This window comes from Balaenoptera physalus, assembly GCF_965194825.1.
Source record: "Balaenoptera physalus genome assembly, chromosome: 6".
In the NCBI taxonomy this organism is placed as follows: domain Eukaryota; kingdom Metazoa; phylum Chordata; class Mammalia; order Artiodactyla; family Balaenopteridae; genus Balaenoptera; species Balaenoptera physalus.
This window is the reverse complement of record NC_138885.1, coordinates 75,742,564-75,860,274: the sequence shown is the minus strand read 5'-3', so window position 1 is coordinate 75,860,274 and position 117,711 is coordinate 75,742,564. Positions and strand designations below refer to the sequence as shown.

Below are 117,711 nucleotides of genomic sequence, written 5' to 3'. Positions count from 1 at the left end.
TCACAGTTTCTAGTTAGTCTCATAACCTCTCTAGAGGGTTATGAGTTGTATTTTTACAGAGTGTTGAGGAACACAATTTATTTACTTAGTGCCTGCCACAATGTAAGAATTTAATAAATATTTCACAGATGGATGAGTGAGTGAGTGAGTGAAGCCAGAATATCTGAGTTGAGTTGAGATCATTCATGTAGAGGTGATGGCTTAAAGAGAAGAAATGAATTTCTCAAAGGAGTCAGTTTAGAGAAAGCCCAGCCAAGGACAACATCCTGGGGGACAAATCTTGGGGACCTAAAAAGCAAGTGAAACATGAGAAAAAAAAACACATACGGAGAAGTTAAAGGAACCTATAGAAAACCTGGGCCCTATAATCAAAGGCTAAATAGAGTTAAAAAAAATGTTGTATAAAAAACTACAGAGAAGCCAGGATACAGAGAACCAAGAAGAGATAACTTGACACAATAAAATGAAATCAACTGATGATTTTACATAGAAGAGCCTCAATAAAGTGGTAGGGACAGCTGTCAAATTAAAGAGATTAAAGGGATTTAATAGATTGGAAGTGGGGGCAGACAGAGGTCATATTCAGAAAGTGCTAGATTGTCAATGACAGAAAATTCCATTCCAGGGTGTAACCTCAAGGAATGTTGACCTCCTCACTTTCTGTCAGGAAGTTATTCTTCTTTAAACATCTTTAATTACATTAATTATAAAAAAGGGGGGAAATAAAATATATGTGGTATTTTATTTAAAATGATAAAAAACTGAGAAATATGACCAAATTATTTTAAATCAGGAATAATATGGATCATGTCAACTAAGTTAATAAAATCCTAGAACATTTCAAATACTAAAGGGAATTCTCTGGTGGTCCAGTGGGTAAGACTCTGCGCTTCCAATGCAGGGGGCCCGGGTTCCATCTCTGGTCGGGGAGCTAGATCCCACCTGCATTCCACAACTAAGAGCCTGCGTGTCGCAACTAAGACCCAGAGCAGCCTAAAGAAATAAATAATAAAATAAATAAATATTTGCAAAAATAAAAATACTAAAGAGTGTATCTTGAAATTTGAAAGAAGTAACTTTGAGAACTCCCTGGTGGTCCAGTGGTTAGGACTTGGAGCTTTCACTGCCAGGGCCTGGGTTTGATCTCTGGTAGGGGAACTAAGATCCCACAAGCCACATAGCATGGCCAAAAAAGTAAATAAATAAAATAAAATGAAATAAGTAATTTTATGTCAACCAAAAAATCATGATCAGTGGTAAAGCTAACTGAATATGTTGTCTAAAGCACCGGAATAAGCAAACAACAGAAAAATGGTCAAGAAGTTTATAAAACATTTGGATCTTATGTTACATGATCCAGTTTATTAAGGAAACCATCTATTTTTCTGGATTTTTAGATGGATGAATTAGAAAGCCATAGTACTTCCCCTCAAAATGTATCTTAGTGTCAACGGTTAGCTGGACGACAAATTGGTCCAAAACAAAATGACATGTCATATTTTTATCTTCAATTCTCTCTCAATCGAGTCAGGAGTTCCACATAACTTTTTTTCCCCTAGAAATACTGCTAAAGAATAAATATTTCTCTGGTGACTTCCCTGGTGGTGCAGTGGTTAAGAATCCGCCTGCCAATGCAGGGGACACAGGTTCGAGCCCTGGTCCAGGATGATCCCACATGCTGCAGAGCAACTAAGCCCATGAGCCACAACTACTGAGCCCACGTGCCACAACTACTGAAGCCCATGCGCGTAGAGTCCGTGCTCTGCAAGAAGAGAAGCCGCCGCAATGAGAAGCTCCGCAACCAAGAGTAGCCCCTGCTCGCCGCTAATCAATTAGCCCGCGTGCAGCAACGAAGACCAAATGCAGCCAAAAATCAATCAATCAATCAATTTATATAAAAAAAGAATAAATATTTATCTGGGAATATCCCTATAGATATTCTATGATGATGGATAGTAGAAACTAGAATCACTACACCTATGCATATAGGAGAAAGTGCTCATTCTTTGTAAACAATGTGTATTCAAAATTATATTAATTACTTTAGGATGAGACTACATAGAGTTAAAGGATTTTTTTCTGATCTTGGAGAGGTATCTCATTCTATGATAGTTAAGTCCTGTTACTTTTTGGTTTAAAAGATCAAGATGTAAAGACTTTAGATTTTTAAAGACTTGGATTTAATATAAATACATTATTAAATAAGTATTTAACAAGAACAGTAAGGCATATTCAATTGATGAATTTGAGGGGAAAATACAAATTTCACAAATCTTTCAGTACTGAAATTCAAGAAAGCAGTGTGAGAAGAGCACTAAAGTGAAAGGGAATAAAGATTATATTACCAGCTTTTTTGCTGATATCAGTTTTTGATTTTGTTGCTTTTCAGCTGAAGAATTTATCCCAGCTCTAAAACTACATGATGCTTCAGTTGGAAAATGGCAGCATTTTTTTGAAAAAAATTAAGAAGCTTTACATGACTATTTTTATGAAAAGACTGTGAAGGATGATGTGCTGTTTTATAGTTGTATTTTTTTGGTACTTTTTAGCAACTATAGAGTATTTGTTTACAAATCAAATATGTTAAAATAGTTGTCTTGGGGGAAAAAAGCAAAAACATATACTGATTTTGTTTATTTGATGTACATTTCTTATGTTTCTATAAAACAAGTCAAGGTGCATGACTTCCTTTAAATATACTTCTAAATACATATGTACTAATTAGTCTTGAAAAAAATTAACTCTGTTATAAGAAAAGAAACACAAATGATGCTGTGTAGCTTCAAAGCTAAATGTGGCTAAATCATCAGTGTATTAAATTCCTTGAATGTTTGAGGAAACAAGATTATTATTGTTATTATTCTAGCTCTAGTCATTATTACATTACTGAATTTAGTGCTTCATGTTGCACCCTAGACACAATGAAACCTTTGAAATTTCCAAGAAAAGTAGAAAAAAATCCAAATTATGGAGGAAAAAAAGGTTTTTTATTGGCTACTGTAATTATTCAAAATAATCTCTTTCATGATGTTTTGGATTAGATTTAAAATGATGGGAGAAAGCAGATAACCAACACAACTGGCCTAATGGTTACAGTTATTGAAGCTGGGTAATGGATACATGGGGGGGGGGTGTTTGAAAATTTGAAAATGTCCACTATAAAAAATAAACAAAAAAGTAAAAAAAAACCAAACTTTTAATCAAAACATATGCCTTTGTAATCCCCTGAAATTGGTTAGTCTCTCAGGAATTTAAGCATCTTAAAAAATATATTTATTGGGTTTCCCTGGTGGCACAGTGGTTAAGAATCTGCCTTCCAATGCAGGGGACATGGGTTCAAACCCTGGTCCGGGAAGATCCCACATGCTGCGGAGCAGCTAAGTCCGTGTGCCACAAATGCTGAGCCTGCGCTCTAGAGCCCACGAGCCACAACTACTGAGCCTGTGTGCCACAACTACTGAAGCCCGTGTGCCTAGAGACTGTGCTCTGCAGCAAGAGAAGCCACCACAATGAGAAGCCCGCGCACCACAACAAAAAGTAGCCCCCGCTCGTCACAACTAGAGAAAGCCTGCGTGCAGCAACGAAGACCCAACACAGCCAAAAATAAATAAATTTATTTTTAAATATATATATATATATATATATTTATTGAAGGAAAAGAGAAGGCAAAAAAAGGAAAGGCAACAAAAGAAAAAAAAAAAGAAATGACATAGCCAACAAGATGGAGACAAAAACACTAGGCAAATAATTTTGCCTAGTATTATTGAAAGCTTTGGGAAAGTAACTCAAGAAAGTTTCTGTAATATACTCTGGGTTTTTTTTAATGTTCTTATTTTTATATTTCCACTTGAAAGAGCAGTGACATCTAAGAAGTATATTCACACTGTTTATTTTACAAGTTAAGTATGTTATTAGTCTTTAAGCTTGGTTTAGACTACTTTACAATGTTCTTAAAAAGTAATTTTTATATAATTGTACAATATTACTTTTTAAAATGTCTAGAATTTACAGGTTCTGCCATCACTGGAGATCAGCACTGCATGGAATTTTATTATTATTATATTACAAAAAGAGGGGAACAAGGTAACTTCAGTGTGCACGTGTGCCTGGGCTCCTGTGCATCTATGTGTATATATGGCTATTTATGTCTTAGTAGCATAGAAGACTCTAACTGGAAAGCTATAGAGTCATACAACATGTGCTCATCTCCATGGTAACCATTTCTAAGACAAATGCACTTCTGAACAATTGTCCCAAAATAGTCTATTACCCATTTTTGTAGATTTCCATCGTAGCAGCAAAAAATAATTTTGAAAAACTTTGTTCCATTTCTAACCAACAAAAAGAGAGACAACAAACATATACCCAAAACTGCAGAGAAAATATGTTTAAGTGTAATGACAATTTCTGCCGGGAAGTTATTCTTTCTGCCAGGAAGTTACTCAAGATTTCATTCGGTCTGATTTTCATTTTATGGATTATCTATACTTACTGCTTCTCTTGCAACTTTTTGGCTTCCTACATTTGAGCCATTTATCCTTTCTGAAATTTCTGTGCTATAAAATGAAAAGGAAAAACTGATCTCCCAGGTCTATTTAGCTCTCAAATTTTACGATTTTCTTATTTCTCTACTCAATTTGAACCATTATGAGAACATGAGCTCAGGAAATAAAAACAATTGAAACCTAAGTCAGGCGATCTTTTCCCCTTACTAGGTTAGATAAAGGAGAGTTTTTAAACTACCATAATGACTGGATTGCCATTCCTACAAATCCTAAATATTTCAGTCTTGCTTTTCCTATGAAAATTGGCTACATTTTCTTTGCATTAGAATATTCTGTAGCTTTAAAGATGCTCATTTTGCACTCACCCCTCCACATCTCCTCTGATGGAGTTTCAGAGTCAGAGCCCTCCAAGGAATTGGGAGAGTGTTGATGATCCTCAGATAGGCTGGGCCAGAGCCTGTGCCAATGGAGAGAATGGTAAAAAGCAGGAGTTGGTTCTACCCAACTCTTTTCAGTTCCAGGGAAATGGAAAGCTGACTCCCTGGGTTTTGGTATCTCTACTACTTCCCCTCCCATCACAACCTCCAGTGACATTAAATTCTCTATGCTCCAAAATTTAGAGGAAGAGGGAGGAGGCAGGTGTCCTAAACCGTTATTCAGGCAGCTTTAGGCAGAATTATGGCACCATACGTTTCCTTTGAGAGCAGTCCTTACTTTAAGCCCAACTCTACATGCAAATTCCTTTTAAATTGCTTCCTGCCTTTGGAGTTCCACATCTACTCCCACAGCATTCTTGAATGCTGACTCTCTTTAGAGAAGGGAAACTTCCTCTTTCTCTTATCAGGGAAGACAGACTCCTTACAGCACAATCTGGCCAGACCACCAAGAGTATCACTGTCATTTTTCCCCTTAGTAAATATACTACGTTCTCTTCTGTCTTACCCTAAGTCTGAAGCTGCCTCCTGACCTAATCCATGCTTCACAAAGGAAAAAGAGGGACTGGAGAATTTGCATTTACCTTTTGATATAAGTACATTTTAAAGGCAGCTCTTTGTGGTCAGTGCGGCTACATTTTTGGGCTAAACTAAAGGATGATAGGGATTTTAAAAGGGTAGAGCAACACCATGGAATGCCTATGAAAGGCAGAGTTTTGACAATGGCCTTTTCAGTCTATGAAAGGGATGGTTTTGGCATTGGGCTTTGTGGGTACCACAGAAGATACAAAGAATCCAGAGTGCAAACTTCATTTTGGTCCCCAGAGGTTAGTGGATTTTAGGCTTCAAAAGTCCACCTCTATCAGCCATTGTCCAAAGTCCAAGTGGCTCTTAAAGCTGCTGTGCCTGCCTTGTCCTGACCCCTTGTTAGACTACCAAGGTTTCAGATTCCCTTATTTGAAGGCCTATTTGTCTGAATAACTTAATCTTGGATTACGACCTTTAAAGGGGACTGAAAGATAGTTTAGTATTTCACTCACTTTCTCCCTTCTGCTGTAGAATCTGAGCTGAGGAAAAGTACCACTATAATACCTTGAGTACCAAGAGCTTATTGTGTTACTCATATCACATCAAGTTGGTGATGTACTTGGTTTCGGTATAGGGCCTACTCTACCTATAAAGACATAACTTTTAGTTCTCAGAAGCTAATAGAAGACCAGGAACTTTTATCAAAAGCCCCAGCTAGCAGGAGATCTACAACAGGTTTTGGTTAAGACATGGATATCCATGTTTTCTTTCATTGACATGGAATTGCTTAGAATTTTCTTGGTGTGGATGTTCTATAACTCCTGTAACTATTCCTTACCATGAGAATTTAGGTTGTGTCTCATCTATTTTATTATAAAAATATCCTTGTGCACAATTTTTTTTTATTTAGGATTTTTTTTCCTTAGGGAATATTTCAGGAGCTGAATATATTAGTATGTATTCATATTTAGAAGGCTGGATATTTTGAATGTTCTTTATACATATGCCCAGATTAATCTTCAATGGGGTTTGAAAGTGCTCTTTTCACTACAAAAGCAGTTTAGTTTTTTTGTTTTTTTTTTTAAGTAAGATTTCTAGTGTGTTTTTCTTTTATTTATTTATTTATTTATGGCTGTGTTGGGTCTTCGTTTCTGTGCGAGGGCTTTCTCTAGTTGCGGCAAGTGGGGGCCACTCTTCATCGCAGTGCGCGGGCCTCTCACTATCGCAGCCTCTCTTGTTGCGGAGCACAGGCTCCAGACGCGCAGGCTCAGCGATTGTGGCTCACGGGCCCAGGCGCTCCGTGGCATGTGGGATTCTCCCAGAACCAGGGCTCGAACCCGTGTCCCCTGCATTGGCAGGCAGATTCTCAACCACTGTGCCACCAGGGAAGCCCCCAGTTTAGTTTTAAACTTATTTTTTCTTGTTTTCCAAAGTATGGAGTCTTGCTGCTCTAAATTTTAAAGACTTCTTTTTTTCCCACATTGTAAATTCATGAAGAAAATACAGTTTGGATTTTTGTATGTTATAGAGAGAAAAAGGCACTTGATATCACAAACAATACAAAATTATAAAGACTAATATTTCTCTATTTTATTACAGCTTTTTTTCTTACAATGGATCTTAGGCTTAATTTAAAATTTAATAAACAAAAATTAAATGAAGAGTATATTAATCAAGCTTATCAATATAATAAGTTAAATATCCCAAAGCTATAGCCAATACTGCCAGCAAAAATGCTCTTCTATGATTCTTTGAAAATAAAAAAAGGATAAACTATTCTTCGACTGAATCAATCAAAATGATTTTGTAATTTTTCTTGTCAATTAGGCAAATATCTAGTAAATGTTTAATACTAGCTGAAAAAGGTTTTAATAAATAAAACACTATGATTCTGAAAATTATCTAATCTTTTAAAAATTGTTTCTGTTTACACCTACATACCAGTCAGAGAGCTTTTTACATAATCAACTTCCCATAATCAAAGTTGCCTGAGAGCAAAATATATGAAACAAGCACTGGGTGAGTATTATTGTAGACAGGACAGGTAGCACAATGCCTGGTGGCTTCATGCCTGCCAGTCTTCAAAGAATTGTGAATCACCTAGAAGAAAAAAATGTGATTGTTCAGTAGGTGGTTTATCTTCCTCTCTTTCAATCCAGTGACTCAGCACAATGAATACACTGAGTGCATTCTTCATTTGCTTCTCCAAGATATCAAGATTTAGGAAGCCCAACTCACACAGTGGTGTATCACATGCTATTAGCTTAGCTTCAGTTTGATAGAGAGATATGTATTTAACTGATCTTAATAAGTTTGACCACTTGGTTTGGCTATTGCTAAGCATGTCACTTTGATATTTACTCTTACAGTCTCCTCTTTTAAAAATGTTTCTAAAAATTACCATCAAGCACCATGAAAATAAAATTAACTTCTGTTAAGAATTCTGTTAATAAGTCCAGTTCCTTTCTGAAGAAACAATAGTTGTCTTTTTAAAATAATTCAGAATGATCTCTTCCAAGAGTTTCTAATTATTTATCATTTATATTATTTATATTCTAATTATATATTATTTATTGCATAAATAAAAGAATTCTAGTTTTGATTACAGACACATTAAAACCCTTTACAGTCAAGTTTGGGAAAATGTTAAGTGTCAAAGCTGAGTAATGAGTACATGGGAGGTCATTATACTCTTTATTTTTTTATGTTTGAAACAATTTGTAACAAAAAGCTAAAATAAAAAAAATCTTCCCACTAAAGGTAGGAACACCTCTTGAAATAAAAGAGACATAAAAGAAAAAGAAATCTTTCACATAAATTACTAATCTGTCTCCCATGGAGGGAAGAAAAACTACCCCTTAATCCTAGTTTTTGATTATCTTTTTCACATGATCTCATTCCACAAAGAATTTGAGCCACCTCACCTAACTCTGATAATTGTAGTCAAGTCCATTGTTTTGTGTCAAACAGTTATTTAATGTTAAATGATGGTGGTGGTATTTACTATATATTTACTTTTTGCCTAACTGAAAAAGCAATAGCAGAATGAAACTTAGGGCATATTGTACAGTGTAAAGGGGAAAGTTGCCACCAGGCATCGAGGTCAAGAGAGGGGACATTTCACTAACAAGAGTATATTGTCAACATTCAAAGACATATAAATGTCTAGGTATTTGAAAACCTAACCAGTACTGGATTTTCTTAGAATTTATTGCTTTTTGCATTTTTGTGATCCTTTCATATATTCTATGTCCCTTTCTTCTTCATGTTAAGTTTTACTTGTTATAAGTCCAGTATGAATACAGTGTACCAGCAACAGATTTCCAAATGTGCTGCTTTATACAAAGCAGCTTTGAAAGCTGAAAAGCTGGCTGGCTCTGCTTTAGCACCAGACTTCTGAGACTAAATTTACAATTTTTTCTGCAGTCATTCTGAGGCAGACTAACTATGGCTTATGTAATGTGCAGAAGCCATAGAATCTCTTTAAAGTACTGTACGTTTCATTAAGGAGGCAGCCAACCCTGAATTACACATAGCAGTAAGAGAAAGGGCTACGTAGGCAAATGATAACTTGCATGCAATTCAAAAATTTAGTGCTAAATAGCAGTTTCCTTTGCACTAAACTGTTTAGTCAAGGTATTCAATTGAAAATAAAACAACTTGGGTTGCATGCTTTCGGCTCTCCTTCCTACCTTCTGTTGGAGGTGACAAAGGTCTGGCAGCCAGACCGAGGCAGATAAAGAGGGAACTTGAGTAATCTAACTGTGGTGGGATATTTTGTCCTGATAGAATGTAGATTACAAAGTCTACTCTATCACTTCTGTGGAAAGATTTCCATAGAGTTGGTTGTAATGCATTGAACTGATCAGGAAAGAGATACTTTTTGCATCTCTGGATGATGGGCTAAAAATTTGTTTTTCAGCATTTATGTCAGGTTAAACCTGGACATTTAACACATGATTACTTTGGGTATACAATTGCTCCTACTGTACCTTTTTGGATGGATGCGTTACAATCCAGAATGGCTCTGAATCTTATGTCCATGAGTCTTTATATTGGCTTTAGTGAGACCATGAACTCTTTAAAATTGCACTAAAATTTTGTATATTTTTATGGATAGGATGCCTAGTTTTACTAGACTTATATAAGGTCCATGAGCCAAAGCTAATTAGGAACCTTAGTTAGAACCAAGAATTAATTTGGCCTATAAAGACCAACATGTAAGGAAAAAATGATTGCAGCTTTGTTTTTGTTTCTGCTTCAACTCCTTGGGGGAAATGAGTAAAGATGAGTTGTTCGCTTCATTCCTTTCTTCTGATTCAATTCATGAGCTTTAAGTCTATCACACCCTCTCCTAAAACAAGAGAGTGAGCTAGGCTAACTTTGTTATTTCCAGAATTGATTGACTACCAACCTTCCCTTCTGGTGTTTGGAAGTACTGTAGTTTGTAAATTAGTGGTTGCATTTTTAGCTAATCTATTAGATAACAGAATGACTACCATTTTTAAAGCTAATATATTAGATAACATAAATATTTTCTATTTAAATCGACTTACAAATATCAAACCATTCTATAATTAAAAGCTGACACAAGAAATTATTTATACGTATATATGTATATGCTAAAGTTTGTTTTAACATGCTCCTAATATTGTAAATGTGGAGCCTATGATATGAAATAAGTAAAAAATTTGATACTAGCTGGGAAACATGACTTTCCTCTCTTCACAAACTGAAAGTTAACTCTTCAAATACAGCACAAATAAAGACCATTGGGAATGGGAGAAATAGACAAAGTAATTGTGGAAAATTTGAATAAATTCTGATTCTAAAGTTTTGTCGGGAAAAGAGTAATCAGTTGAACTAATTAGAAATAATGGAAGAAATGGTAAAAATGTAACATGCAAATAATCTGGGTGGGACAGTGAATGTTCATAGTTTTAAAGCAGAGAAACAGTAGCAGTTTTGTATGATGGTGGTTAAGTAACACTGGATTTGAATTTAAGTGGGACTAGAAAGTTGAATTTAAGTATCAGTGAACACTTGACTTATTGTAAACATTTAGACTTCAGTGGTGTTTTAATGGAGGGAAATTATCTTATAATGAGTTTATAATATTTTAGCATAATGTATATTTTATAATAAGAAATTATTTAATGTCCCTAACATTTGCACATAATCAACACTTAGAAGCTTAATGATTATGCTGTGTGTCTAACATGAAATAGAGAAAATGTCGTTTTCAGAAATTATTACTTTGAAATAGAATTTGTCAAGCAAAGCAATGTTAATATAATTAGGTAGGTTTTTAAATTTTTTTGGTTAAGTGCTAAAATACAGAGTTAGCTATATTTTTCCCTAACCACTACTCTCAACTCCTTTGCCACTCTCTCTCTCCATGGCACTCAACTAAAAAAAGAAAAATCTACAACCCTCCATCTCTTTTGTGCCATGTACCAATGTAGAAAATCACACAACTGGGCAGACTGAGGCAGTAATAATAATCACCATAATAGTAGTAACAACAAACATTTATACTCACCGAATTACACAAGGTACAGTCCTAAAAATTATCCCATACATTCCTCAAACAATGTAGTGAGGTAAGTACAATCATTTCCATTTAAGGTGAAAAACTGAGGTTTAGAGTGCTTTGGTCACATATCCAAGGTCCACTGTAAGTGGCAAAACCAGGATTCCAACCCTGTTAGTCTGACCCCAGAGCCTAGGCTTACCTCTGTTAACCATTTAAATATATAACATCAAACTCAAATGAACATTCAACAATTTCTGACACATGACCTCCTGTTTAGGCTGATGAACTATTTCTAATTTATTGAGAAAATACAAGATATGAGAAAACTTTCTGATCTTCCACAAACCAGTTCTATTGACCTACATCAGTGTACACATCAAGTGGTTAATAGCCTGAGCTCCTCCCCTTACCAGTTGTGACCTTAGGTACAACTTCTTCATCTGTTTAATAGGATGATTTAGTGTTCCTATTTCAGAGTTTGTTATGAAGATAAAAACACATTAATACATGCAAGACAGTTGGAACAGAGCATGACACATTGCAAGTACTCAATAAATGTTAGCTAGTATCATTATCCTGTCTTTTCCTGAAACACCCAGTCAACATTAGTTTGGCTGTTTATCATCTGCTTCCCCTTCATCTCTTTCCTTCCTGTTCTGTCAAGGCTTCTGTACCTTTGATGATGCTTTCTCTCTGTACTGGGTTATACATCTCTCCCTCTCTACAGGATAATCTGACAACTACCACTGAAAATAGACAAAGAACCCTCCCTTGACCCCTCCAGCTATTGCCCTAGTCTCTGGTTCCCTTCACACTCCTGTTCAGTCTTATTTGCTGACTACTTTTCTTGTATCTGATTCCTAAAAGTCAGAGTTCTTCAGGACTTTGGACTAGGCCCTAGTTTCCTTTTTAAAATACTCTCTCCAAAAGTGATCTCATCTATTGCCATGATTCCAAATACCACCCACATTCTGATGATCCTAAATTTACATTTCTAGTCTAGAGCTCTTCTTGGAGGTCCAGTTCAGTATGTTCAATATCCTTCCCAATTTTTGAAAAACTGTTCATCTTTAAGGTAGACTAAATGTAAAAATATAAATGGATTTTATGTTCAGCTGGAAGTTGGTTATCATCAGAGGCTTAGCCTGTATTCTAACTCAAATTTTTTTCTACCATTGTTTTTGCCAATTTTACATGTAGCATTCTAATATTTTAAAAATACTTAAGATCAAACTCCAAAGATCAACCAATAAGCGTATGTATACACTGATACGTCATCTACTATTTAGGTATAAGTCTAAGCACAATAAATTTCTTTAATAAAAACCCCAAAACTCACAAGTCCTTTGTACTGAGAAAAGAACCAAGAAAGTTTAAAACCAATCATAAACTGAAATTGTTCATTACATTAGAGTTTTTCCACAGAAAAAACTGAAGCTCTTTGAGTGACTTTAAAAGGAAAGATAAATCTATCTTCAGTTTGCAGAGCAGAAGCAAATAAACATGTGTGAAGTACATTATCAAGATCTGGCAGGCTGTAAGATGAATTTCATTGGATGTGAATGGTCAAGATCAAGGCTGTAATGAATTTTTCATTGTTTTCTTTTTGAACTTTTTGGATCAGTTCTATTTCTGGCATGTCTTCTGTTGACTACTGGAGACATCTTATGTTTCATTTAGACCTGTCTTGGTTACTCCTTTGCAATACCAAGTTGCAATCTCTGGCTAAGCCTTAACTCCTTATTCATTTACTACAGATACTGGGATACCGTTGCTCCATCTTTTCCCTATTCATTTTCTTAATCGTTTTTAGTTGAGTAAATTTTCATACCCTGTGGTCTTTGGATATGTAGGAGAACAGAAGTTTAAGTATGGATTTAGCATATATCTTACTGTCTATCCTTTTTATGACCACAGTTAAACTACAGTGATATCTCCTATTGTCCTTTTCCACAGTTCTTCACCCAAAGTCGGTTCCTCTGTCTTCGGTATGGTCCAACTATATGCAGTCTTTATTTTTTATTTTATTTATTTATTCATTCATTCATTCATTCATTCATTTATTTTTGGCTGCGTTGGGTCTTCATTTCTGTGCGTGGGCTTTTTCTAGTTGCAGCGAGCAGGGGCTACTCTTCATTGCGGTGCGCGTGCTTCTCATTGCGGTGGCTTCTCTTGTTGCCGAGCACAGGCTCTAGGTGCGCAGGCTTCAGTAGTTGTGGCACATGGACTCAGTAGCCGTGGCTACGGGCTCCAGAGCGCAGGCTCAGTAGTTGTGGCGCATGGGCTTAGTGGCTCCGCGGCATGTGGGATCTTCCCAGACCAGGGATCAAACCCGTGTCCCCAGCATTGGCAGGTGGATTCTTAACCACTGCACCACCAGGGAAGTCCATGCGGTCTTCAAAACAATTTAAAAAGTAAAAATTCCTTGCAACACTCCATTGATTTCTTGTTTACATATGCCTGATCGTTTTGCCCACAGCCTGACCCATTTTTTGCTTTCTGCACTCAATTTTGTCAGAAGGTAGCAGTTTCACAAAAGGAAGGGATGGAGGACAGACAAAACCAATATATGTCTACAGCACTATTTCTAGGCTATTTTTTAGAGAAATTTCGTCATACTTTTCTAGTCATACATAGCTACCTGGTTTGAAGTCTGATGTGAGGAAAAATGTTGCATTTGTCTTTAAGAATTAGTGGAGAGGGCTTCCCTGGTGGCGCAGTGGTTGAGAATCTGCCTGCCAATGCAGGGGACACGGGTTCGAGCCCTGGTCTGGGAAGGTCCCACATGCCGCGGAGCGATTAGGCCCGTGAGCCACAACTACTGAGCCTGCGCGTCTGGAGCCTGTGCTCCGCAACAAGAGAGGCCGCGATAGTGAGAGGCCCGCGCACCGCGATGAAGAGTGGCCCCCGCTTTCCGCAACTGGAGAAAGCCCTTGCACAGAAACGAAGACCCAACACAGCCATAAATAAATAAATAAATAAACTACATTCCTTTAAAAAAAAAAAAAAAGAATTAGTAGAGAGAAAGAGAAAAAAAAAAATTAGTGGAACATTAACTTTGACAGGAGATATCCTAATCAAAGGGCTTTACCCTAAGAACCCAGGAAGAAGCTCTTCCTCAATTTTTCTTTCTTTTTGTCTTAAATAGGGAAGCAACAGAAGGCTGGGTGATTTAAAAAGGCAAACTGAAATATACTTCATGATTAGCAAAAAGTGTTACAGAAATAATTCCCATTCTAGTTTCTGGAGGAGGCAAAGCTAAAGAAAACCACATAAAAGACTGGTATACCAGTCTGGGAAGAATATGGCAGAGTCTAGCTGTTAACTGAAAAAAATTTAATGAAGGGACTGTTTATGAAGGTCTGGGCAGAGTTAAGGAACTCTAGCAGAAACTACAGAATCATGTTCACTTATGCATGCCAAATTTATGCCATCCAACTTGTTGTCAGTTACATCACAGTGGTTAAGAATATGCATGAACTTTGGAGTCAGACTGATAAAGAATCTAGTACCAGATTTATCACTTCCTATAAGTGTGACCTTCAGTAATTAAAAACGAAAAAACTATCTGTATTTCAGTTTCCTCACCTATAAAATGAGGATGATAATAGCTCAAAGGATTGTTGAGAGAGGTGATGAGAAAACTCAAATAGTAGCACCTGACACAGTGCAAAAGCACTTAGTCAATATTAAATCTGATTATTAGTCCTTGTTTTATTCCTAGTAGTGATACTATAATGTTGACCTCAAAAACTGTTATCATTTAGGATCAGGTTTGGCTGTGAGTAATTAAAAAAAAAAGTCCCAGATAAAAGAAGCTTAAATAAAACTTTCTCTTTCAAACAAAATCCAGATGTAGAAACGGCAGGTTTAGTATGGTAGTTCTGCTCTAAGAAGCCCGCTTATACCTTCTGTTTCTATGTTCTGCCATCCTTAGTGAGTGGCCATTGTCTTCATGGCCTAAGATAGTGGTCATTGCATCCTTGTTTCATGTGGAAGAACGAAGAAGGGAAGACTGGCAAAAAGAGAGCACAGCAGTCTCTTAAGGAAGGTTCCTGAAAGCTTACATCCTAATGGCCAGAACATTAGTCATATGGCCATACTAGGCTGCAAGGGAGACTGGGAGATGTAGTCTTTATTCTAAGGAAGAAAGAGAAATATACTGAACGATAATTAGGAATCCTTGTCACAGTCAGCAACTATTTCAAATTTTCTTTATTAACCTCAAGTTCCCAAAAGTTACCTTTAGTTCTCCCATTTTTTTTGGATATTTCTTCTTCTCCATTGAATTTTTTTCTCCTGCTTTAGCAGTCATAGGCCTACATATTTTCTGTTCTACCTCCAGCTTTATTTCCCATTGCTTCTTTTATGTACATAATGAGCATTCCTATTACTTTCCTGCACTTTAAAAAAAATTATTTTGCATTTATTAAAGTTGAACCTTCTGCTTAGAATGCCCTTTTCTATAAGTTTTTAAGTCCAAGACTTACTTCTCATTCAAAGTCCAAATGTAAGTTTTAGAATAACTCTTAGGAACTTCAGGTTGGAACTCTTCTCCCTAGGTTTCCCTTGTAGCCCTGTATCTCAGGCTGACTTATATTAGACTTCCTTACGTATATTTCTATTCTCACCGAGAATGTGAGCTCAAGGAGATTAAAATCTATATGATATAGATTTTAAAATCTATATCTTATAGATATCTTATAGATATCTTATCTTTATATCTCCTCCTAGAACAACAGCACTTTGCACAATTTAAGTATTTATTGTTCAATCAAACACATAAGTTTGATTATTATATAGAATAGAAAAATATTCTTTAAATCCATCCAGGATTGTTACTATGAATGATTGAACATTTTCCAATTAGGATTTTCAAATGTTTACTTTCCTTAGAGTGGGTACCATTATACTTCTCTCAATAAAAAAATAAATTTTCAAATATATATATATAACTTTTAGTCAGATTTATTAAGATATACTTTATGTACAGTAAAATTCACATTTTTTAAGGTATACTGGTCTATACTAGCTAACTTTCTATGATTACTACAAATATGAAGCTATCATCTACTTTCTAAATCTCTCTGAAGGCTTATGTTCTGAGACAAACAGCAGAAATCTCTTAACTGAAGAGAAACTATTTGAAAATCTTTAGTACCAAAGGAACTGTGAAGAGCGTGCTTGATACGATGAGGGAAATAAAATCTTCAATCATGCTTTTTAAAACTTACTTTCCTAATGTCTTTTTTTAACTTTCCTAATCACTCTTAAAATGTTATGCTTTTCCAGAAAACTATAGCAGGAAAAAAATCTACAAGAGGGGCAATTCTTTTAATAACTTTATAGACTGATTCACATGGTATGAAAACTGAGAGGAAATATAAAATGACACATACTAATTACACTTGCCATAAAATCATACATGCATGGGAAAATATATGATTATTACCTTAGCACTGACAGTATAATTTATACTACACATACAGTCAAACTTCCAAAGGGTTGGCTTTTAACAACAAAATGCTTTTTGATGGAAAATGTAGAGAAATGCAAGAATTGTGAATACTTCATCTAGACCTAATATCTTTTACTCGAATAGACAGGTTCCATTTAATCTAGGGCCAATATGTCTAAAAGTTGGTTATAATAAAAATTCAATAATGAGACTAGAATCCACAGAGTTCTCCCTCTATTGGGTACTCTGAGTTATAAGCAGCTACAAATGTTCAAGTTCATATGGAAACATGACAGTGGCTTTTCTTGAGTGATAATTGTGTTCAAATTTTAATATGGCACTATTTTCTTGTTCTCTCTATACAGCAGTTTTGAAAAACTAGAAAATGATATAAACTTTCTTTGGTGTGATTCTGTAATTCTGCCTCTGGTTAAATTTGTCTGTGGTCCCTGAAAAGAGCACATCTTTACTCTCCAACCCCCTCCCTGGACCCTCTCCTTCCCAGGTCTGCTCTCACTATCTCAGGCTCCAGACTCTTACCTCCTCTAAATTAATATTTAAACTATCAGGTTGGAATGTAACCAGATAAATTAAATCCCCCCAACGTGCTAATGACTAATCATAGCTCAATAGGTGATCTCTCTGAGGTGTTTGCATTAAAAACCTTCAAGTTAAGTTCTGTGTACAGGATTCCAAGCACAAAGGCAGGTAGGACTTTTTGGTGGACTTAGGACTCTAAAGCTTCTTAAATCAAATTCAGTCCGTCTACTGCCTTTCTCTCCTTGGCATATTAAAACGAAGATTTCTGTAGGAACTGTACGTATACTAGCTTAAAAAATGTTTCAAAAGATATTCGTCAAAATTTCCTTTCCCTAAAGTGTTTTGATCAATACAATGATATTTACTCTTACAATGTCGTTTATTGAAGGTGGCAGAATATTTTGTCATTCACTTAAAATTAATGAATATAATATAAAAGATTAATACATCAAAGGAAATTAGGGCGAAAAAAACCATCAGAACAGCTTGACTCCTATTTGCTGGAATTCCTCACCCCAGTCAATGACATAAATCCTTAATTTTGCTCACTTTTGGAACCATATCTAATATACTTGACCAGAGGGAGTAGCCTTCGGGTGTGACTGGGAGGAAATTGATCAGGAAAAAGAAAAGAAAGAGAGATGGAAAAGTAGAATGTTGCCAAGAAGGGGTGGGATTTGGGGTGGAGGCCAGAAAAAAAAATGGGACCATTCCTTCATTCATTGAACAAACATTTATTTCTGCCTCCCACATGCCAGGGCCTCTTCTATTGGCGTCTTCTCCGGAAGGGTGATCCTCGTCGACAAATTCCAGATTCTGATTATCTCAGGAACTTGAGTTGCCCTCACTTCCGACCTCCTCTCTCACGAACTGCCTTGAGGCGGGGGAGTCAGGATGGGATGGGGAGGGAAAGAGAGGCGAGGCCCGCCTCGCAGAGCACATCTGCTGTGTTCAGCCGGGAACGTCTGTCAAGCAGTGGGAGGGAGAAGCGCATGGAGCCACCAGCCCACTCTCGGGAGAAACTCGCCAGAAAAACACCCGCCCTGCCCCCGCCCGACTCCTCCCCGCGGGCTTCTGCTGGTTTCTTTAGGGAGGTGGTGCGGAAAGGCAACTTTTGGGAACTTGAAGGAGAGGGGTGTGTGGCGAACAGAGAAACGTGACCTCATCGGGTTCCGGCTTAGACTCCGCTGCCGGGATCAGGGGCAGTGGGCGGGCCAGGCCGGGTCGGGACGGGTGTGGGGCCGGGGCAGCGTCCCGAGCGGAGGCAGCAGCGAGGCCGGGCGGGGCGGGCGAGGGCCCCCAGGCGCAGTTCCCTGTCCGGCCTCGCGGGGGCGCCGGCGCGGCCGATCAGGTGACCGAGCGCTCGTCCCGGGCTGCGGGAAGCGGCCTCGTTCTCAGCCGCCGGAGACGCCGCCGCCGCCGCCACACCTAGTGGAGGAGCCCGGGAAGGCGGCTCGGTGGGGGCTGGGGCGGGGAGCGCCGGGGGTGGGGACGGAAGGGCGGCGGGCGGAAGGCAGGAGGTTGCCGGGGCGCAGGCTGCTGAGGGGAAAGGGACCCCGAGGTGTCCGCCGCGGCTCGCTCTGTCACCGGCGCGGGTTAAGGGCGCGAGGGCCATGGGCGCGCTCCCCTGAGGCGGAGGTCGCGGGCGGGAGGGGAGGAGGCCCGACAGAGGTAGCTGCGGAGGCCGCGGGCCGGTGACTGGGCGCCAGGCGGCCGGCGGCGGCGGCGGCACCACCACCAGCACCACCAGCACCTCCACCATGTCGCGCTCCGTGCTGCAGCCCAGTCAGCAGAAGCTGGCGGAGAAGCTCACCATCCTCAACGACCGGGGCGTCGGCATGCTCACCCGCCTCTACAACATCAAGAAGGTGCGCACGGGCCGGCGAGGCCGCGGCGGGGGCGGCGGGCGGGCTGAGGAGGGATGGAGAGCGGGGGAGGCCCGGGCGGTGGGGGCGGCGGGCGGCGCCCGGGACAGAAATCACCGCCTCGCGGCTGCAGGCCCGGCCGGGGTCGCCGGGATGCGCCGCGGCCTAATGCGGAGTCCCGGCGCCTCTCCCGCTGGCTCGCGGGCCGGCCAGGGGCGGAGAGAAGCCATTTCCCCGCTCCCAGCGGCCAGATCCGGCCGGCCCGGCGCGGGGTGAGGGGCGCTGCCGCCGCTGGCGCCCCCTCCTCGGCGCCCCGGCTCCCGGAACGAGCTCTACGGGAAAGAGAAGAGGGTCGGTGGGCGAGAGTCTAGGAGGGAGATAGGAAAACTTGGGTGTTCCATAACTGAGGTCGGATGGCAGAAACCTGGCGGAGATGGAAGCAGTTGTTTTCTGTTTGGGGTTTGTAAGTGTGGGAATGTGGGAAGGGAATGGCTAATCAGGATGAACCCCGCATCCCCTCCACTTTTGCCATTTTATTTTATATTGCCAAATAAAAGTCATTTGAGAGCGTGTTGACGATTTGGAATTATTTCATTTTGAAGGTGGAGAGGAGGGGGAAGTGAGGGTGGAACCAGTTTTCTCCTGAAATACTTCTGGGTTGTGAGTCACTAGAACAGGAATAACAACCTTCTCTCCCTTCCCTCTTTACTCCTCCTCATCTTAGTTTTTCCAGCCATGTCTGATAATACCAAAACATCATTTCTTAAAGTTCGGTGTCTATACAAAATAAAAACTGTGAATATGTTGCTATTACTGCTGATTTTATCGCGTATTCTGATAATTTGAGTAGCTCTAGCTAATAGGCCTGTTGAAAGTCTTTAGGTGGCTTCAGCAGATTAAGGAATGAGGGGCTGAGTTGGAGTTAAGAAAAATAGATGTAAAGATAGAACAAATATTAATTTATCTTAGGAAAGAAAGACCAAAATCCTCTTTCTTTTAAGACAAAGTTAGTAAGTTTTTAATAATTTGATAAAGAGAAAGTTAAGATTTTTTTTGTTACAATCTAGATCCTGACAGTTTCCAATGTGTATTTGATGTTATATCTTCGTAATTATTTTTGTTGGCTTTTTATTGCATGCTGAATGTTTCCTTTTAGTTTAATCATAGCAGTAGAGTTGTAGCCCTTGTGAATTAGGACTCCTGAAGAAAGAATATTTTAAAAAAATTCATATCATGGGGTTCAGTGTAAAACTGACTTATTTGAACAATTTGACGTAAACACTGAATTCTAAAGGAGAAAACTATCCTGGCTTAATAGTGATAAATTTTGTGTAAAGATAGCTATGTTCCAGTCGCTTACCTGGATGTGAGGATTGGTTGACTTTATACGCAGTGCAATCTGGATAGTAACTGCAACATGCCTGTTCACTTTGTTACATTTTATGTGGCAGGAGCTCGGGGTCTTTATAAAGAAGCCCTCTGCATTTACCAAAGAGCCTTGGTTATAAATTTATGTAAATTAGGAATAATTTAATTTTAGATAGTATTACTTATAGGTTTCATTGACCTGAACTTTTTTGTGAAATTATGCTCCTTAACAAACTTGGAAATTGGTTCCTATATGCCCTTTGTGCAAAAAACGAGCAAATCAAACATTACTAAAAGTTTCTAGACATGTGGTATTGTGGTTAAAGGAAATGGTTATGATGGTTTCCAGAAGAGGAAGTGAGAGTAACATCAAAAGTGATTTGGGTATTTGGGCAAAATACCTCTTTTTAAAGAATTCATTGAACATTTTTATGGCATAAATACAATCAGACTTTACATGTTTCATCTTCATAAATGAAATAAGGTTGGACTAAATTCTAAGCATTTGAATGCTTATAATTCCAGTTCACTGCCTTTTCTCAAAAGCATATTTTTTTTCACTTCCTGTTTTGAGAAACTCCAGGCTCTTGTATTATTAAACTAGTAAAATTTAAAATGAGTTGAATGTGATCATTATATCCAAGTGGCTAATATTTTGAATTATTGAAATGTTATATTTCAGCACTTAACGCATTTATAATTTCTTGAGAAATATTTTTCTACCTTGCTTGATTGATTGTGAGTTCTCTCTGGGTGGAGACAGTGTTACTTATTTTTGAATTACTGGTACTTCGGGTCTTACCTGGTCCATGAGGCCTTCAGTTAGGACTTGTTGAAAAGGATGAATACATTATGTATAGTGTATTTTATATATATGCAACATATATATGAATATGTGTATAATCTTGCTCTATTTTTAATAATAATAGCTTTTGCTCTGCTCTCCTTGTGTGATTTTGCATACAAATACATCAGATGGATTTTGAATCTTTTGGCCTGTATAGAGTTGTCTGTAAAGGCTGGCATAGCTTCCTGGCTGGCTAGGATTGAAACATTTGTTCAAAAATCTTGCCAAAAAAGTGAGTGAGATCTGTTTACCATGTGTTTATAAGGTTCCTGCTGTTTACATTTTTATGACAGTATAAACCACATAATCTTTTCAATCTCTATCTCTTATACCTCAAAAAAAACTTCTACCGCATAATACGTGCCTGCCAGTCAATTATCACATTTTTATTAATGCATGTGTGCATTAGATTGTCTATCAGATCTGATTGCTCTGTTTCAATTGAAAGTCTGCAACGGCAATATTTTAGTGAGCATACACAGTGAAAAATACTTCAGTGACCGAAGTAAAATAACTTTTTAAGTTACTGTAATCAAGAGTAATAGGCTTTAATGCTTATTAGGGGAATGTAACATGGTTTCTGGAAAATGTTTTGCTTTTTTAAATAAAATTTCGTCAATTGAAAAAATTTTGAGATCCTTATATGTACAGGTTATGAAAATTTTAAGGAATTTGTAGTCTAATCAGGGATGGAAGAACACATAAAGGAGGACTTTAGGGAAAAGAGGTGAAGGTGGTAGGTAGTTTCACATTTAAATTTATTTATTGCATAATTCCTTAATTTTTTAAAAATTAAAAATATGTCTTCCCTTTTCTGGAAGCTAATAATGCTACTCACTTATATAGTGATTTTTAACATTTTCAGGCTACTTTTATATCTGCTACTGTGGCATGGCAGGCAGTGTGGTGGTGGAAATAAAGTGTACTGGGCCAGAAGTTAGGAGACCTGCCTTCCAATGTTTCAGTCTGTCTCTGAGAGATTTTGTAATATTGGGTAGGTGTCTTGACTTCCCTGAGCTTCCTTTTTCCTCATCTGTAAAATGGGGGAAAATTAACTGTGAAAGGAACACTAAGGTCTGTTCCAGCTCTGATTATGTTATCTTTACAAGTAGACGTTAAGGCCTATTTTAAACAGTAACTGAGCTCAGTTTAGTTTTCCTTAATACAGGGATGGTAATGTGTGCTCTGCCTACTTCACAGAATTGTTTTTGTGAAGATAAAAGATAATAATGTGAAAACAGTTTAAAACTTCTATGAATGTAAGATAGTATTTGTTTAGGAGTCTCAGTAACTTTTTGGGGCAACATTTGTTTTTCTGAAATTTTACTGCTGCTTAGCAAACACATATGCCGAAATTCCAACAGAAGACGTTTTAGCTGACCTTAAAAATATTTTTTTCTTGTTTACTCTTTCTTGTTTTTTCTATTTTTTCCTACACCATCACCAACATGAACTTGATAACAACTGATAACAAAAGGTATCAGTTAATACTTTCATATTTTTCATCTTGTTAAATTATTGCTTCAATTTTAAAGGATAGAAAAGGAGAAAAGACCTACCCTACTATTGCAAACTTCTTTTTAATGGAGTATTTTTGCAGGTTTCAGTGTACTTTTACTTCTTTATTTGAGGAGTACTTCTTTTCCCACAGTCTTTTCCCCGTGATTTTGGATGAATCTATTTCATGAGGAAAGAAATTAATAGAATAGCAGTGTAAAATTGCAAGTCTTTAGCTGGTATCTGCTTATCTAATGGAGGAAGAAAAAATGTATGTGAAGGATGCAGTCGAGGTAAAGCAAGGGGAATCAGATTTAGTCTTCCCTTTCAGTGTTAACGTTTCTCTTCATTTAGGGCCTTATTTTCTGTGTTGGTTGATCAGGAGCAGAAGCATGTTCCAAAGATTGGGATTCTGGCAAGTTGTAGACTAATAAACATTGTTAGTATGCATAAGATTTTTTTTCCCTAGGGAGATTTCATTATCAAGATCCTTAAACGTGTTAAGAAGAAAACAGTCTCTTCATAAATCTGTATTTAAATAATATATATATTTACATAAACAAATCCTACTATATCTGTTTGTAACTTTCAAGGAAGCTGCCTGTAAAAATGAAGATTTGATAATTCTGTTTCTTGTTATGCTGGATGGTAGGCTGAGGAGATTAAGGTCACTGAAAAATTGCATGGGAAAAAAAATTATTTTTATTTTTTTTAAGTGGCAGTGGTAGATTATCCATCTTGTGTTTCCTTTGTGGAATTGTTAGATAACTTAAATATTAATTTTTTTAATGATTATAAAAGGAATACATGTTTATTATCAAAAACTCAAACATGACTTCAGAAATTTTCTGCCTGCTCATCTCCCACTTTTAAAAATAAGCTGTATATAGTTAAACAATTTTCTGTACAAATGCTGACATATGTGCATGCATATTTTGTATTATGATTAAATTAAGTTCTTTCCAAAAATAAAATTGAAAAAGTAGCATGGTACAGTTTTATATATCAATGAAATTAGGGTTCTTAATCTATTGCTTGTATACTTATATTTTAAGAAAATTACAGGGCTGGACATATTTAGCTAGCTACATCCAATATGTTAAAAATGAGGGGAGCCAGATGAGAAAGTGTGTCAGTGTTGAAAATTCTTGTCCTTAACTGGCTAGGATGATTAAAAATTTAATTTGTATTCTTTGATAATTTACTAGCAGTGTTACTGTTAAGTAAAATTCTAACAATAATTTCAGATCACGTTCAGTAGACGTACATTTTATATGTTAGAACTAAATAGTTTTATCTCTTTATTGTTCAACAAAAATAATGTGTAATAAAAGTAATGCTAGCTGCTATTTATTGAGACTCTATTATATGCTAAATTAAAAAAAATTTTTTTATTTCTTCATAGATCTGTGATGTAGGTACCTATTCTATAGATAAAGCAATTGAATTTAGAGAATTAAATTTGCCCAACCTTTACTCTTAAAAAATAAGAATTTGGATTGGCACCTTTCTTTCTTAACCCCTAAGTCTGAGCTCTTAATTTATTTTTGCCATTAGATTTATAGTCATTAGTGAAATTTTCATGGTAGATATAATTAGATTTTTAACACACAATAACCTTAAAGAAATATGCAGTTATATTACAGAAATAATTTTCCTCTTAGACTACTTTTGTATGAACTTTGTACGGATTTGTTATGAAAAGATCATTGAGATCATAATTATCAGTACACCAGTGATTATTAAAGACTTCTGTTTAGCTTCGTAATGTATTAAAATGAGAAATAGTTTAGAATTAGGAAATTTAAAATTCAGTTTATTAGCATTTTTGAGGACATGTATTTTGTATTTACTTTTCATATTATATGCATTTTTCCTTTGTGATTATTTCTAATATTTAGTTCATGACATATTAAAAATACAAACTGAAAGAACTGACCATACAAGTAATACTAAGAAAACTAACAGGAAATTTTGCTTTAAACTGGGGGTAGAATATATATAAAGCAGGAAGGAAGGTGTAAACTCAAAGAAACAGTGAAATAGCATTTATCTTCCTTAATTTTAAGGACGCATACAATCATTTCCTCACTGAAGATATTCTATCTTTAATTTTGAGATTTTAAATATACTTTTTTCATTTTACATTTTGATTCCTGAAGTCAAATGGTAACACTTTTTTCATTGAAAAGCCCTGCATGAATTATAAGAAATGCAATTAAGAAAGTGTAACCAGTAAGTGTGTTTCTTTCTGTCTTGGAGTTTACAAAAATAGCAATATTCTTTTCTATTCCCAAGGCATGTTTTTCTGTTGACTGTTTTTAATATTGTCTTTATTAGTAAATGTAGTAAAATCTTCTTAATTTTGATCCTATTAGGAGTTTGCAGTACTGTAATTATTAGATTTTGATTTACTTAATCTGACAGTGATGAGAGAATCTCCTCCATAATCATTTTGTCACATACTATTGTACTGAAATGTTTTACTTAAATAAGTTAAACTTAATAAGCTCTTGAATTGTTAGTTTGTCTGTGTTGTTCAACTCCATTTGCAGCGACATAAACATCTTCTTGAGAATTGAATGGTAATTAGTAACTTTTATTTGAATCTTTAACATTTTTAATAATGAATTTTGAAATGTATAATGGGTTAAAGGTTTCGAAGGAATCTCTTGTTTTAAGTAAAAGAGCCTGTACTGGAAAATACTTTCTTATTGCATAGTTGATTATTTTAGGTACTTGACAGTAATAAACCTGTGTCTTTAAAACTATTTTATAAGTCACATGAACTATTCTTTTAGTTAGTACCAAAAACTGAGAGTTTCCTTTTCATTCATTCATTTACTCTTCATTTATTGAATGTCTTCCTGGACACTGGGGAAACAGATACATTAAGATACAGTTTCCAAGGCCAAGAAATTCATATTGTAGTGGGTGAGAGAGATGTATAGATAACTAACTAAAATGCAGTGTTTAAGTGTGGTTGTGGGTGTCTTGAGAAGGGAGTTAAAGATTCCTGTCTGGGAGAGATGGGAACAAGAGTTAGTGACTTTTGTGCTTGGTTTTGAAGTATGAATAGGAACTTTAGCTGGGCAGTGACAAGGAGTAGCCAGCCAGTCATTATTCAAGATTTCAGACATTTTTTCAGTGGAGTATATAAAGATACAAAATATAAAGTTATAAAATTCCCTGGTAATATCTAATATCCTTCTTGCTGGCGTATAGCCTCTAAACTTCTCTGTTATTTTCTCATACTTGTAGCATATTCTGTGGGTTGAGAGGGCTAGATTCTAGGTAAAGCTCTGATCCTTTTTTTTTTTTTTTTTTTTTTTTTTTTACTTTGGACAAGTTGCTTAGTCTTTCTGAATTAGGGTTTCTTTATTTAGAAATTGAGGGGACCAGTGGTTCTTAGTCAGGGATACACAATATAATCATTTTAGAAGGTTTTTAAAAATACATACATCTGGGTCATGACCCAAACCTACTGAATAAGAAAAAGCCCCTGAAGTGGTTCTGATGTTAAGAACCACTAAAATAAGTAAAGTGTAACTTCTTAATACTTCTGATTTCTTTTTCTGATAATTGTTCGCTATAATGATTTAATTTTGGTTTTTGGGGATAACTAAATTTCTGTAATGCTAAGCTGCACGTAGACCCTATACTAGCAAAACCATCTATAGGGTACTTATTTGCTCTCAGCTTCTCTTATGCTTCAAGTTACATTTTTGGGTTTTCTAAGCCGTATTAGTCTTATTGATTCTAATTCTTGCAATCTTAGATAGATATTCCAGTTTTCCCACATTTGTGGAATACTCTTTAATTAGCCTTATAAGGTTGACAATTAAATGAGTTAATTCACATAAAGTGCTAGTTGTAGTGCCTGGCACAAGAGTAAGAAGTGAATAAATGTTAGCTATTAGTTCTATTTCTGGGGCTTGAAACATAGTGGACATTTACTAAGTGTTCATTTTTTCCTGTTAATCCAGCTCAAGACCACCTTTAGGAAACATTTCTTAATTATTCCTTTTTACTGTCTGATATTATAGTTTGATATCTACTTACTGCTAATACAAAATAACTATTTGTACTTCAGAAGTATGTTTCTCAGCAGTCCTTTAAAGAGCAACTTCTTTAGAGTAGTAAAAATGTGACCACATATAACACTTTAAAAAAACTGTAACAGAATGCCTTTGTTTTATAAACTGAAATGTTTCTGTATATGAGAAGCTGAAAAATGAGAACAACAAGGACATAGACATCTTCTTGAGAATTGAATGGTAATTAGTAACTTTTATTTGAGTCATTAAAATTTTTAACAATGAATTTTGAAATATATAATGCATTGAAATATTTCTTAAGTTTATGGTTTTCCCAGAACCTGTGCTTAGGAAACAGTAATCCTAATTTATATACCTTTAAATCTGCTACTGTTGACTCTAATTAAGAGGTAATGTATAAAATTACATTAATTTTAAAGCATTTCTAATAATTTCAGTATACTTTCCTATCAAGCTTCTTAATCCAAACTGTAGAAGTGGGTTACTTTTTTTTCCTTCCTTTTTTTTTTCCACCTACCCCAGCTCAAGGGAGAAACTGAAAGCAAATTGGTTGGCCAAAGTATAGGTGATACGAATGAGGGGAAAAAATGGAAAATTAATCAGTAATAATAGAATTTGAAGCTTGTTTTGGTCTTGATAGATTTTCCAATACTTACTGGAAAATTTCACACTGTATTTCATTATTTTTAAAATTAGAAAATAAAAGAATTATACACAAGTTCCTTTTATGGTCCATGATCTTATTGGGTGATGTCCATTTTTCCTCTAGGCATTAATTTCAATTTGCTGAAGACTCGAGGGAGAATCTTTGTCCCTTTATGCCTTCAGTTTTGCAAAACCTGCTTTAAAACAGGTTTATTATTTCTTGTTTATTGAGTAAAAGTTAAATTCCTCTTTCTAGCATAAATTGGTCACATTTTGTATTTTTCTCCTCTTTCCTGATATTCAGATGAGGTTGATTTCTTTCCTGTGCTCTCAAAAATAGCATTCTCACTCTGATCCCTGGGATTTTGTTCATGGTCTTTTCAATTAAGTTATTGTATTAAAAGAAATCGTTTTGTTCTATAGTATTTTGGCAAAGGAATGTGTTTTATTGCTGAGTTAGACTAGAAATTAAAAAATAAAACTTATCGAAATAATCGGAATTTTCCTTTAATAGTGATTACTCCAATAAAAGTTTTGAGCAGCTGAGGTATTGAAAGAATGGAACTATTTTTATATACATTTTTGGGAGCATATATTTTTATTTTTTAAATTTACTTATGTATTTTTAATTAATTTTATTGGAGTATAGTTGATTTACAATATTGTGTTAGTTTCTGCTGTACAGCAAAGTGAATCAGTTTTACATACACATATATCCACTCTTTTTTAGATTCTTTTCCCATATAGGTTATTGCAGAGTATTGAGTAAAGTTCCCTGTGCTATACAGTAGGTTCTTCTTAGTTATTTATTTTATATATAGTAGTGTATATATGTCAATCCCAGTCTCCCAATTTATCCCTCCCTCCCTTCCCCCTTGGTAACCATAAGTTTGTTTTCTACATCTGTGACTTTATTTCTGTTTTGTAAATAGGTTCATTTGTACCATTTTTTTAGATTCCACATATAAGCGATATCATATGATATTTGATATCATATGATATGATATCATATCTTTGTCTTACTTCACTCAGTATGACAGTCTCTAGGTCCATCCATGTCACTGCAAATGGCATTATTTTGTTCTTTTTTATGACTGAGTAATATTCCATCATATATATGTACCACTTCTTCTTTATCCATTCCTCTGTTGATGGACATTTAGGTTGCTTCCATGCCTTGGCTGTTGTGAGTAGTGCTGCAGTGAACATTGAGGTACATGTATCTTTTTGAATTATGGTTTTCTCCGGATATATGTGCAGGAGTGGGATTGCTAGATCATATGGTAGCTCTGTTTTTAGTTTTTTAAGGAACCTGCATACTGTTCTCCATAGTGGCTGTACCAATTGACATTCCTACCAACAGTGTAGGAGGGTTGCCTTTTCTCCACACCCTCTCCAGCATTTATTGTTTGTAGATTTTTTGATGGTGGCCATTCTGACCGGTGTGAGGTGATACCTCATTGTAGTTTTGATTTGCGTTTCTCTAATAATTAGTGATGTTGAGCATCTTTTCCTGTGCTTTTTGGCCATCTGTATGTCTTCTTTGGAGAAATGTCTATTTCGATCTCCTGCCCATTTTTTGATTGGGGTTTGTTTTTTTGATATTGAGCTGGGAGCATATGTTTTTATTTTTATTTCTTGAAAAATTTATTTATTTATTTATTTATTTATATCTTTGGCCACGTTGGGTCTTCGTTGCTGTGCGTGGGCTTTCTCTAGTTGCGGCGAGCAGGGACTGCTCTTCGTTGCGGTGTGTGGGCTTCTCATTGTGGTGGCTTCTCTTGTTGCGGAGCACGGGCTCTAGGTGTGCGGCTTCAGTAGTTGTGGTGCACGGGCTCAGTAGTTGTGGCGCACGGGCTTAGTTGCTCTGCGGCATGTGGGATCTTCCCGGACCAGGGTTTGAACCCGTGTCCCCTGCATTGGCAGGCGGATTCTTAACCACTGCGCCACCAGGGAAGTTGGAGCATATGTTTTTAAATAAGTGTTTTTAGTGTTTTGGAATCTTTGGGTACTCAAAGTTAGTAACTGTAAAACCCTGAGCAAGTCACTGAATTTCGGATGCTCCTTTCCTCTCTGTTGAGTGATGGTTTAGATAATTTCTAAACAAAGGTGTTTTGCATGCAACAGCTGCCCAGTAAATGTTCCTTTTACTCTCTACTCTTGTGTTTTTATTGTTTTCCTTTTTCATGATTGTTGCTTAATCTCTTATGAATAGAGAGAGGACTATTTCTATCTATATATTTTTTTAACATTGTGGTAAGGCAGTTCTTGAAAAAATACGTAACATTAACCATATGAAGTTAAGCTGTGGTACGTAATCTATATTGTGACAACTGAGGAAAGGCCTTGGGAAGGAATTTTGGTGGTAGATTGGCAGAAAGATTTGTTTTAAAGTCATATTTAAAATTACATGAAATCTGATTTTGAGGTTTCTAATCAAAGATGTTTATTTTGTGCCCTGAATAAAATATTATGTGGTTTTCTGAAACATCTTTGTTCTTTATTTTGGGTAATAACGTTATATTTGTGTTTTGTGAAAAAACGAATTAGGAAATACTGAATTGACAATACTGACATTGAATTGGTTAAATGGAAAATCTTATTTTGATAATTGGGAACTCACTATAGATATCCAGGTGTTTTGAAAAGTTTTATTTAAAAAAATAGAAGGTAATTGTTTAAAACTTATAAGTACTTGTGTGCCAGGCACCTGAAATAAGCACTTTATGTGCATTTTGTCTTTTAAAAATCTGAACAATCTACCCTATTAAGTAGGTAATAATAGTATCCTCAGTTTATGGGTTAGAGTACTGAGGCTTAGGTTAAGCAACTTGCCTAAGGTCATATGGGCTGTGATCCACTTAGAGACAAGAATTGTTAATTATTATGTTTAACAGTATTTCCTTTAACACTTGTGTAATTTTATCTGCCACATTAGTCTTAACTTTGTTGAATTTAAAGATAATTAGAATATTCATGGGAAATAAAGTTCCAATTCTGAAAACTGGAAATTTAAGTATATAAATATTTAAATTTGCTTAGATCTTCTGGGATTTTAAATTATAGTATTTTATGCATTATGAAATCATGCTGAGTCAAGATAAAGTAAAACATAAGGTTTTAGTGTGGTGCTTTTTAAAAAAATTCTGTAGTTCAGATATAGTTTCCTTTTTGTCTGGTGAAATAGCCCTTTTAGCCAATTATGCAAAAAACCTTTTATTGTAGGGCTTTTAAGATTCAGGGGTTTAGACACAGTTTTGCCCTCTACTCACCTTTTCTTTTTTTCGGGGGTGGGGGGGCGGGGGTGGCGGTTTGCAGGTTAGAGGTACTGAAGAGTTTTATTTAATTGAATTGGTAATTTGTTAAACCTTTTGATTCAATCTTTTTGGTAGCGTTTCTGGAATGTATTAGTCTAAAATGTATTGATAACTAAATATAGTAGTCTATATCATTTTCTTAAATGCGGTATTTCAAAGGGCAATACTTTTAAGAATGAAAGATTAATTTTGTGTAATATTGTTACTGCAGTAGGATAGGGTTTTAGGTGTATCAACTGCAGGCTGTGTTCTTAAAATATAAGTTGTTATCTTATGATTCCTTTGTCCTCAACGTCATCAAAATGAAATTTTTGAGTTAGAGTGGGAAAGAAGATTAATCTTTATAAAATGAGACATCTGGTTAGTTGGAATTTTGCTGTACTCTTTCAGTATAGTAGGACATTCTTCTTAACTGAATTATTCAGTATGGCTCTTTGCCAAGATGTACTTACCTAGATGACCTTAGGCAAGTTGGGCAAGTTGCTTAACCTAAGCCTCAGTACTCTAACCCAAAAACTGAGGATACTATTATTACCTAGGTACTTTTAGTTAGGTTTTACTTTTTTCTTGCACTTTTTTTTTTTTCTTGGCCTGAGTATTTGCAAGTGTCTGTATTGGTGTTAAGTAAATAAATCAAGTAGGTTGATTTCAGAAAAAAATAAAACCTATAAAAAAGAAGTTTCATAACTTCTTCACACTTCTGTATAGTGTCTATTAACCTTATATTTTTTATTGGCATTTTTTGAATGCTTCTGGTATACCAGATACCTTTAAGAATTCTGCTCATGTACACACATACAGACATTCATGTAACGGGCTGAAAACCTTTTTGGGTACATTGTAATTATTATCACCTAATTAACAGATGAAGAACCTGAGGCACAGAAAATCACTTGGTTATGTTACAGTTAGGAGCCAGGATTTGAACATGGACAGCCTATATCCATGTTTTTAACTACTAGGCTAATCTTTTTCTATAAGTAAAACAAATTTGGTATGTCTAGACTTGGAGTAAATAAAGAAATAAGTGATTGGGGGAAGGAGTTGTAGTCATTATTACTAGTTCTGTATACTCTGATAAAGACTATTCTGTGGTTACTATTCATATGAGACTTTTAGGTAATTATAATTATAGCTATTGTTCACAACAGTTAACATTTTTAGAGCACTATGTGCCAGTCCTTTTGCTAAATACTGTACATGGCTTATCTATCTCTCTTCTAATCCTCATAATTACTCTATGAGGTAAGTACTGATTTCCCCATTTACACGTGAAGAAACTGAGATTAGGAGATGTTATGTAATATAGTCAAGGTTCGATGGATAGTAAGTGATGAAAATTGAAATTCAGCCAGTCTTATTCCAGAGTCTGTATTCTTAATCTTTATGGCATACTGCCTCCCAGTGTAGTTTGTTTAGATATGGCCCACTGAGTAGTGTGGAAAAAGATAAATTAATTCCAAGGAAAGACAATATAACCATTTATTTTTCCACTGAAATGAAATTCCATTCTTTATGTTTTCAGTATAATAAGAGCCATTCATATATAGATATATGTTTAATTACTTGATTAAATTCTTACATAATAAAATTTGTGATCATTGGAAATGGGTATGATAGTCTATCATATTTTCATTTGTTGATTGCACTAATATTGTTAGGATGGATAACTGAATTTTTAAGTAATTAGAGTATGAAAGATAATACGTATCATTTAAAAAGAATTTGGAATCACTTTGGGATTCTGCACTGCCTCAGGCATGTTTATGAAACTTGCTTTTCATTTTATCATTGATATAAGGAAATGCTAATATGTAACTATTTCTATTGGGACAAATTCTTAGTTATGTGGTTCTTAGTTATTCTTATTTTATGGTATAATATTTTTGGGGAAGTAGATTAATTGGAAGATTAATTTATGAGAAATAATATTTTAAGCAAATGATAGTCTACTCTGAGGAAAAGTCAGATATATTTTAATATTTATGATGTTGAAATGGAGTTTACAAAATAGCCTTTTATCGGTGTGGTGAAGGATTACAAACAAAGTTCTAAATTTCTTATCTAATTATGTTTGAGAATTAAGATAATTCTTATTGCATTCCTATTTCCATTTGGAAAATATAGGAATGTTTGCATTGATTTTTATACTTTGGCTTGGAAAGGAGTTAGTTGATATTTGAAAAATAGTTTTAATTTGAGCTGAAGTGCAAAAGTCATCCAATAACGATTTATTTTTATTCTTGGCTACCGTTTCTTTTTAAGGTATGTAAAATTTCACTGATGGTTTTGCTCCTGTTTTTATAGTTGCATGTAGTCTTTATTTTTCCTTCTAGTATTATTTTAAGTTGATTTAGAAAGAGCACCAAGAAACTGACATGGTTGTACACCTACACAGTAGTATTTAAATATATATAAATAATATAAACTTTATAAATCTATTGTATACTAAAACTTGCTACTTAAAATACCTTTAAAATTATAGCACCATATAGTTCTCATCTTGTTTTGTTATTCATAGTCTGCAGTGCATAAGTTCTCTACTGAAACGTATGTCATAGTTTGACAATCATTGTTTACAAGTAATTTTCTCTCTTTTTATTACAATGCTTCCCCAGCAAGGACAAGTTTGGAAGGTTTGCAAAGCTTTTCACCTTCCCTCTGCCCGCTTGCCCGCTTTCAGATCAGTTTCATGTTTCATAACTTCTCTTTCTGCAATCCACAACATAGCCATAGTAAATGATAAAAAACATTAAATTGCAAAACTGTATTTCTTCACACAATAGTTAACTTTTCAAAGGACACATCCTCTTTAAAATGCAATAAAAAGAAGTTAAGTAAGAATGTTATAATTTTAGTAATTCCCTAAGAAATAGCATCTCACTAGAAAGCAGTTAATTAAATGTCACAGAATGAAACTGAACAGTATTGAAGATTATTCTGTATTGCTAATAGTTCAGATAAAAAGTTCTTTCTAATAATAATACCTTACATTTGTACAATGCTTTACAGTTTACTAGAGAGAATGCTGTACTGCTGATGTGGTCAAAATGTAAACATTTCCATTTGTTCTGTGCTTAAGAGATATAGAATAGATGTAGATTTCATTGTTTGAAGTGCTGCTGGTATGATGGAAAACAATGTAACTCAGATGTTCGGAGGAACAGGCAACACAGCTTTAGTGCTGTAAAGACAATTTTAGCAGCTTCCACTTCTTTTGAACTAGGGCTCTTGTATTAAAATGTTTAAAGTGAATGAGGAAAACATTTTGGAAGAGACATTTAAACAAAAGCTTTTATTATATAACACGTAGAAAGAAACATTTCCAGTACTCTACTGAATATTTAATTTTGTAATATTTTAATAGCTTCAAATGAATACAATCCTACCTCAAACCAAGAATTTTTTTTTTCTTTTTCTTTTTTTTTAGGTTTGAGCTTTTTTCTTCACTGCTGTTCTGCGCTAACTGCTTTGAAACTTTCCATGCATTTTTTTCAGTAGAAGAACATCTCTGTACTGTCTCCCATTGCATATTTCAGCTGTGACAGTCCCTGCACTTTGCCTATTCATTTTGTCACCTGCTCACCAAAAACAAATATCTCCTTAATTTCTGATTACAGATTTGCTATTATTCCTTGGTTTTAGAAGAAGGATGCATTTCACTTTTATTACTGTTGTTTTATAGGCTTGTGGAGACCCCAAGGCAAAACCATCCTACCTTATTGACAAAAACCTGGAATCTGCTGTGAAATTCATAGTCAGAAAATTCCCTGCTGTAGAAACCCGCAACAACAATGTAAGTCATTTAAATTTTTATATTACTTGATTTTAGCCATCTGTAGTGGTCAGTATAATGCTTGAAGTAGCTGTTATTTATCTACTTCTTTATATTTAGACATACAAATTGCATACATTGATTAAGGGCTTTTAGAGATAATATTCTTATCTCTGAAACTGGAAAAAAAAATGACTGAGCTACATTGCCATTTTATTATAGAAAACATATGATCTTAATTTCTTATATACACTTATTACCTTTCATATTGCAACAGAGAGTAAGGTAATAGATACATGTGTATTTCAAATATTTGCATGACTAGTTGGGGAGTTTTTTCTTATAGTCATAGACTTAACTTTGTCTTGAAGTTAGAAAATGTCTTCATAGGGCTTGTATTGTTTTTAGTAATTAGCTGTATTTAGCTTTAAAATGTATTTGTTTCTCTAGTTTTTTCTATAATTGAGAAAAACATTTTTGAAAAATAATATAACAAGCTGATGGTGTTAAGGATCTTTATTATCCCATATTACTTTTCTCAGATGGGAAAATTTTTCATAGTACTCTATTGAAATATTTAGAGTCTTCCCAATATGTTCACATATCTTTTGGTAATTACTTATAATAACTGCTATGAATAACTAATTTTAGGAAATCGGGGTTATTTTTCACCTTGCTGTGGCCTTTTCATTTAAATTTTGTTGACTTGGAATCTTTCTGCATGTCTTCTCTTTTTCTTTATTTTTTTCTTTGATGGTCTTATGTTATAATTCTTGCTATCTCTTTTTCTTAATGTACAAACTTAGTCTAGAAATTTCCTCTTACATGTGATTTCCCTACTTTTAAGAAGCTCTGCTTAAGAAATATTTTGTCATCTTTTGGTTTCCTCAAATCATGTATGTTCATTGAAGATTTGTATTAGCCTGTTGATTCATCTTTCACTTAAAAATATTTTAATGTAGAGGAAAAATACCAGTCAGAATTAACAAAATACATCTGATAAAGTGCTTTTTAAAGAATTAATTTTAAAGTTTTTATGTTTTTTGTGAGTATGGGTTAATAGAAGTCTTTCTTTGTTTCACAGAAGATTGTGTTTTATCATTGGTATATTAAGGTATCACAATTAGTTCCTGATTACAAGTGAGTGATTCAAAGCACACATCCTTAAGAACACTGTTATTTGTGTGGAGAACTCTTTTTTTAGTTATTGACATTAATTAGCTAACTCATCTGAGAGATTATATACTCACTCTAAATTAAAGAGATTTTATAATAAAATCTGTCTTACATTTAATTTCATATACACTTCTCTTTCTCATGGTTCAAAATCTCTGTGATATGAGCTCTTCAGAGAATCTTTTCAGTTTAATTTGTATACATATATATGTAAATTTCTGTGTGAGAATGAGCATTTTCTTAGAAAATTAGCAAGATCTGATTAAATATATATTCACTGTTTCATAACAGTAAAATTTTTTGTTAAAGAATAAATGGAGAATCTTTGTTCTTGATTTGCTGGGCAAGCTGTTTACAATAATGCTGTTGGGTTTTTTTTGCTTGTTTGTTTTTTAATAGTTTTACTTGCCTTTTCAGCTTTTGCAGTACAAAATTGATTTTTTAAATAACAGCTTTATTGCAATATGATTTACATAGCACGCAGTTCACCCATTTAAAGTATACAATTCAGTGGTTTTTAGTACCTCCACAGAGTTGTGCATCCAATGCCACAATCAATTTTAGAACATTTTCATCATCCCCCAAAGAAAGCCCAGACCCAATAGCAGTCACTCCTGCCAACATCCACCCTCCCCCGCCTCCAACCCTAGGCAAACACGAATCTGCTTTCTGTATGCCTGCCTATCCTGGAGATTTTATATAGAGTCAAATAACATGTCTTTTTTGACTGTCCTCTTTCACTTAGTGTAATGTTTTCAGTTTATTCAAGTTGTAGCTTGTATCAGTACTTCATTTCTTTTTATTGCCAAAAAATATTCCATTGTGTGGGTATATCACATTTTATTTATCCATTCATCAGTTGATGGATGCTTGAGTTGTTTCTGCTTTTTTGACTATTATGAATAATGCTGCTGTGAATATTTGTGTAAAAGTTATGTGGACATATGTTTTTTATTTCTCTTGGATATATACCTAGGAGTGGAATTGCTGGGTCATGTGATAATTCTATGTTTAACCTATAAAATCAATTATACAACGTTGTTGAATGTTATGACTACTTGTAGAATGTACTCTGGTTGTTTTGTTTGCAAAGTCTGAGTTCTGTCATATGGTCTTTACAACTATTCTATGTAATGCTATTCTTTTTTTTTTTTTTTTAACCTGCTGAAGTACTGTGTAGTTTTTGAGTATTTGTGGAGTTTTGTGATCTTAGTTTTGATTTGGGACTGCTAAAATCCTTTGAGAAGTTCCTAGCCAGTTTGGGTTAGGAAATGAGAAGTGAGGAGTTTAGTTTTATTGTTACTTTTAATTCTAGAGAAATAGTTAATAGAAGCTTAAGGACAGGGAATGACAGTAGCATCTTGTATTGATAGGAGCTTGCAGATTTCTGGCTACTAAAGCACACTGAAGAAATGGCATGATATCAATGATATCACAGTTGGTTTTTTTCTTTCTTATTCCTTACTCTTTTCTTATTCTTTGGGCCATTGTATAAATACATGCTTCAGACCATGCTTACTTTATCTCAGGGATGAAGGAGATTACTGGTTAGCACTTTTTTGTTTTGATTTATGTTATACAAGCACCACTTGTCCCCAATTTCAGAAAAGGCAGTCACGAAAATTAAGATTGTTTCAGTGAAAAATTCAGCAAAATTTTTGCTTTCAAGTTTCTAAAATAGATTCTTACAAAAAAGCCAGTCTTATTTTGCAGCCAAAAAATTGTTGATTTTTGATTGTTTCTTTAGTAACTGCTCCTGCTTCCAGCTCCTATACTTTTAAATCCAGTAGAAGCTGGGAGCACATAGATATCTAGTATACAATGAAGGAAGGCAGTGCCAACTAATAGCAGAATTGGTTCCTAACATGGCTTCAATAAGTGATGATGTTGGACTCTGTTGAGTCACTTTTACTGTCTTGCTTAGGCCCCTTTGTGACCAGTTATAAACTTACAAACTTTTCCCCCCAATTCTGGACTTAGGGAGAGTCTGTACCAAGGAATGTGATTTTGCTTTTTTCCTGGGTCATGGTGTTGAACTAAATGCCCTATATGCTTCAAAGCAGGTTGATTAAGTAAAATTCATATGAATAAAAGCCATCCAGTTTTATAATTATAACAGACACTTAATTGAGGGTCTAATATGTGCCAGGCTATATATTTTAATAGACTTTATAGATTTTCTTATTTAGTTTAGATTAAGGAAAGCATTTCTGAGCTGAGAGATTATTTAATTTGTCTATAACATGATATCTTCCATTATTTTGAAAGTGTAACTGTCAAATGGATTTATGATTTGTTTCTCATAGGTTTCTTATGAGTATATAGAGGGAAATCTGTTATTTCCCTGGATGGAGAAAATAGTAGAAACTCCTTATTTTATCAACAGGTAAAAATTGTTTTGCCCAAGAAATCCTAAAAGCTAATGTTCAGGTGTATGTTAAAACTTTTCTTAAGAAATTTTTTTTTCTAAAATTTAAGAAACTTAATCCCCCTTCCCCTTTCTTCCTATGTTGTATTTACATTGAAAAGCTAGTTTGTGTTTTTAAAACAGTAAAAGCATCTGGCACAAAAGTGTCGTTATGGGATTTTCCTCTTTGTTGCCCATTTTAGTACAAAGTTTTGGACTTGATTCCCAACTTAAGGGGTAAATGATATACTGTCCTGTATATGTTAAATTAGATCTTAACACCCTAAGAATGAAGACATTGTGAGTAGAGTGGCACAATAATAATATAGGGATTCTAGACTTAGATACAGGCCATTATTGAAATAATTTGAAATTAAGCTTTCAGACCTAGAGGAATATTTTGTGTTATAGATATTGTTTATTTCCTCTCTCAAGGAGCACAGTATTACAAGATACTATGTAATAAATTATATTTTTTATTTAAGTAGCTTACAAATGTCACTCAATGCAAGACAAAATAAAGCAACTCTAAAGGTGTCGTCATTGCAGTAAGGTTTGTTCAGAGATAGATACAGCATTAGAGTCTGTTTTTTAGACACCATTTTATCCCTAGTGCTTGGCAGATAAGAGGCACTAAATAATGATGAGTGAATGAACCTAACTGATATGCTTTAATTTAGCTAGCTTTCATTTATTCAAACATTGTCTTAGAACTATGTCAGGATTCAAACTTACCAACACTTTTAAAAAAAACTTCATTATGTTATTAGCTATAAAAATAACTGTACTTTTTATTTTTAGTGGAGTCCCAGCTTCCTGAAAACATAAATGTGTTCTGGGGGTGGGGTGGTGGTATTGGGGATGGGGATGGGGAGGCTCTTGACACATGCACTGTGGTTTAGTCAGGAGTTAGAAGGAAAGGGTAAGAAAATTTGCTCGTTCCTAGTCTCTAAATGGGCATTACTTGTCTTATCATGGCTCCATTATGATGGTAGTATACTAGTTAAGAGGATGGACAACAAACCAGAATTTGAATTTTGGTCTTTCCACTTATTAGCTGAATAATTTTGGGCAGATCATTCAACATCTTAAGGTCTCTTTGTTCTTATCTCTAAAGTGGTGATAGGGACTTTCCTGGTGGACAGTGGTTAAGAATCTGCCTGCCAATGCAGGGGGCACGGGTTCGAGTCCTGGTATAAGAAGATCCCACATGCCGCGGAGCGACTAAGCCCGTGCGCCAGAATGACTGACCTTGCGCTCTAGAGCCTGTGAGCCACAACTACTGAGCCCACATGCCACAACTACTGAAGCCCGTGTGCCTAGAGCCCGTGCTCTGCAACAAGAGAAGCCACCGCAATGAGAAGCCTGCGCACCACAACGAAGAGTAGCCCCCGCGCTCAGCAACGAAGACCCAACGCAGCCAAAAATTAAATAAATTGATTAATTAATTTAATTTAATTAAAAAATAGATGAAAAATAATAAATAAATAAATAAATGGTGATAATTCCAATCTTAAGAAGCAGTTTAATATCTCCTAAAGCACTTAGCAGATTTGTGTAACAAATTGCTTTTGAAAAATGGAAGCTGTTATTTATATTACTTCTCTGACTTTTTGGTCTACTTTACTGGCCTTTCTTCTAGCAGTTCTTTCAATGTGGGTATTTCTAAATGACCTTTTTTTTCACACCCTGCAGTATATATGTATGAAAACATTTTACTTCCATGGCTTCAACTAAGTAATATACTATCAACTAAGTAATATACTAGATACTATACTATCTAGTAATGTACTATCTGTAGTTACCGTTTGGACAGCTCCTCAAGCTAAATATCAAACATTGTATCCAGTGTTGAATACATGATTATCCTCCATTTTGTTTCTCTTCCGTGTTCTCTGTTTTGAGCCATCACCATTCACTTGGTTACCTAAACTAGAACCTTCGGAAACCCCTTTAACTTTTTTTAATATAAATTTATTTTATTTTATTTATGTATTTTTGGCTGCGTTGGGTCTTTGTTGCTGCGCGTGGGCGTTCTCTAGTTGTGGCAAGTGGGGGCTACTCTTCATTGCAGTGCGTGGGCTTCTCATTGCAGTGGCTTCTCTCGTTGTGGAGCCCGGGCTGTAGGCACGTGGCCTCGCTAGTTGTGGCGTGTGGGCTTGGTTGCTCCGCAGCATGTGGGATCTTCCCGGACCAGGGCTTGAACCCGTGTCCCCTGCACTGGCAGGTGGATTCTTAACCACTGCACCACCAGCAAAGCCCTGTAACAGAGTTTTGATGATGTACTTTTGTGAAGAAGTATGTGTGTGTATCCTAATGGCAACTTAAAGAAATATTGGTTTTGACCAATTAAACTTTACCAAAATTCAAAGAATTCTAATACAGTGAGAACTAACTTGTGTCAATATTCTTTTAAAAATATATCTTCAACATTTAGTTAATATCTCTTCTACATGTAATAGTCTTTAATTCTGGCTTGAATAAAGAAAGTAAATATAAGAATGAACCCCTCATTAGAAGAAACAACTAAGCCTTGCTTTGATATATTTGAAAAGTATTTGAAATAGGTCAAGTGATGGCAGGGAATTGCATCAGCACTAATGACCTACCTAAACTGGTTTAAATCTTTTTATTTTTATTTTTAATTTTTACCATGCTAACATGAATACATGATAGTGAATCGAATAGTCTAGAAGAATTTAGGATGAAAAGCGAGTGTATGTAATCCTACCCCACTCTCTCCCACCCTGCTCATATTTCTCAGGGGGAACTTCTGCTTTTAGTATATCTGGAGGTTACCTCCAGAATTATAAGGAATATGCTAATTCTTTTATATATTCATTTGCCAACTCTAGACAGGATCTATTAATTCTTTGCTACAAAATATGAAGATTTAGCTCATTAAGTTTCCTCCCCTCATTTACCCTCTCCCCTCTTCCTGATGTTTGATAGTTTTTTTGTTAACATTTTTGGATCATTGGTTACTTCCTTTTTAAATTTTAAATAGTATAGTTCTTTATATTTGTACCCTTACCCTTGGTCATTTATACTTTTATGTTGTCAAAATTGTTAATGCTTTCCTTTGGTTCTGTAACCATAAAGTGTTCTGAGATTGAATTATATGCTGATTCTAAAAATTAAGATTAATAAAGACCTGAGTGTTCGGTTTGCATTGCTGCAGTCCATTATCACACTTTGCACTTTCTTATAAGTCCAAATAATATAATATGTTTACATTATATGTATTTTTATATACATAATGTCATATATTTATTATCAAAGTGAAATGGATTCTCTCTTCCAGAATATTTCACAGTTAAATTTGTTGCATAGATACATTGACTTTCTTGAATTAGTTAAGTGCCTTTATAGAATTTTAAAATTTATCCAGTCTAATAATCGTACCACCTTTCTGTAAGCTTTTTTTTTTTTCCTGGGGCCCACTTTCCTATAACCCTCTGTCTTCTAACTTCCCTCTGGACAATTTGCATAAGCCTGCTGCATAGCTCTCGTCCTGGGACATATTTCTCTTTATTGTCCTGAGTGTAATGGTTTTCACCTGAACTTTCACACTGAATTTCATAGAGTTTGGAAATCCCCTGAAATTGTGTATGGAGTTCTTGTGTGAATGTATTTTTCAGCTTTTGTCATGTTCCCAAGGGTGGTTCTTATGATCCCAAAACACATCTGTTTTAAAATCACCTTATGTTGTGAATCTTGCCCACTCTATATTCTAATCATACTAAACTGCAGTAATACCTTCTTCAGCTCAAGGATGCTGTCAGTTTTTCTGCAAATGAAATGGCCAATGAGCATTATACTGGGGTTTCATAGCATAGTCCCCAAGGAGATGCATTCCTGCCATTTGCAATCATTTATCCATTTTCTTCAAATTTCCTGAAGTTATATCTTGCCAGTTTTTCAGCTATCTTCCAAATGTTGTTAGCCAATCCCTTTGGCTGCAATGGTGATTATGATTTCCTTCATAATAGCAAAGGATGTTACCAGTACCTAATCACCTGTTGATCTTCAGGTTTTGTTTTCTTGGTCATTTCTTTGAAGGGGCCTTTAGCCACTTTTAACCTGGTATCCTTTGAGTACCTTTGACATGGTATCTTATTATTGTTTTTCATGGCCAGTCCGTTTTTACATGTTGTCAAATCAAAAGTTATTTGCCAAGATCCAAAATCGAAGACAGCAAAGGAAACTATAAGGGAATGAATAACAGATGTTGTAAAATACTTATTTTCTTTTGTTCTTCCTAGCACTCACTCATCTTGGCTAAAAATGTTTTAAATATGTACAGTAATGGTCTTTGGCCAAGAACATATAGGATAAGTATACTGTGTTAGTCCTCATTGTCTGGTGTAGGATAGAATGTAGAAAATGGGGAAATAGATTTAATTGCTTTATTTTTTAAAGAAATATTTTATTTTGGGAGAGTATACACTTTCATGGCACAAATGGCCATTCTTTCTCTTGCCTCTGGGTCTTTTGTTTATGCTGTTTCTACTATCTAGAACGATCTTTCTCTCCCATATTCTTTCACTAGGATAATTTCTACTTGTCTTTCAGGTCTATCCTTAGATGTCACCATTCCAGAGAAGCTTTTTCTAACTCTTTCAAATTAGGTTAAGTGCTGCTTGTGTATGTTCTCATAGTCCTCTCTATTATTCATTTATTTATTTAAAACATTTACTGGGTGCCTTCTATTAGCTAAGTCCTGTTCTGGGAGAGGGAATCCAGCAGTAAATAAACAAGTCACTGGGCTTTGTAGAGCTTACATTCTGCTGGACAGAGATAGACCAAAAAAAAACCCAAACAAACAAACGAAAAAACACATAATGCCACGTAGAGTTGAGTTCTAAAAAGAACAAAGAGTGATAGTGGGAAGATGCTAATTTACTTGACCTGGGGAAGGCCTTACTGAGGAGGAGGCAGTATAGCAAAAGATTTAAAGATAGGAGGGAGTGAGGTGAGCTGGGGGAGGAGGCTTCTGTGGTGAGGGGGCAGCAGTGGCAAAGGCTCAGGTGGGAGCATGCCTGTCTTGTTCATGGAACAGGAAGTAGGCCATTATGAATAGACCAGAGTGATTGGGGAAAGGGGCTGGGAGATAGTGGTAGGAGATAGGACAGTGATTCAAGGGGTAGACAGATGAGATAGGGCTTTCTAGGACATAGTAAGGACTTTGGCTAATTACTCTTGAGTTGAGATGTTATTGGATAAGAGTGGTAGAGGAATGAAATGATATACCTATGATCACTGTGGTTGCTGGGTTGAGAAATAGTCTGCAGGGGAACAGAAGTAAAAACAAACTGGTTAGGAAATTTGCAGTCATTGAGAGGAGAGCTGATAGTCGCTTGGTCTAGGGTGGTAGAGGTGAGAAATGTTCAGATTCTGGATGTTTTGAAGACAGAGCCTACGGTATTTGCCAATGTATTGGGTATGGGGTATATAAGACAATGAGAAATTTAAGACCCCAAGGTTTTTGGATTGAGGAAATATCAAGATTTACTGGAGTGAAGAAGCAAGAGGAACTGGTTTGGGGTGGGAGTATAGAAGGGATAGTGCTCAGTAGCTTGATATTAGATATGTTAAGTTTGAGAGGCCTACTAGAAGTCTGAGTGGAGATGTTGAGTAGCCAATTGTATATATAAGCCTAGGGCTCAGGCTAGCATTAAGCTGAGAATCAAGTTGAAGAGGAATTATTGAGAGAGGAGGAGTGGAATAATCACTGAGGAGAGTGGGAGAGTGAATTGATGGTGAAAATGGCATAATGTTGCTACTCAGTTACGTTTAATGATCGTGAATTCAGGTTGAGATGGAGTCAGCATAGACATAGGCTTTCTCCTGCTGTGGGTTTTATCAGGTAATTATAATAGAGGGAAAGAGGGACAAGGGAGTAATATAATGATGGGCCATTTAATCTTAAGATGGATAAAAGAGGAAACCGAACACGAGAGGGTGTGTTTCAATAAAAAGATAGTACGGTGAATGAATAGGAGCTCCCTCCGAGCTCAAAGAATTGATGAAGGTAGGGTATTAAGAGGGTATTAGAGATATCAAGTGGGAAGTATTCTTCCATTGATGCCACTTCACCTTATCTCCAAATCTCCCAAGAACAACAGATGTCCAAAAAGGCCAGAAAGAAGTCAAGACAGCTTAAGCATAAACTTTATTCCTCTTTACAGGCCTACTGATTGAGGCAATTTAATATGAGCCACCACTCTCTTGTCAGTATGTAATCAATTAACAGAAATAATCCCTGAGTGTTCTCTGAGTTTTAGGCCCTCTAATTTTCCCCGTCTTGTTTCTCATCTTCACCACCCTTAGAAGCTCTGACCTTTCTTGTTAGTGTCTTTCTCATACTATTTTGTGTGTGGGTTTTTTGTTTTTTTTATAAACCTCTTTCATGTTATTACAAATTGGTGAGGGTCTTTGTCTTGAAGGGAAGGTGGGAATTAATCATTGTAGTTTTTCACCATCTTTGAACCTTACACTTAGAAGTTAGTGTGGGGTAACCAGATTCTAAAACTGGATATTTATCTAAAAAAAGTGAGAGTTACCTGTATATCTAGATATACAGTCCTCACTAGATTGTATGCTCATTTAGGGGCAGTGTCATCATTTTATTCATAGTTTTATCCCCAGCTCTTCCAGCAGTGTCTGACAATATAATATCAGGTTGGGGTATTTGTTGACTAAATGAATAATATAATTGTTAACTAAATAATTGTTAACTAAATGAATGAATAATATTATTACAGTAACTTGTCTCTTATTAGAGGTTACTTTTCATATCACTAGCCTCTCTGAATCACATCTGGGAACTAGGAAGCAATACCACTCGTAGGAATCTGCTCAAGAAAAATGAAAGTACATTACATGTTCACATATAGATATGTTTATAGCAGCATTCATTGTTCATAATAGCTTAAAACTGGAAATAATTCAAATGCCCATCAACTGATGAATAAAGTAAATTGGTGGTATATGCATTTAATGGAGTACTATTTAGCAATTAAAAGAAACAAGCTACCAATACATGTTATAGCATGGATGAACTCCAGAAACATTAGGCTAAATGAAAGAAGCTAGATGTAGAAAGCTTATATATTATTTGATTTCATTTTATAGGGAATGTCTGGAAAAAGCAAATTTATCGAGGCAGAAAGCAAATCAGTAATTATTAGGGATGGGGGTAAGAATGGGATTAACTGCAAATAGGCACAAGGGAACTTTTTGGGATAATGGAAATGTTCTAAAACTGGGTAGGGTTGGTGGTTGCACAACTCTGTAAATTTACTAAAATTATTTAATTGTTCACTTACGATGGATGAATTTTATGATATATAAATTATACCTCAGTAAACCTGTAAAAAACAAATGATTTTGAGCAACCAGAAATGGTAGTTTATAAAAAATGAAGTTTATTCAGAAATAAGCTTTTTGGTTCTCACTCTGCCCAAGCTTGTTGAGTTTGCTTAGGTAAAATTGTAACACGTATATTTTCCAATGCATTGTACCTTAAAGGGTATTCTCATCAGGAGCAAATGATAATTGATAGGAAGAGAAATAAAAACTTTAAAAACTAAAAAGTATAGCCCGCAAGGACTGTTTAGTGTTGGCATGTTACCTTGCACATGTCAGTAGCACCTGAGGCCATCTTGACTTAATTAGCTCAGTATAATTATTGATTACAATTATGATATCTAATCAGTAAGAAAAGCCTGACTTATTTCTCTGTACCCAGGTTGTGAAAGCAAGCTAATCACATATTTGAAAGACTTTTAAAAAATATTATTAAAATTGAGTGTAAAGGGACTAGCTTCATTTACATTTTCATTCATAATGGAAAATGGTACCATTATATGAGGTAAATTGTATTTTCATTAACACAGTGTGGTATCTTTTATACAAAGATGTTAGATCTGACCGACCACACTATACTGGGGCATATATTTAGTGCTTTTCTAGTACTAATGATAAAATTAGTTTCATCAGTTTGCATTAATTTAACCATCTTGTGACCAGAAATCTTAAACTTCCAAGATTCTTCCTGGTGCAAGTTAATGTGCTCAGGTGGTGAAATAGAGATTATTTTAATTTCTTTTATTGAACTTTATATTAATCTTTGTTTCAGTTACCTAGTGCTGTATAACAGACCACCCCAAATCTTAATGGACTTAAAACAACAACAACTTATTTCATATTCTGGGGTTGATTGGGCAGTTCCTATGCTGGTCTCACCAGCCTTAGGTCACAGCTGTGTTCATCTGGTGGGTGGTTGGGGCATGGGGCCTGTTGGGATAGAGGATGTGGAACCTTTCTTTCCGTGGGATATGTTAGCTTTCCCACACATGACACTTTAGGACAGTGTTCCAAAAAAGAACAAAATGTGAAGCTATAAGGCCTTGTAAGTTAAGAGTATCACTTCCGCTGCTTTCTCTTGGTCAAAGCAAGTCACAAGGCCAGCTGAGATTGTAAGGGTGGGAAAATAAACTACATCTCTTGATGAGAGGAACAATAAAGTCCTATTGCAAAGAGACATGCATAAAACCTTTAATTTTTTTTGCCTTTCTATTCTTTAAAAAACAAAACTCTTTGCTTTTCAGAATTAATTTAAACAGATGACAGCAATATAAACTTGAAAAAGATCACTTTAGTATATAAAATGAAGAGGTTGAATTAGAGTTCTTAGAAGCTTCAATCTGTGAGATTGATGAAGCTACAAATTAAATAGGAGTATTTTCTGAGAAGAAAATAGCCTTAGCTTTGCTTATCCCTATACTACTTTTGTCATGGTATGGCAACTTGAATTTTAAAGTGTATTGAAGAGGTGTTTTGAACTTTGAAATCTGATTGACCTGGATTAACATCTTACCCTTTTCTAGTCTGTTTCTATATCTGGAAAATGAGGATAAAAATATACCATGACTGGGAAGATGAAAAAAATTCTGGAGATAGGTGGGGTGATGGTTGCACAGCAATGCAGATATATTTGTAAGTGTGAACTGCACACTTATAAAGTATGGCTATAGTGGTAGACTTTGTTATGTTTTACCACAATTTAAAAAATGAACCTTGCGAAGTTGTTATGAGGATTAAGTTTAGTAACAAATATTAAACACTCAGTAATGCTTATTTACTAGGCAAGTGTTAGGATAACTTTCCCTAAAATTTATTTACTACCTTTTGCTCAGAAAAGTGCATTTATGAAATATTGAATGCCAATGGAATCATTTGTATATAATAAAATGAAAGTTCGACAAGGTCCCATGAACCTTTTTTAAAATGACTAATCTTTGTGTTAATTTGGATTTTCATATAATCTTAGGAGATTTGCTTATATTTGATATGAATATGTCATTCTCTTTAAATGTTTCTCATTTCTTATCCTGTAAGGACATAATGAAGTATTTTACCCAACAGGGATTTATTCAGGGGATTAAATCACCACTCTGTGTTAGGATACATAAACTCATTTGAGGCATGAATTGATACCTGATATTGCATTCATTGATAATTAGTGCAATTTAAAAGTTGATTCTATGACTTACGTTGAGAAACTTGAAGATCATTTATTTATTCATTTAAAGTGCATCTACTGTGTGCTAGTATTCTAGACCTTGGATACAATAATAGCATGAAATAATACAAACCTCCTTGCCTCTGTGGAATTTCAATTCAAATTAGGATGTTAGACAACAAACAACTGAAGTGAATAAATACGTACTTTTATTTGGAGATAAGTGGTAGGAAGAAATAGAAAGCAGGATGAGGAGTAAGAGAGTAACGTGGGTGAGAAGACTATTTTAGGTAAGTGCACAACAGTGGCTTCTCTGAAGAGAAGTGAAGGATTGAGCTATGTGAAGAAGTAGAGAAGAGCATTCCAGACATGATAAAGAGCAAGTGCAAAGGCTCAGAGGTGGGACCAACCTTGGTGAATTTATTTGATGAACATAGCACGCAGACCAGTATGACAACTACTGAGAGAGGCTGGAGGAGCATGAGGGGAGATGAAGTTGTAGAGACAGGCAGGGGTCCTATTCAGATTTTATTCTGAGACATTGGTAAGGACTTTGTATTTTAAGTGTGATGGGAAACTATTAAAATTTTTTTAAAACCCTTTATTTTGAAATAATATTAGACTTAAACAAAAATAATACAGTGAGTTCACGTATACTCTTCACCCAGTGTTAATATCTTGTATAACCTTCATTGGAATCATCTCTTCAGGGTAGTGTGTTACCTTATAATGTCCACTCTCCTGCTCCTATATGGAGAAGACTGAAGAGGCAAGAGCAGAAGTACAGAGATCAGTTAGGAGGCTTCTATACTATAGTATTCCACATGAGTGTTGATGAGTAGTGACTGGACAGTTCCTTAAAAGAGGTTTACGCAAATAGCCTCTCAGCACTCTTATTTTAAAAAGCCTGGTTTAGGGACTTCCCTGGTGGCGCAGTGGTTGGGAATCCGCCTGCCAATGCAGGGGACACGGGTTCAAGCCCTGGTCCGGAAGGATCCCACATGCCGTGGAGCAACTAAGACCATGTGCCACGACTACTGAGCCTGCGCTCTAGAGCACGCAAGCCACAACTACTGAGCCCTTGCACTGCAATTGCTGAAGCCCGCAGGCCTAGAGCCCGTGCTCCGCAACAAGAGAAGCCACCACAATGAGAAGCCTGCGCACCACAACAAAGAGTAGCCCCTGCTCGCTGCAGCTAGGGAAAGCCTGCGTGCAGCAATGAAGACCCAACTTAGCCCCCCCAAAATAAATAAATAAATAATAATAAAATTAAAAAAAAAAAAGAAAGAAAAGCCTGATTTAGAATATCATACTAAGAAATTGAACAACGCCTTCCCTGAACCAAACTTCTGTACTTGGTTGTTTTTTAAGAGGAACAAAATACTAGCATAGTTTAGGTCAAGAAAAATAATTTATTATGCATAAGCAGTTTCGATGATGAAAGAATATTTGAAATGGGTGAATAAAGGACTTCAGTCACTTTCCTTTATGTTGAAAATCTGTGAGTTAGCTCTCTTAGTCATTGGTTCCTTATTGTAATTTGCTAGTATCTTTTCTTTGAAAGAATGAAAGCTAGTAAATACTAAATTTCAATCAGTTTTTTAGATACTTAACATTTTGTGTAGAAAATGCTTCTTAATTGTACAGAGATTAATTACCAAGATTTTTCATTGCAAAGATATGATCTTATTTTGTGATCTGCATGGCTATTTATCCTGTTTATTTTGTTTCTACACATTTTACTTAAATTTTAAGAATAATGATCCACAGTTAGAAGCTTCAATGAAAGCATTGTACAGATATTTTGCTCATATAGTTAACCCATGTATCCATTATATGCTTTTAAAGTGTTAGCGAATATTGATAGAATCATTTCTCAAAATTGTACTTTTCTAATGTTCTCTTCTATAGCATCAAACAATCTATTACTGATCTGTATTCTTAAACCATTTCCTACTTTTTATTTACTATAAAACAAAGAGATAATGGGGAAAAAAAACTTGTTCTGGATGTTGAACCTAGAAGTTAAATACTTTTTGGTAGTGTCTGCTCTACTTCACTTTAAAAACTAAAATGGAGCATTTTTTGCAGTTGAAGCCCAGGAGTTGTAGACACTTTTATTCTTTGTTGTTATAGTTGAACTTTCATGCAGAGCTTTATGGAATTTATTTTCATTAAATAGGAAACATAATTGTAACTATATGTAGAGACGTTGAGGGGATTTTGTGAAATACTTGTATGTTATTTGGAACACTGCCTGGCAAAGAGAGCATGCTCAGTTAATATCAGCTCTTATTAGAAGTACTATGAGTAGTATTGGGATTATTTAAAACAGCTTTATTTTTGCTTATTTTGGAGAAGTGGTCTGTGAGCATCTTCTGTTATTCACTTAATATTTAATGAGCAGCTTCTGGGTGCCAGGCACTGTAAAGTGTTCTCATGTATATTATCTTGGCTAAACTGCCCACATTAGCTCCCAGTTTGATAATGAGGGTATTAGACTCTGAGAGGTTGAGTCATTTAGCCGTGATTTCAAAGTAAGAGGTGGGTGTCACTTGCTAAAACATGTCATCTGACGCTGACATATAAAGGTCTTTTAAAATTGTCCTAATCACTCATCTGATAGATGTTTATATTGTGTACTTCTTTATGTGCAGAGCTGTATGATATGGGCTGTGGAGTTTGATACACTGTCTCATAGTGTTGGAGGTAACTGATATAAGGTAGAAAGTGATATTATTATAAATTATACACATTTAGAGGAGGGAGATGTTATTTGCATTGAGGGAAAAAGTTCAATCAGGGATGTTTTCTTGAAAGTCAACATTTAAATTGAGTAGTTTAGGAGTAGTAGGATTTGGACATACATGAGTGGTGGAATTTGGACATCTCAAGAGAAGAAACAGTAAAGAAAACATGAGATGTGTATAGAAAATAGTGAATAGTTTGTTTTGGGTACTGTGTGTAGTGTGTGAATGGATGTAGGGGAAATTTAGATTGGAATGGTAAATTAGGACCAAATTATGTAGGGTCTTAAAAACTTGAGTAGTTATTTTGAATTCAGATATCCATTAGTTCAGTAAATTTGTTTTATCCAGTGTAGAGGCTAGTTACATACAATTTGGGGGGAAATAAAATTGAATGAGAAATTGAGACCATAATGAGATTTTACTATTAAAAAGGAAGATGGGGGGCATGTGGAATGGTAGAAAGAACACTTTATTAGGAGCATGGATATGAAATTTCTAATCCTGGCCTTGTCATGTTAAGTAGTTATATAACCTTGGGAAGATTCTTTTAAGTTCTGTGAGCATTAGCTTCTTAATATGCAAAATGAGAATTTTTTTAAAAAATTTTATTTATTTATTTATTTGTTTTTGGCTGCGTTGGGTCTTTGTTGCTGAGTGTGGGCTTTCTCTAGTTGCGGTGAGCGGTGGCTACTCTTCGTTGCGGTGCGCAGGCTTCTCACTGCGGTGGCTTCTCTTGTTGCGGAGCATGGGCTCTAGGCACGCGGGCTCAGTAGTTGTGGCGCATGGGCTTAGTTGCTCCGTGGCATGTGGGATCTTCCCGGACCAGGGCTCGAACCCGTGTCCCCTGCATTGGCAGGCAGATTCTTAACCACTGCGCCACCAGGGAAGTCCCGCAAAATAAGAATTTGTATAAAAGATCCTTAAGGCCCATAATAAGATGGTGACTGTGTCATTTTTTTATCCAAACTAGGACACTGAAATTGAAAGGAGGCGCTATTAATAATTAACCCAGTAACAACCAAATTATACTTTTGCTTTTTATCCTATTATATTATGAGTTTACTTTCACCTGTTACCTTGCAAAGTTCAAATTTAAAGTACTGAAAAGTAGGGGAAAGGATTAAGACATCAATTGTAAATATCTAATGTTATTGAACAAGGTAAAGGTAGTATAATCTGAGGAAACAGAATCATTTAAAAATGTGTCTGCTTGATGTTGTGAGTGGTAATGATTAAAAGTGTGCATATAAACATAGAATTGTTTTGAAACATATATTGTTCAAAATAAAGTCACCTACTCCCACAGATAAAGCTAGAACAGTTACATACGTCACTATAAGTATATATTTCAGTTTGCCTGGCATATAGGGGAAGTAGAGATACTTCGTTTATGCTTTTTTTAATGTCCTCAGGGACTGCCGTGTCTAGGGCACTTTATAATAGTTGGGTCTACCAGAATGCTGTGCTTGCTGTTTTTTAAATAGTCTTTTAATAGTTTTTTTAATCTCCTGATGTTATGCTCACTATTATAAATTTTCTGACTTATCATAATAGTTCAATACAATTATGTGTAGAGGCACCTCTCCCCCAACACTCCTGTGTAGGTGTAAGTACGAACTGATTGAGGGCCTCAAAACTGTATGGGCTTTGATAGCAAGTTTGATATTTTGAAGCACTTCCTCATATTTTCTGGCTTTCTCATGTTCTAGGTGAATTATTTTATATTTAATGTGCATTCAGATCACCTGGGTATCTTGTTAAATGGCAGATTCTGATTTGGTAGGTTTGAGGTGGGCCTGAGATTCTGCTCTTCTAACAGAAGTGGAAGTTTCTATTCTGTAGACTACATTCAGAGTATCAGATAGGTTCTAGATGTTTTTCTGGAATTCTGGCAGATGATGTTAAATATGGCTGGATTCTTTCAGAAATTATATTAATAGCTGTTTTAAAAAGAAAACTTAGGACTTTTGTAAATTTAATAATACAGTTGATTGAAACAATATTTGTCTTTTTTATTCACATTTCCTTCTTCATACGTTTACCAGTGTCTTAACTCTAGTTTTGCTTCTTTCTCATTTCTTTTTTGTTGTTTTGGTTTTTGCTTTTATTTAATGTATTATTGTGTTTTGTGGATCTGGTCAGGGAACCGTTACTGTATTTTATGTTTGTATCTACATTTTATTTTGCATGCGTAACGTGGCTTTGCCTGGATGTTCTTTTTGGTAAGTTCCAAATTTATAAAGCATATTGTTTTTTGTAGTGTAAGTTACAATGTTTTTCACCTTCTTTTCTACCACTTCTAGTAGTGTGGTCATGCTCATGAGTTGTTTTTAGTTTTTTTAAAGAGTTCATTTGATAATTATTTTTTCCTAATACTTTCCAATTTTCCTTAATAGTAGTGCACTTTGGTACTAATCTGCTTTGATTCGTTTTATAGCCTCACAATGTCAGTTGCTGGTCCCTATTAGCAGTTGCTGTCTCAAGTATTTTGGTTTTTTAAAAGAGCCTTAATCATCTAGAAATATTGTCCTAAACGCTTGTGCTTCCATTTAGCAATCATAAAAGAAGATAGTTTGTAGTAAAACTAAATAATTTTGTTCTCAGTAAACAATGCATTCTAATTTTGTTTTCACAGCAACAGCTTGCACAACTACAGAAAGAAAAATCAGAGATTCTGAAAAATCTGGCATTATATTACTTCACATTTGTAGATGTTATGGAATTTAAGGTATGTATTTTAATGTATAGAATTTAACATTTCAGAGATAGATTGATATTTGTTAATCATATAAATTGTTCTGTCACTTATAGATAATAAAATTAGAATTCTTCTAGAACAAAAATTCAAAATACATTTTATTTGTGTGTGTTTTCTGAATTTAGTAGTATTCGTATAGGTAAAAGGTTTAAATAAACTTTTATTTTCAGGACCATGTTTGTGAATTGCTGAATACTATTGATGTTTGCCAAGTCTTCTTTGATATTGTAAGTATTATTTTCAGAAAAATTTCCAATTTTTCTGTCTGTTTCTAGTAGAACCAAGGGGATCAAATGCTTTTCTTTAGAGAAAATTTAAATGATTAGTATATAAAGTTTCAGCATTGTTAATTTGGCTTGTATTTTTTAAGGTAAGGAGTTATACTGTATTTTCACTTGTTTATTTGATTGTCATTGAATATAAATCTTGTACATATTCGGAAATAGTTGTTAATTTTAGTATTTATTTTAATAGGCCCAATTTTAAAAGGTTGCACAAGTAATCCTTTTCTCTCTAAAAAGCATACTTGATAAAATCTTTCTTAAGTCAATTTCTAGATATAGGAAGTCAAAGTGAAAAACGTCTCCACTGACTTAATGGTGAACCTATTTATCTATTTAATACTCCTTTTTTCTTGCTTGGTGAGATTTGCTATCATGTTTATTATTTTTCTGGTTTTGGTTATTCTTTTAAACTGTTAGCAGTTTGAATAGGGTGATCACAGACTCTTTTTCATCCATAAAATTGTGTCACAAACACAAAACTATTATCTATAACTCCCAAATTTTAGGCATGTTTTTGGTGAAAGGAATTAGATAGAATTTCAGAAATGGGGATAAAACAAATAACTATAGAAAATTATTAGCTTTCAGTAGCTGCCATGAAGATTTTTGTGTGTGTGCTTAAAAGTTTGTGAAATAGGAAGGAGTTGAACTTAATGTTTTTTTTTTTCCTAGACTGTAAACTTTGATTTAACAAAGAACTACTTAGATTTGATCATAACATATACAACACTAATGATACTGCTGTCTCGAATTGAAGAAAGGAAGGCAATCATTGGATTATACAACTACGCTCATGAAATGACCCATGGAGCAAGGTAAACCTGCATTATAAAAATCTATGTGAAATTCCCAACTAATTTTATGGCTTACAACTCAGTGATATTTGATATGTCTGTTTTAAGTGACCGAGAATACCCACGTCTTGGTCAGATGATTGTGGATTATGAAAACCCTTTAAAGAAGATGATGGAAGAATTTGTACCCCATAGCAAGGTAAGAGCTGGTTTTTAGGGGTGCTTCAAAAGGCATATGAGATAGCTTAAGGGTGGATAGTTGAGTGATAAACTACTTTTAAGAAAGAAAATTATAATGAGATGTGAATAATAGTTATGCATGGTTTTATCTAATTGTGAACCAGAGAACTCATTAATTAGGTTCAGAATAGTGAATAGAGACTCAGGAATATATTGATCCATTGTAGTTTTTAGGTTCAGTATAGTGTATAGAGATAGTGAAGTTTAGTATTTGAGAATGTCTATACTCGTATCAGATTGCTTGTGTTCTAATCCCAACTCTGCCAATTACAGTGTAATATTGGGCAAGTTACTTAACCAACTTCAGTGTACCTCAGTTTTCTTACCTGTAAAAGTGCAGTATTAAATGAGTTACTTTGTAAAGAGTATTTAGGTACATAGTATTTAATAAATTTTAGCTATATTATTATAATATAGCCTCTTAATGAGAGAAATATTACAGGAGTTTTGTGATAATTTGGCATGTCTGTCTTTTATGGTATATTAAAAAAATAGTTCTTAATGAAATAGTTTTGGTTTAGAGTCTTGCCTTTATGGCTTCTCTGAGGGAGGGCTAGTTCCTAAGCACATCAAGGAAATTTACAGGTATCCTCATTATTTATAGATAAGGAAATTGAGGGCTGGAGAAGTGATATGATGAAGTAAGCCATTTGGTAGCAATAGTGGCAAAACTAGAGCTAAAACCCAGGATATTAGAATCTTGGCCCATTGTTCTCTTTGAATGATGAGAGTTAGACTTTTTTTTTTTTTTAATTTATTTATTTGTTTTATTTTTGGCTGCACTGGGTCTTTGTTGCTGTGCGCGGGCTTTCTCTAGTTGCGGCGAGTGGGGGCTACTCTTCGTTGTGGTGTGCAGGCTTCTCATTGTGGTGGCTTCTCTTGTTGCGGAGCACGGGCTCTAGGCACACGGGCTTCAGTAGTTGTGGCACGCGGGCTCAGTAGTTGTGGCTCGCGGGCTCTAGAGCACAGGCTCAGTAGTTGTGGCGCACGGGCTTAGTTGTTCCATGGCATGTGGGATCTTCCCGGACCAGGGCTCGAACCCATGTCCCCTGTCTTGGCAGGAGGATTCTTAACCATTGTGCCACCAGGGAAGCCCGGAGTCAGACTTCTTAGTAATACAGTATTTTTTATGAATCTATGCTTTTTTTTTTGACATACAGCTGACAGCAAGAATTTTCCTTCAGTTTTCTTACTCCCATGAAAATTCTGAAGATGCATTTCCGGTTTAATTTCTTTGCATAGCTGTATTATACCTACAAATTTTTGTAGGTTTAATGTCTTGGAGTTAGTTGAATCATTAGTTTGAAAGAGGCTAGTAGATGACATCAGTTTTGAAGTAAAAATCAGCATTGTAGATGAAAGTGTCAGGATTCCTCAAAGTGCTGAGCAGATCATTGTTGTCTGTCTCTCTGATTTTGATAGTCCTTTTTCCTCACCTAGAAATGTCTTCCCTACTCCTTTCCTATCTTTTCTCTGGATCTGTTTCTAACTTCTTGCCAATCATGTATGGCCTTGTTTTTAGTTAGCCACTTCAAATTTGGTTCTTTTCCCAGTTAGATGATGAAAATTTCTTTTAAAGGCTGTTGGATCTCTATTTAAGTTCTCTATAGCCATTAGCATATATTAGACAATTAATAATTACTTGAGGAGAATTGTCCATTTGGATTAGACCAGTTTTCTCCTAATCTTGATTTTTCCAATGTTCTGTGATATCTCAGGGTTTTGATAGAAAGGCCATCATGTATTTGCTAGGATTTGTTAAAATTCAGTTAATTTAATTTAAAAAGCTATTCTGAATAACTTGGTGGAGTGTGATAAGAACAGATTCCTGGGCTTTACTCCCAGAGGTTCTGGTTCAGGCAGAGCCCTGGATTCTCTTTTTCTGAACAAACTTCCCTGGCAATTTATGTGCAGCCAGATTAAAGAACCACTCGTACAGAATTTTTAGGAAGGAGGGATGAATAGCAAAGAATAGTTAAAAGCAAGCAAGAATCAGATGAGATGAAAAATTAAATACCTTGATGATAAAGCTGTAATTAATAGACCAAATGACAAATAGAAGTTAAGTAATTTATTAAGATAAAGTACAGTGGGTTATTTTTAGAAGGCATTCTTTGAAGAAATATGAAACATGTTGAGCTGTATTAACACTTAGTCATGTAACCTTAATGTCTTTTTCTTTTAGTGAGAGCTATTGAGTAGAAAGTGATGCACAAAATGATGACCCTAGACTCTCTACCCTTTTTGAAATAAAGATCTCAAGATTGCCAAACATTTTCACCTTAAGAAAGTAACATGATTTCTTGAGCTAAGCTTTTGCTGAGGAATGCAGAATCTATGTAGCTTCATGAAGTTAAAAAAAAAAAAAATCTAGAGGAGGATAACTGGAACCCACCTCAAATATTATATGGAGCGTAGTTGTAATTAGGCTCTTGTTGTTTTACAATGATACAGTTAGAAACACACAGCAGTTGTAGCTGGAATTTAAATGGAAATTGAAAAAAAAACCATTTTATTCCTCAACTTTCTTTTTTTCTATTTAATTAGTCTCTTTCAGATGCACTGATTTCTCTTCAGATGGTGTATCCACGAAGGAATCTTTCAGCTGACCAGTGGAGAAATGCTCAATTATTGAGTCTCATCAGTGCACCCAGTACAATGCTTAACCCTGCACAGTCTGACACTGTATGGTTCTGTATTTTCTTTTTTGAATGAAAATAGTAAAGTTGATTTTTTAAAAAAAATATCAGTTAAGCAGTGCTATTGCAGTTTTTCTTCTAATTAGTATTAGCCTGTCAGTGAAGTTTATTTATTGTAAAATGCTCAGTATTTAAATCATACCATTTAGTTTTTGTATTTCTAGATTCTGATGCTAAGTTAGTAAAATTAGTAGTATGAGTATTTTCTTTTAAGATTTAAAAATTTGCTTTGCCTTATTATGGTAGAAAATTTGGAAGATTCAGAAAATTATAAAGAAGAAAACAAAAATCATCCCAAATCTCACCAACTAGAGAAAATCGCTATTGTATTCTGTTACATTTCTTTTCAAGCTTTTTTCTGTGTATATGAACATAGATGTTATGCATATGGAGAATACACACACATAATTACTGATTTGGGTGAGACAGTGAACATCGAGCTACATAAATCTTTTCTTTAACTTGACTAAAATTTTATCCTTTGGAATACTGCAAACTCTGCAATAGACTTGGGAAATTTGGAAGTAGTCATTTACCAGATTGAACACAATTTAGCAACAGTGTTTTTTAAAGAGAGGTTTCAGGGTGTGTAAATGTGAAAGAGGCACAGCTTTCATTGTCCTTTATGGACTGCAAGTATAAATATAGGTTATAAAACTTTCATCCAACTTTTCAAATATGTTGTGGTGGTATATGAACCAAGAGTTGAGTAGTCAGACTTCTCAGGAGGAAGAGAAGGAGGAGTGACTCAGTACAGAATATTTTTTTAAGAATTTCTTTAAGCCACAAATTTATATTTTCTCTTTTTAAGATGCCTTGCGAATATCTCTCTTTGGATGCCATGGAAAAATGGATTATCTGTAAGTAAAATTGGTTAGTTTTTGATTACCCCTCACGTTTACGTTTTAGAGAAAAATAACAAGTAACATGTATTACTTTTGTGCCAAGCACTGTGCTAAGCCTTCTATGTACATTACCTCATTCAATCCTTATACTCACCCTGTTAGGGTAGATGGTCTTTTTTACAGATGAGGAATCTAAAGTTTAGTCCACACAGCTAGTAAGTGACAAAGACAAAGAACCCACACTAAATCCAAGGCTGATGGTCTACGTTATATTCCCTCTCAACACGGCCATCCAAACTAAATTTTTATTTTATTTTTAATGATTTTCTTCATATTGCATTTATTCAGTTAAGGTTTTTGGTCTTAATTTACTTTAGTATATGTAATAGATGACTCATATGTTTGCATGGGAGATAAAATTACTTGTTTGCACTCCTAGGAAGTCCACAAACTATGGGAGAAATAGACACACAGATATAATATGAATGAGAATTGCTATAATATAATTTTTTCTACCACCCCAGGTCCACTGGCAGAGGGGAATAATTTTGAGCAGTTTGTGCTTTTTAGTTCTTATAAAATAAGATTTTAATAAAATAAAATATATTTGTCTCTTAATTTATTAATATTTAGGTACTATTTGATGACTTTTTATTATACTGTTTCTAAAACTGGTGAAGGACCAATTTTTCTTTTTTAGTGATTTTTAGATTGATACTTTTATAAAATACAGTGGAACTGAATTACTGGAATTATCAGAAATAAAGTAATAAGCAAAGACAAAATAAAAGCCCACATTTTAATTATTAGATTCAATTTAATCTAACAATTTGATTGTTATTAGGTTTCTACTTATAAATTGCTGTCAATGAAAAGTTTTCTAAATGAAAGTTTCTAAATACTCTCAGTTCTCTACTTAATCTCAATATGCACTGGCAGTTTGAGTAGCACTGTTATTAGTATGAAAGAGGAAGAATTTAGCACACACTCCCTGCCCGTAGCCATTTTTATTAATTATAATTTTTATGTTGATCAGGTTTGGATGTTTATATTTTCTTTTATAATGGTAGTTAAGGTTTTCGTGCTTTGTTGATTTAAAAACACAACTTTCAGAGTATTGATTTTGCTCAAAAGTGTGGTGATCCTTGACTGTTTTATGTTTATGGATGTGTGGATAAAGAACTAGTGTGATTAGTAGAGTTAGGTGGCATGAGTGACCTCTAGCGTTAAATAGGACTGTTTCCCCCCAGTCTTTACCTTAAAAGGGAATGCTGAATGCAGGCTTTGTGTAATGAGCAGGGATGTGAGTCAGAAGGCAGACTACCCTAAGGGGAGGATACCTGGGCATGGAAAAGGCAAACAGATTTGGGATAACCACAATTGCCAAAAGTAAGGAATGTTTACTCAGTTTTGCTGCTTTCATTTATTTGAGCCTTGAGTAGAATTAATAGAATTAGGTCAAACTGTGCACTTCTCTTTTTGACACCAATTCCCACACTAGGACTTTCTATAGAAGATGGTCTACTTTCTTTAGAGCTTTGCTCTACATTAGTTCAAAGGCTAGCAGCATCACCTAGGAACTTGTTAGATATGCAGAATATTGATCTCTACCCTAGACCTACTGAATGAGAAACTCTGAATGGATCCCAGCAACCTGTGATTTAATACGCCTTCCCAGTGATCCTGCTAGAAAGCTAAAGTTTCAGAGTCACTGGTCTAGATTATAGCCTAGAACCAAGCATTGTTGAGGGTCTGGAATGTTGAGGACCCCGCTCTTTTGAATGCAGTTACACCATAACTTATCCTGATATTCTTTTCAGGGTCTGTTCTTACTCTATTAATTACACTAAGAGGACTCCTTGGGAAAGACCTCTTTTAAAATTGATAGTGCAGTCTTTCTTTCTTCAAAGATTTTCTCCAACTTTCTTGTCTAGTATTGGTCTTCTATCTTGTTTTCTAATATTTTTATGGCTTAAAAAAATTTTTTTTTCTGTCCTTTTTTTGGGACCTTAGTGGGGAAAGGAGGTTAATGTGTGCTTCAATTAATAAATTGTCTTCCTAATCTTGGGCTATTTTAAATTAATTTACCTTTTATTGATCTTATCATAAACAAATGAATATATCATAATGTATAATGTGACCCATATCTTAAAAAAGTAAAATATACTGTAACCCATAATGAAACTGATAATATTCTCAGAGAAATTTTATTATCAACAACAATCTTGTGAATCTAAGTATACATTGACGTACAAGGCACTAAGTGAAATTTCATTGTACTAAGGGGATTAGAGTATAAAAAGTCAGTACATGGGACTTCCCTGGTGGTACAGTGGTTAAGAATCCTCCTGCTAATGCAGGGGACATGGGTTCGAGCCCTGGTTCAGGAAGATTCCTACATGCCACGGAGCAACTAAGCCCGTGCGCCACAACTACTGAGCCTGCGCTCTAGAGCCCTTGAGCCACAACTTCTGAGCCCGCGTGCCGCAACTACTGAAGCCTGTGTGCCTAGAGTCCATGCTCTGCAATAAGAGAAGCCACTGCAGTGAGAAGCCCACGCACCGCAACGAAGAGTAGCCCCCCGCTCGCTGCAACTAGAGAAAGCCCGTGCACAGCAATGAAGACCCAACGCAGCCAAAAATAAATACATAAATTTATTTTTTAAAAAAAAGTCAGTACACGAGGCAAAAATTTTTACAAAGCTTTTCTTGAGGATTTTTAAAATTTTCATACAGTATGTTCTATTTCTTTGGTTACGTACTAGATCAAATAATTAGGCTTGCATTTAGGGACCCTGTTGTATGAAAAACATCTTAATATATTTCAGGAAATTTAAGGAAGTTCAATGTACTTCTGTATGTATGACTCTCAATATATGCTTAAGAGTTAGCTTGCTTGTATAGTGACCCTTTAAAAGGAAGGTTGAGCTAAGAATAAAAGACAAGTGGCAAGTTCAATGTTAACGATTCAGGAGTTTAAAGATGGGAGTGACTATTGAGAATCAGAGGGAAATCTCACAGAAAATAGGATTGAATTTGTAACTGGCCAGTACGGTACCTACTTTATAATATGCACTCAGTAAATGTTGAAGGAATGAAAGATGAGGTTTTATGGCCTAGAATATAGAGCGCTAGGGAAGACATCAACAAACATACAGGATTACACATTTGTGTAGGATTTCTAAATTAGATGACAGAAGGTAAAAGATACTCAAATTCATATGATAGAGAGCAGCGTAATGTATTGAAAGAATATTGGACTTTAAGGGTAACTGCTTGAGGCAAAGTCTAGCTCTAATACTTTATTAGTATAACTTTAGGCCAAGTCATTGACCTTCATTTCTTCAATTATAAGAAAAGGATACCACTGGTTCTTTCTACACTATAGGATAATCATGTTAAAGAACTTATTTAGTAAAAACTATAATTTGCTATGAAAATGTGAGATGCTATTTAATTTCTTCTAGAGATTTAGAAGAGTAGATTAGCTTTCTTTATCAGTTTCTGTAACAACTGTAATGATTACTGTATTACGTGTAAATTGGTAGCTTCTGATCTCTGGCTTAAAGTATCTTTTACTCATTTTTTAAAACCACTTCCTTCTCAACCCAGAAGTGACATTTTTCCCCATTTCATCAGTATAGGTTCAAAGCACTGGTTTTGCAGAGTACAGAAAATTATTATTGAAAAAGAGAAATATTGCTGGCATCTTATGTGTATATGTATTATTAACTGTCACTTAAAAGCCTCGGTTTAGTGATTTGTTAATGTTTCTTTACTTTTAAAAAGCTACCCTGTAACTGAAATAATCTAACTTCGGAATACTTTTATATTTGCACTTCTTTTTCATTTGTTTAAAGTTGGCTTTATTTTGTGCCATGGGATCCTAAATACTGATGCAACAGCACTGAACCTTTGGAAGCTAGCTCTTCAAAGTAGCTCTTGCCTCTCTCTCTTTCGGGATGAAGTTTTCCACATTCACAAAGCTGCGGAAGACTTATTCGTAAACATACGAGGGTATGGCATTTTCAATTATTTTGTCTTTTTTGGAGAAGAGTAGTGAGTGGAATATCTATTAAAGTTTTGGGGATAGAGAAGGATCATATTACACAAGAAGATATAGCCTGTACCAACTTACCAGTCACACAAGTTGTTTTTAGCAATGATCCTGATATTTTTTACAGGTAATTTCACAGCTTAAAAAATCTAGTGTTCCTGCCCTTTCAAAATGTACATTCTAGGAGAAAGAAAATATGTACTGTTTTGCATATTGTAATATGGTTTTAGACATTACTAAAAGCACAATGTACATTTTAAGAGTTGAAATTTTTAGAAGTGCTATTTTAGAAGTGTATTTTAGAATACCTTGCATTTAGAAAAGTATATGAATCAATCAAAGACACGTCATTAAATTAATTATAACAAGTACAGAAGTCAGACACTGCAAAAAGGAAATCATGTTTCCTTATAATAAGGAAGTATTCTAAGTGATTCATTCCCTGTAACACAAATGATCCTCAAATTTGTTTTCTTGGAATTTTTAATGCCTGCATTTGTTGAACTCAGACTTGGTTATAAAATGCTTTGAAATTAGGAGCATCTAAAATATCCTGGGGTCCCCCGAACCTGAAAATATTGAATAATTGTGTTGGGTTTGTCAGCTTCATAGAAGTGAAATTTACCTACATTTATTTCATATCCAATTCAGTAATGTCCTAAAGAAATTGAGATTTTAAAAAATCTATTAGTTATTAAAATGTAAAGCTATGTCTAGTACTGACAGTTTAAGCCACTATACTGTCTCAAATTTTAGTGTGCATGTGAAGTACCCTGGGATGCGAATTAAAATCCAGGTTCCTGGGCATCACCTCTAACCTTCTATATCTCCTTTATCTGTATCTTAGAGAGATTAAAGAAATGCCCTTCCTCCCCTCCCCCAGTAGTTTATTGAGGTAAATTTACGAACAGAAGAATGCATAAATTTTAGGTGTACAGCTCAACAAGTTTGCATATGAATACTCTTGGTGACCACTTAGATGAAGATACAGAATATTTCCATTATCCCCAGAAAATTCTCTTGTGCCTCTTTCTGATCAGTACTGCCACCCCTGATCCCTCTCCCTCTAGCCTTCTCAAGTGATCACTGTTTTGATTTCTGTCACCATAAGTGATTCTGACATTCTCATGCAGGTAGTCTCTCAGTCATAGTACGAGAAACAGTACCCTCTGTATTTTTCAACTCTTAGTTCACCTTTTATTTTATATGGTGGAGTACCTGGAAATATCCTGTGTCGTTGTGGGCTTTGTCATTTTCTGATTGATTCAGTTCAAAAATCCTGAAACTTATGTGATGTCTTAGCATACTGACATCCTCTCTGTGGAATTATATTTAAATATATGTAAACATTTAGAACCAGACAGTCTCCATATATTGAGTGAGCAGATGGTATATATGGTACAGATAAGTTTAATGGCATCATGAAACTGATTGTCTTTTTGTTACGCCTTTTTTTTTGTCCATGCCACACGGCTTTCAGGATCTTAGTTTCCTGACCAGGGATTGAACCTGGGCCCACGGCAGTGAAAGCACTGCGTCCTAACCACTGGACTGCCCGGGAATTCCCTTGTTACGCAAATTTTTGTTAAATTTACCATTTAAGAATCTCTGTATTTAAAGTTGAAAAGTTTTAATTTTTTATTAAATCGTGAGTGATCGATCCAACTTAAAATGTGAATTATTATAGTAATTACAAGTCAGACCACAAGTATAAAAGCTCATTATTTATACAGGTCAGTGATTACAGAATTAGTGTATTTTGGACATTTCCCTAAAGAACACAGAAATCTTAGCGTACTTAATTTTGAAGTTGAAGTTCTTGGTCTAAGTGGTTTTAGCCAGGTTGTCAGGAAGATAATTTTTCTTTAACATTTTAGGAATTTTGAGTTTTTGCGTTTACTAGTAAGGAAATTAACATGTATTTATTAGCGTTTATTTTTCAGATGGCACCTTTAAACTGTTTGATGTTGGTGTTCGGTTCCTTTTATTTAAATGTTTTTAATTTGAAAAAAAAAAGTGTTTTTTTAAAAATGGTGAGTAAAAATCACCCATAATTCTGTTCCTTAAAATGATTTAAAGTAGTCAAATGCTTTCCTGCCCCAGTTTTCTCCACCACAAAAGCCGTATTCCCAAACAGTCACTAGTATTGATCACTAGTATATGTCCTTTGAGAAATTTTTTTATGCTTACGAGATGGCATAAAAAGTCAAAAGTGATAAAAAGTCAGAAGTAATAGCTTTGTCAGCACTTCCAATTTTTGGAAATCACTGCTAATTATATCAGAAGTATAATTTTAATGTCTCTATTGGGGGTTTAAGGAAGTGTATTTAATAAAATAAAAATCTGCATGGTAAATTTTAATTTTATTACTGGATTTTAATATAATATGAGATTTATTTTTCTAGGAAGAGTTGATTGGATACTTAAGGTGCTAGAAAAGGATGTGGATAGACTTCTTCCATGTATTTCCAGTTTGAAGGCCAGTTTTTCTTGTTGATAATAAGACATTTTTAATTGACTAGTATCTGACTAACTTATTTTTACTGTTATTGACCAAATTAAGATTAACATATTTCCTTTTTTTTTTTTTTTTTTTTTTGCTCATAGCTATAATAAGCGTATTAATGACATAAGAGAATGCAAAGAGGCAGCCGTGTCACATGCGTAAGTAGTTCTAACTTACCTGTGGAACTTTTAATCAGGAATTCCTTTATTAAAGCATTATTTTGTTGAAGTGAGTGCAGATTAATGGTGTGTAAGATTTGGTCATAGAAGTGAAGGACTTTCAACCAATGAGGAATAAGTTTATAACCTCTGTATCTGTACCAGAGTACAGTGTATTAACACCAACACCTCTGTATTGGTGTTAATGCAGACAGATTTTAAATATTTTTGAATTGTTTTTAAAAATGCTCTAAGGAATACCATACAGAGGACTTTATTTTGGTATCATTCAGTTCTCTTATTGCCACTATGCTTTGGTGCCAGTATTTTGCAAGTTATGATGATTTTTATGATACTTTATGAAAATTGACATATCTTTACACTCTCCCAAATAATATTTACTTTTCAAAGTATGTTAATCCCATACCTTTCCCAAATTTTAGTAAATATATTTTATTAGTAAATATATAGCTAACTTAAATTAGAAATTAATGTATTTAAGATGTTTGAACAACTTTTCAATTTTCTCATGAATAATTTGATATTTCATTTAATTGTTATATATGATATACTTATATAGAATAGTTTCTCCTGTAAGTCTAGGTAATGTAGAGATAACATCTGATCCATCAGTATTTCTATAAGGCAGAGAAAAGATAAGCACCATTGTCACAGGTAAAAATATAAAACCACAAGAAGTTTTAGAATTTAGGTTTAGGCTGTAAAATGGATATTGGGAATTTAAATCATCTTTATTCATTGCTAACTGTAGTATATTATTTCCCGTGCATTCTTTTCACTTGAATAAAGTGCTTATATTATTATAAAATCATTCTCTAGTACAAATAACATACTTTGGAGCGTGTTAGAATTTCTTTCCTGACCTACATAAAATATGATTATGATTTATTCATGTGTTAGACCCTAGGCAGATATATGGTGTCTCAGCTATCTTTTATAAAGATCTTTTAAAAGTAAGGCATTTTGGATAAAGAAGATGTGGCTCATATATATACGATGGAATATTACGCAGCCATAAAAAGAAATGAAATGGAGGTATTTGTAATGAGGTGGATGGAGTTAGAGTCTGTCATACAGAGTGAAGTAAGTCAGAAAGAGAAAAACAAATACAGTATGCTAACACATATATATGGAATCTAAGGGAAAAAAAATAAAGGTCATGAAGAACCTAGTGGCAAGACGGGAATAAAGACACAGACCTACTAGAGAATGGACTTGAGGATATGGGGAGGGGGAGGGGTGAAATGTGACAGGGTGAGAGAGTGTCATGGACATATATACACTACTAAATGTAAAATAGATAGCTAGTGGGAAGCAGCCACATAGCACAGGGAGATCAGCTCGGTGCTTTGTGACCACCTAGAGGGGTGGGAGGGAGGGAGATGCAAGAGGGAAGAGATATGGGAACATATGTATATGTATAACTGATTCACTTTGTTATAAAGCAGAAACTAACACACCATTGTAAAGCAATTATACTTCAATAAAGATGTTTTAAAAAAAAAAGGCATTTTTATTCCCTTTATTTATTATATAAAGCAGTTATAAATAGTAAGGAGTAGTAATTCTTATCCTTCATTAACATGTGCCATAGTACTCCATATTTTCTCTCGATGTTAATATTCCTTGCAGCGACCCTGTGTAGTAAAATAATCAAAACATTTGCCCACTTTCTTCTTAGATATTACACCAGATGAGTTTATTATTGTCAGTTAAAAGAGAGCTTGTCATTAGAATTATACTGACATTGTAAAGGTACTATATATTAGGCATCATGAAAGATGTATTTTTTGAGTCAGCTGTCATCATCCCTGCTTTATAGATGAGAAGCTGAAACTTAGAGAGGTGGAACCTAAGGTCACATAGGCAAAGATTGGGTTTTAATGTGTCTTCTAAAATTAATCTGTTGTGTCACAGCTTAATTTCTGGTGTTGCATATTTCTTCTATCAATACTTAGTTTGTTGGCATATGGTGTGTGTGTGGCCATTTATTTTTTGCAACTATCTAAATTTTAAAACTTTTTTGGAATGGTGTATATTTTGAATAGTATGAGGAGTTGGAATTTTTAGAATATTCTATGATTTTTTTTTCCTTGTTAATGTGTGAGAATAAATTTTTCTAATTTGTATTTTATTTTTAAGATACCTAGTACATGAATATTTATGATTATCCTTTCCTCATCTTTCTGTTTTTGAACAGTAGCACCAAATAGATTTCATCCCGATACCTTAATTGAATATAGCTTTTATTTAGTCAGTTTTATATATTTAATAGGAATATACTTAATAAAGGAGGATATAGATTGTCAGATATTTATTAAGTTATATTTATTGATTCTATGTGGGGGTGACAAATGTATACAGTAGAACAGTGCTTACTTTTGAGGATTTCACAGTCTAGTTTATAGAGTGCTAGTCTCTATGGTACTAAACTGGCAGAAATTATTCAGAAATAGACATCTGTATATTGGGAAATACTTCTTGAAGGACTGGTCTTGAAGTTTGGGTAGGATTTTGATAGAGAGAAGAAAATAAACATAGTTAAAAAAGCAGCACAAGTAAGGCAGGGATAAAGATGAGATTGGAAAGTCACTTAATGACAAACACATAGAAGATATTTGTAAGGGCTTCTGTTTCCTAAGAAAACTTTGGAAGTTGACCCTGAAATGATGTTATTTAATTGCCAATAATAAGTTTACTAGAAACAGATAAACTGTAATGGTGGGTGTCTTTCCCTGTAGTGGTTCAATGCACAGAGAAAGACGCAAGTTTTTAAGGTCTGCACTGAAAGAATTGGCTACTGTCCTCTCTGATCAACCTGGCTTGCTAGGTCCCAAGGTAATTGATTTAATTCTTATTTCAGCTACAACAAGTGTCTCATATTAAAATTTAAAAAAATTTTTTCTTCTCTCTCTGTGAAATTTTACTAAACTTTGAGTCAGGGGCTACATAAGAGGATTTTATATTTAGCTGAGAGTGGATTTGCTGACTTGGCACTCGTAAATCAGACCTTCCTGCATTTTCCTCACATCCTGCTTATGTGCATGCTTTCCCTGATACATACTTTGAAGTTTTCTTCTGTTTTCTCATTTCTGTCTTTTAAAGTTGGTATTATCAGTTTTGCTAATGACTTTTCACTTGGAGAAAGATTATGAATACGTTTTGTTTTTAATTGTTGCTTGAGAGTAAATAATGTTATTATTATTTTTTTAATATCTATCAGGCACTTTTTGTTTTTATGGCATTATCCTTTGCCCGTGATGAAATTATCTGGCTACTTCGTCATGCAGATAACATGCCAAAGAAGAGTGCAGATGACTTTATAGATAAGTAAGTTAGCAGCATTTAAAAAAAATATTTTTTGTATATTTTGATTTATGGGCTATAGAATTTGGGGACTAAAGTCACATTATTTTTAAAAACTTTTTTTAAGGCTTTTCATATTTGTCATAATGGAGGAATATTTATAATATATCGTTAGGTGGTATGAATTACAATGCAAAGTCAACTTTAGCTTAGAATTAGGGCTTTAAATGTTTTCTCTTTAGTACTCTAGGTGGTCATAGACATCTTGTTTGTTTTCTTGCTATAGTACAGTATTTCTTATGGAATTCATGTTTCAAAATTATGTACTACACAGAAATTTGAATAAGAATCCTAACAGAGTTGCAACTGTGTCGTTTGTAATATCTTTCTCTCATTTTAGTCCATGGTCCCTCAATACAAGTTAGATAAATGAATCAGAGAAATAAGAGCATACAGAAAAATCTTACTTCTCCCTAATACTGTAATCTTCTTTCATTTATGATTTTTTAATGATGTATTTATGAGATGTCCTCATTTTATTTTTATTTTGTATTTTCCTTTATCAGTTTTTTATTCTTAGCTGTTTTTTTGCTTTCCATGATTTCTTTATTTATATGAAATAATATAAAAAGAAATTAGTTGACATTAAATATTTAACAATGCTTTTTCTAAGGAAAAAAATGTAGCAATATCAAAGGCATTTCATATTTTCCTTGATGACAGTGAATTTAATTTTTGCAATATTTTTCTTGAATTTTTTTAAAAAGGCACATTGCTGAATTAATATTTTACATGGAAGAGCTTAGAGCACATGTAAGGAAATATGGACCTGTAATGCAGAGGTATTACGTGCAGTACCTTTCTGGCTTTGATGCTGTTGTCCTCAATGAACTTGTGCAGGTAAAAAATTATGTCATATTCTCCCTTTTGTTCCGTATTTCCCGCCTCTCTAATAACTGATTTGTTTGCTCAGTAAACATTTACGAAATTAATCTTTTACCAAGTGGTGAAGATACAAATGTAAATAAGTCATGGTCATATTTTGTCAAGGGGATCATCGTCTAGAGGGGCAAAAACATTTTGTTGTAGTCCAGTGTGATGGGCATTATGCTTACGTGTGTATAAAGCTCATAGTGAACACATGCAAGGAATAATTCTTTATCTTGGGGGTGGAGGTGTACAGTAACCAAATTATAGAGGGTCTTGCAAAAGAGGAGGTTAGTCATAAATCAGATTTAATACTTAGGAAGATCACCCTGACTCAGTGTTGGCGATAGATTGCTGGGGGCCAAGTGAGGATGCAGAGAGATCAGAAGAAAAATTACTATAGTAGGCTAAGTGAGAGCTATTGGGAGCCTGAACTTGGGCAGTGGCTATGGAGATAAAGAAGAGTTGATGGAGACATTATAATTGATAATTAAGTATTAGAGGAAAACAGAAGATAAATCTTTTTGCATAGTGTGTTAGAGAATGGCCAGTAAAAAAAAATTCATCTAGATGTCATAGTTTAATAAAATGTCCTAATTTTATTTTCAATTTGGATTTTCCTCTATTGATTTTTAGTCTTAGCTTTTTTTCATTATTTTGCTTTCCATAATTTCTTGATTCAGTCTTTTTAATCTTAATATAGATTTCTTTTTATTTTTATTCCAAATAAATTGACTGTAAGGAAAGTAATATTTCAGTGTTTTCATTTTAAAAAATCACAGATGTCTATAAACTACTATAAGCTAACATATGTAAGCTAAGAGAGGAAGAGCAGCACGAATTCTCTTTATATTAAGACTACTCTAAAACTACTCATTTTCCACATAAATAACCGTACTTTGAAATCCGAATTTTCTTTCAAACTTACCTAAAAATGCAAATAAAAAAAAAATTGTTCATGTAATTGTTTGCCCTGGATTTTATACAGCTTATAGTTTACTATCCTAAACTACTTTATTTCTTTTATCCACTAGATGGAGCTCATATGCTTCCTTTAATAATGGCTATTAAAAGGGGGAATAGAAAAGCTGATTTTATCCTTAGAGTGTTATTGCTTTGCTGCAGTTTTTTTTTGAATAGTTATTACTTACCAGATAAACCAAAGGCTACTGTGCTATCACAGTCTAAAAAGTAAACCAGACTCCTGGTTTCATGGCATTTTGAAACTTACTATGACTAGTTGGATATTTATTAATAAATTATACAGATTTATGTTAAAGTGTTAGAATTTTTAAGTCACTCCATGTCTTTTGGTGTCTTTTATATAAACTGGATTTTAACAATACTGAGAAAATTAATTTTTATTTTTTCTGGGATTATAGTAATAGTAGTAGTAGCAGCAGCACTAATAATACTAATATTAATAATTGGCAAATTTATTGATAGTATATTACTTCTGTACAACAACTCTGTGACGGTAGGTATAGTGAAGAAAAAAGACCTTATGTAACTTGATCAGTATTGCACAGTTCATGAGTAATAGAGCCACTATTTGAACTCAAGTCTTAACTCAAACGTCTGAGCTTTTTACCACCCACTTCTGTTGTAAAGTATATGCATAGTGTTTTTAACCATTTGTTACTATTTAAATTTAGAACTAAGATTAACCTGTTAAAATAGTTCATTGTAATAGGTATTAGTTTTTTTTTAATTGTGGTAAAATATACATAACATAAAAGTTACCATTTTAACCATTTTTAAGTGTACAGTATAGGACATTGTGTACGTTTACATTGTTGTATAAGTCTTAATGTTTTGAAAATTGTTTATGCTTTTTGTGAGTTAAGCATCCACTTTTTAAAAAGTTTATCATTTAGCATCTACTTTACATGCAGTTATCAAATATTCACTTTTTTTAGCCAGTTTGAGAGGGCTTTTTTTTGGCCCTAATTTTGTTGAGGTAAAATTTGTATATGATAAAAATCATCCATTTTTAGTGTACTGTTTGAATTTGGGCAACTGTATTCATTCATGTACCATCACCAGTCAAGATGTAGAGCATTTCCAACACTACAAGTTTTCTTCTGCACCTTTGTAGTTGATTCCCTCTCTAGACCCCCAGCAACCCCTTGTCTGCTTTTTGTCACCTTTTGCCTTTTAAAAAAGTTTTTCCTATAAATGAAATTGTCATGATATAATTTTTTGTTTTTCATTTCTTTAAATTAGCATAATGTTTTTGAGATTCATCCATGTTATTGTGTGTATCAACCTTCCATTCCAGAAAGGAATGTTTTTTGCAGAAAAATATTCCATACTATGGATATGCCAGTTTGTTTATCCATCTACCAGTTGATGGACCTATGAGTTTTTTTCCCAGCTGGATGTTTTTATCATTATTTTTTGTTTTTCAGAATCTTTCTGTTTGCCCTGAAGATGAATCAATCATCATGTCCTCTTTTGTGAACACTATGACTTCTCTAAGTGTAAAACAAGGTAATAAGTCTTTTAAATAAAAACATATTTTCTTGTAATCAGGTTTTAAATTCGATTATTAAAGAGAGGATTTAGCAGTTAGTTTTTACAGAATTACTTACCTTATTTTTGGGCATGTTTAACCTGTTCTCTTTTGTTTTAACTTTGTTCATTCTGAAGCAAAGGTTTCCAAAATGGATGTGTGATGATTATAAAAATCATGAGACATATAGCTTAACATTTCTTATTATTCAGCAGGGGGGAAAAAGCATTTTGTAATATAAAAAAAAAATAAAGAAAAATGAGCACCCCACATCGTAACAAAGTGCATATTTGGTCCAAGCATTACCTATGACAATAATGGATACCATTAATAAAATGGTTAATCTGGGCAGGCACTTTATATGTGTTATCCTATTTAATCCTCATCAGTGTTAAAAAGCTGTTATTACTTTTATTTGACAGATTTGGAAACTTAAGGTTTGAGGGTTAACCTCTCAATTATTTAACATGGTTTGCCCACACTCTAACAGATGTTAAATAGTACAGTAGGATCTTAAGTTCAGGTCTGTCCATCTCAAAACTTGATGTCCTATAATAGACGGCCTCTCCATTAGTTGAATACTCTATTCCAGTAGACTGATGTGATGTTTTAGTTTTATAATATTTAAGTAAAAGGTATCAGAAACCTTGAAAATTTCTGAGTAATAAATTTATTTTAGTTTTATTAATCTTTATAGTTATCACACTTAAGTAATGAATCTACTGTAACCTTGCCTGGTGGTGTTTGGTTTATATAAAGTTATTTTGTGGAACTGCAGCGTGCTATCCAAAGTTTCTATTCACAGGATTCCTCATGCTCTATTTTAGGTCCTTTAAATTGACATGTAAGCAAAATGAGAGTCACAGGGTTTAGGAGAGAAGTCTGTACTTTACACTTCTCTTAGCATAACTGCCTCCTTTATCATCATCTTTATAGGATATGAAAATTATTTCACTCTTACCTATTAAATTATTTTTATTTTTAAATTGTAGTAAAATAAACATAGTATGAAATTTACTACCTTATCATTTTTAAGTGTACAGTTCAGTAGTGTTAAGTATACTCACATAGTTGTGCAATAAATATTCAGAACCTTTCATCTTGCAAAACTAAAACTCTATAAAATAACAATTCCCCATTTTCCTTTCCCTCCAGCCCCTGGATCCACTATTCTACTTTATGTTTCTATGAGTTCGACTATTCTAGATACTTCACATAACTGAATTGTACAGTATTTGTCTTTTTTTGTCACTAACTTATTTTACTTAGCATAATGTCCTCAACATGTGATCCATGTTGTAGTATGTGACAGAATTTGTTCCCTTTTTAAGGCTAAATAATGTGCCATTTTGTGTTTATATCACATTTTGTGTATCCATTCATCTGTTGATGGACTTTTTGGTACTTCCACCTTTTGGCTGTTGTGAATAATGCTGCTGTAAACATTGGTGTACACATATCTTCCAGACCCTGCCTTTATTCTTTTGTATATATGTCCAGAAGTGGAATTGTCTTAGCTCTTAAATTTTAAAATGTGATTATAGGTATGTATAATTACATTATTACAAATTATATTAATTACAAATTAATTAGATTAATTTGCTTTGTAATCTTTTTCCTATTGTAGTTGAAGACGGGGAAGTATTTGATTTCAGAGGAATGAGATTAGACTGGTTTAGATTACAGGTAAGAATAATTTTCATTGTCATTCTGTTTTGTTATTGAATACCTTAGTTAACATGAAAACATAAATAGTATGTTAGTATGAAAAAAATATTCATTATTGTACACCTATTGAAAAGACTTCTTTCGTATAACTAACATAGTCTTTACTTCATGGAAGAAACTTTTATATTGAGATATAATTGACATGAAGCGTTCTGTTAGTTTCAGGTATACAACATAATGATTCAATATATAAGTGTATTTTGAAATGATCACAGTAAGTCTAGTTAATATCCATTACCACATGTAGTTACAAAGTTTATTTTTTCTTGTGATGAGAACTTTTAGGATTTACTCTCATAGCAACTTTCAAATATATAATACAGTGTTATTAACTATAGCCACCATCCTATACATTACATACCCAGGACTTATTTATTTTGTAACTGGAAGTTTATATCTTTTGACTACCTTCACCCATTTCACCTACTCCTGACTCCCTGCCTCTGGCAACCACCAATCTGTTGTCTGTATCTGTGAGTTTGGGGTTTTTTTGGTTCATTTTGTTTTGTTTTTTGTTATTTTAGATTCCACATATAAGTGAGATCATATGGTATTTGTCTTTCTCTGTCTGACTTCTTTCACTTAGCACAGTGCCTTCAAGGTCCATCCATGTTGTCACAAATAGCAGGATTTCCTTCCTTTTCTCATGGCTGAATAATATTCCATTGTGTGTGTGTGTGTGTGTGTGTGTGTCCCACAACTTTTTTATCCATTCATCCATCAGTGGACACTTAGGTTGTTTCCATGTTGTGGCTATTGTAAATGATGCTTCAGTGAACAAAGGGGTGTAGATATCTTTTTGCAGTAGTGTTTTCATTTTCTTCAGGTAAATACCCAGACATGGAATTGCTAGATCATATGTTAGTTCTATTTTCAATTTTTTCAGGAACCTCCATACTGTTTTCCATAATGGCTGCACCCATTTCCATTCCTACCAGTGATGCACACGGATTTCCTTTTCTCCACATCCTCACCAACACTTGTTATTTATTGTCTTTTTGATAATAGCCATTGTAACAGGTGTGAGTTGATGATTAGTAATGTTGAACATCTTTTTATGTACCTGTTGGCCATCTGTATGTCTTCTTTGGGAAAAGATCTATTCAGATCCTCTGCACATTTTTAATTGATTTGTTTGGTTTTTTGCTATTGAGTTGTATATATAGAAGACACATTTTGTACTAGTTGTTAAATTTGGATAAATATATTTCTCACTTATACCAATATAAAAGTTTTTGAATACAGTATCATAATTTTTACATAACTAGGTTTTTGGGCCACATAGTCTTTGTTAGAACTACTCTGCCATTGTAGTGTGAGAGCAGCTTTATTTAATATGTAAACAAATGGGCATAGTTGTGTTTCAATAAAACTATTTATAAAAGCAAGCAGCTGGCTCACAGACCATAGTTTACCATCCCCTGATCTAGTGCTAAAAGCTTCATTTTTCTGAAATGCAGAAATAAATGATATTAGACTTAAAAAGTTTTTATTCAATATATAACCATCACATAAATAGTTTTTAAGGACTTTTTAAAATTCAAGCCTGAAATTTTTGTATGTACTGTAAATTTAATGATAGAATTTAATTGCCCCTTAAATATTTCTAGTAATTATGGGGAAACTGTGGCATGGTATTTTCAATAACTGTATATTTAAAAATAATAATAATATGTTCTCATTATAAAAAGTCAAAGTATCCAGAGGTAACGTAGAAAAGGAAAATTCACGCTTTTCCCAGTTTCATTCCCCAGAAATATTAACTTCTAATAATTGGCCTATGCAGTATCCTTTTAGGTGTTCAAACCTATAGATGAGGTTATACTGTATACTGTTCTGCAACATAAAAAAATTTAAAAGTGTTTTAATTAAAAGTGAAAATATAACCACTATATGTTTGAGGAAGAGATTTTTAGATGAATACAGTCTCAGGAAGGACTCACAGAAAGAGCGTACTTTTCTGGCAGTCTGCTTAGTTCCCTGAGGTGCTTTTGCTTTTGTTAGGTTCTTTCCTTCCAATGTCAAAATATATAGGCACTTTTCTGTCTCTTGCTCTGTGTTCTACAGCAGCATATTTTTAGAAATTTAAGATTTTATAAATTAAGCCACAGTTTTAAGTAACTTGCCTGAGATTGTAGAGCTGGTTAGTGGGAGATCAGGGAAAGAATACTTGAGATACCACCATCCCAAAATGTTTAATGTGTATATATTATAGGTTATTTTCTTCCAGTTAAAAATAAAGTTTAGAAATTAACATTTTCTTGTTTTAAAAAGTGCTATGAAGCAATACTTAAGCAGTGCTTATAGAATGAATGAAAATAGAAGTGGAATTACTCTGCCAAAGGATATACACATCAAAAATTTAAAGAGTCATTGTCACAAAGTTTGAACTGCTTTCAGTCTCTTACTCTTAGTTTGTGGGAGTGCCTAAACCAACATTTAGGTTCAGAGAATTTTAGAGATTTAGGTGCATTTCAAATTTACCCTTATTAAATACTTCCAGGATTCTTAAACTTATTCATTTGAAAAATTTACTTGAGAATTGTACCTTTGTCCAGTGCAGTCATACAGCAGAATATAAAGCATTTGAGTGAGCATTAGAGATATAGAATTGATATATCCCTCTGTGAGATTTTTAAATTTTCCTTAGCTTATAAATGCAACACTGTAATGACATTGCTATCTCTCTTCACATAGTCTTCCTTCTTTGTTTATCTCTGTATCCAAATTTCTTCTTTTTATAAGGACACTGATCATATTGGATTAGGGTCCACTTTAATGACCTCATTTTAACTTGATTACCTCTATAAAGACTCTTTACATTCTGAGGTATTAGGAATTATAATTTTGGGGGACATAATTCAACTCGTAACATTGCTCTTAACCAGGATTGTGACATACAGTCACTCAACCCCTTTCTATTGCATAATAGATTCTTATTTTTTAGTGATAATAAGTCAGAACATACCAAGGAAGGAAATAATGGGACATAAAACTAAGCCAGAGAAGTCTTAACTAGGAAAAGGGGGCAGAAGTGTGAGGTGGGAGGCAGTGTCCAGAATCTAGGAGGTTTGCAGAGATTATTAAGAGCAGGTCAACAGTGAGGGTTCTAAGACTACAGACTAGACCATAGGATGCAGGAGATAAAATATTGACGGTAGTATTATATAATCTGTAGAAGAGTACAAATCCTCTTTTGGGTATTTTATAAATCTGGCTATGAAGACAAGGCACAAAACATGAAAAATTAAATAGCAGTTTAAAAATCTAAAAGCTTACGTTAAAATATGCCACCGACAGAGTATGATTAACAATTAATTATAGTTTTCTTAGGAAGGAGAAAGTTTTTTTCAAGTTGGAGTTGCTAGTAATGGCTTTATAGAGAAAGCAACGTTTTAACCCAGACATTGAAAGATAGGTAGAATTTGAATAGGAAAATAGCTTACACAGGAAAGGGCAAGTAAAGAAACTCTTTAGTGTAAAGTATTACTACAAGAAGGAAAATATCAATATCTTCACAAAAGATATGAATGATCTGAGTTTGATCAGTGATCTGGTAGAAGGACAAGAGTTATTAGGTATAAGCATATGGCCAGAGAGAGATGTAGAGCTCTGTAGATATCACTTCTTGAGTGGAGTAGGGCTAGAAGGATAAACATTTGGGAGAATGTTATAATATGCTTTGTGCCTTCACTGGAGTCTTTGTAGTCTTAAAAGAAGAGTTCTCCTTCTCTACATGTATTCTCTGCCATTTTTTTCTGCTTCCTAAGGCATCTCATTCCACTGTGTCTCATTAGTCCCCTAAGCATCTTCAGTCACTCTTTCATTTAGCTTCTTCTCTTCTGCCTTCTAATTTACTTGGGTTGTTCAAATCTTAGACTTTTATTTAAACCAATTCTTTTTTAGTAATGTATGTTTCTTCTTCCATTGTTGTCACGCATTTCAAATGAGTGTTTTAAATCAAATTATCTCATTTTGTCACCATCTATTTCATCTGAATTTATTTTCACAGTGATATTTTAATTCAGAATTTTTAAAATGAGGCTCAGTTAATGGAAGTCTTTATTGAACTCATGGCCACTACTGGTTTCTCTTTATACTTTAAATCTGATGAAAGGTAAATTAAACTTCCATTAGACTTAGTTTGTGATGAATGTCCAGAATATATCTTGCCATTAGAGTATTGCCATTATATTCCTCTTTCTCCCCCCCTTTACTGGCAGACACAAACAACAAAATATAAAACTCTGCTTTGTGATGTGCCTGCCTCAGTGAATGGTACTTTCCTCCATGTAGAAGCTGAGATTTCCCATTGTAGAAGCTGAGGTTTGATTTTTATCCTACTTAAAAGGCAATAATTATTTAGTCTCTTAATGTTTCATGGGTACTAGCAGAAGACATGGGGGTCTTGGATCAGAGACAAAGGACTTAATTCACTGCACAGGAAGTGGCATGAACATCAGTATATACACATCATTTTTCCCTTGCTTCCTTGTCTCGTGTGGGTAGTACAGAGAGACCCAGATGAATGCTATGCATTGGTCATATCTTGCAGCTAAGGAGGACTGAGTTTGAGGAACCCTCTGTTTTGTCATCAACAGTAAGCATACTTGCTCTTTGTTCCAGAGGGACACATTTCTTTATTTCTCAAGTTTGGTAGATGCAAATATAACCCCCAGAAATGGCCTGGATAGTGAGTGGTCTGGGCCTTGCGTTTTTGGCATATCCAGCAGGGTGTGTAGGCACACATATGAGATTTATGAAGGAATGTCTCCCAAAAGCCAGAACCCTGGCCACCATCCATAACTCTCTGTTGCCTATCACATCTAGTCATTCCCAGATTAAACACTTTTGAACTGTACGACCCTAGACCATAGCATAATCCTGTCTGGATTATTGCCACCACTTCCTCCTAAAAGATCTCTGCCTTCTGTTCCCTTTCTGCCCACCCCTCTCTGTTTCCCCCTCCACAAAGAATAATCTTTCTAAACAATAATTAGCCATCACACAGAACCTTCGGTGGTTCACCGAAAAGTTTAAATTCTTTAACATGATATTCAAGGATCTGCAGGATCTGGTTGAATCTCTTCTTTCACCATTTCCTTTCTCTTCTCTGCACTCTAACCGCGGCCATAGTGAGCAGTGTTTTGTTCTGTAGGCACCCCTCCTATTCTTGTTCTCCACCCTTCTGAAATGTCCACCGTCCGTGGGCAGGTTTTGCTTTCTGTGAGTTGGTACCTCTTTAGTGGAATTTCTTTTTCTCACAACCTATCCTGATGGTTTCGGTTAAGACCTATCGCCTTTTTGGTCAACCTACACTAATTTTTACCATCTTCACAGTGGTTTTCTAGAATCCATCAGTTAATACAGTGTGTTATGTTATCCAGTTTTTAATGATTCAGTGTAATCTAAAACCTCCCTGAATCAACATGTGCAATACCTACTTTCATCTTACTGTTTCCTATGTATGTTTTCTCTTGAAATAGATTGAAAACCTCTTTTGGTAGGAACACCATGACGATTCGTTGTTTTATACTTTTGATATTGTAACTTCACTTATTTTGGGCATTCAAGATGAATGACCCATGTATTAGATTCTGTTTTATGGACAGTATTTCAGTTTATTTAAAGAAATTCTTGATAGGAATTTCAAGTTTGGGTCACTGTAGACAATTTTTAAAAGGTGATGTTGCTCATAATAAACTTTAAGTATTTTTCAGTAGTGGGTGTTTTTTTTTTTTTCTTTCCCCCCTGTAGACTTGCTCTATACCTAAAGTCATTACCTAAACTACTTTTGTTTTTTGCTTTACTTTTACAGGCATATACTAGTGTCTCTAAGGCTTCACTTAGTCTTTCAGATCACAGAGAACTTGGAAAGATGATGAATACAATAATTTTTCACACAAAAATGGTAGATTCCTTGGTGGAAATGTTGGTGGAAACATCAGATCTCTCCATATTTTGGTATGTTGTAATTTTCTTTAAATCAGAATTTGAAATTTTTATTATCCAAAGGTATGTTTCTTGATTATTTTATGTCAGTGTGGTGCTTAGTACAGTTCAGTAGTAGACTCTTAAGAATAAACGGAATAGTGGACAACTTGCCAATAGAATGAAGTTTACCAAGTTGGGATTTTGTGTCTATTTTTAATTCTCTATAAGAGCAACTCTTACTGATGTGAATTTATTTTTTACACTTTCTTTGAGGAGGTGAAAAACAGTCACTTCAGATTGTGTCATTAGACTAAAGGAAAAAAGTTTTGGATCAGGGTCAAATAGAGCAAACATTGGAAATTAAATAGCACATAATTTCACTCTGCAGTATTAAGTTAAGACATTAGTATTATGATGATGTGGTGACTATTGCCTCCATTGTGCTCCACTCTCCTTTGCTTCTATCATATAGCTCTTTTGTTATACTTAGTACTTTACAACTCTTTTTCTCCCCCACATAATATGGTTCTTTTTAAAATTTATTTATTTATTTTTGGCTGCATTGGGTCTTTGTTGCTGTGCACGGGCTTTCTCTAGTTGGGGCGAGCAGGGGCTACTCTTCGTTGTGGTGCGTGGGCTTTCCATTGCAGTGGCTTCTCTTGTTGCGGAGCACGCACTCTGGGTGCGCGGGCTTCAGTAGTTGTGGCACATGGGCTTAGTTGCTCCGCAGCATGTGGGATCCTCCCAGACCAGGGCTCGAACCCGTGTCCCCAGCATTGGCAGGTGGATTCTTAACCACTGCGCCACCAGGGAAGCCCCATAATATGGTTCTTGAAGATGGTCATGTTTTTGTTTCCTTAATGTCTAATATAGTAGGTACTTAATAAATATTTAAATGAATAAGTGAGCTTGATTGTAATAAAATTAATAAACAGTGGTGTCAGGACTCAAACTTAAGTATTCTTACTTCAGAGCTGTACAGTAACAACTCTGTTTCTGCTTCCTAACCTTTTTTCCTTTAGGGAAGCTGATGGGAATAGTCTAGTAGATTCCTTTAATTCTAAAATGCTGAGATAGTCTCAGTGGATAGTGATAGTTTCTTTGTATTGAATAACAATCATTATGAAAAGCTTCTCGTTGCTTTTATTTTTGGGGAAAAAAATCAATCTACAATGATTTTTGCAGTTTGTAGTATGGCTTTAATTAGCAGTGTTACAGAAGAAATCCAAATCGCCAGGAGGGGAAGACATAGGGATCTCTTAATGCAACTCATGAAACACAATTATCACATAACAAGTTTGTAAGAATTTTAAGGATTATTTGGTACCCTATCCTATTGTCTGACCCAAAGGCTACCTTGGAAAGAAAACGGAACATTTTACGTTTAGGTATTTTTGAGCTACAGAAAGGTTCCTATTGCAAAAGAAGGATACAGCAATCAGAAATTCCTCTTCTCTTTCTGGGAAATAAAGGCACTTTGAATAATGTTTAAAATTTGCAAATTTTCAGTCATTTAATTAATTTTTATCCATATTTTCTCTTAACCACATTCTTACTTTGTCATATCCAAGATAAAGACATGTTTACTACTTCTGTTTGTCTTCATTATTCCAAGATGTACTATATTTTATCACCTCACATTCTTTTAGATTTAACATCTCTTAAATCCGGAAGTAATTTAAAATTGATGGTGTGTCATTGTTTAATTGACAATGTTTTTCTTTCTTAGTGGTACATAAAATAATGGTGTTTCTTACAATTGATAGTGACTTAGCTTTGATAAAATTTGATGATGTAAGATTTGAATATCATATATTCATATGCCATAGATATGGTTTATCTTCTCTTTTAATTTTTTTATTTAAAAATGTGTTAATGTTATATAAATAATATTTTTATTACTCTGAAATGATTATTGGTGTGTAAGAGATAACTCTTTGGAAAAATAACTTTTCTCTTCCTAAGAGAATAAATGCTACAGTTGGTAATTTTTGCTCACTTGAATCAAATTAAATTAATTATAAGGTACTGTTTCATAAAATTTTAATTTTAACTATAAAAATTGTGATTCTAATTTTTGTTTCCTTATAGTTTTTATAGTCGTGCTTTTGAGAAGATGTTTCAACAATGTTTGGAATTACCCTCTCAGTCAAGATACTCAATTGCATTCCCACTACTTTGCACTCATTTTATGAGTTGCACACATGAACTGTGTCCAGAAGAGGTAATTTCAGAGTAGTATTGCGATTTATATGGTATGCAGAATAAACTACTCTAAACATAAAGCTGACCAAATGTTCACAAAGACTCACAAAGTTCTAATTATCTAATCTAGCTGCCCACTTAATGCATCTCTATGCAGAATCAGAAGAATGCTTGAATAGATATATGATATAGACATAATATCTATTTGAATGATCAGATAAATATACATACATGTTTATAAGAACATATCATAAAGTCACTTGGAATTACCTTTATTAAAATAAATAGTGAGTCAGGTATTAATATTTATGGTAAAGTTATATAGTGATTGATTTTTGAATGCTTAGTTTTCCTCTGAAACGCTCATTGAAAAGACTTGAAAGTTGTAGAGATTACTGACTAAACATAAACATTTCAAAGAGGAATTTCACTGACTTGTCAATATAATTGATACAGTAAGCAAAATCCAGATTTGCTGGTATTTGTAATATATTCACATATAGGCACACACAGTTACTGAGTAATTGAACTACTCAGTTTTACAGATACCAAGTATCTATCAAAAATGTACTCAGTATTTCTTCTAATCTTTCAAGAAGAAATATCACTTTGTGAGTATGGTAAGAATATATATTAAAATTAAATAGTATTTTAAAAAATAATTTAACTTAGTCTTGAATCCCTTTACTTAGAGCTGCAGAACTTGTAGAAAAGAAACTTACAAATAGCAGCATTATTATTATCTTTAAGCATTAGGTAGTATCTATTGCAGATTGTTTTTCAGCATTCCATTGGAAGCAGACTCAGACAGAAATTCGCCTGCAGGAAGTTTATTAGGGAGTGCTTTTAAGATTAATACCTGTGAGGATATAATACCACCAATTTTAATAGATTTGTAGATTTTTTACAATTAAAAGATTTTTTTCCCCCCAATCATGACACCTAAGATATACTGTCAGTTTTTCCTCACCATCATCCTTCCCATTAATTACCCATCAAGTCCTCTTAATTTTATTTGTGTGGTATATTGTAGTTCAGCTTTTCAATGTTTTTCATCTGTACTGCTAAATAATTTTTCTTCCTTCAATATCTGCCTTAAAGACTAACACAATGCCACCAGAGTGCCTCTTTCCTTCTTAAAGAACCATCAGTGGTTCTCCATTGCATATGGAGAAAGTAAAAATTTAAAATCGTCAACAATTTGATCTCTACCCCCATTCTTTTTTTTTTCTTTTGTTTTTTTGTCTTTAAGAAAAATACATATATAAACATAAAAATGTCATTTTAAGTATTTTAAAATGTATAGTTCAGTGACATTAATTACCTTTACAGTGTTGTGCAACCTCACCACTGTTCATTTCTAAAACTTTCATCACCCCAACCAGAGACTCTGTATACCCTTAAGCAATAGCTCCCCATCCTTCAGCATTCCATTGGAATGGTATACTCCAGTCTGCTTTCTGTCTCTATGAATTTGCCTCTTCTAGAGAGTGCATATAAGTGGAATCATACAGTGTTTGTCCCTTTGTGTCTGGCCTATTTCATTTAATGTACTGTTTCAAGGCTCATCCGTGTTATAGATATATCAGAACTTTCTTTTTATGAATGATAATAATCCATTGTATGTATATATCACATTTTGTTTATCCACTATATACTCACAGTCTTCTACTTTCCACTCCCTACTGTAACTATCCCACCTTAGGTAAACTGTACTAATTTACTAGTCTACTTTTTGGCATCTTAGAGGCTTTTTCCTCATACATAAAATTCATTTCACTACACCTCTACCTGTTGTACTCTTACTTTTTCTTCAATGATCAGCTTAAATCCACCTCCTCCAAAAAGGTTTTCAGCATTGCTCCAGTTAAAATCTGTCCCTCCATTACCATATTTTCATGGCACTTTCATCATTATTTTATCTATCGTCATCTAACCCGTAGCATTTATTTTAATGTTTCTACCTCATTTTGTTGGTAAAGTTATGGTTCCCTAATGGGGTAAGACTCAGTTCTTACCAAATAATTACAACAGGTAATTAATAGTGTGTTTATATTTATATAGAACCATAGAATTTATACAGCATTTCTTATCTTTTGTTGCATTTGATTATTACAACAAAGTAACAGCATAGTCAGAACTACTGATAATTTCTGGTGGACTGATGTTTTTTTTCTCCCTATATTCATATAGCTAGTAAGTGGTACTATTCTGTTTTTCATTTAGCTAACTTGTTAAAGCCTGTTATATTCCAGCTGTGCCTTCTTAAGTCTGTGATTGAAAGGATGCAAAGACACAGTCTTTACCCTAGACAAATCCGTGATCTGATGATCTGTGTTGTGGTAGAAATATACATGGGGCACTCTGGGAACGTTGAGGGAATTCATCTAAGGGTGATGAGGGAATTCACCTAAGGGTGAGGATAGAGTAAGTTGGTGTGCACAGTTAATAGTTCTCAGTGCAATCTTGCTTTGTAATTTTAGTTTTAGCCATTCATCTCATTTAGATCAGAAAGGTTATAGAAAAGGCCTCTAGAACAACTTCTTAATGCTGAGGCTTTATTTTAAGCTGTAGTTCTTACAGTGAATTTGAAGAAAGATGGTACCTTTTGAACTAGATTTGAAATTCACACCCTCCTGGGTCAGCAGGATTCCCAGATAATGGTAGCCAGTACTAATGAGAAACTAATTATCGTGTTGCTATAACTGTACCATCCAGTAGAGTAGTTCACTCATCTTTTCCAGTTTCATTGTTTAAAAATCTTCCATATGCTAATGTCTCCTAAATCTATATCTGCAGCCCACACCTTTCCCTTCGAGTTAGATTTTCTCTGTATCCTGCTGCAACTTAGGTATTTTTAACCATCTGAAGTGTAACATGTCCAGAATAGAATTACTGATTTTCCACATCCACCCCAACTTGAAGCCTTTCTGTTTTTGGCTCTGCCTTTATGTATGTTTATATATTCAGACTCCTGCCTCTTCTCACCCTTGAACAAGCCACATCATCTTTTGTCTGGATGATTGTTATTGTCTCCTAAGTGGTCTCTTTGCTTCTGCCATTATCCTCTGTTCTCAGCACAGAGCCAGAGTTAAGAAATCTTAGTACTGTTTTCTTTCCAGTCTTAGCATTTTTGAGCCATTGAAGAGAAGTAGTGAAATCAGATCTGTATTTTAAATAAGTTAGTCTAGTAAGTTTGAAGCAATGCTAGTTCAGTGTTCTTTTTTTCTGGAAGAAGGGATAGCAAGGGATATATTTTATCTTTCAGGAGTCAGAGTCTGGTTAAATAAAACACAAATGTTTATAATTTGAAATTTTTCCTTAAATAAAGTGAACCATTATTTAATTGTATCTGGTCTGTAGATCCCTTTAGGTTTTGCTTCCTATTCAAGTTTTAAAGGGCATTTTAAATAAAATACATTATAAGGTAGCATGGTACATCTAGAAACAGTTATTTTACATGTTTAAGTATTTTTATATTCTTTTATATTATCTTACATTTATTTCAGCATAGAAATAATGTTTGTAATGTCTGCATATGTTTGTTATATAATTATGGAAGATCAGGGAAAGAACACTTATAAAAATCTGTCTCCAGAAACTAACACAACATTTTAAATCAACTATACTCCAATAGAAATTTTTTAAAAAGCTGTCTCTTTGTAAGCATTGCAAATGTATAGTGCAAAGTTGTACAGCATTATATACTCAACATTCCAGTTACCATTGACAAGAAAAACCCATTAAACTATTGCAACACCCACCAAAACTAAAATGATACAGAATTCTGTAGCTAGAGATAGATTGATTTGAGTGAGTGTATGTATCTACATATATGTATATAATCTCCCAAACGTTAGATATAATATTCTTTTTTTCCCCTGTTGTGTTCAGAAAATGCATTCGTGGTCAGCTTTTTTTTCTCTTCTGGGATAGGGAGTTTGATTCTAGAGAGTTGAATGCCTTGTGAATTTGTTTGTTTTACTGAGTTGATTTCTAATGATTTTATTTAAATATTTTAACATTTCTTTTCTGTTTATACACTATAAAATTCTATATTTTCAAGATTTTTATGTATATATATATACACACACACACACACACACACACACGTGTGTGTGTGTATAATCAGGTGAGATCAGAAAATATAACTCTAAATCTGATCTTTCATATTGTGTGTTTGATATTTTATTATTTAAGAACTGGATATAGGACATTGGAATTTGAAAATTAACAGTTTTTCATGTTAAGGAAGACACTGGTCCTTTCAGATTCCTTGCAATCATAATTGTATAATCACCAGGTACTTATTTTATGTCAGTTGTGTGCAAATACAATATGGTAGGTTAGTTGTTAAAAGAGATAAAAGAAATCTATAACATCTCCCATCCTCACTCCTTATTGTAGAATAGACTTGAACCTTATTTTCCATGTTTATTTAAAAAGTGTTTTAATTCAAACTACTTTCTTATAGTTTTTATTATTGTTGTTACTGTTTTGCTTTAACAGAGACATCATATTGGAGATCGCAGTCTTTCCTTATGTAATATGTTCCTCGATGAAATGGCCAAACAAGCTAGAAATCTCATCACTGATATTTGCACGGAACAGTGTACTCTTAGTGACCAGGTGATAATTTAAATGTTTCCTTACAGATAGGAAAATTGTGTAGGAAGGCAAGAAAATGATCTCTTAGCTAGTTTTTTTTTTTTTCCTTTTTTAAATTTTATTCTCACACTCTCAGTAAATCTCATTACGTTGTGAAGCTCCATTATTAGGTTTTTAAAAAATTCCCTCCGTCCTTAGGATTACAGTTTAAAATTAAGCTTCTAGCTTGGCATTCAAGTCCCTTCCTAAGGTAGCTCAAACCGCTCTAACCTGTACTTTATACTCCACTACCTAGTCATTCTACCTAGATTCTGAACACATCATGTCCTATCATAGTCTTGGTCTTCATAGGCCATTTTCCTTTCAGTAAAATGTTCTTTCTTATTCCTCATTTGCCTGGTATTTTTTAACTTGTCCTTTAACTGTAGCTTTGATTATAACTACCTCTATGAAGTGTTTCTTCACACAAGATTTACCTGTTTCTGTTTTTCACCAAGCTGAGTGGGCTCTCCAAGCTGGCTAGATAAACTCTACATCTCACTTATTACCTCTCTTCTTAGTGCTAGCATGATATTTGCCACATAGTCTGGATTTAGCTAAGGTTTGTTTCAGTAGTTAATGTTTTCAAAGTAATTGGTTTGTATGATTTCATTTCTTTTTAAATTCAGTTGCTGCCCAAGCATTGTGCCAAAACCATCAGTCAAGCAGTGAATAAGAAGTCAAAAAAACAGACTGGTAAGAAAGGGGAACCTGAAAGGGAAAAACCAGGAGTTGAGAGCATGAGGAAAAACAGGCTGGTAGTGACCAAGTAAGCCATCCACTATTATTGTATCTTTTTTTTATAGGTAGAGGAGTTTTTTTTCATTTTTTGTATGGCATTAATACTGAGGAAATGCTGGTAATTGTAAATTCTTCATTTCCCAGTTGTTAATTTTTTTGACCTTTGTGAACTTGATTAGCCAGTTAGTGCTTAATTTCATCTCAAAATACATATTTTGGATTTTTGAAGAAAATACATGTAATAGATGTCATTTGTCTTTATATGTTGAATATTGAAGGCCAAGAATCTGTCTAAAGATTTGGGGGGGTATACTATAAGCAGTCTATGATTTTCAGTTTATTTAAAATCAGATGTCTGACACTACTTTGGCATCTTGTCATATATTAGAAAATACTTGATGTCCTTCTTTTTTTTTTTTTTTTTTTTTTTTTAAATATTCTCATTTTCCTAATGGACTGAAGTGTGACTATAATGATTTTATGACATCTACCCTGGCTTGAATTTTATGAATATTCATGATATAGTAGTGTTTTTTTTTTTTAATTTATTTTTATTTATTTATGGCTGTGTTGGGTCTTCGTTTCTGTGCGAGGGCTCTCTCCAGTTGTGGCAACCGGGGGCCGCTCTTCATCGCGGTGCGCGGGCCTCTCACTATCGCGGCCTCTCCCGTTGCGGAGCACAGGCTCCAGACGCGCAGGCTCAGTAATTGCGGCTCACGGGCCCAGTTGCTCCGCGGCATGTGGGATCTTCCCAGACCAGGGCTCGAACCCGTGTCCCCTGCACTGGCAGGCAGACTCTCAACCGCTGCGCCACCAGGGAAGCCCAATGTCCTTCTTTTTTAATGGGTATATTAGACTAGATAGCATTCAGTGCTGTTTGTTTGTTTGTAGGGGAGGTATAGATGAGCAATAATAGGTGAATATTTTTTGTTTAAAGTAAATTGCCTACTTCCTTGCTTCCTATGTTGAGCAAGCTATTGGCCATTTTGTAGACAGCTTTCTTCCTCCAGAACAGAAAGTACAGCAGGAGTTGGAAATGATTCTTTATGAGTGCAGAATAAGCTCTTTCTTGTATATTAAGTCAATATAGTCATCATCTGAATGAAGAAACAAATGAATGATGCTATCTTTAGAAAATTGCTCTCAAAGGTTAGTGATACCCTTAGAGATTTTGAACTTGTCAGTTCAGATCTTAAGAGAGAAAAAATCAATTTTGCAGTTATTATTCCCAAATAAAGTCTGATATGTGTATAAAATAAATTTTGTATTGCTGTTATGAAATGCTAAAAAAAATTTTTAATTTACTGTTCAATAATATTTTTTCAGCCTTGATAAATTGCACACTGCACTTTCTGAGTTGTGTTTCTCTATAAATTATGTACCAAACATGGTGGTTTGGGAACATACCTTTACCCCACGAGAATATTTGACTTCTCATCTGGAAATCCGCTTTACTAAGTAAGAAAGAGTATAAACTGTTTTTGTTTGTTGGTTTAGTTAATGAGTTTGTTATATTTATTCTTCATATCTATGCAATGTTTACTTTTATGAGGGAAAGCATTAGTAGAAATCGTATATAAATGGTATATAAATTAGTAGAAACGGTAGTTCAAAAAATAATGAACTGGGAAGTATAAAGAATAGTGAACTGGGAATTACTTAAATTACCCAGATTCTTATCCCATATTTATTAACTAGTTGCAACACTGGACAAGCCAGTTAATCTCTGTGAGTCTTAACTTCCTTGTAAGAAAAAGGGAGAAGATTGGAGCAAATAGGTGTACTTCAGCGGGCAGGTGGCATCCCAGTAGGATCATGAAATCAGTTTAGAAGGTTGTAATCAATATTTGAAGGAAGAAAGAAGAGGGAGGGAAGTAAAGAAGGAAGAAGAAATAGGAAAAAAATCAGTGCATTGCATGTAGTAAGTAGAAATACTGCTTCATGAAACTGTTTATGTATGTGTGTAGTGTGTTGTGATGCTAGATACATATCTTATAGTGGATCACAGTCAAATGTGTGAAAACCTCAGGACTAGATGAACACTTAAGTCTTGTGAATTCCAACGTATGCTGTTATGCCAGTAGAATTATAGACTCTTGAGGCGCTCAATTCTAATTACTTTTATAAGTTATATATATGTTTCTTGAAATGATATTTTATGTAACAAGTCAGAAATCTTTTAATCTTGTAAATATTGCTTCAGCCTTTTTCTAAAATTACACACTTATTTATTAAAGAAAATATTGATTCAACATGTTTTTCTTGAAGGCCTTAAGGCAATTTATGAAACAAAATTTTGCCAAAGGTTTTTCAAAAAGTTTGGCAAAAGGTTGTAGTCACTAACAAGTGTTTGTGCCATATGCATAACATTGTGTTTGTTAAGTACTATGAGTAGTAATGAAATGGCATAAAGCTTAGAGCTTCGACAATTATAGAACAAAATAGAATATTTAAATGGGCAGTAAATTGAGTGTTAAGTCATCAGCTGAGAAGAGTCCGGTGTTGAGCAAAGACTACCTTTTGCTCTTCTTTAGTAAGGTAGGCATCCTGAGAGTGAAACCCAGACTGCTCCAGTATTTAGACCGAAGGGACATTATGCCTTCTGGTATTTATGGCTCTCAACTGGGTGGGGTAGGGAGTGGTGGGTGGAAGGTAGGGTTCAGTTTACAGCTCCCTTGTTTTCCTTCTGTAAACAGTCTGGTCCGTTAATCCAAGGAGAAGCAGATGTTCTTTTTACCAAACATCTACTTAGTGATCAGGATCAAGGCAAGGCTATATAAACTTGTTTACCTGGGAAAGATTTTTATGCCAGGACAAATAGCTTGTGAGTATTAGTTTGTTGATTTTTGCTGATCACTTGAGCACAATCTTAGGACTTAGGGGCTGTGTACAAGGATAGCAGTTTTTGTCTTGAGTTGTTCTTCTGGGACTGTTACTAGTGATGGGGTTTGTCTGGTGTCTTTAAGAATTCATCCTTACAAATACAAGTCTAAGATCTTTGTAAATCTAATGCTCAGGGAGTTTTAAAGAAAGTGGCTAATGTGGGAAAAGATCGTTTAGGAAAGTATTTTCAACATTTGTTTCCTTTTAGGCTTATACAGTTTCTTGGGATATAAACCAAACAGATCTGTGTTTTATGTGGTGTGAGTGATTATTGTACAATAAAGCCTTTGTTGTTGTTGCCATGCTTTGATTGTCATGCATTTTGTTGAGAGGTAGCACTAAGTCAGGCAGATGTGGGGTCAAATCCTAGACCCACCACTTCCAAACAAAGTGACCTTGAGCAGTTTACTTGAATTCTGCACCTTAGTTTTTTTTTTTCCCCCTCTATGCAATGGTGGTGATAACTGCATAGTAGGGTTATTAAATATGAAGACTGTAGGTAATATATATAAAGCCTAAAAAACTACTGGCACATAACAGTGCCAAAGGAATTCAGGCTATGGACTAAATAGTCCACTGTACTTGCTGGAGACAACATATCATGTTAAAGGAATTTTTTAAACCTCTTTATTCTTAAATCATTTTTATTACTGATGCCCTTAGTATTTTTTTTTAATCACTTGCATTCCCATTTCATTATACCTTTTAGGTATATATTCTTTTTTAAAGTTGTTTCTGTGAGATAAACATAGTAGTAATTTCATGAATTTGTAACAAAGTGTATTTAAAATTTCATTGCTTATTTAATATTAGAGATCAGTAGATTGAATGGCCTGTTTATATAGATACAACAATTAGAACTTTTTAATTCGTTTTTTACCCGCCCCCGCCCCCAGGTCAATTGTTGGAATGACTATGTATAATCAAGCCACACAGGAAATTGCAAAACCATCAGAGCTTCTAACAAGCGTAAGAGCATACATGACTGTACTCCAGTCAATAGAAAACTATGTGCAAATTGATATTACAAGAGTATTTAATAATGTGCTTCTTCAACAAACACAACATTTAGACAGTCATGGAGAGCCAACCATTACAAGTCTGTACACAAATTGGTAAGGAACATATTTAGAAATTTGGAGTGATATAAAGTTTCTTTGTAATGAATGAGTTATGAAAGTTTTTTTTTTAATGGATAATTGCTCATTCACATTATTAGTCAACTTTAAAATTATATGCAGGAATGTATACCATAATAAATTTTGAATTAATTTCTCCATTTGTAAATTTACTTTTCGCCTTAGGTATCTGGAAACTTTGTTAAGACAAGTCAGCAATGGTCATATAGCTTATTTCCCTGCAATGAAAGCATTTGTGAACTTACCTACGGAAAATGAATTAACATTTAATGCAGAGGAATATTCTGACATATCAGGTGAATAATACTCTGACATGTTTTAGAGAATGAAGAATTCTTTTGGTTTTGATTCTGTTATTACTATTTTCATTCAATTATATGGATAATCATACATTGTATCTTAGACTTAGCTTTGCATTTGTGTTCTTATTTATTCTACTGACTTTTCTTAGGGTTTTCCATTAATAATTTGCTTCTTAAAATGTTTGCTCTGTCAAAGTATAAAATTAATTCCATTTCCTTTCAGAAATGAGGTCGTTATCAGAACTGCTAGGCCCATATGGTATGAAGTTCCTAAGTGAAAGCCTTATGTGGCATATTTCATCACAAGTTGCTGAACTTAAGGTAATATAGTCTTTATTGATTTTAGCTTAAAACATTTCAAGAATATGAGCAGCAAGCCTAGAAGCCTCAGGGAACAAATTTCTCATCTTTAATTTACTTTCTTGTGTTCCTTTCAGTAAGAGATAATAGAAGAGTTATGGTCCAGTAATTTAGCTTTTGCCAACTATTTTTAATTTCAGACTGAATAAGCAGATTCTTCTAGAACTGTTTGTATTTTTAGTGCTTCTTTGCCATTTAATATGGTGGGTTGAGTACTATGATGTGATAATAAAAACTAGTCTATTCATATCTATGAGAATTCAAGGTATCTGATGTCCTTAACAGTGCTGCAAGGCCCCTAGAGGATCTGGCCTTCCACTTTTTCTCACCTTTTACACTCCTCCATCCTGGCTGGCTTACTTGCTATTGTGTCATCTCAAAATACTCTTCACTAAGATACTGTCTTAGCTTGTCTTCTCATGACATTCATGTATTTTCAATTATCAGAATATCCCTCCTTGACCACACTTTTAAAAATAGCAACCATTACTTTTTATTCTTTTTATCCAGCTTTATTTGTATTTTACTGGTGACCTTCCATATCATGCATCTTATGTCACTCACAAGAATAAAAACTCAATTATAAACTCTCTTAAAACCTTGGTGCTAAATTAGTGTCCAGCACATAGTAGTGCTTGGTAAATATCTGTTGGATTCAAAAATAAAAATAGGTAGCTTTCCTTACTCTTTACTTTGTTCTAGGACTTTTCTAAGCTCTTTATATATTTTTTATTAACTCCTTTAAATCCTTAAGACTGGTATTGTCCCTATTTTACAAATTAGAAAAGTGAGACCAGGAAAGGTTAAGTAACTTATCCAGGCTCACATGCTAATAAGTGGTGAAACTTTTAATTTGAATCTGTATAGTCTATCTGGCTCCAGAGCTTATACTAGTACCCTACTACACTGTCTTGAGAAATGCAAGAGATCTTAGCAGTCAGCTAACCCACCCTTATCTGATGCCGGAATACACATTTTTCTAGGTGGATGATTTGGTCTTCTTGAAAATGAGACAGTCTTATCAATTACTGCATATTTCTAGTTATGTTAATATCTAAATAGTAATTTTTGATTGGTCCTCATTCTTACATCAAGAGGTAGAGACTGCCTCTAACAAGATGACCCTTCACATATTTAAAAACTTTCGTTGGTATTACCTTTCTCTTCCCTAGGTGAAGTATATTCATATTTAGTCTCACTCTCTTCTGTTACAAATTCTACCTTGTTGGTGTCACTTTTAGAGGCTGGTGCCCTGAACTGAGAATAAACTTCAGCTAGAGATCTGAGTAGTGAGGGTGTACCTACTTACCCTGGACACCATACTTACTGATACAGTTTAAGATAGCATCAGCACTTTACATAGCTATACCATGCTGTTTTCAACTTGGAATCAGGTGCCTTTTTTTCCCTTCCCCCTTCCTCCTTCTCCTTTCCTCCTTTCCCCTTCCTTCTTCCCCTCCCCTCTTTTGTTTTCATATACAGACTTGAACCAGGCTTTCTACATCTTATATTTTGTGTGATTTCATTTTTTAGACCTTTATTGTTGTTCCTTTAATAATTTATCTTATTAGATATTGTTCATTATTTCTGGATATTTTTTTAGTTCAGATTTTGTCATAGTCTTTCAGTAATCCTTTTATAAACTTAACTTTCTTAGCTATGTCCTTTAGTATCAATGTTATCAAATACATTCCTATTCTTTAAAAGAAATGGAAGGAGCTTATGTTTTAACATTTCTCTTTTGTATCTTGGAGTGACCATATTTTCTTTCTCAGATATTAAAATTTAATTTAAAGTTGATGTGATAATAGTATAGTGTTGACTTCTTTTTTAATACTATGAGTTTTCTGACTCTAGTGTTATTTCTTGGCTGGATTCTTTTTCAAATATTTGGTAATATTAAACCTGAGTTAAAAAGCTAGACAAAAGAAACTTTTTGTGTAGGAGCTTAGATTTATTATCTTTGGAGATATATGGGTGTGAATTAGCTTGGGTTTCTCATTGAATGTAGTATACCCCAAAACCAAGATGGTTTAGGATACTAAAACTTTTTTTTCTCTAAAACTTTTGATTTTAGTAATCTGTGTGATTTTCCTTACTTAACTTTTCTTTTTACCTTCATAAAAACTTGCCTATTTTATTAATGATTTAATGTTACTTGTAAGACTTTTAGAAAATCACATGATTATGTTTTGGTATTTAGGGGCTTTTTATTTTTATTTTTTTGCTTCTCAAACACTAAATCCTGATTTAGTTGAGTATTTTTCAGAAGGCTTCTTCATGTGGTCAACGATAAATATGAAAGCTTTACATTTCTAGCATTGTGCCCATTATCATTTAGATTTCTGCAAAACAAAGCTAGTCCTGAGGATTTAGTTTTCTGGAATTGCACAGTGCTTTACAGTGGTTTTCTTAGATATCCTTCTTAATAATCCCAAGTTGTAGTTCAGATTTCTCTGAATTTATTTTATTTTTTTAAAATTAATTAATTTATTTATTTTGGCCGCGTTGGATCTTCATTGCTACGCGTGGGCTTTCTCTAGTTGTGGCGAGCAGGGGCTACTCTTCATTACAGTTCGTGGGCTACTCTTTGTTGCAGTGCACGGGCTTCTCATTGTCGTGGCTTCTCTTATTGCAGAGCATGGGCTCTAGGCACGCGGGCTTCAGTAGTTGTGGCTCGCGGGCTTAGTTGCTCCACGGCATGTGGGATCTTTCCTGACCAGGGATCGAACCCATGTCCCCTGCATTGGCAGGCAGATTCTTAACCACTGAGCCACCAGGGAAGCCCCTCTGAATTTAACTATTTGTATATTATTAAGAACTGGAGGTGTTATTTATGACTTTGTATTCTCAGCCTCTGTGTACTGAGGCATACTTCAATGTGTATTCTGATAATTTATTCCATAAGAAATCTTACGATCATAATATAATGGTGTTTCATATAGACAACTTCAGTGTGTTTTATACTGTTCAGTGTGTTTTATATCTTATTGAGATAAATCTCCAGAAGTACTTGTCTATCGGTGCTGATTCTAATTGCTTTGCATTTTTCAGTGTCCTATAAAATTACTTTCCTTAGAATAATCAAATTTATGAAATTACAGAAGTAAAATAACATACAGATTGCTGCTTCCAATACTGGTAGGCTAGGTTATTTAGATCAACTTTTCGCTTAAGGACAACTTTTTTTGAAATGTATATATATACATATATATATATGTATATAAAGAAAAAATTTTCTAAAGAAGAGCTAAAAAGGCAGTGAGGTGTTTATTTCTAGGCTAAAATCAAGGAAAGCACTGGAAGCCACTGTGCTGATGTGAGGACATTCACTGATCCAGAAGTAACATTTGTTAAGATTCAGCTGAGTCTTGGTGGTCTTGTGGGGAGAAAGGGGCTCCGTAATCAAAACCCAAAGACTGCCCAAAGTAGGAGTGGAAAGGAATTCTGCTTAAATTCCCTTTCGCCCTCTTTACATAGATACCCCAAAGAGTTATACCTTCAGGGTAACAGTGAACTGGAAATGATTCACCCCCCACCCCCCAGGATTTGCAGCCCTGTTTGTGTTACTCTCTTTGTCTTGAATCTCAGGTCTTGAATGTGGATTAAAAGTGGTCCTAGATTAGTAGTGCCCCAAGGTGCTTGGCAGAAGCCAATAAAAATCCTCTCTGGAGAAAGGTATCTTCATCCTAGGATTCAAATGATTCCTGCAAATAATTTTTCACATGCAGTCAGCTCCAGCTGAAGAGTGGAAGTCTGTTGGAGATTAGGGGAGGGAGGAGGGACGAGGTCTAATACATCTGGCTGGCTACAGTGATTCTTAGGTCGTTCTCCCTTTCTCTCCGGCCACCTTCTGTTCCTGATGTTCCTGAAAGTAGAGTCCTCCTTGTCAGCATCACTTCTTAAGACGGTGAGGAGAAGTTGGGTGTATAATGACCCCCCCCCCACCTTACAGACATGTAATAACCCTCTTGTTATCAAGCCCAAGTCTTTCTTTCTATGCCACTGCCTACAATTTCTGAATCCTACCTAGGCCCTGAGGCTTCCATTAGCTTGCCTTCTGCATAGTATCTCCCCTGCAGGAACTTAACTGCTCAAATTTCTCTTCTCCACTTATTCTTTGCTCCAGTTTTCATCTTCTAGAATTTTGTTGGCATCTCTCATTAGGTCTTCTTTCTTCTGTTGTTTCCTTTGTTACCAAAGATTTATGCCTTTTTATTTTTTTCCTATCACCTCAGTGTATTTCTGGAAGAAGCAGAGTTTAGACATACATATAGAGTTCTCTACATTTAGCCAGCACTTCCATGTAGTCTACATACTTGTTTGAACATTTCTATAGGACAAATTTCTGAAAGTGGATCAAAGAATATGTACATTTACATTTTTTTCTGATATTGTCAAATATCCCTCAGTAAAGATTATAACTCACACTCTCCATATTAGAGCATGATGATGCCGATATAGCATTTTAATCTTTATGAAATTAGTGAATACAGTGTTTTGGGGGGAATTATAATATATTTAAGATAGTTCTGTAACATCTTAGCTTTTAATTTTCTCTTTTTATTTTTTATATTTAATCTAAACTGACATAAACTAAATATTATGTGGCTGCATCTTCTTTTTATCTTAAAGATTACCTTAATTGATTGTTTCAGTTCCTGTTTTAGCTGAGGACCTTTTTATTTCAGAGTAAATCTGTGGGCCAATTAAAAAAAAGGAAAGCTTCTTTATATTTAATGGTTGTGAGTAAATCGGGTGTCAGACATAGTCAACACTATGCACATGTAATAATGATAAAACGTGCTTATTACTTTCTGGAGAAGAAAACAACCAGTGTCTCCATTCCTACTAAAATTCTTGGGGTGTTTCATTTGGAGTTGTGCCCATCGAGTCAACTTCTTCCAGTCTTGCCAGTTCTTTCAGTTCTTCTAGTTCTTCAGAGTCCTAGAAGGATGAAGTAAGAAATTTAAATATGAATTGTGCCAAGAATTTAACACTTTCTAACAGAAAACCAACATTTTTTTTAGTAGTCTTGATTCGTTTCACTTGATTAGTCTCAGTTTGTTCCAGACTATTTAGTTATAATTCCTAGTTCCAGCATTTGGGCCATTTGTCAGAGATATTAATCAATGGCTTTAAATGTATAGAAAGCTCTGTTTCAGGGTGCAATTGAGGGAGAAAAGAAATGTATATAAACTGTACTTTTAAGAGGAGACATCATTAACTTGTTTTTTAAGAGTAATGTGCAAACAGATACTTCGGGGTAATCGTTCTTAAAGCATGGTCCCCAGGTCAGCAGTGGCAGCCTTGCCTTGGATCTTAATAAAAATGCACAAGTTTTGGTTCTACCTAAGACATGCTGAATCAGAACCTGTGGAGCTAGAGCCCAGCAAGTCCTCCAGATCATTCTGATGCACGCTGAAGATTAACAACCATTTCTTTAGGGATTAAGAGCGTGGGTTTTAAAATCAGGCATACCTGAATTCAAATTCCAAATTCCACTGTTTAATATCTATAACTTTGGGCAAGTTATCTAACTTCTCTGAGCCTTAGTTTTCTCAGTTGTAAAATTGGACTGTCATCTCCCTCATTTGGATCAGGGTAAATGGGATTGTTTGTAAATTGCCTAGTAGAGGAGCTTAAAAATGATTACAGAATCTTACTATTAAATATATACAATAATTTATTGATTCTAAAACAATTATCCTATATTAGCATTTCTGAAATTTTACGTCTTATATGATTAGAAAACATTGTGTTAGTTTTAATTGGTAGAGTTTTTTTCTTTTTTCTTTTTTAATTTATTTATTTTATTTATTTATTTTTGGTTGCATTGGGTCTTCGTTGCTGTGCGCAGGCTTTCTCTAGTTGCGGCGAGCGGGGGCTACTCTTCATTGCGGTGCGCTGGCTTCTCATTGCGGTAGCTTCTCTTCTTGCGGAGCACAGGCTCTACGCGCACGGGCTTCAGTAGTTGCAGCATGCGGGCTTCAGTAGTTGCAACACGCGGGCTCAGTAGTTGTGGCTTGCGGGCTCTAGAGTGCAGGCTCAGTAGTTGTGGTGCACTGGCTTAGTTGCTTCGCGGCATGTGGGATCTTCCCGGACCAGGGCTCGAACCCATGTCCCCTGCATTGGCAGGTAGATTCTTAACCACTGTGCCACCAGGGAAGCCCGAGTTTTTTTCTTAATGGCACATTAGATAATGGTGCATTTAAAATTCGTTGCTGTCTTTGATTCACTGATAACATGATATTATGTTCAAGGTGCGTGAGCACAGTCAAGGTTGAGCATATATTTGAGTGTATATTGATTGATGGGACAAGTATTGAATTGGTCTCAGAGAGAGCAGGTAGTCTAATTAGACACTGTAGAAGTTGAATTTAGCAAATAAACGTGACTGGAGCTGAACATCTGAATGAGAGCATAAACAGAAATGATCTCAAGTGGAACATAAGCAAAATTCATACTAGTATAGGAAAAATTACTTTTATAGATTTTCCATGTAGTTTTCCATGCTCCCCTTAAATCAGTTGTCATCAGCCTTTGGCTTGTAACACAACCACTATGGCACTTTAACAATATGCTTGCTACATACATCTCCACACCCAGACCTGCTGAATTGAGATATCCAGGCTTTCCAAATACATATACCCACTATCTCTGTCAGAATAAAATTAATTATATTTGTTTGAGTTATAATTTTTAAATGAAATTACTTTTCCAGTATTCCTTTTAAGAAAAGCATTGTTTAATGAGTTATACTTTTCTTAATTAGCTATCCTTCACTCTCTTCCCTCTCTTCTCTTCCCTTTTCTCACTGGTCCCTGAAAGAGGAGGTTGATAGTTGACATTTCCATTTTGTGCTAGGAAACATTGTTCTGTTCTCTGTGAAGTGGTACCATATCCCTACAAGTTTTTCTCCCTCTGATTATATATATATATATATATATATATATATATATATATATATATATCCAATGATGAATTCTAGGCTATCTTTAGCCAGCTTTAACTTTAGCAAGTTCTTTTTGTTTTAGTTGGAATTTATTGCTCTCTATATCCACTTCAGTGTCTGCTTTTTATTATTGGTGCTGTTCTGTGTCTAAGCAGAAGATAATCCTTTATCCTACTACTTATCTTTATTGCTTTTTCCTGAACTCCTCCCTTCTTGAATTTGCAAACTGAAGGAAAACATTAATTTTATGTAAATAATTTTAAAATTCTTTTATGAAAACAATAACAAAAACATAGCATAGAGCATCTAGATTTCATGTATTATTTTTCCTACTTGCTAGATTGTAATTTCCAAGCATGTTCTTATCTCATCAACATAAGGAGGTCTATGCCTGACCTAGGATCTTTCTTTTCTTTTCTTTAGAAACTTGTGGTGGAGAATGTTGATGTGCTAACACAAATGAGGACCAGCTTTGACAAACCCGACCAGATGGCTGCACTCTTTAAAAGATTATCGTGTGGGTAACTCATGATACTTTTTATAAGCATTACGAACACCTTGACACTCAGTATTTAGCTTTTGCTCAAATTTTATAAATATAAATATAAGTAGTAAGTTATGAAAAGTACTCTTCAGTAATTAGGAGAACTGGAAAATTTTTGCAGTCAAAGGATCTTTTAAGTGAATGGCTTACCTGTTTCATAATTTTTTTTTCTTTTCCATACTCTTAGTACCATGTGTCAAATATTTGATATCATTATCAATTAGTTCATGAACCCATTAAATTAAATACAATAAATCTATATTAATTTAGACTAAAGGAGATTTAACTTTTGAGTCTGTAATTTTCTGAAAATCAACTTTATCGAGGTATTGCTTATGTAAGTAAAATGCACACATTTAAGTGAATGGTGTGATGGATTTTGACAAATGTTGTATACATCCACATAACCATTACCACAGTCAAGAGGTAGAGCAGTCCCATCACCTCAGAAAGCTTCTCATGACTCTTTGTAGTCAGTTTCACACCCCTAGACAGTGACTGCTCTGATTTCTATCACTGTAGATTAAATTTGCCTGTTCTAAAACTTCATATAAACAAAATCACAGAGTATATACTCTTTCGTATATATTGTTGAGATTCACCCCTCTGTGTTAAGTGAATCAGTAGTTTGTTCCTTTGTATTGCTAACTAGTATTCATTGCATGAAAACCTGAGCCTACAACTTAAAAAAATGTCTTCTTGATACTGATTCTTTGTGGGAGATATGTGAAATAGCAGTGAATCTTAAGTGTTTATTAAAGTATGTTTAGCCAAGTACCTATTTTAGATGTACTTGAATTAATTTCATTTGATTTTTGTCCTTGAACTCAAAGTTATAATTAAAAATTATTTTAAAGTCATACTTACTGATTCATTCAAAAGCCTTTACAACATTAAAAATTTAGTGAAATTCTAAATTAAATATTCTCTGTATTTGAGAAAACCAGAGTTTATATTCCCAAATAAAAAATAACCCTGAAGTAAATTAAAGATGCATATATTTTATATATACTTCCCCTTTGATGTTTTTCTTTTAAATGTTTTGCAGCTATATCAAATTTTATAAAACTATAAAATGATTTAGAGAATCACTTTATTAGGCTATCTTATCCTGCTTTTAAAAATACAAACTTTGGGACTTCCCTGGTGGCACAGTGGTTAAGAATCCGCCTGCCAATGCAGAGGACACAGGTTTGAGCCCTGGTCCGGGAAGATTCCACATGACATGGAGCAAGTCTGTGTGCCACAAATACTGAGCCTGAACTCTAGAGCCCATGAGCCACAACTACTGAGCCCTTGTGCCACAACTACTGAAGACTGTGCACCGCACCTAGAGAAAGCCCACACGCAGCAACAATGACCCAACGCAGCCAAAAAATAAATGAATAAAAAAATACAAAATTATTTAATAAAAATTACACTGAAAGGGGGAAAAGTCAAGTTTACTGTATGGAACTTTATAAAATGAAATTTAAAAAATGAAAAAGGAAAGATTGACTTGGTAGCATTATAGGGAGGAGGAGTGTGAATAAATACTTAGTAAGGGGACTTCCCTGGTGGCGCTTAGGAATCCACCTGCCAACGCAGGGAACCCAGGTTCGATCTCTGGTCCAGGAAGATCCCACATGCCGCGGATCAACTAAGCCCGTGCACCACAACTACTGAGCCTGTACACCACAACTACTGAAGCCCGCATGCTGCAACTACTGAGCCCGCGTGCTGCAACTGCTGAAGCCTGTGTGCCTAGAGCCCATGCTCTGCAACAAGAGAAGCCACCGCAATGAGAAGCCTGTGCACCGCAACTAGAGAAAGCCCGTGCACGGCAACGAAGACCCAACGCAGCCAAAAATAAATTAAAAAAATTTTTTTTCAAATCTTAGTAGGCTATTATTTTTTAAATCCCTATCTGATCTCTTTTGTTCATTGTTTTTCTTTTTAACATCTTTATTGGAGTATAATTGCTTTACAATGGTGTGTTAGTTTCTGCTTTATAACAAAGTGAATCAGCTATACATATACATATATCCCCATATCCCCTCCCTCTTGCGTCTCCCTCCCACCCTCCCTATCCCACCCCTCTAGGTGGTCACAAAGCACCGAGCTGATCTCCCTGTGCTATGCGGCTGCTTCCCACTAGCTGTCTGTTTTACATTTGGTAGTGTATATATGTCCATGCCACTCTCTCACTTCATCCCATCTTACCCTTCCACCTCCTGGTGTCCTCGAGTTCATTCTCTACGTCTGCGTCTTTATTCCTGTCCTGCCCCTAGGTTCTTCAGAACCATTTTTTTTCCTTTTTTTTTTGGATTCCTTATATATGTGTTAGCATACGGGTATTTGTTTTTCTCTTTCTGACTTACTTCACTCTGTATGACAGACTCTAGGTCCATCCACCTCACTACAAATAACGCAATTTTGTTTCTTTTTATGGCTGAGTAATATTCCATTGTATATATGTACCACATCTTTATCCATTCATCTGTCGATGGACACTTAGGTTGCTTCCATGTCCTGGCTATTGTAAAATAGTTCTGCAATGAACATTGTGGTACATGACTCTTTTTGAATTATGGTTTTCTGAGGGTATATGCCCAGTAGTGGGATTGCTGGGTGTATGGTAGTTCTATTTTTAGTTTTTTAAGGAACCTCCATACTGTTTTCCATAGTGGCTGTATCAATTTACATTCCCACCAGCAGTGCAAGAGGGCTCCCTTTTCTTCACACCCTCTCCAGCATTTATTGTTTGTAGACTTTTTGACGATGGCCATTCTGACTGGTGTGAGGTGATACCTCATTGTAGTTTTGATTTGCATTTCTCTAATGATTAGTGATGTTGAGCATCGTTTCATGTGTTTGTTGGCAATCTTCTGTTCATTGTTATACTATATACTTATGTTTTCTAGTATGTTTTACTTTATTATTTTTTTTATTATTTTTCACATTTCTTTAATTTTTAAATACTCATTTGATCACCCAACTGGCCTTAACCCTACTTAATTTCATGCTAACAAACAACATTTTGACTGTGTCATCTGGTTAGAAGCAACTAATCCACTGCAGTGTTCAATGCATGTTTACTGTTACTTTAACTCTTCTACTCATGGATTTGAAACAAAATCTTTTTTGTGATTTGGAAAAAGAAAAGATCTGCTTGAGACTGACTTATTTAGGGGAATAGAGAAAGCTACGCTTTGAGTTGAACTGTTTTCCAGAATACTCTCTTTTGTCTCTGATCTCTTCTTTACCTTTGTGCTGCCTTTATCCCACATACAGAAATTGATTTACTTTTGTAGTTTGATTTTCATAGTCAACAAACACATTCTTTTAAATACCCTAAAAAAGAGAAAGCAATATAATTTATTAAAAGTAGCTCTGGGGAATTCCCTGGAGGTCCAGTAGTTAGGTACTTTCACTGCCATGGCCCGGATTCAATCCCTGCTTGGGGAACTAAGATCTTGCAAGCCACGTGGTGCGGCCAAAAAAAAAAGAAAAGTAGCTCTGAATTGGGAGACAATCTGAAATTAACTTTTAATTTTTTGGAATTTCTGACTATGTGACTTGAGCAAATTTGTTTTATTTATTAAAACAATAAGTTAAACAAGATTTCTTAATGTGAAGTTTCTCAGAACTTTTAATATATTGTTATTGTGCATATTCAAGAGGAGGTTATAGATACAGTCTTTGCAAAACTTCATTAAATTCTGAGTAACATCCTTTGGGAAGTATATGATTATATCACACTACTTATTTTCTGATTGTTCATCTTATTCTCTGCATTCTTTTTTCTGGGTTTGCTGTCTTGTTTTTTGGACTGGAATGCCATTTTGTTCTCACTCCTCCTTTATGCCCATAAATTGGATGACATATTCTCAGAGAAATATTTTCTTTTACCCTCATTTCTTCTCTCCTTAGCTGGATAGTAACAACTTTCTAGTCTCATTTCTTGAATAACCATTTTATTGAACATCTTCTCGTCTTCTGGGTCTTAAGCACTCTGCTGAGTGCCATAGATAGATAAAAAGATTAATAAGACTTTGCGCCTGTGGAATTTATAACATATTTGTGCCTTACATCATTTTGTTAACACTCTGTTTTAATTCTCATCACATTTTGGCTTATATTTATGCCTTTCCATGTGTATTAATAAAAGATGCTTATGGTAAAGGTTTAAACAAACCACACAGGAGGTAGAAGGTCAAAACAAAATTCTCTCCATTCCTACTTCTCAAAGGTGTAACTACAGTTAACAGTTTTCTATACATCTGTCAAGAAATTTCTTATGTATATACAAATATGTGTGTGTGTGTATATATGTGTATACATATATACCTTCTCTCATATAAATAAGATCATATTTTCTTAGTTTTCTTGACCGTCCATTTAGACTGTTATTAAGGTCTAGATTATTATTTTGTTTATGTTTGCTTTCTTATTATATAGTACAATGACTTGTATATAGGGAGTAATTCAATAAATTTTGGCTTTTTAAACTACGAAGGTATTGATCCTTCTAATTCTAATCTCTCTTGATTTTATTTAACCAAGTTTTGATATTGAATATAATAGCAATAAATTCCAGAACAATGTTCTCTAACCAAAATGTAAGTGATCAAATCCATTCATAGTCTTCAGAAACCTGGTCTTACTGCTTATGATCTCAATAGTCATTTTTTGTTTCTGGACTCTCTAGACCTCAACAACTTAATTTAGCATCTCCAAGTTCCAGGGCCAGTTGATTTTTTTTTTTTTTTTGGCTGCATCGGGTCTTAGTTGCGGCACACGGGATCTTCGTTGAGTCATGTGGCATCTTTTGTTGCAGTGCGCTGGCTCCTCATTGTGTTGCGTGGGCTTCTCTCTAGTTGTGGCATGCAGGTTTTTTCTCTCTAGTTGTGGCACGTGGTCTGCAGAGCACGTGGGCTGTGTAGTTTGTGGCGTGCGGGCTCTTTCATTGAGGTGTGTGAGCTCAGTAGTTGTGGTGCACGGGCTTAGTTGCCCGGAGGCGTGTGGGATCTTAGTTCCCCGACCAAGGATTGAGCCCTCATCCCCTGCATTGGAAGGTGGATTCTCTACCACTGGACCACCAGGGAAGTCCCGCCAGTTGATTTTTGAGGATCCACTCTGATCAGCTTCTTCTTTTTCCCCTAGTCTCTCTCTCCTTCCTCCTATCACTACCATTAATGTGATAGGATTATACAGGTGGCTACTTGCGTGATTGTTTCAGGATTCTGATGAACCATCTAAACCATTTTAAAGAACAGAGTGTACTCCACTGGAAGTAAACTATAATTTCCTAATTTTAATATCAGTTTTCAGTACCCTTGCCTCTTTAATCATTGGTTGTAATCAAATTGTTTTTAATTGTGCCTTTTATCATGGGGATTTTATGACTAAGAGTTTTCTCCATGGTTAAGAAAGAATCCAATTCACTCTCTTCTTTTCTCCCCTTCCTTCAAATTTAGCTGTTGACAGTGTCTTGAAGAGGATGACAATAATTGGTGTAATTTTATCCTTCCGATCATTGGCACAAGAAGCACTTAGAGATGTAAGAAACCATTATGAGTACATATCCTATAGCCAAATAATCCTTTTTAATTTCCCAGAAATTTAAAAGTAACTTAAAAAATTTATAGTTGGCAGTAATATAATTAAAATTCCAGTTTTCATAGTTTATATGAAATAAAGCATATAAAAATTATAGTTACTTAAACTCATTTTTTGTTTTGGTATTGAAATTTAGGGGATATAACTTGCCTGAATATTGTGCTACTTTTTCAACCTTTTTCTTCATTAGAGCATTTTCCATTTTGACTATACTTGGTTTGGCATCAAATACATTCTGCTTATGTGTATTGTAGTACTTTAGAAAGTCACTTGAAAATAGACAAAGTAAAATAATTTTATGCAAACTAGAAGTAATTGAATGATAATATCTCATAAGTTTAGAGGTTGCTTTTTAAAAATAATTCTGCATTCTTAATTTGTTTTCCTGCCTAGGTCTTGTCCTACCACATTCCTTTTCTTGTCAGTTCAATTGAAGATTTCAAGGATCACATTCCAAGGGAAACTGATATGAAGGTAATAAAACTTCTATTTGGATTTTACATTTTCTAAAAATGACATATTTAACTTACATATGAAGTAAAATTTAATAAATCCTAAGCTACTATAAAGTTTATATTTTAGAGTGATGGGTTAGCATGCTTGCCTTTGAAAATGCATCTTAGAGAGCTCAGCACCAAAATACTATATAGGCATTTTGAAAGTCAGTCTTCCTTGATCACCTATAGCAATGTACAATGGGTTAATATCAATCACCTTTTCCTTAAACTGATAGCTGTTTATACATGGTCATAAGCAGAATGAAAAAGATAAGCCAGTGAAATGAGAGTTGTTTTGTTTTAAATAAAGCTAATTTCAGTTTTTAAAAATTGATGTTAAAAAGTCTTATAAAAGGATGTTAATTATAGGCTATAATTTTTTAAATTAGTATCCTGTTTTAAACAAATAAATATAAGAAGGTTGGTAGCCTTACCAGAGTCCACAGGTTTTGTTTGTTTTGTAAATTTATTGATCATGAAATACAGCCACTGATTTAATCCCAGCAAAGATTTACCAGTGGTTACACATCTAGTAAGTGACCTATCATATCTATATTTTCTAAACTTTCATGTTTCTTGGAAAGATTATTTTCTGTTTTGCATATTTTGAAAAGCTCTGACTTGAAAAAGTTATTTCTAAACTTTTTGTATGGTGTTCAAGTCTCAAATTTATTTTTGAGGCTTATCTTCCATTACTTGTTCCATCCTTCTCTCGCTCTCTTCACTTTCTTACTCTATCCCTCTCTTCCATTGGGTCCTGTAAGATGACCAAATCTTGTTGTGTGCATTCTCACATTTTCTACTTTGTTCTCTAATTTATTCTTCCTGAAAATCCTGGCTTCTTCTATTTTTGCCTTTTGAAATCCTGCTCATCTGTTAATGCCTGATTCAATTGCCATCTTCTAAGAAATATTGCTGGATCCCCAAGTGATCATTTCATCTCTTCTTTCTTCTTTTTTTTTAGTATTATCAGAGAACTTTTTGTTTGTTCATTGTAGAATTAAATATATTCTGCCTTGTATTATAGTTGTGTTTTTACACTTAAATTTATACTAGATTGTAAACTTTTGTTGTTGTAATATCAAGGCTAACCAATTATGTAGGTAGTTTTTTGTTGTTTTTTGTTTTTTTTTTAAGTTTTGGCTGTGTTGGGTCTTCGTTGCTGTGTGCGGGCTTTCTCTGATTGCGGTGAGCAGGGGCTACTCTTCGTCGCGGTGCATGAGCTTCTCACTGCAGTGGCTTCTCTTGTTGCAGAGCACGGGCTCTAGGCGCACGGGCTTCAGTAGTTGTGGCGCACCGGCTTAGTTGCTCTGTGGCATGTGGGATCTTCCCAGACCAGGGATCAAACCTGTGTCCCCTGCATTGGCAGGTGGATTCTTAACCACTGTGCCACCAGGGAAGTCCCATGTAGGTAGTTTTTAACTGAGTTATTGAGCAGAGTATCCGTGAAATCCATATATGATACCAAAAAAAATTAGTCATTTGAAATTGCTTTATCAGGTTTTAAATTAGTACTCCTTTAAAAATCTATTATAATAAGTAATTTACTGTATTTATAGATATAATATGATTAGGCATTGAGCCACTATAATTTTTAATTAAACAAGTATGGACATAAAATGTAAGGCCAGTAATTTTGATTCACTTTTGTTCTTTTTTTCGTATCTGTTGGTTTGATCTTGATCTTACACTTATGCTTCCAAGAAAAATAATAGCTTTAGAATGATTCTGTTGGAATTCCCACAGAAAGTATACAACTTTTGTTTGGCTTAGTAGTGTCAAGTTATAATCAGCAGTGCACACACACAAAATACTAAATCAGCTTGTTCAGTGAAGTTAGTTGTGCTGTAGTTCCTTCTACAGCCAATTTTCTGAAATTCTCCAGTGTTCTTGTAGGCAGACTCTAATTTAAACACTATACCTTTTCTTACTAAAGTGAGATTTCTCAGAAATTTGTTAGACTATTTCTTACTCTATAATTCTTATATTTTTTAGGTTGCAATGAATGTATATGAATTGTCATCAGCTGCTGGATTACCTTGTGAGATTGATCCTGCCTTGGTGGTAGCTCTTTCCTCACAAAAATCAGGTAAAATGCATTAGTAATTATGTAGTAGTCATAGTAAATAACCAGGACAACACAGATATAGGTGTGATACTTATCTATTTGTTCAACTTCCTGCTTTATATCAAGGTTTTTCTTTGTTTGTTGTACATACAGATTAGATATTTAAGTCATAAGACTGTATGAGGTTATTAAGCCCATTTAGTGTGCAGAAATGAAGAGGATCAGAGTCTGAGTCCTGGTACACTCTCAAGTTTAAGAGTTCAGGGAGAAGAGGAAGAACTACTAAAAGAGAAATTTGAGAAGGAAGGATCTGTGAAGGAGAAGAAAAACCAGGAAAGAATCGCTTCAAGGAGAGTGGAAAGGGAATGATCAGCTATGTAGAATTAATACGTGTGACAAGAGCAGTGTCAGTGGAGTCTTAGAGGCAAAAGGCTCATTAAAGAGGGCTTAGGAGAAAACAAATTAGAGATAATGAGTATAAAACAACTCTCTCACAGAGTTTTACTGTAAAAAGGGGAGCGAAGAAATAAAATTGTAGTAGCGGGAGGCAAGAGTAAAATCAAGAGAAGGATATTTTTCAGATGGGGAAATAATAGCATTTGTATGCTGATGGAGATGGTCTAATAGATAGAAGCATTGTTATCTAGAAAAGGGTGTCCTGGGAATTCCCTGGCAGTCTAGTGGTTAGGACTCAGCTGTTTCACTGCCAGGGCCAGCGTTCAATCCCTGCTTGGGAAACTAAGATCCCGCAAGCTGCTATGCAGCCAAACAAACAAATAAATAAAATGTATAGAAAAATAGAAAAGGGTATCCTATATTAATTGGACTAGAGCTACTTACCATAAAGAGTCTGTGCATTATTATGTAATATTAAACATTCAAAATATTTTAAAATCAGCCCTTTGAAATGTGGTACACAGAATTCTCTAGATATTTCTAGATTTTTCTACAAAGTAAAAACATTTCATCTGCTTCTGGTACTAAAATACCTTCCCCTACTTCCTTGGATGTAACATGGTGTTTGACTGAGTTCATCAGTTCTTTTTTGATTTGACATTACTTTTGTTTCATCATTCATGCAGTATGTTAATTATAGTCACATGGATAATTACTATAATTACTTGATTTGCCACAGCTATATTTTTCATAATCAGCCAGATTTTTTTTTCCTGAAATATAGTTGATTTATAATGTTGTGCCAATCTCTGCTGTACAGCAAAGTGACTCAGTTATATACATACAGACATTCTTTTTTTTATATTCTTTTCCATTATGGTTTATCACAGGACATTGAATATAGTTCCCTGTGTTATACAGTAGGACCTTGTTGTTCATCCATCCTGTATATAATAGTTTACATCTGCTAATCCCACACTCCCAGTCCTTCCATTCCCCACCCACCTCCCCCTTGGCAACCGGAAGTCTGTTTTCTATGTCTGTGAGTCTATTTCTGTTTTGTGGATAGGTTGATTTGTGCCATATTTTAGATTCCACATATAAGTGATATCATAAGGTATTTGTCTTTCTCTTCCTGACTGACTTCACTTAGTATAATAATCTCTAGTTACATCCGTGTTGTTGCAAGTGGCATTATTTCGTTCTTTTTTAAGGCTGAGTAGTATTCCATTGTATATATGTACCACATCTTCTTTATCCATTATCTGTTGATGGACATTTAGGTTGTTTCCATGTTTTAGCTATTGTGAATAGTCATGACCACCAGATTTTTAAAATATATTCTGGCTCTTTTCTTATGTTCAATTCTTAGTTATATGTGTTGATAAATAGTAAGGTGACTAGACGTTCCCAGGTACCAGATAAGTGAAGTACATAGATAACCCACAATTTTAGTATATGGATACAATAAATATTTTAGATAAATTATTTTACAATAAATATTTAAAACCTTAGGACAATACTAGTTATACTCATTTATGACTGGTTTCTCCTGTCTTCTAAAATGGAGAGGTTGGAAATCCAGTCTTTCCACATTTATCTCTTTTTAATAGTACATTTCACTTATATCTATTTTAGAAAAAAAACTTAAGAGTTTTTTGGATGATTTTGCAGAGTAAGTTATGACATAATTTTCTATACTGAAACATAGAATTTTCCTATAAAGTAATTTATTATTAGTTTTCAATTAGGAAATTTTAGGATTCCAGTTATTCTAAACGTATTTTTAGTCCTGTAACTAAAACTGTATTTAGTTACAGGACTAATATTTTTAAACCTTACAGTTTAAAAAAAATTGTTTTGCTTCATTGTTTTATTAGAGGTCCTTGAAATATGCCTGAAGACTTGATAATAGCCAATAGTAATGTGTTTTATTTCTATTCATTCTGTATTTCTTGTAACAAAATTGTAATCAGTTCTATAGAGACTCAGTAAAATACACAGAAATTAAAATGTGCTTTTTCTGGTTTAGATGATCAACTCTTAACTAATCTTGACAGAAATACCTTCACTTTATTTTTAATTTTTATCCCTTAGAAAACATAAGTCCAGAAGAAGAATATAAAATTGCCTGCCTCCTCATGGTCTTTGTGGCAGTTTCTTTGCCAACACTGGCCAGTAATGTGATGTCTCAGTATAGCCCTGCTATAGAAGGTAATAGTGGTTTAAAATTGTTTTCGCACTGGAAAAGTTACGAGTTTTGACATAGTAGGTACTTTTCAAGTAATTGATTTTTTTAATAATAAAAAGTGGGTTAAGTTCTGCCGCTTACTAGTTGTATAACCTTGAATAGTCAGTTTTTCTTTTTCTAAGCCCCAGTTTCGTATACACATATGGAATGTGTATATGTGAGCCTGTGGGTGCCTGAATGTGTGTGTGGAAGGGGATAGTGAAGGGAGTATCCAACTCTTAGGATTATTTTAAGGATTGAATGAGGAAATGTTTGTAAAGCAGCTAAGCACTTATTTTTTAAGTTTCCAAGACAATATAAAACTGATACATGGTTTCTTTTAGGGGTTTTTGCAAATGTGCCTGTTTAATACAGATATAATTATTTGTTGTTCTCTTCTACACTGTTTTTAAAAGCACTAGTTCTCATGAAAGTGAAGGGAGAGCAAGCAAGGCAGGTTATGCTTCAGCTCTGTTTTTAATCATGCCACTATTTATGTAGATTATGAAGTCATTAAAGATTTGATATTTTGGGATCACACAGAAACTACAAACCCTATTTGCGCTTTCTCAGGGCACTGCAACAACATACACTGCTTGGCCAAAGCCATCAACCAGATCGCCGCAGCTTTGTTTACAATTCACAAGGGAAGCATTGAAGATCGGCTTAAAGAATTTCTGGCGGTGTGTATAATCAAACAAAACTCATGACAATTTTTAGAGAAAATAAAAAATCGTAACTATGAAGTGTAACAAAGTAAATTCTCTTAATTAATTAATTTATTTATTTTTGGAATAAGGAATAGGTAAAGATAGGGCATTAAAGTCAAGGAGCAGTTAGTTTAGCATTTTTTCCTTTGACTTAGAAGTCTCTCATTTCTAGAGCTCTGCAATGTGACTTTTTTTTCTAAGCTGATGGTTGGACTGCCCTAGAATTTTGCCTAGAGTTTGAAAGAGGAAAAAACAAAACAAAGGAAAATTGAGGCAAAGGATGAATGTATCCCTCTAAAAGGATGTATTTTACTTATTTCCATTTATTTGGAGAAAGACTGTTAATGGAAACAAACTCAAAAGTAAGAATACTATTCACTGCCAAAAGAGGGTAGTAGTGCTAACTCTAGTAGCCTCATGAAGTATAGCTTTTAGTTTCTATGGTAGTGTAGCTCTTTCTTCCCTTTATCAACTTACCTTTTTCATATTTTAATTAAAAGAAAGATGCACTGTGATATAAAGAACACTAGAATATTTGCTTCTTTTTAAGTTATAAATCCTGTTAGCTTTCAAAAATTTTTTTTTTTATTTTTAAAGTAAACGTACTAGCAAACTAACTTGAGGACAAAATAACATTTCAAAGAAAACAGTATTAAGAGTTAAAATTTTTCTTTTCATTTTCTTTATTTCCTTTATTTAAGACTTAATGTCTTAATCTCATTGTGGTCCTATTAATTCAAACTCAATGTGAAATTTTCTTCTTATTTGGGAATTAAAAACTATAGTTAATACAGTTACTGGGAAGAGAAAAAGCAATTTAAATCGTTTTTTAAAAAAAGACCTGTTCTGAAAAAAATCAGTTTTAAGGACCAATAAGAATATTTGATTATATTTATTATCTTTGTATCTGTTTATACCTTAATAGCTCTTAAATTGTTGCTTGAATGTAAAGAACCTAAGCTCACCTTATGATGGAAATGTGTTGCAAGTTGAAGCATACTGAAAATAAGTGGTGAACATTTTATTTTAAAAAACTTATTTATTTAAAATGTATGTATACTTTTAAGCTTGCATCCTCCAGTCTACTGAAAATTGGCCAGGAGACAGATAAAACAACAACAAGAAATAGAGAATCTGTTTATTTACTGCTAGATATGGTAAGTCTTATTTTAATTTTTGCTAACAACAAAAAAGTTCCAGTCATTCCTGATAGTCTTTTCTTGATATTTCAGTCATTAAATTATAATAAGAGCTGATATATTTTTTTTTTAAACATCTTTATTGGGGTATAATTGCTTTACAATGGTATGTTAGTTTCTGCTTTATAACAATGATGTATTTTTTTGACCATTTATATTCACTCCACCCAAGCCACACACTTTCTAATAATTGCTAAATAGAATGATATCACTTGTATTTTACCATATGGTAATCACATCAGTAAACAACAGAATAAAAGATCACCATTACCTATAGAGTATTCTTTTATGAATAGTTTTTCAACCTATTGGGAAACACTCAGGCTTTATATTTTCCTAGTGTATCAGTTTGAACTCTTTTCCGAATTTTCTGTTTTTTTACTTCATCCCACCCATCTAATAACATTTCCTGTAATTTTCTGTGCCTCTTTAGTGCCTTCTCTTTACTGCCATGAAACCACCTGTGCTTGTTTCTACCATGTGATTCTTTCCTCACTTAGAATAATTTCCTTTATCTGCAGAGGTCTGTGTCTATCCTAATAATGATTCAGCGTACCTCGTAGCTCGAATCTTTTTTCAGATAGATTTTCTTGATTACTTTGGCCTATGTTAATTTTTCTTCTCTTTTGAACTCTCTGGAGCTTAACAGCTTTCCACTTAATCGTAGATGGTCTCATGTTTGATTTGGCTTTTTAGCTTAGTGTTGGGTTCCAGTTAGACTTGATGATATGGACCACATTTTAAATGTGATATATTGTTGAGGGCAATGCAAGTGCTCAGTATTTCCTGTTGATTAATTGATTTAATTGAAAAGTAGTGATTTAAAATGTTTTGATAGCATACACTGTGGCACATTCGCATTTCAGATTTTAAAGTGAAAGGAAAATTTATGTCTATTCCCAATAACGGCAATATAAAATTATGCTTTACTAGTTGTCAGTAAATGTTCCCATTATAAGTAAGTTGAATTGATGCATTTTTGGAATTTTTCAGATTGTGCAGGAATCCCCATTCTTGACAATGGATCTTTTGGAATCTTGTTTTCCTTATGTCTTGCTGAGAAATGCATACCATGCTGTCTACAAGCAAAGTGTTACATCTTCTGCATAAAATATCTACTTATTGAAGACAAGCACGCATTTTTGTTGCCTCGGTTTTACCTGTAAACTGTGGAACTATTTTACCTTAAGGCCTGAAAAACAGTTTTGTGGATTATTATAAATTTCTTTCATACAGTTGTGTTTTCTGATCATTGGTTTCTTAATATCGTTGTACTTCAGTATACTTGGTTGATTTAGGTTGCACATTCACTGAATTCACTGAAATTATTTCAATTTAGAGTATCATTTGTTTGAAAAACATGCATTCTCTATGTTTTTGATATTTGATAATGGAAAAAAAAAAACCTTTGCTTGTTTATTTCTGAAAAAGAATTGTATTTAGTGATTATTTTAGATAGTGATATAGCATTCATCTGTGTGTAAATTATTTCATATAGGGAAGAGTTCTGACCTGTACCTATTATGGTTCTTATTGAAAACAAAACTGGATGTGCATTTCTGTGATGTTATGAATACATTTCTACTTTATTTTGAAACATTTGCCAAACTAATTACTATAACACTGTATAACATTAAAAATGTTAAAGGACTGCTTAGCATTAGAAGCAGACTGTGTCCCAAAATTCTAAAACAGCAGCAAATGTTGTTGCTTGTATAAAGCCTAATGATAATTTTTAGACTAATTTCCATGGTGCCCTGTTGGCATTAGCACTACCATTGAACCCTGCTGTATAATAAACAATCTTAGACATTTATCAACTGTTGATACAAATGTTAGTCCCTAACCACTTTTTATATGTTTTAAATTTTTGAAATTCAAGTGTACCTGCCATAACATAAAATAAACACTAGACTGTATCACATTTTGAATGATTTCTTTAATTTGGGATCCTCAGAAATTTACTCAGTAATATGAAAGTTTTCATTTAAACTTAGTTTAAAATAAACTTTAATTTATTCTAGGAATGTCTAAGTAGCATGATGATACCAGGTCACCTATTATAAGATTTGTTTAAATGTTTTGAAAAACATTCCTCTAGAAAAAATGTTAAAATTAGAAAATAAAATTCCATAGCTTTTTTTTTTGTGGGGGGTGCGGGTGCGCTCCCCAGATCTTAGTTCTCTGACCAGGGATCAAACCCGCGCCCCCTGCAGTGGAAGTGTGGAGTCCCAACCACTGGACCGCCAGGGAAGTCCTTCCATAACATTTTTTAAAAATTAAGAGCTAAAAGGAAACTTGTGTGCCATCAACTTGCTAATTTTATGTGTGAGCAAGTGGACAGATATATTTGAAAGATCGGGGGAAAAAATGGAATGATCATAGAATTAGTGAAAATGTTGAGAACTACTGCATCAGTCAGTAATGAATGGGAAAGACATAAAGGGCCTATTGCTTGGCAGTTGTCATGGAGGGCAGAGTAGCTCATTTAGTTTGAAAACTAACCAGATGTTTTGCTCTTTGATTGGCATTGTAAAGACTGTTTCTCAACAGCTGTGTATCTGGACATCGTATAGAGCTTCTGTTGTTCACAGCTTCTTATGTATACGCCCTGGTAACTCGTGTTAAGATAAAAGAAAACTCCTGTGAACTTAGTTACAATTTTCTGTTGTTCAGATACTGGGATGAAATTGAAGTGCCACAAGATTATCATATTTCTATTTTGTGTATGATTTCTCCAGTCTGTATTTAAAGCAGGGAATAGTTGTCACTATCTGTTGAAAATTTCCAGTGGTTCCATGAGGATTTTCTAAAAGGGAAGGAATTTTTAAATGGAATGTTTTAAACTTGAAATAGCCTAAATACACAGGTAACAGTTGAAACTAAGATTAAGTGCTGTTTGCTTTGAAATATTAGGATCCTAGAGTGGTAATAACTTGTCGGTAATGATATCCTCGGAGGTATAGTAGGCATTTGAGTATGTACACTTTGATTGGGGTGATATGTTGAAGGGTATAAGGATGTACATAAGACATAATTTACCCCTCTTCAGGCCAAGAAAAAAATCGTTCTTTTATAGTCGTGTGAAGTTTACCTTGCCCCAGTTTTTTCTCATATATTCAAACTGACTGACTGACTGGTGTCCTGTGTGATTGCTTTTTGCAGAGCCTTTCTACCTCCAAAAAATAAATTTAACATTTTAAAAAATAAAGTTAAAAGTAAATTGACTACTATTTTTAACATCTTGTTTTTCTTAACTTATTTTCTTCTGAATTTATACTACAACATGCTGTTTTTATTGTTTTCTTAACAGTGATGTCATCATACCATGTATGCTTGCCTGTAATCTACTTATTTCACTCAAGTAGAAAAGGGTCTTTGATATTTATATTCTTTTTAAAGCCTTCATATATACCATAACTAGTTTTAACAGATTCATCTGGATGAACATTTAGACAGATTTCTTCTTTTTCATTACAGGCATACCTTGGAGATATTGTGGATTCAGTTCCAGACCACTACAATAAAGTGCATACCACAATAAAGCAAGTCACACGAATTTTTTGGTTTCCTGGTGCATATAAAAGTTATGTTTACACTGTACTGTAGTACGTTAACTGTGAAATAGTCTTATGTCTTAAAAAATGTACATACCTAAATTTAAAATGTTTCATTGCTAAAATAATGCTAACCATCATCTGATAATGCGGGGTTGCTACCAGCATTCAATATACAAAAAATGCAGTATTTGTGAAGTGCAGTACAGCAAAGCGCAGTAAAATGAAATAGTCTTGTATTATAAATATATTGTATCTTAGTGAACTTGGATTATTATCTCCTTAGGATAATTTCTCACCAGTAAAATTGCTTGGTGGAAGGGTATATACATTTTAAACTTTGATACCTATTAAATTTCCCTCCAATAAGATTATATCAGTTTTAGTCCTGCAATTGTGTGAGGATAATTTCCTCCTATAAGTAAACTATATACCAATTTTACTATTGTTGATGCATCTTTTCCTCCTTAAAAGATGAAACATAAATCTTGTTTTAATTTGCATACATTTGCTTATTAGTAAAGTGGAATATCTTTTTATGTTTACTGGTTTTTATTTAGTGAATTATTCATTTTCATTCTTTTTGTTGTTTTCAAGTGGAGTGGTCAAAAGATTTTCTCTTAAAATACTAACTGAACACATTTGCATGTATAAGATTTTTTAGTGCATGTATTTAGGATTGAAAACACCCCCATACAATGTAGAGTATAGTGATATGACTATTAAAATATACTAACAGTGCATAGTAATTAAAGTTAGTACACAGCTACTTTGATTACTGAATTTTAATTGACTTTTAGAGGTATAAAACATTTATTTCCAAATCCAAGTTAAGAACAGCATTGATATAAAAAGGGTATATACCTGTTAAAGACTGAAAAGATGTCCAGTTTAAATATATGAACTACAGAGTAGATTGAAATTATACCAAACTCCTAATTCCTTAATTCTAAATTTATACTATTAAATAAGTGTGTTGTAAATGACATAATAAGCTAATTCCAAAAGCTGCTCTTTGTGTGTTTAGATACTGTATGTAGGAAACTATATACCAATTTTAACCTCATTTCTCAGAGATGTCATTTTGAAAGCTTTATCTTTCTCAAGTAAAAACATCTACCAATCAGAAGGTAAAAAGTTGTAAGCCTTTCCTTGCCTTTCATACTAATAGCCTGGTATACATAATTTTCAAAAAAGAAAAAAATCATTTTCCCCCTAAATTGATGTAATTAATACTAACCTTTTAAATTACCAATAAAATAGCCAGTTAAATTACACCCTCTAAAGTTAATTTGTAAAACTCTTTATATTTTAATATGCTTGCTAAAATTACGTTTCTATTACTCATTCCAGCCCAGACTTCAGTTTTTGGAAAGTTTTCCCATTTTACAAAATGTTTTGGAACCTAGGTAAAGTTGCCTTTTTGTTATTAAATATACAGAGGAAATAGAAATCTATACCATATATTATTTTAAATGTAATTAAGAAGGGAAATCACTGCCCTACTGGTCATTAATCCATCTTTATTTACTGTAATCATTACCTATTTAATAGATTGAACTAGTGCAGGATCTCTGGTCACAAAGTGTCCTCTGTTCAGTCAATTTGAGAGCAGATGTCTGAACTGTTGGGGATGAAAAAGATGTGTAAGATCTTGCCCCTGCCTTCCTGGAGCTTAGAGTGAGCCTTGTACTGTTTTAAGTCATAATTTAGTCTGCTGTTTATTCTGTTGTGCCAGTGTTGCCAGTTTCTTAAACTACCCCCCCCCCGCCCGCCCCTCCCCCATAGGAAAATATTAGAAGTTCACTGCCATAGGACTAGGGCTCTGGTATCTATTCAGGAGAAAAGACAGTTGGGAACTTAGAGGCAAGAGAAGGTTGAGTCCAGAAAAAAAACTCAGAGCCTGGCTTTATGGGTTATAATTGGCACAGTGCTGTGCTGATAGCTGTGAGATGCAGTTGTGCAAGTATTGGCTGGGTGAGATCAATGTAGTTTAAGCTAGCAGTACCCCTACCAAGTCTTTGTGTTTCCCCAGTTACTAAAACAGTACCTCAAGAGTTAAAAATGAGTTGTTCCTTCCTTTCTGCTAGACTCTCATTCCTTTTGTTTCTCCAACTTATCTCTTAATTTTTCCATCCTCTTTTCCAGAGGTAACCATGGAACTTGACACACGTGCTTCCCATGACTTCCATTCTGGATCTTCGAGTTATAGTCATTGTCACTCTTACTAATCATTTTCTTCTTTTCCGTTCATTCATTGATTCAACAAATACTTATAGATGCTTGGATATAAGGGTGAGCAAAATAAAGAAGGTTCCCCTTTACACTTAAGTTCACATTTTAATGATAGTAGACAGTAAAGGAGCAAACTTCTGATAGTGATGGGGAAATATCCAGGATGATGAACTGAGGAGTGGAAGAGAGAGTTGCTTGGGGGTAGTACTTTAGAAAGTGTCATCTGGGAAGGCCTCTGTAAGAGAAACATGAAGGATGAGAAGGAACCAGAAATGGACAGAACAGTGAAGGTAAAGGCCCAGAAGACAAAAACAAACTTGGCATATATGAGAAGTAGAAGAACACAAATTAGCATTTCTGTTAGAAGGAGCACTTGACAGAGCCTCATTTGGCTAGCTAGCGCTTTTCCTTTTTCTGGTTTGCCTGTCTTCCTTTG

General features: G+C 34.5%; 1 protein-coding gene across 3 annotated transcripts; it reads left to right on the top strand.

Annotated features, from left to right (window-relative positions):
* Positions 1–18,118: 18,118 nt before the first annotated feature.
* Positions 18,119–113,402, top strand: NCKAP1 (NCK associated protein 1). 3 transcript variants are annotated; one of them, XM_082466673.1, is made up of 32 exons: positions 18,130–18,869; positions 33,217–33,234; positions 34,284–34,394; positions 52,871–52,963; positions 53,164–53,220; positions 53,950–54,092; positions 54,180–54,270; positions 56,859–56,996; positions 57,822–57,870; positions 61,715–61,871; positions 64,519–64,575; positions 67,338–67,434; positions 67,820–67,926; positions 68,670–68,802; positions 71,241–71,322; positions 72,972–73,030; positions 78,891–79,036; positions 81,098–81,230; positions 85,721–85,840; positions 86,488–86,627; positions 87,926–88,057; positions 90,379–90,597; positions 90,787–90,917; positions 91,147–91,244; positions 98,662–98,755; positions 104,242–104,324; positions 104,777–104,857; positions 106,876–106,969; positions 109,442–109,558; positions 110,148–110,257; positions 111,352–111,441; positions 112,477–113,402. In XM_082466673.1, exons 1-32 carry the CDS (start codon positions 18,762–18,764, stop codon positions 112,591–112,593), a joined length of 3,405 nt encoding a protein of 1,134 aa, XP_082322799.1. In that variant the 5' UTR covers positions 18,130–18,761; the 3' UTR covers positions 112,594–113,402. The 3 variants fall into 3 exon arrangements, with proteins under 3 accessions (XP_082322801.1, XP_082322799.1, XP_082322800.1); XM_082466675.1 differs by lacking the exon at positions 87,926–88,057 and having other exon boundaries at positions 18,119–18,869; XM_082466674.1 differs by lacking the exon at positions 33,217–33,234 and having other exon boundaries at positions 18,143–18,869.
* The last annotated feature ends 4,309 nt before the right edge of the window (positions 113,403–117,711 follow it).

Excerpts from the sequence above, each read along its gene's own strand:
- NCKAP1 (XM_082466673.1), top strand. The coding sequence starts at position 18,762 with ATGTCGCGCTCCGTGCTGCAGCCCAGTCAGCAGAAGCTGGCGGAGAAG. Across the intron at positions 52,964-53,163 it reads TAGATGTTATGGAATTTAAG|GACCATGTTTGTGAATTGCT; the intron begins GTATGTATTTTA and ends TTTTATTTTCAG. Across the intron at positions 104,858-106,875 it reads CAAGGGAAACTGATATGAAG|GTTGCAATGAATGTATATGA; the intron begins GTAATAAAACTT and ends TATATTTTTTAG.